Source organism: Equus asinus, chromosome 27, assembly GCF_041296235.1.
Source record: "Equus asinus isolate D_3611 breed Donkey chromosome 27, EquAss-T2T_v2, whole genome shotgun sequence".
Classification (NCBI taxonomy): domain Eukaryota; kingdom Metazoa; phylum Chordata; class Mammalia; order Perissodactyla; family Equidae; genus Equus; species Equus asinus.
This window is the reverse complement of record NC_091816.1, coordinates 13,315,939-13,460,117: the sequence shown is the minus strand read 5'-3', so window position 1 is coordinate 13,460,117 and position 144,179 is coordinate 13,315,939. Positions and strand designations below refer to the sequence as shown.

Genomic DNA, 144,179 nt, shown 5'->3' with positions numbered 1-144,179 from the left:
TCCCCACCATGCACCAGCCAGGGAAGGATATGATAGAAATCCCAGAGAAGTTGGGAGATCCACGAGCAGAGAAGACTCAGGTCTTACTTCAGGGAAAGGGGCCCCAGGGGGGTGGAAAGCATGCCAGAGATTCCCCCCATGGCAAGGAGGCAGAAGAGCAGAGACAGCCGAGTGGGGTGGCCCTGAGAAATGGCAAGTTTCCCCTTGTGTAACACCCACTAAAGAATGGGAAAAATCAGATGTTTCCAGAAGCACTGAGAGGGACCCGGAAGTAACTGCAAAGCCAGGCCTCAGAGGCCTTGAAGCCAGAATGAGAAAATCTGCCACAGCCATCTCCACAGACCAGTGACTGGACACTGAGCAGGAACTCCAAGATGCCAGGGTGACAGGTGACACTGAGGAACACGTTTCATCCACCCCACATCTTGGCTCCCCACCACCTTCTGTCCACCAAACCCTCAAAGCTTAGTCACAATTCCAGGAAAGGGAAGGGGTAAACCCTGAAATGTCTATGCTTAACTTCATACCTCCCCGTGGCAACTTAAAAATAGAATTAATTTCTGTTATAGAAAAGAAATATTAATTCTATTTCCTCCCACTTGGTATGGCCTGAAGTTTGCCACTGCTTATACTCATCTATATGCAGACATATATGTTAAAAATTTCGGAAATGGCTAACAGTAGTTACCGCTACAGAATGGAATTGGAAAAGAGGGTGGAGATTTGCATTTTTCATTTTTTCCCTCTGTAGGATTAATCTTTCCACCATGTGCAATAAAATAAATGCCCCTTTTCGTTGATGGACGTAGTGGGGGTGGGGAATACATTTCTGGAATTTGGAACATTGACTCCTTCAGAGCTCCCAAAGTTGTTGTGGCATCACCTGGGTTAAGATATGTCCCCAGAATTGTCCACTGGCAGTCACAGATTGTTCCCTTCAGATCCCCTAAAGTTAAAACAGGCCTTTCTCTGACCCAGACAGTTTCTCTTGTCCTCCATTCACTCAATTGCTGACCAGTCATTCCCAGGTTGCCGTCATTTTTATGACGTCATTCATAATGTCAAAGGATGTCCACAAATTCCTAACTGCTCACTGAACTTTACCCCTGCTTCTGCAGTGATGTGCTTGAATAAACTCCAGACACCATGAAACAAACTTTCACATCCTCCATGATGCTCTCATTTGGTTCATGGTGGACCAGCACCATCACTCTCGCACTTTTGACAACTATTATGGGTCAAGACAGTTCACCAGGATACAAAATAATTGACACATAGACCACAGTAAACAACGTGCATTGCAAAATGCACTCAGCTCAGGATAGAGTGATAGAGCAGACAATGGCTGAAAATATTTGCATCATGGAGCATTACTGACCATTGACCTAAAATATGAAAGCCAATGTATACAGAGAAGAAAGTAGTCAGAAGAGTTAGCTCTTAATGGCTGAGAGCATATTGTGGAAGAGTGAAACTCGGCACCATGTTTGGGTCAAAATTTGTAAGAAGCACCCATTATTTCAAACAGGCCTACAGGGAGAAAGCTAGGTTAGAACTGGTGGCTTTCTGCCGAACAAGAGAATACAGATACTATCTCTAGTGGAAAGTCAATTAACAGAAAGCTGTGAGTTCATTTATGAGAGTGCTGAGTTAATTAACATAGGACTGGGGAGTTCACGTATAGCTTAAGTAAGCAAATTCAATTTTCTATACAAACGAATTATGGCTTAAGTAAATGACTACAGTTTCCTACAACAAACACATTTTTTGACATTTTGGTTATCATCAGCTTCCCGGTTAAAACATTACTTTTCCAGGAAGTCAAGTAAAAAGGATATAGTTAAAAAAGAGAATGGCTTACAAAGCATTTTGCTTCTTCTCCTTATATGTCAGCAAACGTGAAGGAAGGAATGGCAATCGTGATGACAAGAAACAAAGCAGACAGAGCTCTCAATTGAAACAGGACCTCTGCCCCACCAGGTTTGTGTCTACCAGGGGTCTCTATCTGCTGTGTTCGGTGGTTAACAAGGTGTAAGACAGCCTAACTTTCTCTAGTTTATCTCACTGAGACGTGCAACAGAGCATCCTGCACTTAAATTTTCAAAGGATTTCCCTCATCAAGTTATATTCTATCAAATTTCCCCCAAAATTAGAATTGGTACTCCTAATTTCCCCTAATTTAGTGTAAATTGATTCAAAGATATATTTTTCTGATTTCTTTTGAAGCTTATAATGTTGCTTCCACAATTCAATAACACCCAGAGAATGGAATTTTTTTATACAAAAATATACATGCATATTAAATACTGTTTTCTGTAATTGATTATTTTACATACAAACTTACATCTATTTTAGAAAAACGTTCCAGAGATAAATAGCGCTATAACGCTGTGGGGAGCAGCATTAAACTGTTATCCATATATTACTTTTCTAATAAAAAAGAGCACCCAGTAAATGCAAAATAATTTTTTTTCTAAAACCCTAAGGCCATTTGCAACATCATTATAGACTCATTGACGTTTTCAATAACATTCATGGTTAGCATCTCTTCAACGGCTGTTCATGATTGGTTTCCCATCTCAACTTTAATTTTTTGCTCTCCTGTGCTTGGTTGATGCTGTACAGCAGGGGAAAAGCCACCTTCCAGATGTGACATGGCAGGTCTTCTCTCACCTGTTCCCTCCTGAGGACACCCGGGTAAGGGGCTGAGTTGAGGGGCAGAGGGAAAATGGCTCCCATGGGCCTACACATTCAGGGATTCCAATTACCCAAGACACTAGAGAAACGGTCCCAGGTACCTGAGGACGCTGGGCCCAGAACAAGACCAGTTTGAGCTGCTAAACCAAGGAATGGAAACAGGTGGTTCAGGGAAGGCCTCAGAGTGAGATTTCCCCACCTGTTACTCCCACACATGCCAATCTCCACCAACCACCCAGAAGCGTAAGCTCACAAGCCTCTGTTGTGTGTCCCACAGGCCACCAGCCCTGCTCTCCACAATGGCCAGTTTAAACTAATGCTATTGTCAATGAAAATGGGCAGCAGTGGGTCTCTTTAAGAAACCCTGTAATGTGATCTCTGAGATAACCTCACCACCAGCCTCTGGCAATGAGGCTAAGCTTCTACCTCAAGTCATGCTTCCCCTTCCAGGGTATGACGGGGAAGTGACTGCTCAGCCAAAACCACACTTCCGGCTTCCTCATATGGAGTGCGGTTGAATGTCCAGTCTCCACAAATGTGGAGCATGAGCAGAATTGGTGTGTGCCACTTAGGGCTGAGGTCATTAAAAAGCTAATGTGTCTTCTCCATCCTTTCATTCCCCTTCCACTGGCTTGAGGCAGCCCAGCACGGGGATCTTGGGAGCTATGTGTTAAAGCTGGCAGGGTTTTGATGGAGGAGCCCGTGTCCCTTAGTCACTGCCTGCAAGAAAACTGTCTGCTGGCCAGGAACACGTGTTTGGGACCACAGTGAAGAAGAAATAAACTTCTACTGTGTTGGAGTTACTATCCATTTTAGAGTTTGTAATGGTAGCTCACATATCCAAACATCTAAGCATACACGCAAAACCTGCTCCAACGTTTTGGAAAAGGTCTCTTTCAGGCCCCTAACAACTCCCTTACTTTTCAGACAATCCATTGTCTCTAACCATTTCTCTACTCAGTGCTACAGCATGAGAAGTCCCAATTGATCCCCAGATTCTTTTTTTTCCAGCTATATTGAGGTATAATTGACAAAAAATTGTAATATATTTAAAGTGGACAACATGATGATTTGATATATATATACATTGTGAAAGGATTCCCACCACAGAGTTAATTAACACATCTATTGCCTCACAAATTTACCTTTTTTTCTTTGATGAGAACACTTAAGTTCTACCCCTTAGCAAATTTCCATTACACAATACAGTGTCATCAACTATAGTCATCATGTTATAGATTAGATCCTCAGACCTTATGTATCTTATAACTCAAAGTCTATACCCTTTTACCAACCTCTCCTCATTTCCCCCACTGTCCAGCCCCTGCCAACCACCATTTTACTCTGTTTCTATGAGTTTGACTCCCTTATTTTTTTAGATTCCACATGAAATTGATAGCGTGCAACATTCATCTCTCTCTGTCTGGCTTGTTTCACTTAGTGTAATGCCCTCCAGGTTCATCTATGTTGTTGCAAACGACTGGATTTCCGTCTTTTTATGACCAAATAATATTCCATTGTGTATATATACCATATTTCCTTTATCCATTTATCTGTTGACAGATACTAAGGTTGTGTCCGTATCTTGGCTGTTACAAATAATGCTGCAATGAACATAGATACCTTTTCAAGATAACGATTTTGTTTCTTTCGGATATATACTCAGAAGTGAGATTTTTGGATCATTTGGTAGTTTTATTTTTAATTTTTTGAGAAGCCTGCATACAGTTTTCCATAGTGGCTGCACCAATTTACATTCCCACCAGCAGTGCACAAGAGTTCCCTTTTCTCCACATCTTCACCAACACTTGTTATCTCTTGTCGTTATGCTAGCCATTCTTACAGGTGTGTGGTGATATCTCGTTGTGGTTGTGATTTGCACTTCCCTGATGATTAGTGATGTTGAGCACTTTTTCGTGTACCATTTTTTGTTGGCCATCTGTATATCTTCTTTGGAAAAATGTCTATTCAGATCCTTTGCCCATTTTTAATTGAGTTTATTTAGTTTTTTGTTATTGAGTTCCCCGTATATTTTGGATATTAACCCTTTATCTGACATACGGTTTGCAAATATTTTCTCCCATTCTGTAGATTGCCTTTTCCTTTTGTTAGTTATTTCCTTTGCTGTGCAGGAGCTTTTCCGTTTGATGTAGTCCCACTTATTTATTTTTGCTTTTGTTGCTTGTGCTTTTGGTGTCACATTCAAAAAATCATTGCCAAGACCGATGTCAAGGAGCTTATCCTCTATGTTTTTTTCTAGGAGTTTCACAGTTTCCAGTCTGATGTTCAAGTCTTTAATTCATTTTGAGTTGATTTTTGTGTGTAGTGTAAGACAGAGGTCCAGACTTCAAGGAAGATCTCCAGGCCAGTGAGTCTCCAGAGTAGATCTTTGAGTGGCTACTATGCATAGCGTGTTCATAAAAGAATAAATTTAGTTTTGTAATATGATTACTTTTGCTGGTGGAATGAATTAGTCTTATGTATGACATCTCAAACATTGACACAATGTGTACTTTCTCATGAATTTTAGTCAAGGGGTTGGAATTTTTTAATACTATTATTATTATTAGTGAGGGGAGGGGAGTAACATGAGAGGGTTCCTTTGACTTTCGCACTGCACACTGGTGAGTTGAAGACCTACTTTCTCCATAGACCACAGAAGTTCACACACATTAGGTCTGGAAATGATTTAGTCCAGGTTTCTATGACACTGTTTCTTTTCTGAAAGGTCTGTCCAACAAGTTAATACTACAAATAAGTAAATAAATGCTACAAAAGAGGGAGAAGAGAAGAAAAGAGGAGGAGGAAAGGAGAGAAGTTAAAAGAGAGGGATTTACTGCACTGTCTTCAGACAAAGAAGTAGTTTAAGAGGCAATGTTACCTAGAGGTTAAGTCAAACAAACCTAGATCGAAACCTGGGCTGCACTTCTTACTAGCTTGCGCAGGTCCCTGTCACCTTAGGAAGGTGAAAATTTAAGGTCACTTGTCACCTTGTCTCCTTGGACAGTCAAGTCTAAGAATGGAGACCGGAGGCTCCATCTGGCAGGCCTGCTGGATATCCAGCATGCGTGAGTGGGGTTGACCCTCGTGTCTAGTCTAAGTGGACTCTGAACCTTGACCTGCCCTTTGCCCATGACCTTGGCTTCTCTCTCAAGAAGCACTCAAACTTCCTTCCACCTTGGATTCCTGGTCCTAGCTCTGTGCCAACAGTCGAGTGTTCAGATGGGCGGAGCATCGCTGTCCCGGTCTCTGCTGATGCTGACCTGCTCACTCACCCAATCCCGAGTGAACCTTCCACTTGCTCTGCTGCCATCTATCTCTCTAATGACAGCTGTCACCTGTCAAGGGCTCCCTCTTAACCTGTTCTCCACCTGATGTCCTCTACCCCATCCTACTACTTCCCAGAGCACACAAATGGCCTCTTGCTGCAGCAGTACCATGAATCATCACTAATGGGTCCGAATCAAGTTGATGAAGAAATGTTGGACTTGTGGAGTGAAAAGAGGTCAAATCTGGGTAGAAACTGCTTCCTTTGCCAGTAAACTGTTGAGCAGATGATTTTATTTCTGAAGCTCACCAACCTTGTTGCCTTTCCTCCCACATGGGGAATACACATTTGATCATGTTGGAATATAAAAGAGATCGGTTTTTAAATTGTGATTTGTGGCAGTAAGATGAGAATATTTAAACTAACACTAACCATGGCTCCCTGATCCGAGAACATCCTTTTTGCTCTTTCACAGAAAGGAGATCCTTGAGATGTTAGGCCCTGAAACCTCTTTCTGAGTTCCAGCAGAGCATGTAAGGACTGTGCTTTGCCATGTCGGTCCCCCAGTGCTCAAAGTTATAGATAACCTGAGCCCTACAGTGCTAACATGCCACTGCCCGTGCAGTCAGCTCACTAACACAGCCCGGAGAGGGCAGGAGCCAGGTCTGCTGGCTTTCAGCAGGTGAAGTGCTCACACAAAAAATGGCATCTTTGGGCTCCTTCAAATGCAATGAGTGAGTGAAGAATGCATATCTCACGCCTTTCTTTATCTGTAAAGTGAAGACTCCACTATCTGATAAGGTTCATGTGAGGATTAAATGAGCTAATGCATATAAAGCTCTTAGCGTAGTGCCAAATACATGGGAAATGTTGCCATTTTTTTAGTGCAGAGAATATCAAATGGTCTATTGAGAATGTTCAGGCCACAAACTCAAAGTCTATAGAATAACATCACCACCCAGTCCTCTCCCAATTGATGCCTCTCTAATTTGACAGTAGACTTATTTTCCTTTCTTGGCTGACTTTACCTTTATATATTGGCAGCCATCTCCAAGAAACACCCCTCTGGGGCCCAGACCCTCCAAGCCATAGCTACCATGTAATGAGGCTTCTCTCTTTGGCCACCAGCCTGTCCCCTAAACTAGCTAAAGCTCATAGGCGCTAAAATAAACAACACGGTATGAGTTTATTAGAAAGTGATCATGGAGTTGGAGTACAAGTACCGAGCTTGAATTGTAAGAGTCTGGTTGATTGGGTGACTCGTATTGGGAGTACTGGTAAGAGATTGTGCACCTGCACCCTGAAGATCCTGGACACTCCCAAGTTAACGCTGTAAAAGAAGGGTCTGCTGTGTCATGAGAGGGTCCCTCTCCATCTGTGTCATTGCTGTTGCCTCTGCTGGACCCCAAGGTCTGAATCCTTCCCTTTCCAGAGGAAGCTGGCCCAGCAGTCAGGACCCAACAAAGGCTGAGGGGCAGCACTCAGCCCCTCCCTGTCTGCCATCTGTCCCCAGTCCGGGTGATAAGAGCTGTGACCCTTACCTTCCTGCGGGCTGGGAAGGAGAGTGACGCAAAGGAGTGAAGAAGTCCTTTGAGTCTGCGCTCTCTGTGTCAGAGGAAAGAACCTGCTCTGAGAGCCACCCCTGGACTAGGAAGTCAGCTTCTACCTAGAGGCTGACGCAGAAAGACGTTCGCTGCTGTACATCCCCGAGAAAAGATGCCCAGAGACAAAGTAGAGTAAATCCGGGCCTGGATTGGCTCTCACGATGACCCTGGCACCTGGAAAGCAAAATGTGGCCTTCCCTCTCTGAGGGTAGATGACTCTTGACTGTGCAGGTGAACCAGAGGTAAGAGCAACCTATGGCTGGGGTTGGAAAACATCTTTCCCGCAGACATGCGGTGTTTGCAGCTCTTTCAATAAATAGTTTTAAAGTATGACAACTGACAAATTTAAATAATTTACTTTTCTACAGGCTCTATAAAGAATTGTACAAATGCATTTGGATAGGGCACTTTTTTCCCCTCTGGGCACTCTTTATTCTCCGGCAGTTGTCAAGAACAAAGTCTCTGGTTTCACAAATCAGAGCATTCACTTGCAGTACCTGGCCCTAACGCGGAGGCCTGGCTCTCTGGAGCCATCTAACCCAGGGCAACTGGAAAGAAAAGCAGGTCTTCCTGCTGGGGTCTCCATCTATTTTCAATCCCAGAGAACACGCAATAGTGTTCGGAGTCCTAAGGACTTCAGCACCTACGAGTTCAGACGCCAGCAACTGCCTCCGTCAGGAGTGCTCATTCCAAAGCCAGTCACTGAATTTCCTCCAGAATCAGTATCAAACCCACTATTTAATATTAGTTTGCAAGAAAGTGGTCAAACTTATATGTGAGTCATTTTCCCAAAATGTGCTGGATCACTGAGGGGACTAAGGCATAAAATAGTCATCAGAGCGAGAGTTAATTCTCTCAGCTGCTTTTTCTCCCTAGCCACAAATCACAGAAATCCAGTTCTCAAGTGCAAGAATTCTGTGGCCCTGACAGCAGCTTTGAGTCAACTGCGAGTTCCTCTTGGGCCTTTTGTTGATCTGTGAATTTCTGGGGAGCTCCGGGAAGAAACAGTAAGAATCCCTCAGTTGACCATTGTCCCTCCACATCCTCTCCCTTCGCAAATGCAAACCACACCCTCCTGCCCACAAATACTCTCTTCCCAGCCACTGGGAAGAGCCACAGTTTGCATCTTACACACTTGTCCATTTAAGCAGCTAATTCTGAGTAAAAGGTAAAGCTCAGGACAGGGAAAAATGGAGAGTTATCTCACGTTAAAGAAATTATCAGGGGCTGGCCCTGTGGCCAAGTGGTTAAGTTCGCATGCTCTGCTTCAGTGGCCCAGGGTTTCACCGTTTTGAGTCCTGGGTGCGGACACGGCACTGCTCATCAAGCCATGCTGAGGCAGCACCCCACATGCCACAACTAGAAGGACTCACAACTGAAAAAATAAATAAATAAACAACTATGTACCAGGGTGCTTTGGGGAGAAAAAGGAAAAATAAAATCTTTGGGGCCGGCCCCATGGCCAAGTGGTTGAGTTCACGCACTCTGCTTCAGCGGCCCAGGGTTTCGCCAGTTCAGATCCTAGGCAGGGACATAGCACCGCTCATCAAGCCATGCTGAGGAGGCATCCTACATGCTACAACTAGAGGGACCCACAACTATGTACCAGGGGCCTTTGGGGAGAAAAAGAAAAAATAAAATCTTTTTAAAAAAAAATAGAAAGAAATTATCAGCTCTCAACTCAACAAGTGTCTTTCTCTCTGCTTTCAGAAGGAAAGAATCTTCTTCCTCCCCTTCATTCACACACATTCCTTTGAGGCATAAAGTCACGCAACCACAGACTGTTTCCACAACCTGAGAGTCTTCCTTCATCCACACAAGACACCGTATTATTCAAATAACACACACACACTCACACACACACACACACACACAAACACGTAAGTGTAAAGGCTTATAAAAAGTTGGCCACTCCAAGAGCTGTGATTTCTGAGGTCCAAGTCATATCAAGAAAACCTCGCTTTGAAGGCCCTGCATCTAAGCTGTCAAAGGCTAAAAAAAAAATAATAAGTTTTGTCAGTGTTGAAACTCAGAATGACATAACTTGCAGAGAGAAAAAAAATGTATATGTTAAGCTCAATGGCATTAATATACCAAATATAATAAATATTTGGGACCCTAAATAACAAAATAACCATAACACGTTTCCATATCGTGTTTCTAAACACGACTTTCTAAACTCGACCTGCATCAGTGTCTTATGGCTGCTGTTTTAAACCACACACTTGGTTGCTCAAAACAACAGAAATTTATTCTCTCACAGTTCTGAAGGCCTGAAGTCCAAAGTAAAGGAGTTTGCATGGCTATGCTCCCTCTCAAGGCTCTAAGGAAGACTCCATTCCTTGTCACTTTCGGCTTCTCGTGGCTGTCGATGTTTCTTGGCTTACAGCTGAGTCACTAGTCTCTGCCTCTGTCTTCACATGACCTTTGCTTCTGTTTGTGTCTTAAATTTCCCTCTGCCTGTCTCTGATAAGGATACTTGTCTTTGGGTTTAGGGTCCACCTGGATAATCCAGGATGATCTCCTCATCTCAAGATCCTTAATTACATGCGTAAATTCCTTTTTTCCAAATAAGGTAATATTCACAGGTTCCACGGACTAGGATATGGACATATCTTTGAGGTAGATGCCCACCATCCAACCCACTGAATCATGTCTTATTAACATGATTTGCTGTTGTCTTACAGTAGGTAAAAGCAGAAACTTGGCTTACAGACATTGACATTGCCCACAGTGCCCAGAACAAGACACTGCCCATAAGGCCACTCAACTTGTGTTTAGTAAATTGATCTGAAAGTCTAAGATTGGACCAGCAGGAAAACAAAACCACCTCCCACAATACTGCCTAAGACTGCCTCCTCCTTCCTCCCCTTTCTCCAAAAGTTACCTTCGGAGGAGACTCGAGACCCCTGGGGAATGGAAGAGTGGAAGTCCTACTATTACATAATGCTAATGAACTCTGTGACAGAGAAATACTCCCAATTATGTTTGACAAGTAAGAAGAACTACCACAACTTACAGATAAGTGATTTTTGAAAATTTGGTATTTAGAGCAATTCCCCCAAATAGGAAAACATCCCTACACTTTGAGAGACCCCCATCAGGAATTTACAAGTTTACATGTTTATAGTCAGAGATGAACTAGATGCAAAGGAGACAGAGCACATGTCCATAGTGAGAGCAAGGCATTTAATAAGGGCCTGCAAGGCAGGGGGCCGGGGGAAGCTGTGAGAGGTATAAGACCAGGAGTCCCTTCAAAGTCAGTCCCCAAGCTGAAGAGATTTATGATCTTAACAGTATCAACTCCAGAAGTTGAAGCCACACCAGAAGACACTGTCTAAGAAGACAGCGACAAGGCAGCCTGGGGAGCAGGGAGTGGACTGTCCTCCCCTAGCAGTGGGAGGGGTGGAAGAGGCCAGTCAACCACAGGCCCAGTGAGGGGAGGTGGGAGAGCATCATTGAACAGCAAGGTCTGCAGGGACAAGGCAGCTACAGGGTGACACAGTGTTAGTAGGGACAGCATCCTCAGCCTGACATTAGGAAAAAATTTCCAGAAGCTGACTCCACCCCTCCTATTCACATCGATGTGCCCCTTGTAGCAATGTCAGAATCTTCTGCTTCAGACCAGCTTGCCTCTCCTCTGAATACAGCATGCTCAGTCAGAACTACAAGACTTCGCTCATGCTACTCCTTCATGCCAAGAATGACATCGCTTCACTAATCCCAGCCCCCTCTTGCTTCAGGACCCCGGAGGCTGCCTTCTCCATGGAGGTTTCCATGAGATACCCACCGACACCCATCTCCCCCTGCTCTGAATTCCTTGAGCATTGTTTGTCTGCACCCCACCTCTCTCTCATTTTCTACTGCAGAGCTGAGACTAAGTCTTACATTCCTCTTGTATTCCTGCCAACTTCTAACAAGGAGCTTTTCCTAGAGCAGGTGTTCAATAAATACTTGTTGAATTAAAGGCACCGTTCTGAAAGTTAAACTGAATCCAGGACTGCTGGTGACTCAAGAGCCAAAAAAAAAAAGTATAGAAAGTTGGTCTGGGGGATATTTCCGGCAAACTCATCTTTCAAGACTCAGCTCATAGCCACTTGCTTCTATCTTGACTCAGTATCCCCATTATGTAGAATCAAGTATGCCCTTCTTTGTACCCCAATGATCCCTGTGCATGCTTCTATCATGAATCCCACCTCCTTCCCATTTGACTATACGATCCTTGAGGGCAGGCACCATGTGATTCATGTCTGCATCTCTAACACTTACAGCAATCATTAGGGGCTCAGAATCCAGGCTCACATAGGGTGATATTCCAGCTCTTCCACTTAAGAGCTGTGCGACCTTGGAAAATTCTCATTACTTAATCTCTCTAAGCTGACTTGGTTGATGGGAGGATTATTGAGAATTATCATTCTCAACAATTATTGAAATAATCATAATTACTTTTGTGTGTGTGTGTGTGAGGAAGATTGGCCCTGAGCTAACATCTGTTGCCAACCCTCCTCTTTTTGCTTGAAGAAGATCATTACTGAGCTAACATCTGTCCTAACCTTCCTCTATTTTGTATGTAGGACACAGCCACAGCATGGCTCAATGAGCAGTGTATAGGTCTATGCCCAGGATCCAAACCCATGAACCCCAGGCCACGGAAGCAGAGCACGTGAACTTAACCACTATGCCACTGGGCCAGCCCCCATAATTACTATTTATTAACACAAGTAGAGCATTTAACTCAGAGTCTGGCACAATTGACTATAGTTAAATAAATGGCTTAAAGTTCATAAAGGCTCATTTTGCACTCTTTTCCTGCCTGTGCTACTGCCTTTTCCAGAAAACTGTTCCAAGAAATGATAGACAGCTGCTAATTCTAAAATTCTCTTTTCCTGCTTTCAGATTCCCAGATCAGATATTCCAAGTTCTAGTGCTCCAAATAAATGGATCCTTGATTACAGAATTTTTCTGGCTTCTCTTTTCCACTGCAACACCTCTGTGATGGACACTGTTTTGTCAGCATCCTCCATGGCATGGACTGGATCACTGCCACAGTCAATGGCACCAGCAGGATGACACTCATTACTTTGCCTCTTACATTAACGTCGTTTATGCTCACGTCTTACTTCCTTCTCTGATCAAAAAGAGGAGAAAAATTGCAGTCCATCCTAGAGAATATTAAAAGTATAGAAATAAAACTGGGAAATTTCAAATGAAATTTCAATTTTCCTAAGAAATAAATGACTACTACAGTGTGGACTCTTGAAGAATCACTCAAGTCTCTAGAGAAAAAAGAATAACCCAAACCAAGAATGGAAGATACACAAAGACACGTATGATTGTGTTCTACCAATGTGTACAGTCCAGAGTTCAACATACACACTCACACAGAATAAGTTCAATTTTCCAGAAAAAAAAAACAAACAGAATTTCCTATCAAGACATAAAATCAAGCTAATAAATGAAGAAAGTAGTGAATTAATGAGAAGATTCAAAAATAAGTTTTTTAAATAACCAGAATAACTTCTAAAAAAAGAAATTCAAACCACAAAATTGAAAACTAAAGATGAATAAATTAGCATTTAATGATTCATTCAAGGAAATTACATAACTAATATTCTATAAATCCCTGGGTTGTGTATGTGCTAAAGTGTCAATTTCATCACCGTAGACAGGACAGCCAATAATTCAAACTGGAAAGAATCTGCTTTCCATTTCAAATGACCCAACAGAGCTAACCTTGGGTTAGTGCTCCCTTTCCCAATCTGCTCCCAGTGACAATCCATCACTGGTATGTGCTTGCAGACTTCAGGTATCCAGACCACCAACCCCCGAATCTCAGATCTGGCCACCTCAACACAGCTCTCATCACACCCTCTGCTCCCTGCTCCCGACCCCAGTCAGCTCCTTGAGTGCCACACAGGCCGCCACTGTGGGTGAACGGAGCTGATGATTATGGTTAATGGGGATGTTTGCCCCTGCAAATGTTGAAAGTCAAGTTTGAATGGGTCTAGTTTTGACCGGTACAAATGTAGGGTCTGATTCCTGCCTTAAGAGGTCATCCTCTTGTGGTAATGACAAATGTCAACATGCTGCAGATGGCATAAGCACAGAGTCGGGTTCTGACTCATTTAACATTTTTATTAGCAGTCCAGGAGAGTGTAAATGGCATGTTAATAGTATCTGCAAATGGCACCGTATGGGACAACGAGCACATAAGAAGGTGATGCGGCAGACAGTCCCAGGAGCTCGAACAAAGGAAGAAAACTGAAAGTCAACTTGGCAAAAAGAGATGAGCTAATAGGCTCAGGAAGGATGAGACAAAGCACAGATAATGGATGGGCTGACTGGAGGGAGCAGATGATGGAAACTCTTGGAGTGAGTCACCGTCCATCATGCTTCTCACCACTCAGAGCCGAAGCTGTCACTGTCAGGCCACTGTGTCTCTCTGAAGCTCGAACCACCATCTGGAAGAGTATGTGTGCTCTCATAGTAAAAATATCTAGAACGATGAGTTTGGGTGGGCATGAAGACAAGAAACTCTGCGGAATTTGGGAAAGAAGAAGTCACGGCCTTCTGCAAGGTCATGGATAGAGAGCATACATTCTCTCTGCTTCCTTCTGTTGCTTAGACACCCTTACTCTGCCTTTTTCTCAGTCACAAGGTGAACAGATTCTTAACTCTCACACACAGGTTGGTACAAGCAAAGCATCATTTGGAGTCCACAAATATTCAACCAATGTATAGCGTTAGCCCAGGTTCTCGTCCACCTGGCTCTCAATTTCTCGATTATATGCTATAACCATGAAGGAAAGCCCTCTGGATGAAGAAATCCCCCTCCAGGATTCCCCAGAAGTCTCTTTGCCCTTTATAATCAACCAGAAAACACAGAACTTTCTTCTCTAGAGGTCTATGAGGAAAATACCAACAGCGGTTGCAAAAACTCAGAGAGAGAATGGGGTGGGATGACGTGGGGGACTTGGTGGGAGCCAGAGGCAAAGCAGCTCCCCCTGAACCTGTTTAATCTGAGGGTCTACAGATTTCATTCATAATTTGCTATGAGCAGTTTTTGAAACTCCCTGTTGTCATTGATTTCCTGCCTTTATTCTTCCTTCTGTGTCAGTAAGCCCATCCTTAGGCAATTAACTGTTCATTAACACCTTCAAAGAAAATAAGAGGAACGAAACTGAAGAGGAGTGAGGGTAAAATGCTGAGTCTCAACTTGACCTGAGACAGAGAAATGGTTTAGTTGATGTCTTAGGCATTGCCTAAAATAAGAATGCTATAATTCTAACCATAGAATCATCCTCAGAATCAAAGTAAGAAATAATGTTCCCTACTTTTTGCTTTTCTATTTTCTTTCTTTTGTTTCCTAAGTGTTTGTGTTATTATATGACCCTTGATACTCAGAATCTCAGGAGACTACCTGTCTTAGTGATAATCCATCCCCTGATTCATAGAAAGGAATGTGAATAGGATAAATCTTCTCTTACTGAGACTTTGTCTCTGTTTAGAATCATTTTCTATTGGAAACCTGCAGTGTCCTGATTCTCATGGGCAATGGAAGGGGGTGGAGAGATGAGGGGGACACTTTTCTGAGTCACCACAGGGAAGCTGGGGAAGTGGTTACTTCTGGAAAGATACCCAGGCCCACGGTATCTTAGTCATCTCCACTCTGAAATGAGGTAGCAACAGCAGTAACCCTCTAAGAGGAAAACAGAACTTAGCAGGCAGGCAAAGACTCCAGTTTTGAATTAGGAAAAGCCCAGAAATCTCTTAGGTGTCAGATTCGCCCAGTCTATGCCAGGAATGTCTGTGACAGGGACCAGTTCATGAAAATTACAGCTGAAGAAAATCAGTCTTGTCCGAAGGGAAAACCAGCCTTTGCAAGAAGTAAATAAGGATATTTATGCAAACAAATGGGACAGACTGAACATGCTGGGCCAAGGACAGGTGTCAGGACCTGGGGATATGGAGACACGTGCGCTTAGTTTTGAAGCACTCCTCTTCAAGATAACAATCCTCCCTGACATAGTCACAGGGTTTCTGTTTTCCAGACCAACCCCTGACTCATTCAGATGTTGAAAAGTCATTTCAAACTTAACATGTCCAAAATCAGAGTCATGTTCACCATCCCCAAGGCTCCCCATCTCAACAAATGGCAGCCCTGTCATTCCAGTTGCTCAGTTGAAAAACCTTGGAGTCTCTCTCCTGACTTCTCTCTCTTTCTCTTTCTCTCTCTCTCTATCTCTCTCTCACACACACACACTCTCTCTCTCTCTCTCTCTCCATCCTACCCACCGGCACATCCTGCTGGCTGACTGTCTAATTTCCCTGACATTTGAATACTCCAGTTTGAACACTTTCACCCCCTCATCACCCCCATGCTGATCCATCTGGTCTCCCTTCTTCACCACTTGCCCTAGTAGAGTCTATTCACTACATGGCAGCCAGGATGATCCTTAAAAACTGAAGTCAGATCATATTCTTTCTCTACTCAAACACTCGTCAATGTCCTCTCATTCCCCTCAGACTAAAACCCAAAGTCTACCATGGACTAGAAGGACCCAGAAATCTGGCCCCTCTGCTGCCTCTTCCGTCTCATGTCCCACTAAGTTAATCTTCTGCCTCCCACGGCTCCTTGCTGCTCCGAGACCTCACAGGCACGCGCGCTCCTCAAGGCCTTTGCTCTCCCCCCAGCACTCCTTCACGTCCTCCACTATCTCTGTTTACATGTCAGTCTATTAGAGAGGCCTTCCTTTAACACCCTACATAAAACAGCAAGCAGCCACCCACCGTCCCTATCCCCTTTACCAGACTTGATTTTTCTCTGAAGCATTTTCACCACCTAGCGTACCTGATTGTGTCTTTCTTATCTGTCTCCCTGACTATAGAATGTGAGCTTCATCAAGACAAACACTTTATTTCACTGGTGTATCCCCAAGACCCAGAACAATAATTGACATATCATAGAAACCCAACAAATCCTTGATGAGCGAATAATAGCCCCCAGAATTTCTATAGAATTCCCTTGCTATTTTCTTAGGGTTATTTCCTTTTATCCACTAGAAAAGTCCTTTTGAAAAATTTGTACCTTCTCCAGGCTAGTCTAATGAAATAGGTGATCTGTCTACACTGGACTTGAGAGCGGGGAAATTGCCCTGAGGGGCTAGGCATGGTGATAGCAGGGGCTGTGCCAGGCTGAGGTCCTGGAAGGAATGAATGGACTGGGGGCAGGTCCAGAGAGAAAAACGCAGAAAGAGAGGACTCAGGTCAGCTCAGAGCACTCACTAACCTCTCTTTCCTGTGGGTTTCCTCATAAAGAAAGTTAGACCCAGCAAGAGTAAGTGACTTGCCCAAGGTCACAGAGACATTTATTGGCACAGCTGGAAATACAAATCCCATCTCCTCACTGTGTCTCGGTGTTATTTCCTCCACAGCACTTTTACAAAGGAAAAACATTGCTGTTAAAAAAATTTTTTAAGCTTCTTTTATTTCTGGGTGTTAATTGATGACTCCATTTCAGCTCTAACGCTTTTATGTTCGACATGTTTTTCAAAGACTTGCATAAAGAAGAAGAAGTCAAGTTTATCTAATTTGCATGTGACACAAATCTGGGGGAAAATTGCTAATATAGTAAATGACAGAACCATGATCAAAAACATATTGATGAGCAAAAGCAATGAGCCAAAACTGACAAGATAAAATTCAGCAGGAGTCCAAAGACTTAAGGACAAAAACATAGGAAGGATGGAAATATGATGTAGCAGTCATGTTTATGCAAACTATGTAGATGCTTCAGGCCACAGCAGAGGTTTAATCAGAGGAACCCAACAGAATATATAAGCCTGGGCCTCAACCCCTGAGATTCCAACTCAGGAGGCCCAGACATCTGTATGCTTCTTAAATGTCATAAGTAATTCAAAAGTAGACCTCAATCTGAGGACCACTAGTCTACAGCAAAATCAGAGTCAGTCACAAAGGTAACATGGCGCTCTGAAACATCATCGTGGTCTTGAGCTGCATTAATAGAAATATAGATTCTAAAATAAAGGTGATCATACTTTCTTTTGTAAGTAGATCCAACTACTCATTCATTCATCAAATTTTGATGACGTGCCTATTAAGAGTCAGGCACAGAAAGGCTGGCCCAGTGGCATAGTGGTTAAGTTCGTGCACTCCACTTCTGCAGCCTGGGGTTTTCAGGTTCAGATCCCAGGTGCAGACCTACACACCACTCATCAGGCCATGCTATGGCAGTGTCCCACATACGAAATAGAGGAAGATTGGCACAGATGTTAGCTCAGGGCCAATCTTCCTCACCAAAAAAAAGAGTCAGGCACTAAGTTTACCACAATTAACAGACAGGCATAGCCCTGTGCTCACGGAGCTGACAACTGCATGGGGGAATGTCGTACTTGTGTAACTGGTATCCAGGCCTCACCAACCTATGAGTGCAAATGAGGACAACTTTACAAATATTACTCCAGTCTAGATGTTCCTCATCTCCATATGTTTGCCTCACAAGAAGTCCAGCCCTATTCCTGGGATTCCTCTCCCTAGATATTTCCAACTGTCTCCAGGCGGGTTTATAATTGTCCACAATTCAGTCCGGGTTTCTTCTCACGTCTTGGCAAGAGAATGGGAACTTATACTTAGCCCAAGAAGTCAGACTCTATAACCAATGGCTTCAGGACTAATTGCAAAGGAAATTTCCACCACAGCCAGACTCTTATCCTTGCGGTGCTGTGACTTGTTTTTGAAGGAAACCGAGAATGCTCCCTCCCCTTGCATGGGGTGTCCCACAGCAAAGCTGCCTAAGCCGCTAATTGTTGCCATTCTTGTAATTCACATCCACACACCCAAGACCACCAGCTCCCACACCACCACCTCTGCCCTGTTAGCCCGGCTAGGTCAGGATGGGCTCCCTACCCAGTATTATCTACCCCTCCAAGCCTCTGGACTCGATGCTGAGCATTGCTTGCAGCTCACTTCTTCTTGTCCTTACAGTGAGTTCCTCTCAAGGGTCCCATTTTCCTTGTCTGAGCCAACCCAGTCTATTAGACATGTTTTTATACCCTTGGACCTCAGTGGGAGTCAGAGTCACACGCCCTCTTCCAGGGGACCTCTTTGGCGCCATATGTAAAGAAGCGGCTGCAAATAGTCAGCCTCACATTCCAGCATCAACTCCTCATCTCCGATCCCCTTCTCAGCCAAAGGCCTGTTGAACTCGGAACACTGAAATCAGTTCTGGGCGCCGAATTTTAAAGGGTCATGAACAAGCTCCTTTTTTTCAAAGGAGATTGAACAAGAAGGAATGATAGAAGGAAGGAATCAGTCATGTTAAGCCTGGTCCCTTCTGAATCTGTGATTCTCTGGATAGTGCAAGAAAGCGAGCTTTTGGTGGAGTAGGTTCCGGTAAAGGTGTATAGTCTGGTTAGGCTGCAGCATAGAATTTGGATCTGCAATAGCCGAAACAAAGTTGAAAAAGATAGTTAGGCCTAAGAAAGCCTAAGACAATGTGTTTGGGGTTGAAAGACCATCAGGAGCTCACAGAGACTTCTGTGCAGAATAGAGATCTGCTCAGAGCTGGCTGGGGTCCCCTGTCAGTGGACTGATTGACAGGTGCATGGCAGAGACTAGAGCCAAAGCAAACTGTTAGGATGCTATCAAAACGGCCCGGGCATCAGACAGGGAGCACCGGAACTAGACACACAATGAGAAGAACAAAAACAAAGGATTTTATGAAAGAGATGTTACGGAAGCAGAATTCCAAGGACTCAGCAACTGAGTGGACCGGGTAAGGAGTCAGACTGGACCTGCTATTTCAAGTCCAGGTCTGTGGGAGCAAGGTGATGTCCTCATTAGAAATTTAAAAATGAGAAAGAGATTTAGGTTGGGGGAGGAAAGTGGGGAGGGACTGAGACAGGTAAATAAAGAATATTTATTCCACTTCAGACATGGGAGTTTGAGGTCCTAGTGGGCACCAGCTGGAAACGTCTAGAAGATGATCAGGAAGTTAGAAGTGATCTCCATTAGGCTGAAGCTGAGAAAAAAAATACTAAATTAAATAAGCGGGTGGTCTTTGTGACCCTGAAGAGACCAACTTTAGGAGAGAGAAGAGGTTGGAAGGTGGATGCAAGGAGGTAGTCAGTTACACAAAGGGGAAAAAAGGAGACAAATAAATAACAATATAGCCCTTTTTCAGATTATAAAAATTAACACCGGGGGCTGGCCCCGTGGCCGAGTGGTTAAGTTCGCGCGCTCTGCTGCAGGCAACCAAGTGTTTTGTTGGTTCAAATCCTGGGCACGGACATGGCACTGCTCATCAAACCATGCTGAGGCAGCGTCCCACATACCACAACTAGAAGGACCCACAACGAAGAATATACAACTATGTACTGGGGGGCTTTGGGAAGAAAAAGGAAAAAATAAAAAAAATCTTTAAAAAAAAAATTAACACCAATTAATTGTAAAAAAGAATTTTTAAGGACATATAAAAGAGAAAATTTAGAATTCCCATACTCCCCCCCAGAGATAAACACTGTTAACATCTCAGAACAGCTCCCTCTAAACATTTGTCCCTGAATATATTAGGGCAGTTTGTATTTTTAAATTGGAATCATGCCTTATATGCAGGTTTATTCCTGATTGTTTCACTTAAATTATATGTGGAGAATTTTCCTATGTATTAAATGATTTTTAAATGCTGTTTTTAATTTTTTGAGTAATAGTATAACTTTTGCTTAAACCAAAATATATATAAACAGCTAGGACGGTCAGGGTTATGCCACATCTCTTGCGCTTATAAATCAAGATCCGTCTTTCTTAATGTTGCGAAGATAAAAACGGGAAGTTTGTTCCAGGGTATGGCAGGTGGAGGGAAGAGTGATCTGAGGGGTTTTGTTTGTTTTTAACGTGGGAGAAACTTGAATTTGCTTGAAGAAAAATCCAAGAGAAATTGAGACAGAACACTGAAAGAGGAAGGCTCTGGAGAAGGCGTGAGTTCATAGGCAGGTGGTGCTCCTGAGCCACTACCCAGCCCACAGACCGCCACCCCAGGAAGACCCCCCCCCCCCTTGCCGCCCGCCACAGTCTCGGTCAAGAACGTGCTACATAAGACGGGAAGGTGGCCCCTGCCTCAGTCCAGCCCTGCTCCTCGCTCCTCTCGGGGCCTTGATTTCTTGCTCAGGAAGCCAAGTGGCACTTGGGGAGTGATCCTCACCTTGCTGCCCTCAGGGCTAATTAAATCACGTCTTCCGAGCTCCTCACAGAAAGAAGCTACCTAGCTTCAGAACAAAATATTGTTCTAATTATTTTTATAGGAGCAAAATAATGGAGGCCCGCGTTGCTTCCTCTCTTTCTGTAGGACGATCAATCTAGGCTCCAAGGGCTCAAGTATACTTTCTTTTCCCTCGTTTTCCATCCCTCCAGGAGCCTATGGGTCTATTCCTTCTTTGACTTCTTGCGTTCCTTTGGTCCCCTCCAGGTCCAATCCCATCCTAGTCCAAAGTATCAATTAGGATCTCCGAATGCCAAGGCCTGGGGTCAGCTCCCTTGCACTTGAGCCGTCCTTGCAGTTTGGGTTGCAGCTCAGATCCCTCCGCAGAGGCCTTGTTTAAGCAAACCCACACCTGGGGTTTTGTTCCATCTCAGCAGAACCTCCTTTGAAAACTCTTTCGATATCTTTGTTCTGGAAAGCACCCAAGTAGTGCATTACCAGAAGAAAAGGAATGGGCACACAAGACTCCAAGGAGTAAACATCCCTTTGCGTTTCTGATCGCCTGAGACTATCATACCAGGGAGTAAATGAAGCCGCGTGTATCAGACCAGTGCACTGGTAGGGCTGCCAGTTTCCCTGAGACAACGCTAGGGAAAAATGAATGGGAAGGAGGGCAGAGCTATTCGGTAGCCACGAGCGCCCTCTAGTGTTCAATCGGAGGCTTTAACTCCGCTCACAACTTGACAAGCTGAATAAAAACAATACGTTCTGTTGATAAATTATTCAGAGTGAATTAAAGATTTTTTTAAGGGAACCTTAGGACATTTAACTCACTATCCAACAGCACTAGTTTCCATGTTTAAACATTGAGCGGAGTTGTCATTCTACATCTAGTAAGCTAACTCCACAAAGTATTTTGACGATAACATTCAGTACTGTCAAAATTGTAGAAAAACTGATAAACTCATCTTTTCTTGGCATCATCAAAAATCGGAAAGCAACATGACAATATGTCTGAGCATCAGGAAGTATATTACCTTTTGATCTTGATTCCAGGAAATAATGGAACTGAATTTTTACAATTATATAGACAGGAATGCAGACCACACTTTATTTGCAACAGCTTTTCACTATTATATTATTCACTCACTTAAAATAATGACTTTAACACCTTATACGTGGTTTGATGTGAAATGAAAAGAGCAGATCATAAATTGCACGTACAGCACAATTACAAGTCGTAAAATGTGTATGTTGTATGGATGTGGACTGATACTAGACTGGAATATAAAATCTTGAAAACAGTTGTGTTAAAATAGGGAATGATTAATAGTCTGTTGTTTTTTTGTTCTGCTGTTTGTTTTTAATTTTTAAACTGCTTATTAACAGATATCCAGCTTCAAATAAAATTTTCAGGTCTACAAGTCTCTTGCCCAGTCAAGACTATGCTGTTAGCTAACTCTCAGCATGTAGCTTGGGGCCAAATGATTATTTCAAGGCTTTTGTTTCTAAGGGCCACGAACCCTATTAATTGGAAATAAAACATAATAAAAAAGAATTACTAAAAACTACATGACCTATCAGGGGAATCACGTGTTATATGAATTATATCAACATCAAGGATGCTGAGGATAATGTTGATAGAAAGAAATTGGAATAAGAATGTTAAGAAAGGGGCTGGCTCCGTGGCCAAGTGGTTAAGTTCACGCGCTCCGCTGCGGAGGCCCAGGGTTCAGATCCTGGGCGCTGACATGGCACCGCTCGTCAGGCCACACTGAGGCGGCGTCCCACATCCCACAACTAGAAGAACCTGCAACTAAGATATACACCTATGTACAGGGCGGGTTGGGGAGATAAAGCAGAAAAAAAAAAAAAGATTGGCAACAGTTGTTAGCCCAGGTGCCAATCATACATTCTCACCTCTTAACAGCAGTTTAATCACTGGTATATCTAAGTAGATCAGAGGTAAATATGAAGAGCTTAATGTTGATGAAATTGTTGATGTTAGTTCTTATTTTATTATAAAGGTCCTATGGTCCAGAATTTTTTATGACATCTAGCCTTAGCGATGAATAACACTGGGGTCAAGCTGACTTGTGCTTAGTCCTGGCTCACAGCTCAGGAGAAGTTATTGTGATCTCAGCAATTTCCCAGGTGACCCTGAAGTGTTTTCAAAAGCGGGGAATCAGTATCCAAAACAAGGCGATTGTCTAAAATGCCCTTCTGGAAAGCACTGGTAACGGCCAGTTCAGGATTTGTGACAATGATGAAAACTCTAGCCAGGTTTTGGCCTCTCCCTAAAGGTTTGGTTTAAGCCACTGGAATGGTCATAGGACAGATCTGAAATCGCAAGTCATGCTCATGCCCATACAGTCTAAAACTAATGACACAACTATCCAAATATTTCTAGAGCCACAATACAGGAATAGAGAGCCAGCCCAGGGGATGTTTCAGAAATGGCCAAACCATTCAAAGGCAGAGCAAAGAAATGTAAAGTACATCCCTGAAGCAGTCTAGGCTATGGTTCAGGGACAAATAAACCAATATTGGTAAATAATATTAATGTTCTCATAGATGTTTTCCTGGCGGAAAATCATATGCAAATCAATTTAAGAGTAGAAATATAAGGGGAAAATGGAGACTATTCACAGTCAAAGCAAACAAAACGCCTTCACAAAGATGAACATATTATAATAAGAAATAAACCCCTGGGGAAATACGAATAGTTCACCTTGTAAGAATATGCATTCTACTTGCCAACGAAAACATCACAGTCATTGCAAACACAACATGCAACTGTCGCTGCCGAGTGGGTTGAGTCTCTGAGCTGAAGTTCTCTGTAACTTCATGGTGTAAAATCCCATGTGGCTTATCCTTAGGGGAAAATAGAGCTCTCTTTTCTTTTGCTGGAATAAATTCCTCTATTCCACTTCAGAACCAGAGTTCAGAGTTCTAGGCTGCTTCTCATACCTTCCAATTCCAGCCTCCTCTCTTTGATCTCTTTCCCTCTTCTGACATCCGAGACTTTAAAAGCAGGGAATCACAGATGGGAGTGTTTCTGGGCAAACTGCAGTTTTATGTAAGGGCCTGGATCTTTTCAAAGTTGTATTTATGGCCCTTAAATACAGCACCGAATGCTCACTGGGGTCCTAAAGCTTATTTTAAAGGGCTTACCTAGAAGGTGGATGGCAACGGGGAGGAGAGGATGGAGAAGCAGGTGGCCCCAAGCTCGAATGTGAGTGTTAATCACAGAGGGAGCGTAGAAGGGAATTTTCTCTGTAGGAAGAGAAAAAGGCATCAAGGTAGCTGGCAGAAATAAATTGGGTTAAATTAGTAAATTTAGAAGAAACTGAACAGAACAGCTAGACCTTGTAGCAAGAGACAGGAGGTGAGGAAAAGGAAAAGATAGAAAGCAGAACTGTGGAATGCTTTGCATCTGTGAACTCAAAAGTCAGAAGAATATTCAACTAAGGCTGAGCCGCACATGCCCACTGCTAACTGACCTGGTGGCTCACCACACTTCTTTTGGCAGTGTCTTTATGGTAAGAAAAAACACATTCCAAAGAAGAACACAGTAATGTAAGTCTAAGCTACACGCTGACTAACTGACTCCCTCTTGGGGGGGGGGGGTCAAAAGAGGAGTTTGGCGGAATTTGTGCTTTGGACAAAAATGAACATGAAGACTGATCTGCGTACTAAGAGGAGAAGGCAGACTTCTGGGGGCTGTTGACTTGCTGCTCCTCCCACTGATCAATCAGGCAATGAATCATGGAGGTATGCATCCACATCCTCTCCCTGTGCTACACGTCAGCATCACAGCCTAGAAGGAACCATAGACTGGGAAATAGTGAAAGCTTATTCTTCCAGGGTCCTGTGTAACTGGCCTGGGTTAGAAGCCATCTACACAGCTGCTGTTAGATTGCATTCTATTTATTAGAAGTTACCATGGAATGATCAACAAAGAAACAAACAAATTTTTTTTCAAAATGCTAGCAGTGGCTTCAACAAACCCAGGCAAGCAACCCAGATTTCATAGGTTGCACCAGAGGGACAGGAACCCAGACTCCTTCTTTCTTGTTCCTCCATGAGGTGGAACCTTGATCTCGTGGTCAAATACGGTAGCATCTTCCTTCCAGGGAGCAAGACAAAGAAACTTTCTCAAATCTGTTGCACAACATTTCCACTTATATCCCTTTGGCTAGAATTTAGTCACAAGGCCGTATCTAGCTGTGAAGGAAGATGGGAAAACGCAGTGTTTATTCCAAACAGCTATATGCCGAGCTAAAAATTGGGAGTTCTATAGAAGAGAAGGAGTGAGGAACAAATATTGGGGGAAAATTAACAGTCAGTGCCTGCCTCTCCTTGACCTTACCATTATCCAGATGGAACAGGGAGGGGAGAACAGGCAATAAAAGGAGAGCAGCAGATGTGATAACTGCAGAAACATCAGTGCCCAGATGGATGGCTAGAGGTTTGGTCCAATGACTATTTTAATTTTAATGGCTAATGTAGCCCAAAAGTTCACCTTTTAGAAGAAAGATGTCTCTCAGATGGCCACTGCCACAGCAGCAGGAGAGGGGTCAGGGGTGGGGTAAACAAATAGAGGACAGCAGGCGGTGCTGGGAACCTGAGAAGACAGGTTTAGGCTTCCAGGAGATGGAGAAGGGAATGTAAGCAGATATCAAAAGCAAACATCATCTCCACATTTCTACCACCAGGAAACCTCTCCGGTTGTCTTGGGTTGCTGATACCCAGTTCATTTTAAGCTCCACCTCAGGCATCCTTACTTCCAGAAGCTGCACCCAGTGGCCTCACATGTCAGGCCTCATCTTTGAGGCATGCCGACAAATGACATCAATCTGAGAACTGAAGAGCAAGCCCAGCTTGACTCAGGCTGCCAGGGCAGGAGAATGAGGGAGAAGTCCTGTGGCCTCAAACAAATGTGCACCACGCAAGGTCTTAGTTCTGTTTCCACCATTAATGTGCTGTAATCTCCGAAAAAGTCTCCTGCATTCTCTAGCCTGCATTTTCCTATTTATTTAAGTAGGAATAATATTCCTGCCCTCTGGCCGTGGCTTAGAGTCACGGAAAGAGTAAAACAGATGGTGGTAAAGAACTTGAAGCTCCTTGGACATTAGATAGATTGACTGATTGATTTATAGATGGACTGATTTATAGATAGATGTATAGATATGACATATAGGTATATTATCTATATATTATATTATTATTATATAATAATATTACATATGATATTGTTATTATAGATATATTTATATATAATATAAAATACTCATATATGTTCATGGTTTCAACTAATCTATAACATAAACTAGAGGTTTAATAGAAGATTTGGAGGTGGAAGGGAAAACCACTGCTGCCCTCTCCTTGAGCCTTCACCAGCCAAGTGAGGCCTTTGTCACAAGGCTTCCTTAGCAGCTCAAGTTGCAATGCAGGCTTTCCTTAGCTTATGCCGAGCCACCCAGGAATTACCCTGAAATCTTTCTGAAAGAAGTCACAAGCCACTGAAATAAGTGGTCCTGAAAAGCGTATGGATCCAACAGTGCACTTCGTGGATGAGCACAGCCACGGAAGAACTGCAAGGCACTGATTGCGCTCTGGCTGAAAGGACTCTGACGTCTGCCAACTCTTTCCCGGGAAGGTCCGCTTCCCCAGCAGCAGCCACAGCCCAGCCAATTGGCGGTCCTAGAGCGCCCCACGTGGCTTGACGCACCCATTGTCGGGGTGTGAGATTGTGCGGAGCAATGCAACCCCCGAAGCCAGCCCGCGCCCCAGAGCCAGCTCTCTTCTCTATCACGGGACTTCTTGGGGACCCCATTCCGCTGGTTCCTTCCTTGCGGCTGCCACCAAAGTGCTCCTGCGCGCCCCCATCCCCACCCCCACCTCCACGCTCTGGCCGCCCTACCCCTACCATCATTGCCCCCGAGTTCTCTCTTAGCTTGCCCTGCTGGACTCGTCTCCTTCATCAAGAAGTTAACACAACCTCTAGTTCTCTGCCGTGTGCAGAGGGGAGAGGGGACCACATAACGCTACAATGTTTCAGCAACGCTCTGCATCCAGCAGCCGCTCAGCGAATTTCCCCAGGGCTGAGGGGCCTCGGTGTCACGGCATTTTCCTGCCTCCCTCGCCTCGGTGCCTCCGGGGAGTCTCCAGCTCACCTTTAACCAGCTCCCTCATGGTGAGACCAAGTCCAGCACACACTGGTCACCTCACCAGCCACTTGCTGGAGGAGGTCATGGAGAGGACCAGTTGACCCGAGAGTTGCATGGGATAATCAGAGGCTCCTCACCCCACTCCCTCCACCTCCATCTTTGGAATGTACGTTCTGCCCACCGTTCCCACAGCTGGAGCCGCGTTCAAGGACGCAGCCTTGAGAGAGCAACGTGTTGTTGAGACCACAGGAGGTATCTGTGACTGAACTCTGTTAAGGCCTCTGTAGAAACTCAAGATTCTGGCGGGAGGTGCAGAGATTCACTTGTCTGGGGGCCACCTTATGTAAGTGCCCTCACTTATTAAACCAACCTCTCTTCTGTCTCTCTTTGTTTTCTGTGCAGGGGGATAGTTTCAGATTTCACCAGGGACGTTCCCGAGGTTTCGAACCAACAGGACTGCAATGCCCCGTTGCCACCATTTCCACTCCTGCCCTCCTTCACACTCACATTCTCCTAGAACTGGGCCCTGATTCACCCTTTAGCTGGTGCCACAGCACCTAGGACCCACACTTCCATGCAGAGGAAGAATCCCATACACAAGATGCTTTCCAGGAAAGGAGGGGAAACGTGCAAATGAGTCCAGAAGAGTCAAGCCGGAGCTCTCCCTCCGCTCACCACATCCCTCCTGGGACCAGCAGCTACTCCTCAAAATCCCTGAGCTGTGTCAAACCTTTGGGTTTCAAATTCCAAAGTTTTATTTAAACCTCATAGGTGAATAGCACAAATACATGCTAAACACTAAATAAAAAGACGTGGGTGGTGTGTCACCTTCCAAAAGCATACATAGTTAGGGTGGCACATAAAATAGGGAAAGAATAAATAGCATAATGGTGTATAATGGGGCAGAATTGCATGGCGTCAGTTGTAAATCAGTGTTTCTTTGGCATGCATCAGAGAACCTGAAAAACATATTAAAACTTTTATTTTGTAGGTCTGGGATAGGCTTGTGATCTTTTAAGAAAAACCACAGGTGATTTTGATGCTAGGAGGGCCAAGAATATATCACAGAGTACTGAGGGTTTTCATTGCAACAGCCAAACGACAACGAACGCTATTTAAAACTTTTTTATAGTAGCCAGTTCCATTACGACACCGGTCACCACTCTTAGCAAAACCAATTACTCTATTTCAAAAAGAAGCATTAAAGACTGAGAAGTGCCGCTCTGTCTGGAAAGTCTCAAGCACACTCCTTGACTTTAAAACAAATCAAAAGAAACAAACAAACAAATAACCTATTGTCTCCCTCTGTGAGCATCAGACAAAAAATAGAGTCACCTTTTGAGGAATTGCTAAATTTTGTTGCTGTGGGTTGAACTGGGTATTCGGGGCAGCTGCTTCAGCTGGTACTGTAAAAACTTGAATATTTTCAACTTATTCAGGCCCCAGAACCTGAAAGCCTCAGTAACACCCTCCCCACACCCCACCCCAGCCCCCGCCTCCATGTCTTCCCTATGATTTCAATCCTTTACCAGCAGGATCTAGCTCAGCATCACTAAGGAGAAAAACATTCATATAAAAGAAAACCATCATTTATTTTCTGTCTGTAATTTCAGTTCAAAACAGGTTCTCAATAAATGTTTTTTCCTATAATAATGAAAAAAGAATTACTCTAAGTTGCCCAAATTATTCTACTGTAACTAAAAGACTTCTGAAAAGGGAAGGAAAAAAGAGGTGTCTTAGGGGGTTTTATATGTATTTTTCAGTCCACACAAGAGGTAGACGATTCTCGTGGTTTCTTGTGATCTTGATCAATCTGCTCAGCCTCCAGGGCTGCCAACCTTAGGGCCAGAAATGTTTATTCCCCAGGCCAAACCCGCTGCCCCACACCCACCGCAGCCTCATGTCCTCAGTCACAGACAGCTACGCAGAGCTCTTGCCAATCCCATCTGCTAGGAAGGAGCCGTGCAAATCAAAGATGAAAGAGATTGTGGCCATCATTTCACCCTTTACAAACCTCTTCAGTTTACAAGTAAGGAAACAGACGCCCTGGGGCCAGCCCAGTGGTGTAGTGGTTAAGTTCCCATGCTACACTTTGGCAGCTCCTGGTTCTCAGGGTCGAATCTCAGGTGCGGACCTATGCACTGCTCATTAAGCCACGCTGTGGCAGCATCCCACATGCAAAATGGAGAAAGATTGGCACAGCTGTTAGCTCAGCGACAATCTTCATCACCAAAAAAAAAGAGAAAGAAACAGATGCCCAGAGATTCAAGGTCACAGAGCTAATGCCACCTCTCCTGGAAGTCAGATAGTGTCCTTATGCCCAGTGTGGCCAAAATTCACTCACTCGAATTTTCACTCTTTAGGAAAGAAGGTTACAGAAATGAGAGTGGATTTCTCTTGCCCCCTAGCCTGTGTGTTTTGAAATCATCCATGAATCCACTCTGCAGCCTTGTTGTGACAATATTTTTAGCCCTGCTGGGGGCCCAATAAAACTTGTTCACTAGTGGGAATGGGGCTAAATGACTTCCAGTGAGTGTGAACGACTTCCCCGGGAGACAGAGGGCGCTCGTGGGGTCACTGTCTCCCTCCACGGAGCCCAGAGCCAAAGGGCAAAGGGAAGGCACCCGCCCAAGCGAGGGAGCACATTAGGCTTTGGTGTAAAGTTTCCTTCATACAGGTTGTAAGGAAGGAGGGGTTCACAAAAGCGGGGGCGGGGGGTAAATGCTCCAGCTACACCTCAGAGGTCTAGCAGGGCTGAGTTCGCCTGAGCAGAAGAGCAGCCCAGCATCCCCGGAGCAGCTCTGCGCAGTGCGCGCCGGCAGGGGCCGGACCGGGAGGCTGGGCCGCCTGGGTCTCCAGTGCCCGGGTGTGGGCAGGCGAGGAAGAGGAGGTGCTTTCCGGCTGACTCACCTCCTCCCCTGCAGCTGTTCTCCCCCTCCCACTCTGCCCTGCTCCACTCCCACCCTTTTCCTGGTCTGGGTTCAAACCTTAGCAACCAGCTCCAACAGCTAACAACACTTGCCCACTCAAAACGCTGGCACGCCGTCAAGGAACCGGCACAGCATCTACTGTTTTGACACAGCACCTTCCGTTGAAGCCAGGATGTTGGAGAGAAAGAAAGAGAACACGGCTCAGTGGACTGGCTCCCGGCAACATGACCGCCTCGGAAGCTGTATTTGCATTTGCTGCCTCAGGCCCCCAGCCCCTGCCCCAGGCGGCCGAGCGCACAGAAACAGGTGGCAAGCGCGCGCTGTGGCAGATGCACCGGGTGCTCACAGCAGATGCGACGTCACTTTCCTTGCAGGCTTCCTGGCACCTTCAGGCCCTTCCTGAGCCAGCGCCTCACAGGAGCTTGCTTCCTGGAGTGGGATCCAGCCCTTTCAGCATAATGGTCCAGGATCTGTCATTCACCCCACGAGAACTAGGGGCCTGCATTTTCTAGGTCACAGATGCCTACAGCTCCTGCCAGGTCACAGGGGCACAAAGTACAGGGAGAGGCCCAGATCATGGAGGCCTGGAGGAGGAAGATCATCACCCGGAGTAATGGCAACAGCCAGAAGGAAGTCTCTGGGCCCCTCTGAAAAACAGGTCTCCAGATGCAACCGCTTACTTGTCCCACCCTGGACAGGCCAAATGATGCCCCATTTTCACACAGCTCTCTCCATATCCACGGTGGTCTTTCTGGTTGGGAAAAAAAAGATTTTGTGTTGAAATGGCTACTGAACGTTAGATTTCAAATCACTGGAAATTTCTGTATGTGATGTCAAGTGCCTACATTCTAATAGGAAAAATAAGGTGAGCAACTATAGGTAATATATGTGAATACATGCAGCTCCGTGACACTGGGGATATAACAAATGCCTCACTTTGGGTTTTTTCTAGTCAGATTAAATCTAATGAGACCCAACTTTCCTGAGGGTCTGGAAGAGTCTCGTGTCTCATTTCAGAGGGTTCTTTCCCCTTCCCATTAGCATAAGAACTCATGGCGTTTATATGATCCAAAAAAAAAGGAGGAGATCCTAATCATCACCCCGAGATGACATACATGCTTTGCTCCCAGTTCAGGAGGTACGCCGCATGTCTTCAACAGCAGGCACTTTCATTCCTTCCCGTGTGCCAAGTTCACCTATGAGGAGAGTCCCTTAATAAGCAGGACTCAGGCAGCCCAGTAGCCAGGGCCTGTGGACGTCTTTCCACCTCTGAGATAGTGAATTCAAGTGAGCTCGGCTCATCACTGTTTATGAACCTCACAATCCTCTTCCTAGTCCTGGGGGACACAGCCATAGCCTCCTCAACCTTCCAATCCTCAGTTCAAATAGCATCTCTGGGCACTCTATGCCCCACAACCCTGTCAGATCTTCCTTATAGTACTGATCACTATCCAAAACCATTGGCTCTACTGACGATGTGTTGGTTTTCTGTGTTATTCAGAAGAACATATATTCTACAAGAGTAGAATCCTTGCCCATCTTATTTGCTGATATATATCCAATGCCTAGAAAAGTGCCCAGCACACATCTGTGGAATGAATAACAATATGCCAGGTCCCCGACCTCCTCCTTTTCTTATACTGTCCACCGTTCTTCTGCCACCAACCCCACCCAGAATGGACCTAACTCAGGGATGGAAAATGGCAAAGAGTCTTTCATTCTTTCAAGCTAAGCCCACAACAGAACAAAACTCAAGTTAATTTTTAAATCACTTATTACATATATTCGTACAGATATGTCTTATAGTGTGAGGATTATTTTAAAGGAAGAAAGTTGATTAGAGACTAAGCTGGACCACATCACAAAACTGATCTGAATTCAGTGATTTTCAGAATGATGACTCAGACTTGGCTTAAGGTTGCTTTTGCTTCTGTTTGTTACACAACTAGCCAACAAGCAGTGAAAAGAATATACACAAGAATAAAGATACAGATGAGTAGAATATTCCTGTTGCCTTCTTAATTCCTCACAGGGAAGCCCCCAGAATTTAGTGATTTCATCAGGTCAAGTAGAGTAAGGAGAGGCCAGCCCAGTGGTGCAGGAATTAAGTGTGCACATTCTGCTTCGGTGGCACGGGGTTCACCAGTTTGTCTCCCGGGTGCGGACATGGCACCGCTTGGCACATCATGCTGTGGTAGGCATCCCACATATAAAGTAGAGGAAGATGGGCATGGATGTCCGCTCAGGGCCAGTCTTCCTCAGCAAAAAAGAGGAGGATTGGCAGCAGATGTTAGCTCAGGGCTAATCTTCCTCAAAAAACAGAAACGAGGGGCTGGCCCCGTGGCCGAGCGGTTAAGTTCTTGCACTCTGCTGCAGGCGGCCCAGTGTTTCATCAGTTCAAATCCTGGGCGTGGACATGGCCCTGCTCATCAAGCCACACTGAGGCAGCATCCCACATGCCACAACTGGAAAGACCCACAGCTAAGAATGTACAACTATGTACTAGGGGGCTTTGGGGAGAAAAAGGAAAAAAATAAAATCTTAAAAAAACAAAAAACAAAAACAAGTAGAGTAAGGAGTCCACGGAGACAGAAGAGCCCAGAATCTCCGTTCATTGACTTGCATAGGAACCTCCTTAACCCCACAGGGAGATTATTGCACAAGCTACGTACATCTGCACTCTATTCTAACAGCACCAATGGGCCAGCTGCCGGTGTGGGGAACTAGGCCTGGCCATGACCCACCATCAGGATTACATTAGAGAGTAGCTTGGTATCATCAAAAAAAAATGTTATTAGGGGCTGGCCCCATGGCCGAGTGGTTAAGTTCGCGTGCTCCACTGCAGGCGGCCCAGTGTTTCATCAGTTCAAATCCTGGGCGCGGACATGGCACTGCTCATCAAACCACGCTGAGGTTGCATCCCACATGCCACAACTAGAAGGACCCACAACGGGGAATATACAACTATGTACCGGGGGGCTTTGGGGAGAAAAAGGAAAAAATAAAAATAAAAAATAAATAAAAAGATTGACAAAGCTTTAAAAAAAATGTTATTAGATTGTTTCAATCCTGATCTATTGTTTAAACAAGGAGAGTAATGCCCTGTGGAAGAGAGAAAGAAGATGCTTTCAAACGTATGAAGTGGTTTTGTTTAAAGACTTGGAGAAGAGTTGAAGTTGACTGTGCAGAGGGGAGTAACACAAAAGCAAGCCTGGCTCAAAAGGAGGCTGTGGGCAGGGGTTTACCTCGAGAGACTAGAGCCATCTGGTGGAGAATATTGAAAGCAACCAAGAGTAATAATAAAGTCAGTGAAAATCTGCTAGTGAAATGAAATCTCAGAAGTGGTGACTGGAAGAGACCCTTTATTTTCACATATGATGAAATTGAGACCCAGCAAATTTCAGTGACTTGCCTAAGCTGAAAGAATTAGATATGCATTATTAAATTGGCCACCTTCAGATATGATTTAAGTCCAATATGAACCAAAAAGTGGAGAAACTGGTTTTAACGAGCCTCAATTATCAGGGGCTTTGTACTCCACCCTAAAAGTTTTCAATCTTGCCTCTCTCTTAACCCAGGAATCTATAAAGGATCAATCGTGATCTCTTAGTCAATCTTGATTCTCCACCGGGTTGATCTCTAAGATCACATGGCCAAATTCCCAGCTATTTGTCACAACTTCCCTGCCCAGCCTGAAGGACTCCCAAGAGGGAGAGAAACAGAGGCGGCAGCACGGCTCCTAGAGTTAGGATTGCGTTCTCAACACTACACCTTATCATTAGCGGCAATAATAAAATTCCAGATAAACTTCTCTTCAGTCAAGGAGTAGATGAGACTGTCCTACCTCACCTGCAGAAGAATTATGAATATTTACCTTGTTCTGATTTAGTTTAAGAAGAGGTGTCTTTGGACCTGAAACTTGTAGAATGGATCTGCTGTAGACATGCTTTTGTACACATGTGGGCATAGGTTTGTTCCTAACACAAGTAGGGCATACAGGCTATTATGCAGAGAAATAAACACCACTACTTGTATCTGTATAGATACTCTCTGAAACCCAGTCTTAAAGGTAAACACAACCAAAAGAAAAAGACGAAAGGAAACCAAAACACTCAGGATTCCTACCTACAACCCATGAAATCCACTCAGGCTAGTCTAAGCAGAAAAGGAACTTGCTCAAGGTTATTAAACAGCGAACAGAGTTACTGGGAGGGATAGAAGGCCAGACACTGAAGCTACATAGGAGGAATAACACTCAACTACGCTCTGGAAGCTGGTGAACTTCCGTTGCCACACTGCTTAGTCCCTATGCCTCTTGAGACTGAACATTAAAAAGCTCCACATTGCTTTCCCCAAGGAACCAGCCATCTGTCACCATGCTAGCCAAAAGACCAATTCCACCATGGAGCAGAATTACTATGCACTCACCAAAATCCATGACAAGACTATATTTCCCAGCCTCCTTAAGTGCTGGGTGTGGCATGTGACGGAGTTCTGGCCAATAGAATGCAGGTAGGAGAGAAGTACATCACTTCCAGGGAGAATCTGTAGAAACCTCCTACAAGTGGTCCTCTCTTGCCTCTTCCTCTGCTTGAGTCCCTGAGAGACCACGTGAAAGGTTGCTGTACCAGGAATTCCCACCTCGGACTTGGATGTGAGTGAGAAATAAATGTATATTATGCTTCAGTGCTGAGAATGTGGGATTTATCTGCTACAGCAGCTACTGTTACCCTAAGGAAACCACTCATGTTGCTCACTTCTAAATTAAGTCTTATATGGACCCATCCAATTGGAAGGATCAAGGTTATATGCTGCACCCTAGCTTCAAGAGAGCTTGGGAATGCAAGTTTTCTGACGTCGTTCTTGTGAAAGCAGGATTCTGAATGTGAACAGTTACCAAGATGAGGAGAGAATACTTAGAGCATTGATAAATGAAATATGATCCCTACAGAAATGAACAAACAGTTCACAGAAAATGAAGCCCAAATGGCCAGTAAACCTATGAAAGGATTGTCAGTTTCACTAGTATTCATGGAAATGCAAATTTATACCCCCAAAAAATAGACCATTTTATAACCGTTGGATTGCACATCTTTAATTACTTATAAATTAATGATGTGGAGAAATGGGCCCTCTCATATCACCTTGGTCAAAGTGTAAAGTATTGCCAACCATCATGGAGAGCAATATTGGACACTATATAAGTTGAAGATGTGTTACATGACAACACATTCAGCAAGTCTGCTTCTAGACCTGTATCTTAGCAATGGAGTGTTTCACACCAACAGATAAATGCTTCAGCTCAGAAGTGACACATATCGTTTTTACTCACAGCCCATTGGCCAGAACTAGTCACATGGCCCTGCCTTACTGCAAGAGGAAAGGAAGAGTATTCCTCCCACATGTCCAGAAGGGGGAAGAAAACTGGAGATCACTTCGTACTAGAAGTCTCTACCGTTGACATTTCAAAGAACACCAATGTTGAAGCCTTTCTTGCAGGAATCAGCAAAGAAAGTCTGACTGTGAGACATTCTCACAATGCAGAGACTTGTTGTCATTGAAGGACTGCAAGAACTTTTTTTTTGAGGAAGACTAGCCCTGAGCTAACATCTTCCGCCAGTCCTCCTCTTTTTGCTGAGGAAGACTGGCCCTGAGCTAACATCTATGCCCACCTTCCTCTACTTTATATGTAGGACGCCTACCACAGCATGGTATGCCAAGCGGTCCGCACCTGGCATCTAAACCGGCGAACCCTGGACCACCAAAGGAGAATGTGAAAATTTAACCACTGCACCACCAGGCCAGCCCCGCAAGAACTTTTTATTGAAACAGAACCCATAGTTGATGAAAAGGAAATTTTTGTAGAACTAAATTTAAGAAAGGTGAAAAGTTAATTCCACTGATGAGATCAGAGTGATTCATCCTTTACCCAACTTATAGACTCAGTCTATGATGACATCTTTCCATCTGCCATATCTGAGGGTCCCAAGATTTACATGTAAAACCACTTCTCAAGAACTCTTGATCAACAATAACAGCATCTTGTTTGTTTACTATGGTCCATCCCGGGAAGGCTTCTTGATATCTACATTTTGGAAAGCAGCCAACAGGTAGCAGTGATGAGGGCTATGATGGGTATAGATACAATCATCCAGATAGTCCAAGTTCAGACAGGTCTGCATCATTGCATCCATGCAATCTCCTAGACAATTCCAGTAAACAAACAAACAAAAAATCTGCTTCCACCTCTATTACAGTTCAAAGGAAGGTGATGTTTTCATACCAGTACCTTGCTTAACACCTGGCACAAAGACACTTGATGAATGTGTGTTAAATGAATCAATCAATCCATTAATCAATCTGGATAATCATATGCATATCATTCATATATGGTTTGCAAACTAAATTCCATAAACACGCAGCCAGTAAAATCACTACCAGAGCTAAATAGTTGTATATGTACAAGAAATTTTTGTCCAAATGCCAAGGGGAGATGGAGGAGGAAGATGGGAAATATCCCAGCTGGCATGGCTGTATACATCCCACTGCCAAAGAAAGCACAGAGGCAGAAATGGATCTTTATGCCAACTCAGTGAATTCAGACGCTAGGAGAGTTCATCCCAACTCTCCTCCTGAATGACTGAGGTGAATCGTTTATTCTCTCTGTGTTTCTGTTTTGCCATCTTTAACAAGCAAGGTGAGACAGAGAGGACTGAAGTTCTGATCAGCTCCTCAGGCATACAGAAAGGAAGAGCTTATCTTGCTGAATAATGCTAGATCCCAGCTTTAAAGGCTCAGATTTTCCTCCCTGATTTGGGAGTTGAGGTAATGATCCATGCAGAAGAGAAATCACAAACTTACCCATGTAAAACACACATACACTCCAAGGTCTAAGAAGTTTAAGTCAAAATCCATCTTGATCTTTGGAGGAAGCAGTCTGAAAAAAATTTTCAAGATTGTAGAAGGATCATAGCCAAGCAGAATTTTGTTGTTAGTGCCATTGAGTCAATTCCAACTCTTAGAGACCCTGTATACAGCAGAGTGGAAGCCTGCCCGGACTTTTTGCGTCATCCTCTCACCTTCCAGCACCCTGTCAGACAATGCTTCACTGCTGTTCATAGGGTTTTCATGGCCAATTTTTTGGAATTAGGTGGCCATGTCCTTCTTCCTAGTCTGTCTTAATCTGGAAGACTCCACTGAAACCTGTCCACAATGGGTGACCCTGCTGGTATTTGAAATCCCAGGGGCATAGCTTTCAGCATCATGGCAACATGCAGTTGCCACAGTGTGACAATTGACAGATGGGTGATGTGGTTCCCTGATGGGGAAACAAACCCCGGGCCCCAGTGGTAAGAGCGCTGAATCTTAACCACTAAACCACCAGGGCTGGCTTCAAGCAGACTCCTATCTATTAATGGATATCTGCCCCAGGAGGATGCAGGCAGGACAATAGATGTGGTTACTATGATAAAACAGCAAAGGGAGGATCCCGGAAACATCCTCGCTCAACTCAGATGGCACCGACACAAAATTTGAAGCAATCCAAGTTTCTTTTCAGATGCCTTCTTCTCACTTGTTCTCTTTCTTAATCTAGTTTGCTACTTTGGGTTCCCCTTCTTCCCCTGGCTTCCTCCTAGATTTTATGTCTATTAGAGTTTTCCTTAGTCAAAGAAAAGTCAGCCAAAACCACCCATATTATTATAGTTACCACCTACTGAGTACTTAGTATGTGTCCAACACAGTGCTAGCACTTTGCGTACATCTTTCTTTACATCCCACTCTAAGAGAAGCATTGTTATTCCCTTTGAATAAATGAAGGACCGAGGTTCAAAGAGCTGAATTAAGTATTAGAGCTCACAGAGCTGGGATGATGCAAAGCCGGATTCCAGCCTTCTCTTTTCAGCATGTCAGTGGCTCTTTCTTCTCATTCATGAGTTGGGAAATTGACTGTTATCCTCAGGTAGCTTTGCACTTTAAAAGAGCATCGCCCCATGTTGGGGGTTTTGTTTTCTCAACTGAGCCCTCGTCTTTTAGTGACATCTACTGAAATATTTCCAGATGAAATAATATGATGCCCAAATAACCTCGAGGGTGGTAAGAGATGAAGCAACATTAGCCAGAGTAGAAAACTATTGACATTGGGGGATTATATTATTTTTAAATATATTGTTTTATAATATATTGGAATTTTTCAAAAATAAAATGCTAAAAGAACAACAGAAGAAAGAAACTGAGTCGAAACTATCAGCACATGAAATTTAAAACAAAATCAGAAAACATCATATTCTGAAAATTAAGCTAACAAACATTAACATAAAATGGGTGATATTAGTTCTCAATGAAATATCCCAATCTTTCGATTGCAAATATATTTCTCCCCTGGTCTATGGAAAGGCATCATATAGACATAACTGAAGTATTTATCACATGTTAATGATGTGCATCTATCATTGGTTGAGTTGTAGTCTGCAAAACATGTAGAAAAGGAGTGAAACATTAAAAATGTGTCCATCTTATTTTCAAGGAATAAGGGTTCCTTCCTAGACGGAGGATCTGTATGATAAAGGAATGGCCAAGCTCTCACAATCCAGTGACAGAAGCCCCCAAATCATCCAAATCCTCGCTCTGGCTTTGCAGATCAAGTAAACATCTGATACCAGTTTAGTGTCATGAAAGAGGCAATATACCATAGGATTCAATTACTGAGTGACGTCAGTGAAAATGGTGGCGTAGGGGAATTAAAAGTCCATCTCTCCAAAGAAGCAGTGAATAAAGTGGCAAAATTTGTTAGAAACAAGTTTTTTAGAATGCTGGAATCTAATCAGCTTATAGTAACCAGGGGTCATTTAATCAAGAAAGAACAGCTGAAACTCAGGAAGAGAGCTTTGTGGCATTTTTAACTCACCCTGGCCCCATCCTTCACTCTCCAGCGTGGCAGTGGCCTTGAAGGCAGCAGCCCACCTTCCCAGGACAGGCACCTAGTACTGGGGGGAGCAGAGCAGACCTTGTTCTTAAAGACTGTAGTTGTTTGTCTTGACCTGTCTAGTGGTTCCCTGAAGAACTAGCCCACAGGGCTTGCCCTTATTTCAGAACCTTCCCAGGACTAAAGCAGCGACCTGGAGGGGAGACAGTCCAGCAGGCTGGGGCGGGGGTCATTTGTTTGAAAACATTTAAAGGATAAATGTATTCGCTGATGCCGCCTGAGGCAAGAGACAAAAGTTGAAATAAATACACAAACAATAGCTTGAGAGGAAAGGCTGAGGTGTGAACTGCTTTGGAGAATAGGGGCTTTGAAAAGCTCCCACCTAGTCCCAGGAATCTAGCGGTCCATGCACATGCCCGAGCCTGGACACGTGCTCAGAAAAGACCCGAGAAAGCTCTAAGCTCTCACCAAAGACCCGAGAAAGCTCTAAGGTCTCACCTCTGGCTGACGTTCAGGCTCCACACGGGCAGGAAGTGAGGGCTAAAGCAGAGCTGTGAACTACCTGGCTGAGCACTGAAGGACGCCCCAACACACAGATCCCATCTCCGAAGAAGGGGGGGCTTTTGCTCTGGTTCCAGGCGTTTAAAGCCATCTCTGTAGAATCACTATTTGACCACTGAAATAATAGAACAACGCGTGAGGAAGAATACAGGCTTATAAAATTAGTTCATAAAAGTCACTCAGCAAACAACAACTACAACAAGCAGCAGCAAAATACCCTGGGTAGTGGGAGAATCTGATTTGCAGAGTTGCCACATTCTAATATTCCAAATGTTCAGTTTTCAATAAAAAATTACAAGACATGAAAAGAAATAAGAAATAAAACCAATAAACAGGAAATAAGGAAATTAACAGAAACTGTCCCTCAGGAAGCCCAGGCATCGGACTTACTAGACAAAAACTTTATATTAACTATGTTAAATATGCTCAAACAGGCACAGGAAACAATGTAAAGAGAACTAAAGGAAACTGAGAGACTATCTCACTAGACAGAGAATATCAATGAACATCTAGAAATTATAAAAAGAAACCAAATAGAAATTCTGGAGTTAAAAAATAAAATACAATAATGAAATGAAAAATCACCATCATTAGTCATTAGGGAAATGCAACTGAGAACCACAATGAGATACCACTTCACACCTACTGGGATGGCTATAATAAAAAAAAAAAAAAGGAGAGAGAAATGACAAGTTTTGGCAAGAATGTGAAGACACTGGAACCTTCATACATTGCTAGTGGAAATGTAAAATGGGGTAGCTGCTGTGTACAACATAGTTTTTCAAAAAGCTACACATAGAATTACCATACAACCCAGCAATTCCACTCCTAGGTATATAGCTTTGAGAACTGAAAATGTATGCTGAAGTAAAAAACTGTACAGAAGTGTTCATAATACCATTATTCATGACAGCCAAGAGGTAGAAACAACTCAAAAATCATTAACGAATGAAGAGCTAGACAAAATGTGGTGTATCCATACACTGGAATATTATTCAGCCATCAAAAGGTGTGAAGTACTGATACGTGCTACAATTTGGTGAACCCTGAAAACTAATGAAAGAAGTAAGACACGAAGGCCTCGTATTGTATGATTCCATTTACATGAAATGTCCAGAATAGGAAAATCCACAAACAGAAAGCCAATTAGTGGTTGCTGGAGGCTGAGGGAAAGAGAAAATGGGGAATGACTCTGTAATGGGTATGGAGTTTCTTTTTGGAGTGATGAAAATATTCAGAATTACATAGTGGTGATGGTTGCACAACCTTGTGAATGTACTAAAAGCCACTAAATGGTACACTTTGAAATGGTTAAAATGGTGAATTTATATTATGTGAATTTTACCTCAATTTTAAAAATGTGTGTGTGTGTGTGTGTGCAGTATTTCCCCCTTATCTGTAGGGGATACATTCCAAGCCCCCCAGTGGATGCCTCGAACCACGGATAGTACCAAACCCTATATCTACTATGTTTTTTTCCTATACATACATAGCTAAGGTAAAGTGTATTTTATAAATTAGGCAGTATAAGAGATTAACAGCAGTAACTAAAGGCAAGATAGAACAATTATAACAATACACTGTATTAAAAGTTACCGTAGATCTTAGCAACCTCAGCATATGATTTTTTTCTTTCCTTGTTAAGTCAAGAACTTTCCCCTTATCACTTAAAGATAGCACTTTACAGCTTCTCTTTGGCATATCCAAATTGCCACCATCACTCCTCTTGAGCTCTGTAGCCGTTATTAAGTAAAATAAGGGTGACTTCAACATATGCATTGCGATACCGCAACAGTCGATCTGATAACCCAGATGGCTGCAAAGTGACTCACGGGTGGGTAGCTTACACAGTGTGGATAAACCGGACAAAGATATGATTCACTTCCAGGAGTGGGATGGCCCGAGATTTCATCATGCTGCTCAGACCAGCATACAATTTAAAACTTGTGAATTCTTTATTTCTGGAATTTTCCATTTAATATTTTCAACCTTGGTTGACCACAGGTAACTGAAACTGCAGAAAGTGAAACCATGGATAAGGGGAGACTACCGTATACCATAGGATTAAGTTACACAAACTATGGTCAGTCCATAGACTGGATTTGACATCCAGCTCCACCAGCTAGGTGAATGAGAGAAAAAATTTAACCTCTGACTATGGGGATAATAAGGTCTGCCTCGTAGAGTTGTTGTAAGGATTAAATGAACCAATGAAAGTAAAAAACATATCGTGTGCCCACGAACATAGTAAGCTCTCAATAAATAGGGTAAACCATAAATAAATGCAGAGACAATAGATACCTATGTAGTTAGAGAGAGACAGTGAGAGAGAAGAAAGATAAATAGACTCCTACTGGGAAGAATGTGCTAATCAGCCCACAGGAACTTTCCCATCTTGAAACTAAACTAGTAGGAATTTTGTAATTTATCAATCATTCTTCTTTAGATTTGCCTAGCATGACTCAGTCCCCTAAAGGCAAAACACCTGATAAAATGACATAATAAAGTCATTGAATTAAAATGTTGAGAGCCTGTTCACACACACACACACACCCCTGAGAGCCTGGCTGATATCTACTAGTTCATCTCTAAAGCAGCATCAGCAGTGACTGGGGAAAGCTATTTGTTGCAAGGGAAGACAAATCTTGTGAATTTCCACTTCGTGCAATGCGTTCACCAAAATTACAGTTCCACATAACTTTCAGTCTCTTTGCCCATACAAATCTTTCCAAGGCCAACTCACATCTCACTTCAAGGAGCCTCTCCAATCACTCAATCTGAAGATTCCTCCTCTTGCAATGAGCTTCTAAGAAAAAAGAAAGAAAGGAAGGAAAGAAAGAAAGAGAGAAGAGGCAGTAACTCAAAAATCTCAATGGTCTACCACAACCTCTTTCCTTTCACATCACTTTCTCAAATTCCTCCCATCTCAGTACAAGGGTTCTTTGACCTCATCAACATCCCCAGAACATTGACGCGTCTACGTTCATTTTATCCAGCACGTCCTTCCTCCTGCAGCTTCGATTCTGGGGTCTAACACTGAATTTGCTCTCTTGCAAATACCTTCGATTCCTTGACCTCCTCCTTTCAAATCAAAACCCTAACTATGCACAGATCCAATATCACCTGCCCCCCTGGGCCTCAACCTGAAACATTAGTTGTTGCTGGAGAAAAACACCCTATTAGACAGAACTACCATCAAATTTATAGTGACAAACCTTAAATTTACACTCGACCATACCCTAAATCTTTCTAATTTTCTCTGCTAAGCCCCTCTCCCATTTTGCATTATTTCATACCTCTCTTCTCCACTAACACTCTGACTTCCTCCTTTCCTTTTCCCCTCAGCTGATGATCATTCCTCCCACTTCCTCACAAATACAGAGCCCAATGCGCAAGACCCTCATCCTTCAGCTACCAGTTCTCCATCTGCAACTGTGTTCTTCTTTTTCCTTCCGTTACTCAGAGGAAGTGTCTTTCCCTTAATGAAACTTATATTTCTCCATATCTGCTCTAGACTGAATCTTCTTTCCTCTCAAGGCCTTACTGTACCCCCAAGGTGTTAATATGGCTATTTCTGAGTGATTATGGGTGATCTGGTTGGTGTTTTTTTTTTCTTTCATTTATCTGTATTACAGAAGTTACCATGGCTTGCTTATACAATTTTTTGAAAGAAGAATCTAAGAAAAGGTATGCTCCATTGTCATCTAAAAGTTCAGACACACTTGGAGATGCATTTGCCATTGGAATCAACATTCAGCCACCATTTGGTAATTTTAGGGTAGGACTAGAAACTAAATTCTGCCCACGAAGAAGCTAGATGAGCCAGAGTCTTGGGGAGATCATATTAAGTGCTACAGAATGTAATAACTATGTCTTGATGGGTCGTGTATCTGAAGCCTCTCCCATAGCCGATTTAATTGTCACTAATTTTCTAATTTACCTTAATCATAAGAACGGAGTTGGAGAGGTTACCTAATCACTGATCTCTAAAAGAGAAGTGAATTCAAAAGGAGTCAGACAGCGCTGGAGAGGAGCAGTGTGGGAGGGTTTACCTCCGCTGAGCCACTTTTCTCGTCAGTGAATGGCACAGTCAAATTACAGGGGAAAGTGACAGGAATTCGGCTAAATTCCAACTCCCAGTGTCAGAAGGTTATTCATCAAGCCTACAGCAGCGGCTCTCCTTTGGCAAGGGATGTTCCTTCTAATTATGTATTGCTCCCTGTGGGCCACCCAGCAGGACCTTTATTTTCTCCACAGTTTTAGTCAGCCATCCACTGTTAACGAGAAGATCAGATCTAGAAGTCTGTAAATGCACTCTCCATTCTTTCTCCTAATCACGCAGCAGGCACCTTAGGAGCTCACTAATGAGGTGCCCGCCCAGCTAACTAGCAAGCTGGCCGGCTCCTGTTCTTAATTTAAGATCACTTCCAAAGTGGGATTTTTTACTTCAAAAACATAGGCCGGTTCAATACACTGAAATATATAACTTTTCGGCAACTTTCCAGTAAAACTTTATCTAAATTAGGCAAAGTTAAAATTGAGTAACTTAATTATAATAAAATTGAAGAAATGCCCAGCCAATGAGGAATTCAAATGGGCACAAATTCAGTACCTGGGGACTTTACTCTCTATCTCCGGAGACTGAGCCTTTATGTGTCTTTCTAGTATCAAAATGTTATCCTTCTGATGTTTCTTCCTTGAACAACTTCAAAATAGGATTCAGACTCTGAAGCAAGTGTTAGATTGAACCTCATGAAACTGCCGATCTTTGATGATTTTTGACCTACAATCGTGGCACTTCCATACAATTCAACATAATGTAAGAGCCTCAGAGGTTTTTTGAAGGGGGTTGAGTTTTTTCAAACATAAAAATAAATAATTATAATAATAATAATTGCAGTGGTTAACATATTATTGAGCTCTTTCTATATGCCAAGCCCTATGCTGATATATATACTTGTTCATTTAACCCTTATAACATTTAACACTCTCATTTCACAGATGTGAAAACTGAAGCATAAACTGGTCAGGTCTCTCAGTGTCACAGACTGGCAAAGGCTAGATGCAAACACAGGCTTGTCTGACTGCATGGTTGGTAACCACTGCACTGTACTTCCTGCAAAGTTTCTATTGATGATAAGTGGGGAAATAAAGTAAAAAACTCCCTCTGATTCCACATGCTTTTCTAGCTATTTGAATTTCTGCTTTTTCACTTAGGTCCTATAAAGGATAAAGTCACACATGGGTACTAATAGTGAGCCTACTGTATGCAACAGACTTCTTAAATTCAGGATTTGCAGCTCTTGATAAGCTCAGTTATGCTGTATTGCTTATAATTAAGAATCTACTAAGCTTTTCACCAGGTTAAGAGACTAGAAAATAGAAGACAGAGAGAGAGAGAGAGCACAGGCATGTACACAGGTGTGTTTATGCACTATGCGTCTGTGTAAGTGTGTGCTATGTATGTAAATTATGCTGTGATGCTGTGGTGTAGACAAAGACGCTTGATAGATTAACTAGAATACTGAAGATTTCTAGTTTTGTTATAGGGCAGACTCAATATTCTGAAAACGTCTCCTACCATTAACACAGAGGAATGCCACTTGAAACATCCTTTTGAATGCATAGCTAAGCTCATAAGAAAGTAATAGAAACTCCCAAACACCAGAAATGCAAAACAAAGCACCATATGAGTGAGCTATTGTGGCAGCTAACCTGGACTGATAGGGTATATTTGCACTTTGACTAATCTAGGGAATTGGGTTTGGTTTGGTTTTGTTGTTTCAAATTTGCAGGCATATAATTATTCACAGTATTCCTTTATTATTCTTTTAATGTCCATAGGCTATGTAGTGATATCCCCTCTATTCAACCATTTCTAAGCATCAGAATTCCCATTTATTAAATAGGGACGAATCTAGACAACTGAGTTTTAGTGTGCATGTGGTGATAAAGCAAAAAGCTTGGAGACGGTGGCAAATAGAGAGTTGAAACTGGACCACCCTCTCTCTGTTGCCCCAAATGAAGCACAGTAAAGGAATGGACTAGAAAAATCTCTCTCCTTGGCATAAGGAGACGGTGTGGAAGCTTATCTCTTTTGGCCTAGATTCTGAGTAGGAAAAAAAAAAATGGAGTTTCCTCATTGGAAATTCAATGATGGATCAATGTCACATGAGAGTCCACAAACTCCCAATCCAAAATATTGACACATAAATAGCTCGTAGGATGGTTATATAATGCAGCACCTGACAGAAGAAAACCACACAGGAGGGCCACACATTTACCACTATTCTCACAAATAAAATCCTACTAGAGATGAACTCATAATATAAAATCACAAAACTCATTGCTTAATAATCCATCATAAACAAGAGCCAGCAGAGGTACCAAGCACATAACGATAAGTTCAAGTGGAGGGAGATTAGACCCTCAGAACTTCAGATAATTGAACAATTAATCAAATGAGGGCTATAAAATGACTAAAGACATTTCAAAAAGGAATTAAAACAGAAAAGAAGATAAGACTACAGAAAAAACTTCTAGAAATGAAAATGTAGTCACTGAAACTAAAAACCCACTAGTCAAATTAGGCAGCAGATTAGATGTAGCTGAAGAGGGAAATAGATTATAGAACTAAGGAAATTACTCAGACTGTGATAGAGATAAAAGATAGAAAATAGTAAAGAGAGGTTAAGAGACACAGAGGATAGAATGAAAAGATAAACATATGCCTAATAGGAATTCCCAAAGAAACACAGAGATATAAGAAAGGTAATATTTAAAGAGACATGCTGAGAATTTTCTAGAATTAATGAAAGACACGAATTATCAGATTCATGAAGCACAAAAAGGACCAAGCAGAAAATATAGAAATAAATCTACACCTCATCACTTTACAGTAAACTGCAAAATACCAAGTCAAAGAAAATACTTTAAACCCCAGGAGAAAGAAGAGATTACCTACAAAGGAATGACAAAGAGCAGACTTCTCAACAACAATAGAAACAAAACAATAGAATATCATCAAAGTGAAAAAGAAAATTATTATCACCAAGAACTCTACACAGATGGAGAACTAAGCTATCACTAAAGAGTGAGGGCAAACCAAAGACATTTTAAGGCAAACAAAGAATGAGAGAGTTGACTTCTGCCAAAATTTGACTGAAAGGAATTGTAAAGAATGTAATTTAGGAAGAAAGAAAAGGAACCAGTGGCAAAAAATGGGCAGTGGGGGGCAGCCTGGTGGCATAGAAGTTAAGTTCACACACTCTCCTCTAGAGGCCTGGGCTTCCCAGGTTTGGATCCCAGGGACAGACCTACACACTGCTCACCAAGCCATGCTGTGGCCGTGTTCCATAAACCACCTGCGCCACTAGTTCTCAGGCCTTCACACTCGGACTACATTACACCCCTGGCTTTCCTGGTCTCCAGGGGATGGATTGTCTTTTCATTTGGTTCCTGGTTTCCTTTGCCTTGCAGAAGCTCTTTAGTCTGATGAAGTCCCACTTAATTTTTCTTTTGTTTCCCTTGCCCAAGTAGACATGGTATTCGAAGAGATGCTGCTAAGACCAATGTCAAAGAGTGCACTGCCTATATTTTCTTCTAGGAGTTTTATGGTTTCATGTCTTACCTTCAAGACTTTAATCCATTTTGAGTTAATTTTTATGTATGGTGAAAGATAATGGTCTAGTTTCATTCTTTTTCATGTGGCATTCCAGTTCTCAACACCATTTATTGAAGAGACTTTCCTTTCTCCATTGTATGTTCTTGGCTCCTTTGTCAAAGATTAGGTGTCCATAGATGTGTGGTTTTGTTTTTGGCATTTCAGTTCTGTTCTATCGATCTGTGTGTCTGTTCTTATACTGGTACCATGCTGTTTTGATTACTATAGCTTTGTAGTGTATTTTGAAGTCAGAGATTGTGATGCCTCCAGCTTTGTTCTTTTTTCTCAGTACTGCATTAGCTACTTGGGGTCTTTTGTTCCCCCATATGAATTTTAGGAGTCTTTGTTCTATTTCTGTGAAGAATGCCATTGGCATTCTGATCGGGATTGCATTGAATCTGTAGATTGCTTTAGGTAGTATGGACATTTTAACTCTGTTTAGTCTTCCAATCCATGTGCATGGAATATCTCTCCATTTATTTATGCCATCATCGATTTCTTTCAATAATGTCTTATGGTTTTCATTGTATAGGTCTTTTATCTCCTTGGTTAAATTTATTCCTAGATATTTTACTCTTTTTGTTGCAATTGTAAATGGGATTGTATTCTTGAGTTCCCTTTCTGTTAGTTCATTATTAGAGTATAGAAATGCAACTTATTTTTGTAAGTTGATTTTGAACCCTGCAACTTTGCTGTAGCTGTTGATTATTTCTAATAGTTTTCTGAAGGATTCTTTAAGACTTTCTATACATGCAGTCACATCATGTGAAAACAGCAAAAGTTTCACTTCTTCCTTGCCAATTTGGATATCTTTTATTTCTTTTTCTTGCCAAATTGCTCTGGCCAAAACCTCCAGTACTATTTTGAATAAGAGTGGTGAGAGTGGACACCCTTGTCTTGTTCCTGTTCTCTGAGGGATGGCTTTCAGTTTTTGCCCATTGAGTATGATGTTAGCTGTGGGTTTGTTGTATATGGCCTTTATTATGTTGAGGTACTTTCCTCCTACATCCATTTTATTGAGAGTTTTTATCATAAATGGATGTTGGATCTTGTCAAATACCTTCTCTGCATCTGTTGAGATGATCATGTTGTTTTTATTCCTCATTTTGTTAATGTAGTGTATCATATTGATTGATTTGCAGATGTTGAACCATCCCTGTGTCACTCCTATAAATCACAGTTGATCATGGTATATAATACCTTTAATGTATTGCTGTATTTGGTTTGCCAATATTTTGTTGAGAATTTTTGCATCTATGTTCATCAGCAATAATGTCCTGTAATTTTTCTTCTTTGTGTTGTCCTCGTCTGGCTTTGATATCAGGGTAATCTTAGCCTTGTAGAATGTGTTAGGTAGTGTTCTGCCTTCTTCAATTTTTCAGAATAGTTTGAGAAGGATAGGTATTAAATCTTCATGAATGTTTGGTAGAATTCTACAGAGAAACCATCTGGTCCTGAACTTTTATTTTGGCTGGGGTGGGGGGGGCGTTTGATTACTGTTCCAATATCTTTACTTGTGTTTGGTCTATTCAGATTCTCTATTTCTTCTTGATTCAGTTTTGGGAGGTTGTATGAGTCTAAGAATTTATCAATTTCTTCTAGATTGTCCAATTTGTTGACATATAGTTTTTTTGTAGTATGCTCTTATAATCCTTTGTATTTCTGTGGTATCCATTGTAATTTCTCTTGTTTCTCTTCTAATTTTATTTATTTGAGACTTCTCTCTTTTTTCCTTAGTGAGTCTGGCTAAGGGTTTGGCAGTTTTGTTTATCTTATCAAAGAACCAGCTCTTTTTTCATCAATCCTTTCAACTGTTTTTTTTGTTTGTTTGTTTCAATTTCATTTATTTCCACTCTAATTTTTATTATTTCTCTCCTTCTGCTGATTTGGGCTTTGTTTGTTCTTCTTTTTCTAGTTCTGTTAGGTGTCATTTAAGATTGCTTAATAGAGATTTTTCTTTTTGTTATGGTGGCTCTGTATTGCTATGAATTTCCCCCTTAGGACTGCTTTTGCTGTGTCCCATATGAGTTGGTATGGTGTATTTTCATTTTCATTTGTCTTCAGCATTTTTCAATTTCTCCTTTAATTTCTTCATTGACCAATTGCTTGTTCAGTAGCATATTGCTTAGTCTCCACATACTTGTCACTTTCCCAGCTTTTTTCTTGTAGTTGATTTCTAGTTTCATAGCATTATGGTCAGAATAGATGCTTGATATGATTTCAACCTTCTTAAATTTATTGAAAGTTGACTTGTTTCCCAACATATGGTCTCTCTTTGTGAACATTCCATGTGCATTTGAGAAGAATCCGTATTCTACTGTTTTTGGATGGATATATATTTATATGTATTTATATATGTATAAATATATATAAATTTATATATATTTATATATCCATATATATATGGATATATGGATATGGATATAAATCCATATTATGTATACATGCTATATATTTCTATTAAGTCCATCTGGTCTAGTTTTTTGTTTAGATCCACTGTTTCCTTGTTGACTTTCTGTCTGGAATCTATCCACTGATGTAAGTGGGGTGTTAAGGTCCTCCACTGTTATTGTGTTGCTGTTCATTTCTCCTTTTAGGTCTGTTCATAGTTGCTTTATGAACCTTGGTGTTCCTGTGTTATGTGCATATATATTTATAAGTGTTACGTCCTCTTGGTGGAGCGTCCCTTTTATCCTTATTTACTGCCCCTCCTTGTCACTCATTGCCTTTTTTACCATGAGGTCTACTTTGTCTGGTAGAAGTATGGTAACACCAGCTTTCGCTTGCCATTTGCTTGCAATACCATCCTCCATCCCTTCACTCTGAGCCTGTTTGTCTTTAGAGCTGAGATGTGTGTCCTGGAGGCAACCTATTGTTGGATCTTGTTTTTTAATCCATCCTGCCACTCTGTGTCTTTTGATTGGAGAATTCAATCCATTTACATTTAGAGTGATTATTGATATATAAGGGCTTAATGCTGCCATTTCACCACTTGTTTTCTGGTTGTTCCATATTTCCCCTGTTTCTAGTCTCATGTATTTCTGACTGCCAATTCAGTTTGGTGGTTCTCTATGATGGTTTTCTCAGTTTTCTATTTATCATTTGTCTCTCTGTTCTGATTTTTTGTTTAGTGGTTACTGTGAGGTTTGTATAGAAGATCTCACAGATGAGATAGTCCATTTTCTGATAGCCCCTTATTTCCTGAGTCGAAGCAGATTCCATCCCTTTCCTCTTTCCCATCTAAGTTATTGTTTTCACAACTTATTTCATTTTTTGTTGTTTGTGATTCAAATGAAGTAATTACAGTTATTTTTGATGTTTTACTTTCCTTTATCTTTAATGTTATAATTAAATGTTTGATAAGCTGTTCTGATAGAGAGCTGCAATTTTCTGATTTTGTCTGCCTGTTTATCTCCTTGCTCAAGGCTTTGCAAAGCCTTTTTTTTTTTTTAAGGTATGAGGGACTTCTTGAGCATTTTTTGTAGGGACATTTTGTGGCAATGAACTCCCTCAGCTTTTATTTATCTGGGAATGTTTTTATTTCTCCATCATATCTGGAGGATATTTTCACTGGATAGACTATCCCTGGCTGAAACTTTCTGTCTCTCAGAATTTTGAATATATCATTCTACTCTCTCCTGGCCTGTAAGGTTTCTGCTGAGAAGTTCACTAAAAGCCTGATAGGTGTTCCTTTGTAAGTTATTTTCTTCTGCCTTGCTGCCCCTAATATTTTTTCTGTGTCATTGACTTTTGCCAGTCTTACTAATATATGCCTTGGAGAAGGTCTTTTTGCATTGATGTAATTAGGAGATCTATTGGCTTCATTTACTTGTAATTCCAGTTTTTCCTCATGTTTTGGAAGTTCTCATCTATTATTTCTTTGAACAAGCTCTCTACTCCTTTCTCCCTTACTTCTCCCTCTCGAACACCTATAATCCTTATGTCACTTTTCCTAATTGAGTCAGATATTTCTTGGAAAATTTCTTCATTTCCTTTTAGTCTTAGTTCTCTCTTCTCCTCCTCCATCTGAACAGTTTCTATATTTCTGTCCTCCAAATTATTCTGTCCTCCATAATATCAGCTCTGTTATCTAAGGATTCCAGATTTTTCTTTATTTCATCCATTGTGTTTTTCTTCTCCAACATTTCTGATTGGGTTTTTTTATAGTTTCAATTTCTTTCATGAAGAATCCTCTGTGTTCATTAATTTTATTCCTGATTTATTGAACCGTCTTTCTGAGTTTTCTTGTAACTCATTGAATTTCTTTATGATAACTATTTTGAATTCTCTGCCATTTAGATTGTATATTTCTATAACTTCAGGACTGATTTCTGGGTACTTGTCATTTTCCTTCTAGTCTGGAGTGTTAACATACCTCTTCATGCTATTTGATGGGTTGGAGTTGTGTTGTCACATAGTGGTAGTATCTAGTCACAGATTCTACCTGCCTCCACTGGGTGTGGGGCAGGAACTGTGTATTCTGAGCTGGCCGTGATTCCTGGCATCTGTGCCTGTCCTTTGGAAGCTGTGCCAACTGGGGCCTGTCTGCTTTTGCCCACTGGCCACCACTGCATTACACATGTAGGCACACAGGTGCTCTGGCAGGGCTCCCCTACTCTGGCCTACTGGCTGAACTAGTGTGCAAGGTAGGAAGGGGAGAGGAGCTCATTATTTCATGTGCAGGATCTTAGGGGAGCTCTCACTCTGCACTTGTTGTCTGCTCTCCTGGGCTGCTCAGCTTGGTGAAGATGCCACTGCAATTGCTTAGTTTCCTCAGTGTGGAGCGTTCCCATGGACTGGGAAGCAGCTCTGAGAGCAATGGCCTTCCCACAGAAGGCTGCCCTTTCCCCCTTCTCCTCTCAGAGTGACATGTGCAGTCTTATGCCCTAGATCACTGCTGTTTAGTGAAGGAGAGAAGATTCCCTTACCTCCTTCCGCTGCCTCCCAGGGGGTCCAGCACCTCCACCTTCAGAAGTATGGCTGCTTGCATCTCTCAGACATCTATTGTGCTGTGTGAATATCCTCTGTTGCTTTATGAATGTTGCTTTCATTGTATCTTAGTGAGGAGAGACTAAAGGAAGAACTCACTCCACCATGATGCTGACATTACTCTCAGGTTTTGGTTTTGGTATTATTTATGGTGAGAAAGATTAGCCATGACCTAATATCTGTTGCCAATCTTCCTCTTTTTGCTTAAGGAAGATTGTCACTGAGCTAACGTCTGTGCCAATCTTCCTCTATTTTATGTGGGACACCACCACAGCATGGCGTGATGAGCAGTGCTAGGTTCATGCCCAGGATCCGAACTTGCAAACTCCAGGCCAATGAAACAGAGTGCACAAATTTAACCACTATGCCACAAGGCTGGCACCCCAGATATTTTTTTAATAGTTAAGATTGGCTACAGAGTATGCACAGCCATCATGATCTGCAGACTTGTCAGTATAAGTCCACCTCTTTCTTTTCCTCATGTCAAGGGAGAAAAAAAAAAAACCTTTACCTAAGGTTTGAAAATAACAAAGCATTGACTTTGGACATCTGACTTCCTGATCAGACTAGACCAGGGAATCAGCCCTATTCCTGGCCTGAGTCATGGTTTGTGAGTACTGGTGGTGCCTTCTGGATGGCCTCTGCTGTTTCATCTCTCATTTCCTCCCACATCTTCTGTTTTGAGAGCAAATCATTACCTCAAAGGGAGGCATGGGGGTAGAGTAAATTAGGGACTCTGAGAAAAGACTGAGGGATTGAAAGAGGATGCCACTCCCACTGCTGGCATCAGTAGTTAACAGTGGTGGCTGGAAGTGGAAAAGGGAGAGGTGTGGCCAGGAGAGTTTACTACTCCATCTTTCCTCCCCCTCTCACTACCTCCTGTGCTACACTCCCAACCCCAGTCATCTAAACTCCCCAAGGCCTACCCTATAATAGTATGAAATGAGAAGAAAGAGAAAGAGTGGTCCCAGGCAGGAAGAGAGGAGGAGTGAGGGAAACAGGAATGGAAAGTGGTAGAGACGGAAGGTCCCATGACTGTGGACCATTCCCAAGAGGCTGTGCATAGTGAGCTGGTCACTGTAGGTAGAGAACTATCAGACAGCCCAAAATTAGCATAGGATAGGGAATACACATGATAATTTTTTCAAAGTACTAATGAACGCTACTTTTAAAAATGGAGACTGTAATTCATACTTTATACTACGCTCATATACTTTTTAAGTGAAGGCAAAAGAGGTGTCCTATTTTTAAACAGCTTGTCCTATTAGAACTCAAAATTTTAGTCAATACGTGTTTCTGATGCTTTTGAAAAGGCAGTCATTAATTTGAGGAAATCTGGCCATTTAAGATCCTCACGCTTGTTCCAATGGATGCTGTTCTTAATTTTAACACATACATACCCCATATTTTTTATCCTTAAGAAAAAAGTTTTCAATGACTTGTTCGAAATCAAGGTAATCATCAAACATCTCCATTTCTTGACTATTCTTCCCTCTTATGCCCAAGCTTACAGGGTGAAGCTGGAGAGGAAAGCAAGGAGATAAAATGATTTCTTTTTCAAGTTTCACATTGTTATTTCTGGAAGGTAGTGTTGGCATGGAGGCTGACAAGTCCCAAGATCTGCAGGGTAAGTTGGCAAGCTGGAAACCCATGAGAACCAAGGGATAGTTCCAGTCTCAAGACTAGCAAGCTCGAGTCCCAAGAAGAGCTGATGTTTCAGTTCAAAGGCAGTCAGGGAGAAGAAATTCTCTCTTATTTGGGGGAAGGTCAGCCTTTTTGTTCTATTCAGGCCTTCAACTGATTGGATGAGATCCATCCACACTAGAGAGAGCAATCTGCTTTACTGACACTACTGATTTACATGTTAATCTCATCAAAAACACCCTCACAGAATAATGTTTGACCAAATACCTGGGTACGCCATAGCCCAGTTAAGCTCACACATAAAATTAACCGTCACAACACTTAAAGATGGAAGCCATCTAAGAGGTTGGTCTTTGTCTGTTTCCCACCAATGCTGGCATCTTCCCTGAAGAAAGTAACAGTAGATCCTTTCATTTCCAAGCTTCACCCCTCCTTCTTTCTCAGTGCCCCACACCTGGACCAGCTAATGAGAAAGTTTGAGTGCCCCTTCCTCCGGCACTGGCAGGAAATTCACATCATGCAAGCTCCCACCCCTACACGGGAGCTCTCACCTAATCACGATTAAAACCCATTTCAAACCTGCTTGAGAGGCCTGTCCTGCTCCCCAGGAGACCTTATGTAAGTAATAAATCTTTCTGATACCCTCTTGCATATATGAAGTGTCATCAGTGTCAACATCCAAACCAAACTTTGGGTGGGGGTCCATCTGCCTCTGGAAGGACCATAACAGCATATATTTAAAATAAGTGATATTTGTTTACCACTATATTTGTAAATCCAACTGTAAAGATAATCTGGTAAACAATATTATCAATCTGTTTATTGTAATGATGCTTTAGGAGCTCCCAGTTTCAAAAGAAGAATTCGTCTCCCAGTAAGACATCCTACTTGCAAAGACTTTCCTAACTAATATGGTTTTGAATAACCATAGAAAGTAATTTTTTTAACTCATGCCGCCGTCCCTCTCTTGGTAACCAAAGGATATATGGTGGGCTACTGTATGAGGAGAACAAAGCTGGTGTATGGTCAATTGCTTATTCATTCATTCAGTATGTACTTATTGAATGCCTACTATAAGACAAACATTGTCCTGAGCAATGTGGATATAGTATAGATCAATATAAACAAAAATAAGCCCTGTTCTTGTGGGGCTTATATTCTAGCAAGAGGAGGCAGAAAAAAATAGTAATAAAGTAAATTATATAATAAGTTAGAAGACAATAAGTGCTATGGGGAAAATGCAACAGAGTTAGGAAGATGCAACGACCTAGGGCAGAACTGGGGAGTTGGAAATTTTAGATAGAGTAGTTTGGTTTCATTATTGTTGATCACAAAATACATTTGGTTTTCCCATTTCCAGACCCGTGCTGGGATTGTACTTACCTACCATATTAATGTTAGGCATAGCCATGTGACTTGCTTTGGCCAATGAAAAGCAGAAATGACCTGTGTCATTTCTGGACAGAAGCTTTAAGAATAGTTCATGATTCCCCACATGCCCTTCCCTCTGCTGCAGCAAATGCAGAAGAACATGCCAAAAGGAAGCTTCAATCAGCCAGAAGCCCTGGGTAACTGTGATGAGCAGAAGCCCTTGCCAACTTGTGCAAGACATTTCGTGTGAGCTATGTGTTGATTAAGCAAGTGAGACTTGGGGACTGTTTGTTACTGCAAATAAGCTAGCCTATCCTAACTGATGCAAGTAGTCAGAGGAGACCTCCTTGAGGTGACAGATGATGGAGGCTGGAACCTGAGTGACAGTAGTGGAAAAGATGAGACATCATCAGAATCTGGACATATTTTTATGTATAGAAAAGAATTCAGTCCTATATGACTGAAAATGTGAGACAAGTGACAGCAGACCACCTTGGTTCTAATAGTTTGTCAGAGACATCTTGTGTGAAAAATATCTCTGAGTAACCCTTATATCTGGTAACAGTCTGAGAGAAAATAAATAATCTACCTAGTAGGTCTACAATGGTGTAAACAACCCACTATTAAAAGTGAAAAAAGAGGGGCCAGCCCCATGGCCGAGTGGTTAACTTCATGTGCTCCACTTCAGTGGCCTAGGGTTTCACTGGTTTAGATCCTGGGCATGGACCTAGCTCTGCTCATCAAGCCATGCTGAGACAGCATCCCACATGGCACAACCAGGGGCACTCACAACTAGAATATACAACTATGTACTTGGGGGCTTTGGGGAGAAGAAGAAAGGGAAAAAAAAGAAGACTGGCAACAGATGTTAGCACAGGTGCCAATCCTTAAAAATTAAATTAAATTAAATTAAATTAAATTAAAAAAAAGAGAGAATAGGCCAGCCCAAGGGCCTAGTGGTTAAGTCCGGCACACTCCGCTTCAGCAGCCTGGGTTCAGTTCCCAGGTGTGGAACTATACCACTTGTCTGTCAGCAGCCATGCTGTGGCAGAGGTTCACATACAAAAAAAAAAAGAAGATTAGCAGCAGATGTTAGCTGAAGGCACATCTTCCTCACCAAAAAAAAAAAAAGAGAGAGAGAGAGGGAGAGAGAGATTTCACTGCCTACTAACTTTGTATAGTGGAGCATTATCGCCCTCTAGTGATGAAAGAAAAAATGAATTTAGAAGAAGCTAGAAAGTGGCAATAAATGCTGCTGAGAAATATACATTTTGAAATATGAGGTTCTCTTTGTGCCTTGAGAGGTTACTTTATAACAATTTTTGATTAGGAGATACCATGAGCCACTTTCTATCAGGGAGAATAAAATCTGGCATTGCTCTTCAAAGTTATCCATAATTTTCAAGAAAGCAAGAATCCTGAAACCTGCCGGTTAAGGTACCATGACTATTGTAGGGATGAGAATTAGGAGCATTTGTAATAATATCAACAACATAGATCTTTTCTTGTCATCCATAAAAGAAAAACGATGAAGGTTAATGAGTATAACTGGGAATTCCTGAGTTTACGTTTTTGGTTTTGGGTTTTTTAGTCAACTGTACAAATGCAGGATGGTGGCAAACTCCCTGACTATAGTTCATATGAAACAGAGGGGCATTTTTTTATCATATTCACAAGCTCAATATGAAGTAGTAGAGAGGGATAGCTGCCAAAAATGCTGCAATAATAAAATGTTTGTCTATGTCAAGGAAGGAATAAATCCACTCAACTTTGTACTGGTATAACCAGTATGGTTATTTAATCACCTGAGGAACAAATACAGTTGCATCTCTTATTTTTCCTAATTAAACTTGGCCAGAACCCCAATATTTTAGATTAGCAAGTAAAATACCTCTCGAGGGACCTCTCTTCTTATACCCACTTATTCAAGAATCCCAGGGACATTGTCCAGAGTAGCTGAACATATTCTTAAATGCCTTCTGGAGAGCAATCTGGAGAATCCGATCCATCCCCAGAAGACCAAATTTTCAGCTACCATTGTTGTTGCCACACTCTGAAAATTGGCCTTGATGTATTCTTTTCCACCGTTCTTTTCAGTCCTTATTCGTGTGCAGGCCACAGTGGTGCCCTACTTACTCCTAGACTTCCTAGCTTATAGCTCTCTGGTTAGACCTGTATGTTCAGCCATTCTCTCAAAAGCACACTCATTATGCCCTGTTGTGAGATCTGGGGCAATTCCAGTTCCAGACACAGCCACGAGCTAACTCAGAACCAGATTTCCCCTAAGACCTTCTAGAATCTGGTAATAAGCCAGAATCCCCAGTCTAAACTCATCCTGCCCTCCCTCAATAAGAGCTGTCTCTAACCATCCAGGAGGTACTACTCATGAGGCACTCCCAAAAAAGAGGAGTGAATGACATTGATACACTCTCTTCCAACAGCCACTTTGGTTTCCAAGAAAATTACTTACTTCTTAAGCTACCTTTGATCTCTACGTATTAAAGGGTATTAAAAGAACTGGCCTTCATCAAGCCTCTTTTAAAAGTCTTGTTATACACTTCTGAAAGAGCAATAGATGCCTACTTACCCTATATTTATTTAATAAGAGCCACAAAGAGAGCCTTCTCAGAACAAAGAAGATCTGCTTAACACTTACTCACTTTACCTACCCATGTGGAAAGATGGAAGGCCATGATTAAATGGCAGCTCCTCTTACATCCACATTCTAATTTCAGTCTGTGTGCCACATTTAAGCATGTACCTTATCACGCTAGAAATATATCCTACAAATCTAAACACATATATTACAGATCTAAACTACAATAAAAAGTGGCTCTATTGTTTGGGGTCCATCCTGTCTCTTTGTAGAGTGACATAAACACATGTATTAAAGATATCTCTGGATGTTCATTATTGTGTTGTTAAAAAATAGAAAAATTTTGGTACACCTGGCAAATGTTTATCAATAAAGGAATGGGCAGATTAAATATTAAATTAATATGGTGGAATACTATGCAGCTGTCACGAGAATAAAGTAGATCTATTCTTTGTGAAGAAAATTCTGGATATCATGTATTACTTCTAGAACAATAACCAAAAAACTGTTAAAAGAGGTTAGTTCTAGGTAGAGGGGCCATGTCAAGGGGAGCAGAGGAATAGCTATAGAGTAGGGCAGATACAAACTTCTTTTGCTTTTCTCTTTATATCCTTCTAAACTATTTGAATGTTTTACAAAGAACTTGCATTGCTTCTATTTTTAATTGTGGAATAAGTATATTATGATTATAACAAAATTGTTAAAATATGTATAATTGCAAATTATACATATTTTAATAATTTTGTTATAATTTAATTAAATATAACAATTTAAATAATTTAACAATAAATATTCATAATCTTGACTGTTTTAATGTAAGGAGAAAAAATGCACCTTTTCTCCTCTACTATTATAAGGAAACTAAAAAAGATTGCACTATGGATAAAAAGATAGTTATTGTCAAACCTAGAATTATGACCAGGAGGTGGGGGACCTAAATACTAAATCAAGTGAGAAATGATTGCAGATGTTGTGGATGTTCACCTTGGGCAAAAGATAGAGCTATCTTGAAATATGTAAAGTAGGGGAATTGCACTTTCAAGTAATTGAGGAGGACTAGATGATTTGGACCAATCCCATCACACAGGGAACCAGCAATACCGAACAAAATATGAAAGACATCTTCCTGAAGGCATCACAGAGCTAACAAAACCATGAAGACTTACTGCTCCTGAGTCCAGGGGAGGACAGAGGCCCCTACAAAATATGTGGGCATAGCTCATTGTTGCACTTCATTCACTATGAAATGCGTTCCTTCATCAGAAATAATGCAACGCAGAATACTGTGATACTGAAAAAGGCATTCTACACGCCCACGTATTGTGGTTTTTACAAGAAGCATTTCAAGTGGGAAAGGCAAATCTAAACCTAGAGTAAATGTCTATTCTAATGACAACAACCTTATGAGAGAAGTGGTCTGATGTCATCAAGATGCCACCAGATGGCTGGCTGGTCCCCCTGAAGAATGGTACCATATCCAAAGCTCAGTGAACTCTGCTTTTGGAGATTGGGCACTCAGCACTGGCTGTAGCCAGATCAACTTCAGTGAGTAAGAGCCTCTGTTGCTGAGTCCATGCATAACCTTCACCTCCACTACCACAGCCATTTTATTCATGAACCATTTGAGCAAGAATGGGGCTTGCTGAAGAAAGAGGATGAATAATAGCCATAGAAAAGTCATCCTGTAACAGCTTCCACTGCTCAGGTTGCCCTTTTGTGAATATTTACATTGGACAAAAAATTGCATTTTGTTTTTCTGTTCAAAGAGGTCCATCTACCTACTTCTTCCCCAGACCTCTTTGTCACTAGTTTTTTAATTTTATTTGTCCAAGTCTCTGATCATCCAGCCAAACCATAAGCCACTGTCCATGAAAAAGTGTAGATACATATTCCTTGCCATTTATCATTTCAGATAAATTCTACTCACTCAGAGGATTTCTCACCCTTGTGCTTTAGGGTGGTGTCAGCAAACCATGCAGATCCATTTGTAATCCAGGCCTCCTGCCTTGCTGCCTAATGTGGAATGACATCCACTGTGCCTCTGACAATTAAGAGCTACAACTTGTCATTTTAGAAATCTACCATCCCTATTGATACTGGGAAGTCCATTTCCATGAGAGCATCTCCTACTGTTAACTTTAGCCTACAGAAGGCAACCATCACTGAGCTTTTTAAAATGCCAATATCCCTTTAACTAGTACATTCCTTATTACTTAGTGAAAGGAAATGCTCCTGAACAATTTCCACAACCAATTGTCTTAGCACAAGTCCTCTAGAAGGCAGAACCCAAGGCAAAGATTAAACTTCTGGGACTTAGAGACGAGCATGGCCAGAGACACAACGGTGAGAAAAAACGAGAAGTGAGATGAGTAAAGATGTGATATGATGCCATGTAATGCATGATGGCACTACTGCTTCACAATGAGCTAAAGAGACACAGCAGGTGACCTGTGTGCAGGCATGTTCACTGTGCACACAGGACTTCTCCAAGAGTTGTGAGATGAAGACACACCTCGTAGTAGTTCCTCATAGGAGGGAGAATTTGTTTCCCACTAGTCATTGCACATTCCACTGAGCTAATTCTCTAAACTTCTGAGTTCCATGATCTGGCAGCCATTTAGGAAGCCATATCCCATGCATAGCGATACGATGTTTCATTCAAATCAAAAAATGGAGGAGTGGCCTGGGGTGATGAGACACCGACCAAGTGAAAGAGGAGGACAGTAGAGAAAATCTGAGAAGGTGCACAAGATAGAAATTAATACCGTGGATTTGGAAGTTCTAGGGCTTACAGAAGGAATGCTCCCATCAGGAAACACTATCATGATGAGTTGGAAACCTGAAACTGTCCTCTGACCAGTTTGGGCTACTGAACAAACAGGCAAAGAAAAGGGTCATTGAACTGACTGGGGTAATCCATCCTAATTACCAAGGAAACATTGGGTTGCTGCTACTCAGTGACGACAAGGGGTCTACGCCTCTTAGTACTCCTTCCCAAACAGTCCCTCAGGCCTACGGGTACAACAGCCCTATTGTTTCTTGCCCTGTCCTATTATACTAACTCTTGTGGTTTCCCTACATCTCCCCACACCTTTGTAAATAGTCCCTTTATTAAACCCTCAAATTATTCTAACTTGCGGGTGTCATCTATTTTCTGCTAGGATCTTATCTACTATTCTAGGCACTAGAGATATAGCCATGAACAAAATAGAAAAGAAAAAAAGAAATCCCTGCCCTCATAAAGCCAGCAATCAAATGAAGGAAATCAAAACTAAACAGGAAAAAAATAAAATGGGGGACAGTAACTGCCTGGAAAGGGTGACCAACAGAATGGCAAGAAGCCTTAGTGAGGTGAGGTTTGAGCTTGCATGACAGCCTGGACCTGTTGCAGGGCCTTCTCTCGTTCTGGGCCCCAGTCAAAACCAGCAGCTTTCAGGTCAGTAAATGGGCCAGATTAACACATTCAAATCAGGAATTTGTTGCCTCCAAAATCCAAAGGCCCACTAGGCATTGGGCCTCCTTTTTGGTTGTAGGAGGGGCCAGATGCAACAACTTACCCTTCACCTTAGAAGGGATATCTGGACATGCTCCACACCACTGGCCCCCCTGGAAATTTCACAGAGACTCCTGAATTTTTATCAGATTTACTTCCCACCCTCTGACATATGTCTAGAGTAGTAATTACTTCCTCCTTACCACGTCCAATCAACATAATATCATCAATATCATGGACTAACAGGATGTCTTGTGGAAGGAAAAGGTGCTGAAGGTCCCTGCAGACAAGTTTGACATGGGGCTGGAGAGTCCGTATGTGTCAGAGTAGGACAGCAAAAGGGTTTTGCTGGCCTTGCCAGCGGAAAGGAAATTGCTTCTGGTGGTCATTACTAACAGGTGCCGAGGAAAAGCATTTGGCAGATCAAGTGCTGCGTATCAGGTACCAGGAGATGTGCTAATGTACTCAAGCAATGAAACCACATCTGGAACATCAGTTGCAACTGGAGTCACCGCTTGATTAAATTTATGATAATCCACTATTATCCTCCAAGATTCATGTGTTTTCTGCACAGGCCAAATAGGGAGGGAATGGGAATGGGGAGGTGGTGGGAATCACCGGCCTTGCATCCTTCATGTTCTTGACGGTGACACTAATCTCTGCAACCCCCTCGGAAACGTGGTGTTGCTTTGGTTTACTTTCTTTTTTTAACAACAGGAATTTGTCTCACAGTTCTAGAGGCTACAAGGCTGAGGCCAAGACATCAACAGAGCCACGCTCCCTCTGAAGGTGCTGGACAAGAATCAGTTCCAGGCCTCTCTCCTGGCTTCTGGTGGTTTGCTGGCAATCTTGGGTGTTCCTCGGCTTATGGCAGCGTAACTGCAATCTTCACATGGTGTTCTCCCTGTCTGTGAATCTCTGTGTCCAAATTTCCCCTTTTTATAATGACATGAGTCATAGTGGATTAGGAGCTCACCCTACTCCAGTATAACCTCACCTTAATCTAATTAATTACATCTGCAATGACCCTATTTCCAACTAAGGTCACATTCTGAGGTACTGGGTGTGAGGACTTCAATATATGAAATTTGGGGGGACATAATTCAACTCATAACATGTGTTAAACACATTTTTCTTGGACCTTTCTACGTCCCTCCATTTCACTTCATTTCCTCACTCCCACTGTATTCCTAGCTACCATCATTGATTACTTACATGTTTTTCCTTCCAATTAGGGTCCCCACACACCCTCTAGGCCTCTTTAATCCAGTGTCCATATTGCAGCCACTGTTGGTTTACCATTTTTGTAGGCAGAGGCAGTTCTAGTAGCTTCCACTTGGTCTTTCTTACCATAACAGCCCTCATTCCACAGGTCAGGGAACCAATGTGGGGATTCTGTCAGTTACTGAATAGGTCCAATTATGCATTCCAGAACTGGGGAAATAATCTCAGAAGGTATTCAGGGACCCAGCAGACTCACTATAAGATGAATCTGAGCTAAAACTCCATTAATCACCTGACCACCATAAGCACCTACTCTGCCTGGTGGACCACAGTAGCATTTCGGGCCTCCTAGAATGAATATCAGTTCAGAGACAGTGTCCAGTAATCCCCAAAATGTCTAATTATTTCCCTTTCCCCAATGCACAGTCTCCCAAGTAAACAGCCATATGTCCCTTGGTGGAAGGGCTGGAGAAAGAATAACAAAATAAAATTTTGGCAGTGTAGCAGGGTTAGACTTCTGTTCACTCGAACTAGAAGTCTTCTACTTAGATCAAGCAACAATTTAGTAGATTGTCCATTTCTTTTCTTTTCTGGGTACACCATAATCAACTAGCCAACAATGTAGGTCTCTGTGAGTCAGGGCTCTCTCATTGCTGCTTTGACACTATTACAGAAACCACATCACGTTGTCTCTGGCAATTCAGTATCACCATATGGGCCCTGCTACCCTGGGATCATATTAACCTCATTGGATTTAGGGATCCCAGTTTGATGGTAGCAGTTCGCATTGTACTTTCTGACCTACAAAGAGCAACCACAGAGCTCAAGGATGCTGGGGCACCCCCCACAAATTTATTTCTCACAGTCAAGGTGAAAGGTGTGTTCTCCGGACTCTCCTAGGGTGGGTGAGTAGGTCTTACATGATAAATCCACTCTAACATTCCAATCTCTTTAAGCCTTTGGATCCCTTCCTCTACAATTTACCGAGGCAGTTGTGGCATCTTGACTTTACTGTAGGCCATCTTTGAGTCCATGTTCAGCTGACAAACCAAACTGTTAGAGCCCTTTCTAATTCCTCAAACTAAAACACTGAACCCAGAATCTCTTGGTGGGTTCATATCAATAAATTTAGCCCGACTCAACTTTATATTCCTTCCACTACCATCCTACACTCCTAAGATCCATTCCCACACATACTCCCCAGATTTCTGTCTGTTTAGACTGGAAAAATCATGAGCTCTTTTGGTGTACAGTGCATTCCTCATGGATCACACTTTGTACCTCACCTTTTGGTGCCTGATGAGACTTGAGTCTAGTTAGAGGTCTAGAAGCAAAGCGGGGTAGTGAGGACAACTCCCAAGGAGAATCACAATGCCTTGCAAGGAACACTTCTGGAGACCACTACAAGTCTTTCAGGCAAAGGAGGGTTAACCTTCTCAGAGAGGGGTGGAAAAGCTGCTTCTACTGGCAAGGAAGATTCAGCAAAATTTAGGATTCAATGTTCCCAGATTTATTGGGAAGACATAAAAAGTTTTCAGGCCATCTATGCGAAGCTTCAGGTGGGAATTGATAGCTCTGAGCTCATCCTTTTCTCTGTCCGCTTTGTCCAGCCCAATTAGGAGCAACCAGCCAATCCCATTACACGACTTGTTTGACTAAAACGTTCTAAGGTATTAAATACAGTCATGTGTCACTTAATAGGGATACGTATGTTCTGAGAAATGCGTTGTTAGAAAATTTCATCACTGTGAGAACATCTTAGACTACGCTTACACAAACCTAGATGGTATAGCCTACTACACACCTAGGCTATGTGGCACTAATTTCATGGGACCACCGTTGTATATGCGGTCCTTGACTGAAATGTCATCATGCGGTGCTGACTGTACATGGTTACCCAGAATCTTGCCTTTTACAGGTATTCGACTAGGAGCGTCCAACTTTGATTATTTTGTGTATCTCCATGGCCACATCACACTATGGACTACCAGCGCCCTCTTTACCACTGGAAATAAAGTCATTAGTGCCTTTCAGTTTAATCAGATTAGAGAACATATTACAGATCCAAGAACCAATTCAAAACACTCATCCTTAAGATTCTGTTTCTCTGGAATCACTCTGGTACCAAAATCTGTATCAGTCAGGGGTCAAGCAGACACTGAATCAGCAGCAGATATATATGGAGGAACTGCTTACATGATTTATTGGATGGAATTGGCTTACACAATTGTGCAGGCTAGCTAAGCAAGCCCAAAATCCATCAGGAGGGACAGGTGCTGACTCTTGAGCTAAAGCTGCCATCCACAGGCAGAATTTCTCCTCCCAGAAATCTTAGCTCTGTTCCCAAGGCCAGTTCAACTGACTGGATCAGGCCCACCTAGATCAGCAAGGATCACCTCCTTTACTTAAAGACAACTGATTGTACATGTTAATCACATCTACAAAAGATCTTTACAGCAACACCTAGAATAGTGTTTGATTGACTAAGGGGACTATAACCTAGCAAAGTTGACGCATAAAACTGACCATTACACCTACTAAATCAGAAACTCTGCGGTAGCACCAAGCATCTGTATTCAAAGCCCTCCAGGATTCTGCTGCTCCTTCAAGTTTGAGAACCACTGGTTTAGAGACCAAATCAATAGGGAGGAACAGACGTCAGGAGTCAACCACAATGTTTTATTACAATTAGCCAGTATCTGTTGTTTACAATTAAAGAATCTTAGGAGTTTCATCACACATATGAGGTTCTTAGTAGCAAACAACAGAAAATGACTCTACCAAATTGGGCAGAAAAGGAATTTATTAACTTATGTATCAAACAGCTCACAGAATTGATGGGAAGTGTGGAAAACCAGGCTTAGAAAGAGGCAGGTTTTCAGCCATTGGCATCCAGGCAGCACACACCCTAGCCAAGACATGTCACAGCAACTGTACAACTGAAATGTTGCCCTAGAAACTACCACCAGACCCTGGCCAATACCTCTGCTAAATCTTTCCCTACTCTGTCACTGCTGGGAATAACCTCTTAACTGTGCCACTCTCTCCGAAGACCTGGAGGAAGCATTTGATTGACAGAATTTAGACACGTGACCATGCCCTAGCTGCAAAGGGCAGGAAGAAGTAATATTTGACTGTTTTCCTTAAGGAGCTCAGAGTAGAAAGAAATACCTACGTTTGAAAGATAATTACAATGCAATGTACCGTGTACAACAGTAAAAGTGTGTACAATGCGTTAGGGAAGAACAATAGATAAACTTAAGTCATTCTGGGAGAACAGGGGTCAGAATGGAAGAGATCAAGGAGCTTTGGAGAGAAGCATCCATGAAATTACAGAAACATGCCTAACTGGTTAAAATACCAGCAATCCCATCCTAAGATCCAAAAAGTTCTGCTGAACGCTCATGTGAGTAAAACTGAAGAGCTTGTCTTCAGCTCCCTTTCATCTCTCTTCTTTCTCCTTTTTAAGCCTTCTCAACCAGGCACACCAAGCTCCCAGCTGAAGTACCCCACCTTCCCTGGGCAGCAATTCCTATCACGGGCCATCAACTGCCTAATGGGACCCAGTTGTACTGTCTTTCATTCTCTGAGTCTTAGATTTTGGAAGTGACAGCCCATAATCTTTCCCATAAATAACAAGGAAGTATAAACATACAACAGATAAAAGAGGAACAGTCCAGTGGGGGTGGGGGGAGGACCTTGAGCTCCACACGCTCAGCTTCCTTCCCTCCAGGTAGCCTCTGAGAGGCATCCAACAACAGCCCTCGGGCTCCTGGGATTAGTAATCTGAGAGCCACCAACACTAGGTTCACTCATTATCTTATAATCCCAGTGACCTGCAATAACGTGTTCAAGTAGAAATCTGAACACAGTGTTTTAGAACAGCAAATTAAATATGCAGATCACTATCACTGGCCCAATCTATGGCAGTTTTTAATTAACAAATTTTTTTACTTTGCTCTCCAAGTAAAACATACTCAATACAAGATTATCAACTCTTGTAGCAAAAATAAACAAATCAAAACCCTAAACAATAAGCAAATGGGGAAAAAGGCAATAAACTGGATTCTCTCTTATTCCATCTCCTTCTACTCAGGAAAATGGGTAAGGATCTACTGCAACATTCCTGAAGAAAATGGTGTCTCCTCCGTAACATAAATTAAAACTTCTACCAAGTTTTACCGATGGAGAAAGAATAGTTCTATTCACAATACCCTTTCAACTACTCCCTAAATCACATTTTAAAGTCTAAACAAGGGTCTGTTTGTTTTTAAATGGTTCCCAAAAGGTAAAAATGAGACTCTCGGGTCACAGAGTTTAACTCATACAGACTGTGCAATCTTTGAGGGCTAGAGATTTATTTTTTTTTTAAAGCAACTTTTTTAGCAGAGGCTTCCTTCTACACCACTTTAAATTACTTTTTTGAAAATATTTACCAAGTGACTGGTAGTTAAGGCAAAACTACCATGGGAAATTATTGTTCAGGGAGACAGAACTTCTGCATGAACCCCTTTTCCACTGGGAAAAAGGGTAAAAAAGTAACACCAATTAGTGTCAAGGCTGTTAGAAAGAATGAGAATAAAACCACTTGTTTTTTTTTTATGTTTTCTGTCATTTTAATGTAAGATTGAAACAGATTGCTACAACGATACTTGAGATTCCACAGAGAAGTACATGCTTTTGCTATTAAAAGACCTTTGTCAAAGCATCTGAACTTCACCTCTTTCTTAAGAAATGAATAGGGAGGTTTCAAGCATTTTTGTCAGCACAAAATCATTCCCAACAATCTTCCAGATACTGACTTTCTACCTTTTCCTAAAAAAGGTAATTCTCACTTACCAGAACCCCACCACCCACTGAAGGACTCAAAGCTCCTGAGCTCTAAAGTGATCAAAACCCACACATTAGTATAATCAGTAGTTTAAAGCTTGGTTTAAATGTTTGAAGAACAGCAAACACCAAGTAATAAAGACCAAATAGATTATTATTGTTTCTACGAAGTAATGACTCACCAACTAAAACCATCTAAGATTGAAACTTTTTGTACTGAGAACCTATTGGTATAAAGCCTTCATTCTTAATGCTTCTTACAGCATCACAGGTTTTAGACATTAAACAATACACTTTCAGCATTCCACAGGAATCCTCACTTCCAAAAACTGTAATTCACCTCTGCATGTTACACTCACATACTTCTCATGTACCAATTCTAGCCTCAAATAACAGAATACAAAAAGCTATACAAGACAAAACACCACAGGACTTTTGAATATGCCCTTTCCCCAGTTGTTAGTAGGTAGCACTTTTTTTTAAGAGAAAGTGATGAAAAATCAGAAATTTTGCATCCAGCGTTGGACTTGAACTTTTCACTTTCTTATCGTCTTCTAGTACCACCATATCCTAGAATGAGAAAAGTTAAACTTCTATTAGTTTTTTTAAATGCGTTAGAATTGCTTATAAAATTACAACAGTAATACATGTTTATTATGAGCAAATGAGTAAGAGAGATAGGAGGAAAGGAGAAAGTGAGCCGCCGGGTGGACCAGGGCTATGCAGGACACAGCGCATCCTCTGCCCACCACAGCCCTCCCAATCACCTAATCATCATCAAGTCCACCACACGCACACATGCTTGCTGTAAATAACCTTTGCTCAGGAAACCAATGGTTTCTTTCTTTTTTTTTTTTTTAAAGATTTTATTTTTTCCTTTTTCTCCCCAAAGCCCCCGGGTACATAGTTGTAAACTCTTCGTCGTGGGTCCTTCTCGTTGTGGCATGTGGGATGCTGCCTCAGCGTGGTTTGATGAGCAGTGCCATGTCTGCGCCCAGGATTCGAACCAACGAAACACTGGGCCGCCTGCAGCGGAGCGCGCGAACTTAACCGCTCGGCCACGGCGCCAGCACCAAACTAATGGTTTCTATGGTGAGGACAATGTGGTACAGGCAATACTCAAAGTCCCAGCCAAAACTGCAGAGACCAATGGAGGCTAAGGTTAGTTTTGCTTGTTTTTAAACATGTATATTTATAAAATATGAATGTTGCAATCATGTGGTATATATTCTTGTGTGTCTGGCTTCTTTCTTTATATTTGGTAGATCTGTCCACATTACAGCATACAACTGTTGGTTCATTCTCACTGTTGCACAGTATTCCACTTTGTGACTATCACTCAAAGTACTCATCCATTTTACTGCTGACAGACATGTGGGTTTCTACAGGTGCAGGCTACTATGAATAAGGATGCTATCAGCACTCTTGTACTTATCTTTCAGGGTGCACTTGTATGCATTTCTGGTGCTATATACCTGAGAGTGAAACTGCTGGGTCTGGAGTGTGCTTATGTTCAATTTTAGTAGGTAATGCCAAACAGTTTTTCAAAGTGATTGTATCCATTTATACTCACACCAGCACTATGAGAATTCCACTCTCACATTTCAAAGCATATTTAAATAATTTTTTTATCAATTTCAAGAATTAATCATTATTCTATAACTTCCCGCTACTGAAGAAGACAAATGCAATCCACAGCAATCCAGTGCTGCTCACTACCCACTACATCCCAGTCCCTGCTAATAAGCTCAAGGTTTAACTCCAAATAGTTACTTGTTTTTTATAGCTTTACTTTTCACAAAATTTTCTTGTAACAGCAATAAACATTACAGTCAAATTTTTGAAAAGTATTTAAAGTATAGCTCAATACATTCTTTGAGTTTTACTGAATTTAAAAAGTTCAAACTTCTACCTAGAAAATTCCGTTTTAGAGCTTATAGGATCCCTAGATATCACAGAATTAAACACATGTGGAAACATGTCCAGGAAAGCTTAAGTTAAAACCTCAGTTAGTGGTAGAAGTGAGTCTAAAACAAATCCCTGTTTGATTTTTAAAGAACAGAAGTGAGAGGAAAGAATAAATCTGAATTACATTTTAATCTCAGTTACTTGTGCAATTAACATTCCTGGTGGGTATACCAAGTAAAACTGTGATGGTTAAATATATAGTTAGTCATCTTAAGTTCCCAAACCATTTCTGTACTTTTTATTGCTCTGTAACAGGAACATCCATATTTTTTTTTCTTTAAAGATTGGCACCTGAGCTAACATCTGTTGTCAATCTTCTTCTTTTGTTTTTCCCCCTTTCTTTTTCTTCTCCCCAAAGCTCCCCACTCCATAGTTGTGTATTCTAGTTGTAGGTCCTTCTGGCTGTGCTATGTGGGACGCCACCTCAGCATGGCCTGATGAGCAGTGCCATGTCCCCACCCAAGATCCAAACCAGGAAAGCCCAGGGCCGCCAAAGTGGAGGGCGCAAATTTAACCACTCGGCCACAGGGAGGCCCCATGAACGTCAACATTTTTGCTCTTACCTGATGCTGTCCTGGTTCTTGTCTCTGAGTTTGAACTTGCTGAATAACTACCTGGGCCTCTGCGAAGTGGTGAGTAAGCCCGGCTGTTCCACATGCTGGAGGACGAGGAAGGACAGGATGGGTGATACCAGGAGTCTGAAAAGGGGGTTGCTGCTCTATCGAGACATAACAGTGTGTCAGGCATCTTCTCATCACTATGATTTTTAAATACCTTCCTATTTTTAAACCATCAGAAAAAAAATCTTTTGTCAAGTGTGTTTTCCTCAGTGTGCTGGTAGATTAGAATTAACATGAAATACTGTTTCACGTTTCTGTCATTGTTAATGGCACCACTATGAGGGAAGAAAATGAGGGAATAAAGGCTCTTTCTTTCTGAATTCACACACAAATAAAAATCATTTAGATTTTAAGTTTATTAAACTACCATTGACACTGAAGACAATAGAAAATCTGGTCCCAAGCTCTTTCCACTCTTGCTTCTATCATTCTCCTACCAAACCAGACTGCTAACTGTTCCCCAAATGTCGTGTTCTTTCCTGCCTTCTTGCCTTTGACTTTGATGTCAACAGTATGTTCCCAATCCCATATCTATAAGGATGACATATGAAAGAAAATAACACATATAATACTGATCAAAGCACATATCGTGTACCTTGCCCATCCCCAGAGAACCTAGTTTAATACGGTAATGTCATCATAATTTACTTTCCTTAACAAAGCCAAATCCAGTCAAACTGTGAGCAAAACAAAGAAGCCTGGAATGAAAAGCTGAAGTGAACAGCAAGTGAGATAAATGCAAAACCTACCTGTTGCTGCCAAACAAATATCCTAATATTCCTCCAGTTCCCAAGCCAGTCCAGAACCCTGGCCCTGAATTGGCATATCCTTGTTGTCCCGTGAAAGCACTGCCAAAACCCGAAGCTGCACCATGCGGTCCTAGAAATAAAAATGATTTATTATGCATCCTCACTCAAACAAAACATAGTCTACAAAACCAAAGATAACATGACATTTCAGGTATTTCATCTGTACTATTTATTAATAATACTCACGCCTCAACTTATAAACAAGTTGTATTCAAAAACTGTATTCATGAAATATTGGTTTATAGCTAAGGACCACCTTTTCCACAGCCATGGAAAGGGAGGGATATATTGCAGGACAGAGGCCAGGGGTTGCTTCCTATAAGGACACATTTGCCCTGCTCAAGATCAGCTACTAGAAGATGACCCCACTTGTCAGAGTTACTTCCTTTCTGCCTTGTGAACATCTCTAAAAGCTCTAGCTGATAGCTGTCCTTGAGTGTCTAATGGAGGAATCCAAGTGGAGGCAGCCAGGTGTTTGTATCAGCTGAGAAGTCAGGTTTTAAAGGGACCAAAAACTATCTTCTGCTCAGAGGCAGTTTTTCTTAAATATATAATATACATAACAGAAAGCATGCTAACCTTACGTGTACAGCATAACAAATTTGTACATACGTATGCGTGCATGTAACCACTACCCGCATCATTAAGACGTTTCTAGCACCCCAGAAGGCTACCTCATGACAATTCCCAATAGACACTCACTCACCCACATCAGAGATAAGCGTTACTCTGAATTCTCTCCCCATACTATAGTTTTACCCATTCCTGAACTTGCTATAAATAGAATCATATAGTAGGTACTCTTTTATGTCTGGTTTACCATTATGTCTGTGAGAGCCAACTCCCACTACTGCACATATCAGCTTTTGCTTTTTTTAGACTGATGTACAGTATTCCATTGTGTGAAAACAATCACAATTTGTCTCAGTCTAACGTTTATGGACATTCTATTTCCAGTTTTTGGCCGTTGTAAATAAAACTGCTATGAACATTCTTGTGCCTGTCTTTTTGTGCATACATGCATGCATTTCTCTGAGGTACGTATTTAGGAATGGAATTGCTGGGTCATGGGCTAGGTGGATGTCTAGTTTTAGTAGATACCGACAGTCTTCCAAAGTATTTTACCATTTTGACTTCTACCAGCAAGTCCCAGGTGACCACATCCTTGCCATCACTTGGTACTCCATTTTTTTGTTGTTGTTGTTCTTCTTCTCCCCAAAGCCCCCCAGCACATAGTTGTATAATCTAATTGTAGGTCCTTCTGGCTCTGCTATGTGGGACGCTGCCCCAGCTGGCTTGATGAGCAGTGCCATGTCCGTGCCCAGGATCCAAACTGGCACAACTCTGGGGCGCCAAAGCAGAGCACACGAACTTAACCACTCAGCCACGGGGCCAGCTCCTACCCTGTCTTTTTAATGTTAGCCATTATGGTGGTTATACGGTGGTTAATAATGAACTCAGTGTGGTTTTAATATGCCTTTTCCTGAAGACTAATGATGCTGAGCACCTTTTCATATTTTTATTGGATACCTGGATATCTTCTTGTATTATAAAATACCTGTTCAAGGCCTCCACCCATTTTTAAAATTGGGTTGTCTGTCTTTTCTCAGATTTGTGGGAGTTCTTTATATATTCTAGATACATGTCCCTTGTTGGAAATATGCTTTACAAATATCTTCTCCCAGTTTCTGGTTTGCGTTTTCACTCTCTTAAAGTTTTCTTTTGATGACTAGACATTCTTAATGTAATAAAGTCTAATTTATCTATCTTTTCTTTTATGGCTGGTACTTTTTGTGTTCTAAGAAATTTTTGCCTATCTCATGATCATAACAAATATTTTCCTATGTTTCCTTCTGGAAGCTTAATTGTTTTACCTTTTATGTTAAGATCTTTAATACTTAATTAATACATTTTTGTTTATGGTGTGAGATAGAGTTCAAGGTAAATACTTATTACCAAATCTGATCAAGTTTTTCTGATTAAGATGACTTACAATTGAATGATGCATCCTTAAAACAGTAATCACAATTATCCTTATAGAGAAACAGAACAGAAGAGGTAAAAGAAGTTGAAAGTAAACAAAAAAAATCAGAAGACAAATTTGCTTTCGTTTCCCAACGTAACCATTTTCTATTTCAGAAACCAGCAGAGGATTCCCTACCTCACGTCTACCCTGCTTACTGCCATTGCCTGGGGAAACGTACCTGTGAACTCAGACTTAAAGCCCGCGGGAGGGGGTCCTGATGAGCTAGTGAATCTCTGATAAGGATGGGAATACGGCGGATACTCAGAATACGGTGGAGGAGAATCTTGACCATCACTAAGGAACAACTTATAAACTCCAAAGGCAATAGCAAGGAGCACCACGATGGTAATCAATCCACTCATGCCAGAGGAATCTGGGGAGTACAGCTTATTATAATAATTAGAGAAAGAGTTAAAGCCATGGTTTTTTCCAGACTCTCTCAGTTTCTTCAGGCCAAGTTCCGTGTAATCTAAGTTATACTCCAAGCCACAGGAACCTCTCAGTACATACTGGTCTTCAGAGGATTCATAGCCTTCACAGCTCACCACGGTTTTTCCAAATTTGTATGCAATGTCTAAATCGGTCTTACATTCCCACTGCGAAGAAAAGTACAAATAGGTTATTAGAACCAAAAAGATTTTTTTCAGTTAATATATATTATTTGAGCTATACAGCGGTCATAAAAGTGTAAAATGAAGTAAAGGAATGATAAAATTCAGGACAATGAGTAATTCTGTGTTGAGGGGAGGGCAAATTAGAAGCTTCAAAGACACTGGTGATGCTACTGTCCTACTTCTTAAGCTGGGTGATGGGTACACGACTGTTTATTTTATTACTGTTCCTTATTCCTCATTTATACATGTAAGGAATTCTTTTGTACATATTAAGTATTTCATAATTTCTAAATTTTAAGCAAATTTTTTAAATGTCACCTTTTGCCACTGCTCAAGATGCTTTCTTTAAAAATAGAGGGTTTTTTTTAATGTTAAGGCTCAAAAATCAGCATCACATATGAAGATCTGTTATCTTCATACAGTATCAGAGATAGTATACAACATTCTGATAAAAACTTTCTACACAAATTTTATAAAACCATGGCCTAACTTTCCAAGGTCCTAACTGGCCAGCTCCTTCTTCTTGTCTTAGTCTGGAAGCTCCACTAAAATCTGTCCACCATGGGTGACCCTGCTGGTATGTGAAATAATGGTGGCACAGCTTTCAACATCACAGCAACACACAGCCACCACAGTATGACAAGTGACAGATGGGTGGTGTGGTTCCCTGACCGGGAAACGAACCCAGGCCTCAGGGGTTAGAGTGACAAATCTTAACCACTAGAAAAATGCAAAAACAATCTGTACTAGCTTCAAAAATTTTTACCTTAAAAAACCCCCAAATTTAGTTTAAATTCTATAATCATATTTTGAGCTGAATGGTAATATGCTTCTTTAACAACATTTAAAGAGACTCAAGCTAAAATAGATTTGATTGGTTCTACTGCCTTTCTGTAAGTTTTTGGACAAATTATCCTCCTCTCTCAAACTCCAGATACACTATTTTTTTATAACAGCTTTATTGAGATATAATTCACATACCACATTCACCCACTTCAATGGTTTTCAGTATATTCACAGAGTTGTGCAGCCATCATCACAATTTTAGGATATTTTCATCACCCCAAAAAGAAATCTCATATCATGAGCATTCATTCTCTATTTCCCCCTAAATCTGCCATCAGTCTCTATGGATTTCCCTATTCTGGACACGTCCTATAAATTGGAATCATACAATCTGTGGTCCTATGTGACTGGCTTCTTTCATTTAGCACAATGTTTTCAAGGTTCACACACGTTGCAGCATGTATTAGTACTTCATTCCTTTTTATGGCTGAATAATATTCCATTTTATGGATATACCACATTTTGCTTATTCATTCATCAATAATGCACATTTGGATTGTTTCTACTTTTTGGCTGTTATGAATAACGCTGCTACAAACGTTTATGCTTTTTGTGTGGACATATGTTTTCATTTCTCTTGGGTATACACCCAGGAGTGGAATGACTGGGGCATATGGCAACTCTGTGTTTAACCCTCTGAGGAACTTCCAGACAGTTTTCCAAAGCAGCTGCACCATTTTACACACCTAACAGAAGGGCATGAGTTTCTCCACAACCTCACCAACATTTGTTATTCTCTTGTCTTTTTGAGTATAGCCATCCTATTGGGTGTGAATTGATAATCTTATTGTGGTTTGACTTGTATTTCCCTGATGGCTAATGATGCTGAACATTTTTTCAAGTGTTTATAGGCCATTTGCATATGTTCTTTGGAGGAACGTCTAGACAGATGTTTTGCCCATTTTTAAATTTGGTTATTTGACCTCTTACTAAGTTGTAACAGTTCTTTATATATTCTAGATTTGAACAAGTCCCCTATCAGATATATGATTTGCTAAACTTTTTTTTCATTGCATGGGCTGTCATTTCACTTTCTTGATGGCGTCCTTTGAAGCTCCAAAATTTTTCATTCGGATAATATACAATTTTTTTATTTTGTTGTTGTTGCTACTCTATTTTATTTTTAAATAATTTTATTTGAAGGAAGGTTGATAAGCTTGCTGATTTAGGTAAATAAAACAAGCTAAATCTCTACTGGTAGTTCAAGTTAATTGTCATTTCCTTAATAGTGTATACTAAAAGTGGCTTCCAATTATTATATTTAAACTCTGGAAATTGGAAGAGGCTCTCTCCTGGTACTGAACATAAGTCAGTGTTGACATCCTCTATACTTCTTTGCTCACGCTGTTCTCTTCGCTATCTCCTCAGCTCTAAAACTCTTATCCGTCCTTCCTAACACAGCACATACCTTCTCCTTTAAGCCTCCCCCAATCTCTCCAACTGCACATGACTTTACAACACTTTGCTGGCGTCTACATTTAACCCGAGTGCTTGTCTTCTCTCTCCAACTAGGAAGAGAGTCTGAGGGTTGGGACTCCATCTTCTTTTTGTATACTACAAATTTAATATGAACGAATGACTTCACCATTAGTGTCTTTTCCATCAAGACTGTAAAAGTAACTTAAAAGTAAAATGAGAGTGGGACTCTTGCTTTAACCAGATGAGTCTACGATTCAATGAGCAATACTGGGAAAAAATATTGTGAAATAAGTACCATCCAGTAAATATGAACTCCCTGAATTGCACAGCCCATGCATAAAGGTTCTATCAAACAAGAAGATCATTCTGATGGAAGGGGAAATAGTCAACACAACATTCTTGCCTAATAACCAGCCATCTCAAATCCTTTTTGAAAGCAGGCAGAATATAAAGGAGAAACATATTAGTAGTGATTTAAACTGAATTTATTGAATAAACTCTATTCCATTTCTAGAGCATATTAAATTTCAAGGAAATGTTCTGCCCTAAGTATAAAATGCCAGGGTCTCAAAGACAATAAATAAAGCCCACTGAAATGCTTTCACTCAGAAGTAACCACCCTCAGTTCTAGAACAATTTCAAAATCAAGTGTTTGAAACACAGTACGGATACGTGTACTCACACTACTTACAATCTCTCATTCCTGATCATCTTAACTTTATTTCTTAAGGGTAGGCTGGTATTCTTTGGGGAATGACAGGAAAACGACAACCAGAAGAGATCCTTTACCCCCACCCCCAAGTACATAAAAAATTTTGGAAATTTACTAATGTCTTAGAAGAAATTCATGGTACAAAAATTAAAAAGACTCTTTCTACGGGCTGGCCCCGTGGCCGAGTGGTTAAGTTCGCGTGCTCCGCTGCAGGCGGCCCAGTGTTTCGTTGGTTCGAATCCTGGGTGCGGACATGGCACTGCTCATCAAACCACGCTGAGGCAGCGTCCCACATGCCACAACTAGGACCCACAACGAAGAATATACAACTATGTACTGGGGGGCTTTGGGGAGAAAAAGGAAAAATAAAATCTTTAAAAAAAAGAAAAAAAAAAAAGACTCTTTCTAGGCTTTTAAATCAGTTCATTTCTTTTGGAGGATGTTCTTCCAGAGAATTTATACCGACATATCTTAGGTTAACCTAAGATACATGTGCTTCTCAAAAATACTGATTAATGTGCCAATAAACACTTTATTGAATAAAAATTCCATTTAAAATACCATCAACATAATGAATTTTACCTGTACATCATAACCATCCCAGCCTTTGTTCTGACACTGTATGACTTTTGGGGTGTAAGAATCACATCCAGCTGTGCCTCCAACACATCTCAACTGTGGGATCGGATCCAGTCTACGGGAGGTGGTATAGCGGTCATAGTGGAGGGTAAGAGCTTTTATATCCCGTAACAATATTCTGTCTGAAACAGAAAGAACATAAAGGAACAGATAGTAAATACATTGTCAAACACAGAAAGATTCATCCTAATAAAACTCCTGGCATAGGAAATACTTTCAAAAGTGTCTGAACGCTGAAATGCTGAAAGCACAGACCTCTTTCCCGGCATGGCTCACAAAATGCCAGCAACCACTCCTTTGCCCTCTGAATGAGAGACTGGAAGTCTATTCCCTTTATAATCTAACCAATAAGAAAAATACACTGACATCAAGACTTCCCTCCAAAAAAGGACCAGCCAAGTAACCCTACAGGCACAAGGTCACCCCACAGTAAAGCTCAAAATCCAAAAGCACCAACCACACATACTGATGGCTTCCAATTGGCTTTTTGGTTCACACCCTTAATCATGAGCAGACAGGCAAGGATTACTAAAAATACGAGGAAAGCCCCCAACACAGAATACAGCAACCAGGACAAAACAAAACAATTTGGAGGAAAGAGAGATTGTACAGGGAGAAGAAAACTTTAAAAAAAAAAAGTTAAAGTTATGATATTCTCAGAGAGATAAAGGAAAACATTATATTCACGAAACAATCATTTTTTTTAAAGGAACACTCAGAGAACAAAATAAGAGCTCTTGGAAATTAAAAACAGGGCAGCTGAGATGAAAAACTCAGTAGAAAGTTTCAAAGTTAAAGGTAAGAAAATCTAGCAAGTAGAGCAAAAAGATGGAAAGTAGGAGTGGAAAAAACAGAAAATTGCAGGACCAGTTCAGGAAGTCCAAAAATCCAACAGGGGTTCCAGAAAGAAAGAGCAGAGAAATCAGATAAGATAACTCATTGATACAATTCAAAAGTTCCCACAACTGAAGGACATGAGTTGTCATATCGAAAGACTCAATAAAGACCCAGGCCTCAAAAGAGACCCACAGAAAGGCATATCATAAAATCTTAGAACACTGTAGACAAAAACTGCCAGAGGAAAAGGGGAAAAACAGGTCACATACAAAAGATTAAGAATCAGAAAAGCTTCTGCTCTCTCAACAGGATAGAAGAAGAAAATGGAGAAATGTCTTCAAAAACTCTAACGGAAAAACTTTGGCTGGGTATAGAATCCCAGATTGTCACTCAAGCAGGAGGATAGAATTTTCAGGTATCTAAACGTTTCAAAAGATTTATCTCCCAGGTATCCATTCTCACTAAGATACTAGAAGCTTTTCACCACTAAGAGAAAAAACAAATAAACAAAGAGAAAGACATGAAAATCAGAGAAGCAAAGAAAAAATAATGGTATACAGAGGGACAAAGGGAATCCCAAGGAGAATGACGAACGAAGGTACCAGGATGACAGCCGTGGACCAGTCAGGGCAACAAGTCCACACGGGATGAGTACATACTGCTCCAAAGACATGAGGGCTGCCAGCAAAAGATCCCCACTGCTACTGTACCATCTCTTTTACACCTGAGGACAGAGTGCCCAGGTGACCCTAGCTTTGGTTTTTATCTGTATTTGGTTTGTTTTCACCTTTAGCTGAGAAAGTTCCTCTTTTTAACTTCACGTCCTGCTCCCTTGGGTCAGCTGGGGACACTCATGTCACCCCACAGAAGCATTCTAGCTTTAAGCTATTCCTGAGTGCTCAGATAGACCATGGTAAGCACAGAAGCAAAAGACACAGAGCAACCCACTACCTCTGACCATACTTCTGCTAGATGTTCAGCACCTGGACCACAAGAGCCCTCAACAGATGCCCTAATTATGGTGAGCCCCTGTTTCCCATGACTTTCCCCAGCAACTTCCTCAGATAGGCTCTTAAAATCTTAGGAAGCAAGAGACTCTCTTTATACTGCTAGAAAAACAGCTAGTGAGTTTCTCAAAAACTTTTAGAGTGTTACCACACACATGGGTAGAAAAACTAAAGTAAGAAAATTATTCATTCAGAAGTAAGGAAAGGGATCACCTCTGGGAAAAGGAATGTGCTTAGAAAGGAACATAGAGAATTCTTTCTCTTAACTGGGTGGGAGTACACTGGTGTTCACGTCATTATTCTTCTTTAAACTATACATATATGTTTTACTTATGCTTATACTTTATATATGATATGTTTCATGATTTTTTTAAATCTAAAAGTAATACCTTTTCCTCTTGAAAAGCAAACCCTACTCTTCCTCCAATTTCACCCTTCTGTGATAAAAATTAACAGCCTGGTAAGTACCTATTTCTTGCTCACTCTAACAGAGATATATACAGGGTTGATTTTTATTAGTTTATTTTTGTAAAAATTGAATCATACAGTGCACATTACTCTTCATATGGCTTTTTCACTTAACCATATATCATGGACATTCCTTCATATCAGTAGATACAGATCCTATTTATACTTATTTACCAAAAAAGAACTTAATAAATTTGACTAGGCTGAGAGTACCAGCCACATTGTCTCATCAAAATGCAATAAAATAAGAAACATAATTACATAAAATAATGTAACAAAATATAAAATAATAAAAAGGTGACTGAAAATAACTTAATTGGAAAATAAGAAACATAACGTTTGCAGCAAAAGAATATCAAAACAAATTTACGGGCTGCCCCTTGGCTGAGCGATTAAGTTCGCAGGCTCCGCTTCAGCAGTCCAGGGTTTCACTGGTTCAGATCCTGGGTGCAAACATGGCACCACTCGTCAGGCCATGCTGAGGTGGCATCCCACATGCCACAACTAGAAGGACCCACAACTAAGATATACAACTATGTACTGGGGGGACTTGGGGAGAAAAAGCAGGGAAAAAAAAAAAAGAATATTGGCAACAGTTGTTAGCTCAGGTGCCAATCATAGGGGAAAAAAAAAATTTAGAATTGGGCTTGCAAACTCAAATGCCTTCAAGTGCCACTCAGATATCTAAAATATATGTACAGTCACTGGATGAAGGTGGCTAAGTGCAGGAAGTGGTAGGGCTTGTGCTAAATGGAGAATTCAAATGCCAACTAAAGCCATTCAGGTTTTAAAATTGCAAAGTGATTCGGTCCAATGAAAACATTTCTGTAAACTTCAGGCTCTGATATAAGTTTTTTTAAAAAACCAAAATCTATAGGCGATAGAGGAATATTTACAGACTAGACGTTTTTATTGTTTTTAAGTTGGACATAAATGAACTAGGTTTTCATGCTAAGAAATCAGAAAAAAATAAATCAAAATAAAATAAGAGGGGATAACTAAAGATAAAAATCTTAGAATTTAAAAAAGTGAAAAAACTAAAAAAAAAAGATGGTTCTTTGTAAAATAGAAAAGCAGTACCTAAAACTGCTCTGTAGAAAACTACAAACTTTACTTCAATACATAAAAGGTGAAAATCATAAATGGAAACTTGCATGATATACATAGATGGGAATACCACATAGTAAATTGCCAATTCTCTCCAAATTAATCTATAAAGTCAATGAAATCCTGATCAAAATACCAACAGAATACTTCTTTGAATCCTGAAAATTGAGTCCAAAACTTAAGTGTGAAAATGTAGAAAAACTGCTGAGACTATTTGAAGAAACCAACAAAGAAAGAAAATTTGGGCTATAGATATCAAAACAGATCATGAAATCTATAGTAACATAAACAGTATAGTATTGGCACAGGATTAGAAAAATTGATCAATGAAACAAGTACCCAGAAACAGAGACTCATGGGTATATGAAAATTTAGTATATGACTAAAGTGGCATTTCAATATAGAGAAAGAAGAACCAATCAGTCAAAAAGTAATACTGGGACAAGAGACTATCCATGGGCAGGCAGGGGTAGTTAGATCTCTATCTTATACCATGTACAAAAATTAATCCCTGATGGTTAAAAACATACAACAAATTAAAAATACTGGAATAAAGCACAACAGAATACGTTATGAGCCTCGGATGGGGAAGGTCTGAAAAGCAAAGACTGACCAGTAAGATAATGACCGTGGTTGATCAAATCATGCTCAATCTATGAAAATCCAAGAATCCATAATAACACTCAGCGAACACCAAAACCTCATTTGTCGCTACTTAAAGTGGCTACCCAATTACCTCCTTACTTTGAAAATTGATAATTAAGGATTAAAAATTAAATATTTATCCTGACTTTCCAGCAGGAGCTACAATCTGAAATAGCCTCAGTTGATAAGGGAAATTTCAACTTTACTAAAGAATGCCAGCTAATAAATTTAGAATAAATGACAATTAGAAAAATGATCGTTTTAATTTTATAGCCCCTAAAGAAACTGATTCAGACAAGGATTAATTAGTTTTAAATTCATTAAGTGAACAAATATTGGTGTGCTGCCAAGTAACATTACACAGATTGCTTTCTAGTCACAAACCAGAAAAATGAAACTTCACAAGGGAGAGAGAAGACCATTTTAATCCACCAGCCAATCTTGGCATGGCTAATGGTAGAACAAGTTGATATTATAGGATCTCCTGTGATGTAGTCCCCAAAAGTATTTAATATGAATCTAATCAATCAGATCTAACATCCAGTTTACTAGAAATACAGGGAAGAAAAAAACAAGCTAGACACCACGAGAAAACAGAATATCCAGAAGGTAGGATGTTAAAAGACAGCTGGCCCAATCCCTTCAGCAAAGCAGCAGCATGAAAAAAAGGGATTGTTCTACATTTAAAAAGACTTACAAGATAACACAATCAGATGTGATGCATGGTCCAGGATTGGGTCCTGGTTTCAACAAACTAGCTTAGACACATTAGGGACAACTGTGATATCCGAATATGGAATGGGTAATTAGTTGATATTATGAAATTAGAATTAATTTTGTTAGGTGTAATGTTATTTCTACCATGTGGGGAAAACTTCCTTTTTTAAAAAATAAAGGTGACTATTGAAGGATTTAGCAGTGGCCTGTCATGATGCCCAAAATTTACATTAAAATGTTTCAACTTTTTTAAGTGTTGAAAGAAAACAAAGAATATCAAAAGATTGATAATTTTCATCAAAATTTAAAATATCTCTCCCAGAATTCCTCCAGTAGTCTGACTAGAATGACTTAGCATCAAGGGGTTCCAGTAAAATTGTCACTAGCCATGGACCCTAACTCACTTCTCTTGTATTGCCTAAACTCTAACCTTTTTCATGTGTTTGACCTAATTCTCTTGTCTTGTTAAAAGGTGCAAATGTTCCTTTCTTTGGGGTTTTAAGCTTAAGTGATTTCAACTATGTTCCAGGAAGAAGCTCTAAGCGACAACCGCTCTAGACCCATCCACTCTGAACCAGGCCAGACCAGTCCAGACGGCAACCACAAGAATGACACCTGTGCAGACAGGCAGAGAGTTGTACTAAAGTAACCTGCCCTCATTAAGGTCCTAAACTATCCTCCTCTGGGAGGGGTGAAGCAGCCATTTTTAGATCATACAATGTATGTAAAAGCATGATTTCAAACCACACATGTGCAAGCTTATGCCCACCTCTACATGTGATGATGAAACTTCCCCTTTGAATATTCATTTCCTACCCCAAATAAAGGTCCCTACATCCCCAAGCTCAGAGAGCCACAGATTTGTGAAACTGTTCTCTATCATCTCCATTTTCTTTGCCACATGCCACAAATAAAAATTCTGCTCTGTGAGACAACTACTTCTGGTGCAGTTTGATTTAACTCACCAAGAAGAGGCCTGCATTTGGTCCAGTAACAAAAGGAGTATTTGGCTTTTCCAGTATTTACATGGAAACCAAGAAGGTAGAGAATGGCTTCTGAGTAATCATCCAATAGTGTCTGTCTCTCTTAGTGCAAAGAGTAGAAGCAATAACATTGTCTTGAGAGTCTCTGGACCTACGAAATTCAAGAGAATTTCTCAAAAGACAACACTGTTAGAATTTGATAAAATAGCTTGATATTTTATCAATTTCCAAAAGTCAACAGCTTTTTCTATACCTATAACATCCAATTAGAAATGAAAATAGAAAGCCTATATCAAATTAGTGACTACATACATAAAATATCTAGAAATAAACTTAAGATCAATATATGATATACGTAAAATATATATAATTATATAAATATATATATTATATATAAATATAATAAGACCTAAATAAATTTAATGTACTTCCAACCAGGAACTCAATGGGGTTTTTTTTTTTTGGAACTGGAAAGAAATTATGTTAAAGGTCCTATGAAAAAATTAATGTCTAGAAATAGCCAAAAACTTTTTTAAAAAGAATGCATTGCTTTACCAGATAATAAAGCTTACTATAAAATTACTGTAATCAAAATGTTTGGAATTGGAACAGAAAGAGACAAGAGAAATGTGAAACAAAAGAGAGTCTAGAAATAAATCCTGATATATGTGGGAATTCAATATAAGATAAAGTGGGCTTTTTGACTTAGTGTAAAAAGGATAGCTTCTTTAATAAATGACCCTGGCATCACTGACTATACTGCTGGAAGAAATCCACCAAAAGCTATACAAAAACTTAATTCCACATGGGCTGACGACCTAAAATTTCAAAGAATTATATTAAAATAAAATATGCTATATTAAACCCAAACTACCTCCTCATACATAAAAAACTATGAACAATGAAAATGTTCAATTGTTTACAAAATCAGACTAAATAACAGGAATCACAATAACTTGGATGTATTGTGGCAGGGTTGAGATAGCGCAAAGAACAGTGAAATAAATTCCTGTCACCAACTTGCTACATGACTTTGGCCAAGTCACTTAACTTATCTGTGTAGAAGTTTCTTCACCTATAAAATTATGCCAATAATATCAACCTTAAAACTGGTTGTGAAGTTTAGACATGATTTACTAAAATTATCTAGCAGAGTACTTGACACACAATAAGAGATCAAGCACGATAAACATTACTGAGAATGTTTACAGTGCTATATACACATGGGGTATTTTTACCATAACCCTACAGCATCTTTCCTCCCTAGCAGTCCTAAAGGTTGCTGTGTTTTGTGTCCCTCAAAATTCATACGTTGAAGCCCTAATCCCCAATATGATGGTGTTCAGAGGCAAGGCCTTTGAGAGGTGATTACTTTTAGACAAGGTGGTGAGGATGGAGGCCCCATGATGGAATTAGTGGTCTTGAAAGAAGAGGAAGAGACCAGAAGCCTCTCTCTCTGCCACTGAAGACATAATGAGAAGACAGCCATCTGCAAACCAGAAGGAGGGGCCTCAACAGACACCGAATATGCTGGCAGCTTGATCTTGGACTTCCCAGCTTCCAGAATGTGAGAAATAAATGCTTGTTTAAGCTAGCTAGTCTATGGTGTTTTGTTACAGCAGCCTGAACTAAATCAAGGTCTAAGAACAAAATGCTCACACCCACTAGTTACATCAATCAAGGGACACACAGAGTTCCCTGGAGTCGAGACTCACAAATCGAAATCCACTTGCAGGTCTCAAACTTAAGATGAACAAAATCAAACTCCCCAAACCTGATTCTCCCCAAATCTTTCACGTCTCAGGAAACAGTGACTCTACCCTTCTCATCACTCAGGTCAAAAACCTTGGAGTCATCTTGGACTTCTCTCCTTCTCTCATCCCTACATCTAATCCACCAGAATATCCCGTGAGTTCCATCAAAATAGGTGAGAAGAGAATCCAACCACTCTCACCAACTCCACTGCTTCTCCTCTGTCCCAAACCAGCACCACTCTTGGAACCCAGTGTACAGGCAGTGGCCTCCCAGCTTCCCCACTACCTCCTACAGTCTCAAAATACAAGTCATAGCAGGTCATTTACTCCTCCTCCTGCTTCAGGTTTCTGAGCAAATGTCACCTTAACAGCAAGTTCTTTCCTAACCAATGTTTTGAAAGGCCCTAGTTCTGCCTGCACACTCTGTCCTGCTCACCCTGTTTTATCATCGTCCATACCACTCTTCACAATATGAAATGCTATCTACATGTTTATTTGTTTACTGTCTATTTCTCCTAAATAGATGTAAACTCCTTGGAGGCAGACACTTGCTATACACCCAATACCCAGAAGAGTCACTTAAATATAAGACTAACTCAATAAATTCTGAAAATTCTTAGGTAATCTCTTTAGAACCGGTACTATTTTTTTCCAAACAAACTATTGCTCCTATGTTAGCTAAAGACAAAGTGCATCCAAAGTCAAAACAAAAGACAAATTAGGGAGTGACTATTACTTTACCAAAGGACTTGCTAAAAGTTAACCCAATAAAATACCTTTATAAAACAGTTCCTCTAGGTAAACTTAAAGTATAATTTATGAAAATTGATTGTGGTCATTCTGCAAAATATTTTGGTGCTTTCTGTTCCAGAACAACAGTCTTATAGTAGGCAGACTAAGAGCTACCAAGAAGCAGTTCACTATTTATTTAAATTTGGTTCCTCTTTTTTTTTTTTAATTCCCCTGACTCTGTAAACTTCCTTTTTTATTTAAGACTTGTGAGAGTTCAATTAATTAATGTTTCATTCCAGTTTTTAAATTATAATTCTGACCAAAGTCTCCTATTTACATACAACTTTCTAGGAATACATAAGGAAAATGTACATTTAAATCCAACATGGCTTTTTATTTATTAGTAATAAAACATCCACATCAAATGAGTTACTCAAAGTCAAGTACCAGCAAACAGCATCTTCTCTCTCATTTCAGTACTTAGGAATAAAACAGAAAATTATAGAAATAAACCTGTTGCTTAGGTTCAAAAACATGGGCATTTCCTATCACCAAATCACAATGCAATATTGGTACACTTTCCACATCTTAACATCTTTACTCCCCAACCAAAAATGTTTTGTTTCAGTCACTTTTTACATAATTCCAATTTAACAGCATGCCATCGTTTACTAAAAAGAAATCTGTTTGTAGGTGTGTGTGTGTATATACATATACACATATATATTAGTTACACAGAAATATTACCGATTCTATAAAAGTTCCTTCGACAATTCCAGTAACACAGTGATATAAAAGAAACTTTTTCCTAGAAGTCACTTATCATGTACCATCACACACACAAAAAATAAGATGCAAATATGTTCTAAATTCTAGCGTACGGTGAATAAACAATGGGAAAGCCGGCGTACTGCAATGTACTTCACCGTAATGGTCAGAATAAGAAGCATGAGTTCTGCTCACATAAATAGCACAGTCTGTGATTCTGCTAACCTACCTACAAGGTTTGCAGCCCTGTCCACTGAGTGTGACTCAGAGCCTGCCGGAGCCACGGCCACTGCCAGCCACACCAACAGGCAGCCATGACAACAGTCCGCGACGATGACATCACACAGTCATAACAACAAAGCAAGACGCGCAGGTGAGTGTCGAGCTTTCCAGTGAAACTCAGGGATGAAGGCTGTAGCCCAAGAAAGGAGAAAGTGGACAACTTCTGGGAGTCCAGAGAAGGGAGAAAGGGGATGTTACGAATACGGAGTCGTCCAGCCCCGCCCACTCCCCAACAGTTCCCCTCGTCCGGGGGACGTCTGGGAGAGCAAAGGGGCCAGGCAGCGCGCAGATGAAGGGAGAAGATGGAAATAAGGAATTCCGGTAGAAGGGCTCAAGGGGCGGCGAACGGAACGGGTCGCCCGCGGGGCCTCTCAGCGCCGGCTGAAGGCAGCAGGAAGGGGCGAGTGAGGACACCACTCACCAGGGTCGCTCCAGCCCAGGGCAGGGCCTGCGATCAGCAGAAGCAAAAGGAGGCTGAGGCGAGGGCAGGGCCCGGCTGCTTCCGGCCCGCCGGCCGCGGCCATGGCGCTCGGTGTGGACGGCGCGCGGGGCCAGGACCCGAGCTGCGGAAGTCGGCGCGCCACCGCGCAGCGACGGCGAGGGCCACGGCAGCGCAGCAGGGAACAGGCGCCGTCAGCTACGGAGCCGCAACCGCAGCGAAGCTCCGTGCGCCAGTGTCACGTCACCGCCGCTGCGGCGCTTGGCGGCGCGGGAGTGGACGCTGCGGGCCCCGCCCCTGGGGCTCACCGCGACAGTGGGCGGGGCCTGAGGCGGGGCGCCGCCGTTGAAGGCGGGGCCAAGGGCCGGACGCAGAGGCTGTGGGCGGGGCCGAGGGCAGGGTGTTGGTTTGCGGTGTGTGGTCTCAGACCTGCAGCCCTCGGAGAAATTGACACCATCGGTCGCAACGCGAAATTTAAGTGTAGTCAACTTATGTGTTTCCAAAACCTCAGTAACCTTCCCGCGGGAAGTTACTGTGCCTTATTCAACTTCATGTCTTCAGCACCTAGCATAGCGCCTGGCACGTGATTCGTGTTCTATTACCGTTTGCTAAATGCAGAGGTTTGGGCGAAAAATAGCATGGAAATATATTGTCAGATTTCAGGAGCTCAGAACCTTTACATACATACTGTATTTCCTTGTAAGTGGAGGCAGTAAGACTTTACAAAATATCAGGAGAAACTACTACCTAAAGAACCAGGTCAGAGAAAACAGTTCTAAGAGTGCACAGGCATTATCCTTGAGGTCTGACAGGCGTGAGTTTCTCTCATTCATTCATTCATTCAACAAATAGAGGTTGAATGCCTAATGTGTGCCAGGCACTGTTTCAGGCACGGAGGATACAGACAAGGTCCCTGTGCTCATGGAGCTTACACTGAAGCAGGATAGGATAAACCACATTAAATAATAAAGTAATAAACAAAGATAATAGGCAGCGATAAAGGCATTGATTAAAATAAAACAGGGTTATACAATAGAGACCGAGAGGCAACTTCAGGCAGGGCTTTGCTGAGAAAGTGATTTTGAAGCGTGAGACCTGAATAATGAGAAAGAACCAGCCATAAGAGCCTTCATGGCCTGGGGAACAGTAAATGCAAAAGCCCTAGCTCTGTGTTTTGAGGAACAGTCATTCACCAATTCAACCAATACCTTTATACATCGAGCACCTACCAGTACCTAACAGCACCTGCCAGGCACCGTTCTGGAGATACGGCAGTGAATAAAACAAAATTCCAGGGTTGGGAGAAGAAAACAGGCCAGTATAATTGAAGCAATGTAAATTAGGGGAAAATTGGAACAAGAGGAGGCAGAACAGTGGCAGCTTGGAGTAGAACTGAGCAGGATTGGAATAAAGGTAATAGAGAATTTTGTTCTCAACATGCTATGTTTGAGGTGACCATTACGCATCCAGGTAAACAGGTCAAATAGACACTTGGATATACAAGTCTGAATTTCAAAGCTAAGGTAAACTTGGTAATTATGTTATCAAAATGAAGAAAGTATTTAATGCCACAGGAAGTGATACAATGCATAGGGAGAGGATTTGATGTGGCAAAGGAGTCCCAGGACCAAACGAAGAGAACACTGTCATTTGAACCTTGAGCAGAAGAAGATCCTAGAAAGAGTCTGAAAAGTAACCTCTTGTGAGGTACAAAAAAAACCAGGAGAGTAGTGGTGTGGTAGTTGAGAGAAAAAGAGAATGGTCAACAGTGTGCACTGTTGTTGAAAGTTTGAATCAAAAAGTGACCTTTGGACTTTGCAATATAAAGGTCACTAATTACCTTAACAAGAGAATTTCTGGCATTTGACATCCCGTCATTTGCCATGTACAGTTCTAGACTGTGGTGAACAAAACATAAAAGGTTGTACTAACTTACATTCTAGTGGGAGAGAAAGCCAACAAATAATATAGTTAAGATCAATAAGTGCTCTCAAGAAGACAACAAGGTAATATGATTTCAAGTGCTATAATAAACAGGATGTCCAGGAAAGGTTCTGAGAAGCTACCATCTGAGCTGAGATCTAAATGATAAGAGGCAGTTTCTTAAAATGTCTCTGAGACCTACCAATATTAATGTGTCAATCTGATTTGGATCCTTATTCAAACAAACCATAAAATAAGTGACATTTATGGGACAATTGGAAATTTGAACAATGATTCATATATGATGGTATTAAAGCATTATTTTGGGGGTGTGATAAATGTACTATGGCTATGTTATTTCTAAGAATACTTTTAGAAACATACTGAAATATTAAAGATGAAAAATTGTCTTGAATTTTCTTCAAAATAATATGGGAGGTGGAGGGAAGTAGGTGAGAGTATAGACAAAACAACATGTGTGTTAATTGTTGAGGGTAGCTGATGGTACATGGAAGTTCATTATACTAATATGACTACTTTTTTATATGTTTAACTTCTTCCATAATAAAAAGTTTTTTAAAAACTAAAATCTTCTCTGAGGTTTCTCTGATCTGATCTATAAGAGTTAGTGATTCCAAGCTAACAAAATTGTGGAGAGGATTAAATTAGAGAAATATTTAAAGCACCAGGCATATAGCAGCTGCTCAATAAACCACAGCTCTCTTCCTCTCACCCCATCCCCATCTTTGCGAATTAACTTTGGAGGATGGGAAGCCATCTGGATAAAAAATTTTGAAACTATGAAAAGTAACACTGATTAACTATTATGTAAGAATACTTAGAGAACATTTAAAAGATATAACATTAATCTCTAGGGTTCACTTGGTAAACTGAAGAAAACTGACATTCTACCTTTTTCAGACAATTATTTTCAAGCTTTGGTTTGCATAGGAAAGCTTTAGGGTGCTTATTAAAGTTTCAGATTCCTGGGCTCTGCCCATGAAAGTTCTGATTCAGAAGGTCTGGAGTTGGGACCCAGGAATTTGCATTTTTAAAAAGCATCCCAAAGAATTCTGTATAGGTGGTCTTTGAATTACAACATTTGGAAACACTTTTTAAGGTCTCAAATGACTCCAGACAGCCTCTGTAGACCAAAAATAGTCCTTAGGGTAATGAGTGTTTTCTTCTTTCTAGAAATACTGTGGATCTCATGGACAAGTCAAAGGAGCACAATCTCTTAGGATTCCATGACACTGGAAGCAAAAGACCATAGATCTCTCTAACCTGAAGAACAATCCCAGTTGCCCATTAATGTCACGAAGGATGCATGTCTGTAATGCCTAATCCATTTGTATTCACAAGAGGAAATTAGAGGACTAGCACTTAACTCAGCCACTGGGGCTTGTGGAAGCCCCAAAAGGCTCCCTAAAATGTAGTCCTTCCCCCAGAAGTCAAGCTACGAGCCTGAGTTGAGAACCTATCACTTTCCACCACCAATACCAACACCACGGATCAGCTATCTCTACTATGTTCCCTCAGCCATCCCTGCTTTTGAGGATGGAATACTGTGGAACAAATCAAGAAAAAATGTTAGTGGTGACTACTTGGGATGGAATCATTTACTTCTCCAGGAATTCTACCTACTCTTTTCAAGATGGCTGGGAGGAGGAGGCAGATGCCAGCTTCAGTTTAGAGAATGAAGCTCGTGGTTCGCAGACTGTCTCAACAGCATTTCCATAACATGTTCAAGTGCGCCTAGTGTTTTTGCTACCACAATCCTTAAATGGAAACTCTTTCTTCATGTACAGAAGATGGCAGAACTTTCTGCACTAACTTGAATAGAAAAAAATTCTACTCCACAAGATATCTATAGATTTATTTGAGACATGAAGCCTCAAGTGACCTGTTTTTAAAAAAAATTGTAATTCAACTCCAGAAGTAGTGGAGGGAAGCAGGGTGGACAATAACTTTCCCTTCCCAGTGGTTCTCATCTTAACGTTTTCTGGGAACATCTCTTCCAACCATTCACAAAACAGAGTTTTATATGCCAGTTTATCTTATTGTGGTGACTCAAAAGATTGAAAAATTCGAATCTTATGTGACCCATCTCTTCTTGAATCTTTTTAAAACCCTTCAAAAGAGTCTCCTTGCTGAGACAGAAAAAAAAGAAAAAATTCCTTATAGTATAGGACCCTCCTGTCCCCACTCCAACCGGGAGCAATTCCATTGGCCTTCTCTCTCCAACAGACCAAGCTCCTGGCTTCCAGAGTTTGCCCCCTGGCTCACCCCCCCCAGTACACCATCCCCTCTGGGCTTTCCTTTTCTCTTGTAGTTACACACCTCTTCATCCCTCCGTTGCCCCTCCCTCGGGAAAATCTTTTCTGATGATCTATATCAAAGGCTATCATAAGACTGTCGACCCATTTTCCTAGCAATGATCATAGTTGCAATTTTACACCTTTTTGTCTCTCTCTGTCTCTCACTAAACTGCAAGCTCCAAGCTCCGTGAGGACAGAAACCATGCCTAGTTCTGCTCACCTCAGTGCCTAGCCCTGCTTCCCACACATAGTAAATGTTCAATAAATTTGCAGGCTGACTTAAACGCATTTGTACCTCTGCTTTCTCCAGTTTTTTTTTCTAGCCCTGTTACTACTAAAGAAACCCAGCGATTCTCACAGACTCCCAAGAGCTCGGATTTGTACTGAATCCGCCCTTTCCTGGGTCCCGCTGATCCTGTCTCTGGAGGTGGGTTCTCAGAGGAACCCTGATTCTGTGCAAGACACCGAGGAGCCAAGTGCAGACGACCCACCTAGCCTCACTTCTTTAGTCCAAGGCTGGGGAGGAGACAGAAACGGATGCGCTTTAACGAACGCACAGTTATCCGCCAAAGACATCACACCCCGCCTCCCAAAGGACGGCGGCCGCTCGCTCTCCCTTCTCCAAGGATGTGCGAGGTTGCGGGATGCGCGATGGGGCTTCGACATGAGGCTCCGTCGCCCTGAGCGGACCCTGGAGGCGGCCGCCAGCCTGCACGGCCCGGAGCCGGGCCGGGGGCAGAAGGCCTCGGAGGGCGGCGGTCGGCCGGAGATCTGAGCACAGAAGGCAGGGATCGGCCCCGCGCCCCCAAGCCCGGCGCGCCCCCCGCGCCCCCGCGCGATCGCGAGCCGCCGGCGGAAGTGCTGCGTCGCGCACTTCCGGGTGTTGTCTGCCCGCCGCCGCTGCCGCCGCCGCCGCGCGTCTCCGGTCTCCCGGCCGCAGCCGCCTCGGCTCCTGGAGCCAGGAGCGACGTCAGCGCCATGGCCGGCATCAAAGGTGGGCCGGGGGCGCGGGGCGCCGGAGGCCGGGGGGCCGGAACGAGGGGAGGGGCCCGCGGCTCCCCCACGCCGCCTGCCCCGGCCGGGCGCGCGCCGCGGGGTCCCTGCGCCGGCGGGCGACCCCGGACCCGACCCCCGCCGCCGCCCGCGCAGCCCCGGAGCGGAGGTGGGCGCGGCGCGCTCGGGAAGGACGGCGCCTGCGGGGACCCCGCTTTCTGCTGATCTCAGCAGCCTGTACCCCGCCGTCGACCCCCGTGCCGGGAATGAAGTGGTCCGCGGGCTCTGAGGAGTCCCGCAGCGACTCGGGCCATCGAACTCGTTTTGCAGGAGTTTGCATCCGACAGAGAGTCGGGCGCAGTGTGGTTTGGAGGGGGTGGAGGCCGCTAGGGATGCCAGTTACGGAAAATCAGTGTCATCTCCCACTTGAAGGCACGAGTGCGATCTTCGGGTGCCGAGCCGAGCCGAGTCCCCCAGGAACGCCCTAGAAGGGCTTAGGGACCGTTCTTTCCGAAACCTTGGCCATCACATCCGCTCTCAGGACCGGTGCTCGAAGCTTGACCCGCTCCTAAAACGGATGCATTTTGATTTGTCGTGTTTGTCGCATGGGGGAGATCCTATAAGCGACCCCAAAGTTCTCCTTTTCTGTTCCCTCTCCTCAGTTGCACGTTGAGGCTTTTTCACATTTCAAAGTTTTTATTTAGTTGGGGGTTTTTTAAAAGATAAAATAGCGTTAAAACTTCATGAGAAATTACTCGTTTATTCGTGCATTTTCTTGAGAAAAAAGAATGTTGCATTCTTTCCAATGTTTTGTTAGTTCGATTAGGAGCAAATAAAGCGTTTTCGCCTTAAACATCTTGACAACGAATTACATTGATTTCCTGACCTGCGGCTTTGTAGAAGGGGCGAACAGGAAGAGAGAACTTTGATAGCAGTGTTTTTCTGCGTATTTTATTTCCCTGAAGGACAGCTTTTGTTGAGCTGCTTTCCCAGAGTCACATTTTGACTTTAATGTCTGAAAGCGTTTCATTTCCCATGTAAAACGTTGTCATTTGAGCAACTGGCATACTTTCCGATCTTTTTTTGGACTATAGTAGATCTTTTCAAATCCTCGTATGAAAAAAGGCAGTTATGGTAGACTGCTGTGGTTTTTAGGATGTTGCCAGTTTCCCTGTTCTTCCCCGTTTCTTCGGTGTCATTAATGCAGGAGTCACTGTCTTAAACAACTTTGTGATTCTCTTCTCCAAATAGAGGTAAATATTAATCAGGTGAAAGTGTCTCAGATGGACTTGTGCTTCCACTTTTGGTTTCAGGAATGATGATTGTTTACCAGGATATTTTCTTCCTGTTGGCCTACCTTTATATTAAGGAGAAGTGTTGCTGTAATTGGAGCCCATTACTTATTTCTTGAGCTGTTTGCCTATTACTTTGTTATAGATTGGATTTTTCTGGTAACTCCCAGGTTGGGGAACTGGTCCCTTCTCCTACTCTAATTTCTTTGTAATCACAGAACCAGCACCCTGTCTCTAGAGAGTTTAGATAATTGGGCTGGTCCATCCCTAGCCGAGAGGCTTTGGGAGTAGAAACCAGACTCATCTAAGTTTTGTCTTCCAAGTGTTGCATCACTCAATTACGGTATAAATTCTGGCCTTTTTGATGTGTCATCCAGGACAACCATTTGTATACAAATGATGAAATTTGTATGTAAATCAGCCTAGTTACTGACTTCATAAGATTGAAGAAACTTTCGAAGAGTACTTTTTGAGCACTGTTAACCCCATTGGCTTTTATCTTAGTATGATTGGGAAGTGAAATGTCACATAAAATTATTTTTTGATACCTGAATTTTAGTTCCTTGATTTTTTTTAACAAATCATCTTTCCTTAACTTTGAAAAGTATACTCAAAGAATTTAGACTTGTTTTTTGATGATAGAAACATAAGTAATTGTTCTCTGTCATGGAACATAGTTACCCTCAGAGAGCATCCAGTCCTAAGTCTGCTTGCCTCTTAGCCAAGATTACTGCAAACTGGCATGCTTTTTGAGATTTTTCGGCCTGATATGAATTTTTCCAGTCTCCTCCCTCCTGTCAGAGGGCAGATCTTGCTTATATGCAGTTCTACCTCCTATTTCTCATTTGTTTCAAAATGGGAAACAAGATCCTCAAACTTAGAAAACTTTTTGTTACAAGATACAGGCAACAGTGATCATTTCTAGGAAGGGGAAGTTACTTTTCACTTAATTTTGTTCTGGATATATGCATTGCTGTTGAAAATATATATATATAAATGAGCATAGATGCTTCTTTAAAATAAAAGAGTTTTTTTCCTGCTTTTTCCCCCCCAAATCCTCCCAGTACATAGTTGTATATTTTAATTGTGGGCCCTTCTAGTTGTGGCATGTGGGACACCGCCTCAACATGGCCTAATGAGCGGTGCCATGTCCGCGCCCAGGATCCGAACCAGCAAAACCCTGGGCCGCTGAAGCAGAGCATGAGAACTTAACCACTTGGCCACGGGGCTGGCCCCACAAAATAAAAATTTTTTATTCTGCTGAAATTCACACACAATTTTGTCACCAAAAAAAATGGATAAATAACCTCTGAATAAGAGCCTAAGGGTCTGCTTATAAAGAATGTTAGCTTTAATGTATAGGCTTCGTGACATCTATTGTGTCTCTTTAGTGACCTTTGTTTCCTCCAGGATTCTAAGCTATATTCTGGCTTCTGAATAAATAAGGTGTTAACATAGACTATTTATAGTGGTGAACTTGGCTGTTTGACAGCTACATTCAAAAAGTGGAGATGGCTTTTACTTCTTCACCACGTCTTAAGACAAGTGTCTTTGGTGTTCAGAGAATGATTTGCATTTTAGATCTAGTCCATCTCTCATTTTATAGAAGAAAGAACTGCCACTCCGATAACTCATGCAGACAGCTAGGAAGTGGCTGGTAGGCGGTAGGACCCAGTGTCGCCTGACTTTCAGTTCTATGCTGTTTCTTCTCTGCTGCATTAGACACATCTTTATCTTGCTTCCGCTTATCTCCCCTTCTCTTTTGTTTTCCTTTTTGGTTCCTTTCATTCATTCCACAAATATTTATCACTGAGTGTTAAGAGCTGGGGCATGAGCATCAGCAACAACAAAAAAACTTTTTCCCCTGCTCTGGCGGAGAGAACAATTTAGAAGGAAAGACAAATAGAAATCAATACAAAATTACACCTGTGATAACTGAGCAAAGAGGAGTAGAGTGCAAAGAGGGCTTTTGCCCATGCATGTCCCTCTGCCTGGCGTGCCCCACCCCCCCACCCCGTTGGTGGGCCTGTGATTTACTCTCTCATTTCATATGGATCTCTGCTCCTGCGTCACCTCATCAGAGACGCCTTTCCAGGCCACTGGGTCTAGAACAGCACTCCTATCTCCTTACACTGCCTGATTTTTTTCATAGCACTTGACATTTATTTGCTTGCTTTTTTTTTTTAATCATTTTATTCACCTGCTAAAATGTAAGCTTCATGAAAGCAAGAGCTTTTTCATTGTTCTGTCTCCAGCATCAAGAAGAGTGTGTGAGGAGCCAGCCTGGTGGCGTAGTGGTTAAGTTCAGGTGCTTCCAGGGTTTTGCCGATTTGGATCCTGGGCACAGACCTAGCACTGCTCATCAAGCTGTGCTGAGGCGGCCTCCTACATAGCAGAGCTAGAAGGACCTATAACTAGAATATACAACTATGGAGGGGGAAGCTTTGGGGAGAAGAAGAAGAAGAAAAAAGGTTGGCAGCAGATGTTAGCTCAGAGCCATTCTTTAAAAAAAAAAGTGTGTGGCACACTTTAGGTGCTCAGTAGATATTTGTTGAGTGAAGAATGAATGAATATAATAGGGAGATTTGGTCTAGTCAGGAGGTTTGGAAAAACTTCACTGAGGAAGAGATAATTGAGCTGGATCTGAGGAAGAGTCGGAGTTAACTTGGAGGGAAGAGGAGAGGAGTGGGACTAGAATGCAAGCTCTCTGAGTTTGCAAGGGCCTTGTCTCGTGTACTAACAGACCTCTAGCACCTGTTATGTATTTGGCTCTCAGTAAATATTTCTTGAATGGAATGAATAAATGAAAAGGTGTCTGAGGTAGACGGGACAGCATGTGCAAAGGCCCTGTGGGTGAGGGAGCCTGCTGATTTCCAGGAAAGGATAGGCCAGTGTAACAGGAGTGCAGAAAGCTGGAGGGAGCAGCCTGGTGGGATATGTGTCGGGAGAAGTAAGCAGGGCAGATGATGACACCTGTTATGAACTGAAAAAGCGAATGATAAACTCAGCATTTTTCCTCACAATTTCCATTGCATTCCATTGTAAACGTAAAATTTCTCGTTTGCTGTAAAAAAAAAAAAATTTTTTTCTTTTTGCAAATTTTTCTTTTTCTCATTTTTTTTGTAACTGAAAATATAGTGGCATTAAGGACGAAGTAAATGTGTTCAGGCTTGTCGTGACCTACGTCAGTGATCTAATGAAAACAAAATCTGCCAGGCTACCATGTCAGTGGTGTCCTTGATTATGACCATTTTAATTCAGAGAAGTGTATCAGTAGTGCTTGGCAGCATTTAACCCCTTTACTGTTAGCTTTGGTTTGTGTATCGTAGCTTTTGTCTTGGTAACTTTTAGACCTTCTGCAGCTCTTTTGAATTTTAACATTTCTGTTAAGGTTAGTAGACTGCATCGTTTAGAGAAAAAGGGCAGTTATTCTCTTAGCCACTGCAATTGCAGAAATACAGGTTATATAGAACTCAAAATAAATTGATCATTTAGTTCTTTGCTTAATTCTAGGCCACTGATGAACAATGTGTCTATTCAAGAAAGTTGTTTCTACTCTCTGATATATGTGGAAACACTTTATAAAATATAATGCTTTGTGTAAGTATGTGTGTGTGTAACTTTAGATACTGTATTTCACCTGTAGAAACTATTCCACGTATAGAATGTATCTGTTGCTTGTGATAATGCCTTAAAATAGCGCGACGGCAGAAGGGTTTGTACCCATTACCCTGCGCGCTACCTAATGTGTGGGAGGTTAGGGAAGGAAGCCCAGCAGTAGTTTTGCACGCTATTTAAACATCTGTAACAAAATAAGTCAATTAAAATGATTATCTGCAGATATCCGGGGACCTTTTTTTCTTAGCAGTTGTGTGCCCCTTGCGAGTGTACGAGTGTACGTACAAGAAGCGGGAGCTGATCAGGAGAGGTTTTCACTAGGATGCAGCTTCTAAAGTCCAGTAAAGCTGACAGTGTGGAGCCCCTCCTCATCCTGCTTTTTCCAAACTGTAATGATCTGTGGAGTAAACAATACGAACACCTGGAGGAGCATTGATCTTGCAGGCTGGAATGCTCGCTAGAAATGGGACCAGTAACTGGGGACCATGTGGGTGCTAGCAATAGCTCAGGGCTTTGAAAACCAGTACTGCTTTCTTTTACCTTGAGGATGCCACAAAAGACTTATTCTGAGACTAGATAACTTACACTTTTGAAAATAACTCGCTTTGACTACATTGATTTTTTGCATGTTTTCTTTTGTTTTTTGCTTCTAGGATGACAGGTAATGTTCAGACTGCTAATATTAATATTAATTTTAAAAACATTAATTTCATCTAATTGGTATTTCTATTTGACTTTTTATTTACTTTGCAGCTCTGATTAGTTTGTCCTTTGGAGGAGCCATTGGGCTGATGTTTTTGATGCTTGGCTGTGCCCTTCCAATATACAAGTATGTAAATTTTTTGTCTTTTTGAGTATTTATGGGTAAAATGTTTCTACTTTTAGATTAAAGCTTTAAAAACGTTAAAAAAATTTTTAATTTTTAAAACTTAATTGTTAAAAAAATTAAAAATTAAAGCTTTTCTGCAGAAGTAATCCTGCAAAAAGTTCTTTTACCAAGGACAAATCTTTTTAAAAGTCTTCACTTAAAATTTGTTTGTAAAGTTTTTAGGACACCAGGTGCGAAAAAGACTTTGGGCTGTTGCTCCTTGCCTACTCCTCAGTCTGTAACGGCAAGATAACACAGCAGGAGCCCCGCGCTACTACCCAATTTTGAGCACCTACTGATACAGTTAAATACAAGAAAATTAAAAATATCTTTTCAGCAAAAAATGCCATAAGCAGAGTCAAGAGACAATTGCCTAAGAAAAAAAGTCACGTAAGCAATTCATTTCCTTAGGATAGAAAGAGCTTTTAAAAATTACTAAGATAGGTTAGTAAGAAAAATGTAGACAACTAAATAGAAAAATGAACAACAAATATGAAAAAAGAACTGAAAATTGTTAATAAGCACATGAAAATATACTCATCCTCTCTCAAAATTAAGTGAAATCCATTGATAGAAATGATACGTACAGACAGGCGCTGTGGTGTCTGGGAGGAAGAGTAAGTAGATGTGGTCTTCTTGGAGCCAGTGGGTTTGTAGCTCTCAAAATGTTTATTTCCTTTGAATTAGCCCTTCCACTTCTTAGAATTTCTCATACAAATTTCCTTGTAGTTGTTTGCACAGATATGTGTAGTGAAGGGAGAATATGGATGTTCATGGCAGCCTTGATAAGAATAACCAAAAAAAACTGGAAGCATCCTAAAGTTCTATCATAAGAAAAATGGTTAAGTTATGATACCTCCATCAATGGAAATACTAGGCAGTCTTGAAAAGGATGAGGGAGCTGTAAGTGCTAATATATAAAGATGTTTAAGATACATTGTTAAATGAAAAAGTGCAGGATTCATTCACATTTTTAAAGTTTATCTGTATGAAAATATGGAAGGATCCAGAAGAAGCTCAATAGGAGAGTGGGAAAGAGAAGGTGGAGGAGACTTGGGCAACTCTGTTTTCACTTTCTCTGCTTTTGTATTTTTTGAATTTTTTTCTTAAGCGTGTATCCATTTACAATTTTTTTTATTCTCAAAATATTTAGGAAAAGATTTTTAGGAAAAACATAAAGATAAATCTTTGCTTATTATAAGCCTCTAAGTACAAACAAACCTCCAGTATGATGTGTATTTTATTTTATAGCAGTTTTAAAGACCATCTACTTCTTTTTAACTTTTTATCTTGAAATGATTACAGACTCTCAAGAAGTTGCACATGTGGTACAGAGGTCCCCTGGACCCTTCACACAGCTTCCCCCAGTGGTAATATCTTACATAACTGTAGTTCTCAAAACCAGGAAATGACATTGGCACAATACAATAGCTAGACTATAGGCTAAACGCCATCTATTTTTATTGTGACAAATTCTGTATTCTGACTGAAAATCTTCACTGTTACTTTCAGTTCATTTTCTGCATTTTGGTTTCAGTATTTTGGGAGTTCCTAGTGACTTAAAGAAAGTTTTGGGGGGCTGGCCCCGTGGCCGAGTGGTTAAGTTCGCGCGCTCCGCTGCAGGCGGCCCAGTGTTTCGTTGGTTCGAATCCTGGGCGCGGACATGGCACTGCTCGTCAGGCCACGCTGAGGCAGCGTCCCACATGCCACAACTAGAAGGACCCACAACGAAGAATGCACAACTATGTACCAGAGGGCTTTGGGGAGAAAAAGGGAAAAAAAAAAAAAAAAAAGAAAGTTTTGGGGTGTTCCAGCTTTATGCTAAAACAGGATATCATACATTAGAAGTAGGAAAGGCATGAATCTTAAATTTTAAAAATTGCCATGTTAATATTCCCATTTTCCATGTGTCTATTTATAACATAAATTGCAAAATATTTTTAATTTTGGGTCTTAATTCCAACTGTTGTAATTTATAGAACATTTTCTTTTAATATGAGAAATATTTAACCATTGTGTCCTAGTTGATTTTAGGAATACTGTGACTCTAAATGTTTCTCTTTTCAGTGTTCAGGTTGTAGCTTACTTTAAAACTGTGCCATGTTTTGTAACTTGCAATGTTCCTTTGGTCCGTATTTTATAAAAGCCTACTTTATGTGTAAGAAAATGACAGAGAGAGCAAAAACTACATTATCTTATTTTTCTTTTTCTAGCCAATACTGGCCCCTCTTTGTTCTGTTTTTTTACATCCTTTCACCTATTCCATACTGCATAGCAAGAAGGCTGGTGGATGACACCGACGCTATGAGCAATGCTTGTAAGGAACTTGCCATATTTCTTACCACAGGCATTGTTGTCTCCGCTTTTGGACTCCCTATTGTATTTGCCAGAGCACATCTGGTAAGTGAATACATTCTTCTGACTGTGTGAAACTTTTCTCAGGAAAAATTTTTTGTTAAATGACATGAAGAGATGAGAGACATAGGAACCTAGAGGATAGAGGAGGATAGAGATAAAAATCTTACTTTTGTTGGTGTTAACTGATAAAATTGATATTGGAGAGCATGGCTGGGGTCTGTGGCAGCTGTTGGCTTGCCAACACTTGACTCTCAGAGTGGGGCACATCAGCTCGCCCAGTGCTGAGCAACCACAGGACACAGAAGACCCAAGGAGATCTCGTGTTCTTTTCAGGTGGGGAAGTACGAAGAGGGGAAGGGGCTGGGCTATATATATGCACTCCCCACCCCCCCCACCCCCCACCAAAACTCACTAGTCAGATTCTCTCCTCCATCCCCACGGTGGCAGAGAAGGCAGAGAGGACAGAGGCTGGCCACCCTTCCACATGGAGCGGGCGATTACTCCTGCTGCCCCTTTAAAAGAATGTACGCAAGTGTGTTTTCATCTCTGATTCTTTAAATTTGATCTGCTCTCTAAATAAAATTTTAGTTTCGCTAAGGAAGAGTCAGAGCAAATTTCTTTATAAACAGAAAATTGCAGAATTTTGTGCTACCGCCTCATAGCCCAGAACTCAGGCTTGCTTTTGAATGATCATCATCATCTATGACTCTGTCTTTCTAAAGGAACCAGAGATAAATAGAAACAGCAAAACAGACATGCCATTGAGTGTTCGGTAGTGCAAAAGTCATTACTACAAGTCTCTTATTTGTTTTAAATCATGGTTGCCATACAGCTAGAACCTTGATTTGCTTTTTGTTTTCTTGTTTTCACATGTGTATTAACTGAGTGTTTATATCTTATTTCCATAGATTGAGTGGGGAGCTTGTGCACTTGTTCTCACAGGAAACACAGTCATCTTTGCAACTATACTGGGCTTTTTCTTGGTCTTTGGAAGCAATGACGACTTCAGCTGGCAGCAGTGGTGAAAGGAGTTACTGAACTGTCGCCAAGTGGACTTGTTGTCATTTGTTGGCCATCCATGCACACCGGAGATGGGCGGTCATGCTAAGTGGTATAGCAAGCCTCCTGGGGGTATTCGAGGTGCTCCCTTCTCACTTTTATTGTAAGCATACTATTTTCACAGAGACTTGCTGAAGGATTAAAAGGATTTTCTCTTTTGAAAAAGCTTGACTGATTTCACACTTATCTATAGTATGCTTTTTGTGGTGTCCTGCTGAATTTAAATATTTATGTGTTTTCCCTGTTCATTTTCTTTTTTTAATCAATATGCAATGTCAAACATTTTTTCAATGTAATAACCATCTGCATTGGTTAGGAATTGGATTTCTGCTGGCTATTACTGGGCTAAAAGACATCTTTTCTCTTAAAATTATTTAACCTCCATTATTACAAAAAGTTATGAAAATAAGTTTTCAGTCAGTCAGGATGACATCACTCTCGATTATATGCAGACTTGCAGGCCGTTGGCACACCTTATAGACTATGTACTCTTTGCAAATCTAGCTGTATCTATACCTCAGAAGGGCCAAGTTCATGCCCACGCCCTCCATAAGGATTGCTGGTTTTGCCTGTAAGCAGGTGTTTTGTGAATTGAAAATTATTTTATGGAATTGCTACAAAGAAGTGCTTTTCTTCTCAGTTGTTAGAAGAATTTATTGTTAAAGGTAAGGATGTAAAAAGATTTTTGAGATACGGTTTTTATTTATGTTTATTATAGTTAAAGTGAGTGAGTTGCGTTGTGGGGAGAAATGACGTTGAAATTCCATTTTTTTGACGCCTGTTCTATTTATAAGTGAAATTTTGATTCTTCTATCAGCCTTTCATGTTTTACCGTGGGTAAAATGGACATACATGGAACTACTGATAAGGGAAGTTATATGTTTGCATCATATATACCATAAAACCTTTCCCCGCTTCCTTCTTTTAACTTATTTTATATGTTGTATATATTAAGTAAAAAAACTTTTCAAATATAGTTTAATAATATTTTAAATTAGAGGTGTTTAACTCACCCGGAAAGTCATTGCTATGGCATACATGCGGAGCGCCCCTGCCCCACAAGGCCTTGCCATGATTAACAAGCAACTTGTTAGTCTTGCAGATAATTCATGCATTAACAATTTAGGATTTAGACCATGCTAATTGCAGTTTTTATTCTCTAGGGTTATATCATATGTAATTTAAAAATATTTAAGACAAGTTTCCTGTATACCTCTCAACTATTTTGATTTTTTATTTCCTCATGATAGATCTGCTGTCTCTTTTCAAATGGCATTTATTGTGTGTTTAATGCAAAGTAGCCAAATCCAGCTGTATAGCAGCTTCAGACACAAACCTGACCAAAAAATTCCCAGTGACCAGGCATGACCAAAGTGTAGTGGTCATTTGCATCTCACAATTATCAGTACCTTTTTCAGGAGCTAGTTATGAAAATGTTCAAGTTGGTCTGACAGTATTTTGTTAAGGATATTTGGATGTTTGTTCAGTATACTTAGATAAAAATTGTTTTGCCTTCAGACAAAACTGAGTAATCATGACAACTGTCTTGTTGTTTTATAAAGTTTATTTCTCAAGAAAATGGGAACAAAATTTGGGTTTGTTCAGCTTTTTACTAATGATGCCTAAAGGCCACAGGTTTTATTGCTAAACCGAAGTTGTTACTTTTAGCTGTGAGATGGGAGGCAGAGTGGAATATCTGTCTGTGGCTGTCCCATTTACACGTTAGGCTGAAGTTGGCTTGCAGTGTTACAGTGCTGTAGACCTAGAGAGGAAGGGACAGGCACACGTGTATTAGCTGGCGATACAGTTGGGAACTCAGTGCCTGTGATCTACTCGATTTTTTTTGCAGGAAGTGCATTCTCTGGTCCTTCCCCATTTTCTGTTCTAGAACATCAGTGCAGTGCACTGCTACTGTTTTATTCACTTGGCCATAGACTCTTTTTCTAACAGCTGCATATTCTTTCTGTATACTAACTGCATTGGCAGCATTGTGTCTTTGACCTTGCACACTAGCTTGACATAGTGCTGTCTCTGATTTCTAGGCTAGTTACTTGAAGTATGAATTTTCCATAGAATATGCACTGATATTGCATTGCCATTCTTCTATGGAAAGAAGACTTTTGATGATGAAACAATAAAGATTTTAAATATCTATTTTAGTTTCTGGGTGTTTTTGAAATGAAAGTGTACTACACACTTAAGTTCCTGAAGTGTACTATCCATTTTAATAATGTGATATAAAGCAAGTATGACACTAGTTATAATGTTAGACTCGCAGAACTTTCACTTCTAAAATAAAATTGAAACCATAGTAATAAATATTACAGTGAAGCCCTATGATTTTGAGCTATAGTTAAAGGATTATTAATCTGGAGAAGTAGGTTTTACCTAAACTTTTACAAAAACAGCCATAGAAGGTTTTGTTGACATAAAAAGACTACTAATGGTCTAAAGTCAAGGTTGTATTTGTTCTTAAATTTTCAGAACTTTTTTATGACTGCATCTTTTATTATGTACGTATTACCATTCATTATTAGAACATTTTGCTTTTTGCAAACATTTCAAACATAAAGGTAAACACATTCATCCGTGTGGTGCAATGTGAACAGAGAAACGTACTGTTCTCTTTTATCAAACATGAATCTTGTCACAAATTGTCTTAATTATTATCTCATTATACACTTTAAAGATTTCAGGGGCCGGCCCAGTGGCATGTCGGTTAAGTTCGCACGTTCCGCTTCGGTGGCCCAGGGTTCACCGGTTCGGATCCTGGGTGCGGACATGGCACCGCTCATCAAGTCATGCTGTGGCAGGCGCCCCACATAGAAAAAGTAGAGAAAGATGGGCAGGGATGTTAGCTCAGGGCTAATCTTCCTCCAAAAATGAAAAATAAAAAATTCAGATCATGAGTTCTTCGTGTCTGTGTTAATATGATTTTTTGGACATTGTGAAAATAATCCAGATTTCTACAGTAAACGCTAGAATACTTACATTGAATGTGACTAGATTCTTAAGTTTCAGATAACTTTAAACCAGTTCATCAAATTTAACAAGCAGTCACACAACATTACTATTAAGTGATATGTATGTTTTAGATCTCAGGTTTGCTTTATGGTACATAAAATTGGTGAGAAATTCAAATTCATATTTCTTCCATATAAGCCTGTATTGTCGTTTCTCTCAGTGGAGATTGGGGAGTTCTCATTTTATTGCAGGCCTCCTAATTTTCTGGAATTCCCAGGGATGAGAACATATCTTATAAAATAAGTATACCAGATAACAAGCTTAACTCAAAAAGAGCTAACATTTGTTTTATTTTAACAAAAGTATTAAATGGATCATATATGTTTGTACTTTCTTAGAATATATTAAAACATTATTTTGATTTTTCCATGGTAATTTAGGCTTATCGTAAATTATTCTTCCCCTATTTTAAATGGCCCCAGACCTGTATTTTTCTGGAATTGTGTTTTTGCTGGCTTTTCTTACAACTGTTTGTTCCTACCACTTCTTAACTTCTTTTGTTTCTAATTGTCTAATCTATAGTATATTAGTAAGAATGGAAAGTTGTGAGGGAAAAAATGAGGTAACCAAGCTGGCTGAATCGACTATTAGATAGTTCTGTACACAGTACGTCAGCGGCCTTCATTAGGATGTCTCCCACCTGTTAGACAATGAAACGCTTTGTGATGAGTAATCTTCCTGCTGAAAGGCTTTTTTAAAAAACTCTCGTTCTTAACTGTGTACCAGATAGTGGGAGGTTGTGAGGGGGAGCACCAGGCAGCAAGTTGTTACCGTGCAGGGCAGCCGCAGAAGCTGTAGAGTTTCGTTTTCTCCACTTTCATGTAGGAGTTATTCTGAGCTTAAGATACTCATCTTAATCTTAATCACTCTTTTTCTGATTGCTAAGATCTTCTCTCTTCACCATTTGTTTTTAACTAAAACAGTCTGAAGATGAAGACAATTTTACAGTTTATTTTTACAAGAAACTTTGCACCATGTATTTTGCTTCCAGTCTCTTAAAGATTATTTGAATTCATCCCTGGATTTAGGACTATTTACTGTAGTCACAACAATTTAAATATTAATTGTTAAAACTTGTAAATTCCCGTTGGGAAGAATAAAACAGAGAAAATCAAACAGTGTTTCCACAAATGAGAAATTATGACCATAAAACGTTCCTTTTTCAGTGATTGTTCTGTTTCTCGTTTGTATTTAGGGGCCGTACTAATAGGGGGAAATCAAGAATGTTTTATTTCAGGAGCCAGTAGAAGGGCTAATACTACGAAAGAGAAACTTTGTTGCAGTTTACAACCACAGAAAACATCAAATAGAATAAAATATTAAAGAATAAACATGAGTATTTCCATATGTGTTTGTAAGAGCATTACTACTTTAATTATCTTGATTTATAGTTTGGCATTTAGTATCAGAAATAATCTTTTTCTCTTGGCAGATCAATTTATTGTTTAATATTATGTAAATAGAACTATGACATAAAAGCCAATAAACTGGCATAGATCTGTGAACCTCCCCAAATTAAGACAGATGTTTTCCTGAAAGCTAGGTACACTTACACAGAACATTTGAGACTTGTTTCTAAAGTGTTCACAATTGAACAACTTCCTAGGATTAAACTAAGATGGATGGATTTTAGTTTATTTTTGTCATAATCTAAATCACCAACTCCCAAAACATAGGTTAGAATCAGCTCTAAAACCTAGTTATGAGTATAGCAGTGAAGAAGAGGATATTAGGCTTGTAGAGGAGGAAGAAATATTCCTCTACTTGCTAGGTTCTCCTGGCTGGTCTAAGAATTAAATTGACATGAGACAGAATAACAGGAGAACATCAAATTTAATAACATGTTTACGTAGGGGAAACCCAGGAAAACTGAGTAACTCACCAAAATGGCTGAAGCCACCACCTTAAATACCATCTTCAGCTAAAGACAAAGGAGGATGTTGGGGGTAGTAGTTTTGGTCTTCAGAGGGGGGGAAGGCAATTCACATGGAGATGGAAAAGCAAATTTTTGGTAAATAAATGTTTGCCATACTTTTCAAAGACAATGGGACGTGGGGAGGATTTTGATCAAATGGGCCTTGCTAGGTTCCTCCTTGCCTACCATGCTTAGTTTATATTATACTATAGTTATCTATGATATTAGCTCCTTCCTAGAATAGGCCTTCTATCTTAAATTCTTAGTGGGGGAGGTCAATGTTTCTTTCTGAGTCTTCAAAATAAGCCAAAGAGACACATTTTCAGGTGACAAATTCCAATTCCCCCACATCTCCTAAGGATTAAAGAAAGATGGTTTTAAGCCATACTCCATACTAGAAATGACTTTAAAAATGGCCTAGTGATATTTTCACAGTCCAATTCTTAAAACAGTGTCTTCAAAAAATAAATTATTTAGAAGGAAAAAAAACTTTCTAGATACTGAGGAGTGTCCAACTAATTAGGTAGAAATGGTCTGGTGTTCACACCTCTGTCCTTCACCTTGGCTATGTCACTGAGATGCTTTTGCTGAAACTCTTATGTTTGGTTCCAGCTTTTCATCTAGAAAAGTTCTTTGTTCCCAGTTGCAGTTATATGCTACACGACAGCATTCTAGGTACTTTGGGGAATAGAAAAAACAATGGGAACATGTAGTCCCTCTCTGAATTAGCAATCTAGTAAGGTAAGACAGAGACACAAAAATTAATGGAAGCTGATTCCTATACATGCCAAAAGAGAAGTATGGGGGTTCATAGGAGGAGAAGATTTGGGGAGCAGAAGTGAGGTGGAGGGACATACCTTGTTCTGCTCCAGCTGGCGGTCCGCTAGCAGGCAGGGGTGAGTGTTTGTCGGGAGCAGGGCTCTGGTGTTGGTCCTTCAGCTTCCTGACCTTCAGGGAGCAGTTGGGGCAGCAAAAGTGGTAACAGGAGCTTCTTCTGACACCTTGATCTCTGGATCCCAGAGACAATGGAGATGTGAGAGATGCTGAGATGTAGGGTATATTTTAAAGGAATGACCAAGCAGATTTGCTGATGAACTGTGTGGGAGAAAGAAGAGTTGAGGATGACGACCAAGTTTTTGATTATCCATGTCAGGGGATGGGGGGAGGTGAAGAAGTAGTAAGGGAGAGTTGGGAAAAAAATAACCAAGGTCTGGACCACATATCCCAACTACTGGTTCTTCATATGTTTGTTACCATCATTTGCCTTGTTTAAAACCGTTACTAGGCAAAACAATACTATTGAGACTTGTGACACTTTATAACCTTGTTACTACTTTATAGATTCCTTGAGGGTTGACATTGTAGCACGCATCTTGGCATAGTGGTTACTCTGTGGCCTCTGGGCTCAGACTGCTGGACTTCTAGCTCTTAGACTAGATGTGTAACCTCAACTGAGTTATTTAACCTCTCTGTTTCATTTCCACATCTGTCAAATGAGGATAATAGTACCTACTTCACAAGGTAGTTGTAAGGTTTAAATGTGACACGCAGAGGGCTCACAGTGATAGTGTTAAGTGTTAGCTGTTATTACCATGTTTCCTACCAGTTCTCTGTACTGCTAAGCAGTTCTCTTTTCATACAAGTAGATAAATTCTTCAAAACAAGACAAAAAAACATTTTAACAATCAAGTCTCATAAAATATATTGCAGACATGAGTCACTCTGTCAGCCTCAGTGTCTCTTGGAAATGCCATAGCCACCTTGCTCCTGGTCATTCATTGCAGCACTTCAAGTTAACCAAAAAGGCCTGCTGATTATCTCATAAACGCTGCCCGGGTGCCGTGACTCGCACTTCCAGGGGACTAAGTATACATGATCCTCCTCACCCGCAGTCCTGCAGCAAACAAGCTTTTCAGTTATCATGGCTTATCCCATTTTTCAGGATTTCTTAATCACCGGAATCACACATAATACTTTCAAACAACTGGATGAGACCTCCTGGTCTGTAAGGGCTCCCACCAAACCCTTCAGAGTAATTTGGCTGATAAAAGGTTGGGAGGCCAGGGGTCAGGAGGTGTATGCCCACTGGGGCTGATGCCATGGGTAACTTAGCTCTAGTACTTGGCCCACAGAATCGAGTTCACTTGTCCAGGGCTGCTGCCTACGGGACAGACGTTGCTGGCCCCTTCCTTGCATTTGTAGGGGATAAGCATGGTTTAACAAAATGCTATCCTGCTTGGGCCAACAAACAGGCCAGAACAAGGCAGAAAGCAGGGGCGGCCTGGGGGCCACTTCTCAAACAAGAGAAGGAAAACATCAAATCCAGTTCTGGAAACAAAGTCAGAGCCATGAGATTAATCATGAGAGAGGTTAACAAGCAGGTGCCACCAGTCACGTGTCAAAGTGAATTTGGGAGGCAAGGGGCAGGGTCTTGGGAGTGACAGAATCAGTAACTGAAGGAAAAGGAAACTAAAGTTGCCAGTTGCTCACCTTGCAGCTGGGACAAGAGTCAGAAACTGAAAGTTAAGTCCTAACGAAGGAAATGAGGACTAGAAGAAGACACGGTCTCCCTGTGCTCTGCCCTCTGTGGACCCCAGGATCTCCTCTGGGCAGACAGATGGCTCCCTGGTCTACATCTCGGGCTCTGACTTTTTTTCTTAGATTAACTCCCTCAAATCACGTTGTTCTTTATAATGTCCAGCTGAAAGAAACCCTTCCTATAGGATGCAAATAGAAAGGGAAGGAAGTAGACATCTGGTTTAACCAATGAGAGGAGCAGGAATGGCCCCTGGCCATCAATAGGGAGATCGATCTAAAGACTGAATTGCACTTTAAAAGACTTTATTAACCAACTTCTTTTTTAAATTGAATATCCTATCCTAAGAGTTTCCCTAATCATTAAAAGCACTCACTTAAAAATTATTGAAGTTCAACATATATACAGAAACTTGTGCATGTCTTAAGTGTACAGTTTGAGGGACTTTCATAAACTGAACACATGCATCCACATAGCCAGCTCCCCAGAAACACCTCTCTAAAAAGCATTCATCTTTAATAGCTCTGTAATAGTCCCTCATCATTTGTTTAATCGCTTAATTTGCTTAATAATTCGCCTAATTGAACACTTTTTTCTATAATAATGCAGTGATTATTTAAATTTTCTCCCAACTTAGAACACCTCCACCACCCCACTTGCCTCTCTGGGCTGGATTCTAAGGAGCATTATTTCAGAGACATGTTTGTAATGATTTTAGAGTCATTTAATACCCCCTTGGCTGTGTAGTGTTTCCCCCTTGACTGTCCCCAATCCTGGGAAACCGCATTTGTCCACGCTGTCTCTTCTGGGCTATTGAGAGCGCTGAGTGGAAGTACAGAACCGTGCTGGTTAAGGCCATTGCAAATTCATGTCGTCTGCTCATCGAGGCCCTTGCTGCTGGCTATGTTACATTCTGTGTGCTACGATTGGGCTGTTTGTCTTAATGAGCGATATTGACCTATAACTTTCAAAGTGATCTGTAACTTCTAACTTAGTAGTATCTTTGTCAGGGTTCAAAGATTAAAAGCTTATTTGCAATTTTATATTTTGAGAAGGATGCAAATGATGGGTTTTGGAAGCTTAGTTACTTGTACAACGCTTCCTACGGTGGGATGGTTGTAACCCCAGGGTAAGCAGATAATTTTAAGCAGGACACAAATAAACATTTTTCATATAAACAAGTATATGTTTCTTTTAGTGACTACCAGAATAAAACATAATTAGTACGCCAAAGCAAATTTTCACCAATGCCATTGCTTAGAAAGAGGGTAAGTTTTTAAAAGTAAGTTGAGTTAAAGTTGATTTAAAGAAAAATAGTAATTACATAATAGTCCAGATGGCCCGCAGATGTGGTAGCACTGTGACAGTGCTACTTAATTGACACTGCTTCCCTATAACTTGGAGGTCCCGACATCATTCTCTTGGTGTATTTTAAATCCTAACAGACAAAGAAACAAAGGGAGTTATTTAGGATATGCCAAGAAAAAGGAAGCAGACCCTTAAAGTTGTACTAAAGCAGTGTTTACTTCTTGTTATTGGTGTTTTCATGTGACATAGTTCATGAGTCAGTTTTTTATTCAACAGTTATATAAGTGGTTATCAAGTCTTAGCCGGATTTTCAGTTTTTAACATATCTCGGAGATAATATGAGACTGTCCATTTTTAGAGCAAATTTTTCAAATTGTGGATAGGGATGGGTCTCTAGTTCATGTAACAAACCAACATGATAATATGATTTAGGTTTTGTTTTGTTGTCGTTTTTGTCTTGCTAAACTCCCATCCAGGATCAAGGGGACCAAAGGGACACTCAATTTTTGGATGTCCATGTATAAACCATTTGCCATTTGGTTCACAGTATGCTATGTTTTTATGTATCGCTGTACTTAAAGTTTGCTTCCACACCTAAATGTAAACCCCAAGGGCAGAAACCAGGTCTTTGTCTTTTTTGGATTCTCAGTACCAGAATAAAGGCTTGTTAAAGTAGATATACAAACTTCTATGGCAAGTCATCAGGTATATACATCCTGGACTTTGAAAACGCTTTTATTATGGAAAAGTTGAAACATACGCATCATCATTGCACTGTCTGGCACTTTCTAAACTCTGTTTCATGGATATATAAGTTGAAGGCCAGGGAAAGATGTCAGTTAAATGTGTGCTTTCTCTTTGCTAATAGCAAAAGCAAAATACAGTACACCATGGGAAAGACACTGTTGTAAGAATTACACAGCAGCCAGAGAGAGGAGAGGCTCCTGACCTCCACGGCCAGCATTATATAGGCAATGATGAGCTGGGTGTGGGCCCAGGTCAGAGTTCTATAGAGCAGCTTCATCGGCCAGGATCTGATAAACAATTTGGCAAAGGTGTGAATCAGGTAGTCAGCTTCCACCATCACAGCCCAGCAGAGGAAACCAAACACCTGTCCTGGATGGAGTCCATGCCACCAGGCAGAGAATGCAAATGTCTGCAACAACGGCCAGACCCTGCTGTGCTGAAATACGAGGCGTCTGAGCCACCGAGCTGTGCTTTGGTTCCACTTTCTCGCAAACAGGGATATCCTGTGGGTTGTTTCCAGTGTCCAAATGTCTGCATCAGGGATGTATCCGTCCTCACCAGGGCTCTGCCCAAACTCAGATCCAAAGCCCGCTGCACGCAGGAGGGAGTCATCCAGGATCCAGTGGGAGTAGTAGGTGAGTTTGAAGAGCCCGGCTGTGGACCACATGACATAGATGCACTGGAGTTGCCGGCAGTCGGTCAGTCCTGCTCCTGCTCTCACCACTGCCCTCATGACGACCTTTAGGCACTCTAGTCCCAGAATCTGCAGACCCCTCCAGGTCAGAGCCCTGAAAGGGTGCCTGGGACACAAGTTGCTGGGCCCTTGAACACGGGCCTGAAATCTCTGGAAGGAACACAGAGGGCCTCCTAGGAGAGCAGGAAAAAACAGCAAGTAGCTGAAATAGGGCAGTGCCTTACACAGATGCTCAGACAAAGAGCTTCTGCTCCTGGTGCCTCCTGATGCTGCTGCCAGTTTCCCTTCACAAATGTCCAGAGAGAGGGATGTGACCCTCTGGGTCAAGAGCATGAGGGAAGAAAGAGCGAGGCAGAACCTGAAAGAGATTTTTTTTATGGTAAAAACATTCCATATTTATTTTATCCCATTCCAGTCCCTCACACATGACCCCACAACAAATGGGTGGCTCTGAACAACTAAGACCAATCTCATGGCCTGTAGCACCGTACAAAGACTCTTGGATTAATTCAGAACCAGAAGCCACTCTGGGCAGGATCAAAAGGCAAATGGGGAAATTAATCATTAGTCAGAGAGGCAAATGAAAGAATGAGGAGGAGTATTGTGGGGAAATACTGATGACAACATTTCTAAGAATGGCTTATAAAGATTAGGATCAAGGACCTTGGAGAAATTGGCCATAGAAGAAACAAAAACTTAGTCATGAAGAGATTATGGGAAGTTGGAGAATGTAAGTATGAACCAGTCCCGGACGAAGATTCTGCAGGCTTTGGGATTTGGCTGAGGAATGTTCAGTCAAACTACAGGTTCAAGGTGTGAGCTGAGTCATTAGGATTTTGGGGTGTGTTCTTAACCAATTGCCCGAGCTATTCCTGCTTCACCATCACAGAGGAGAGAAGATACTGCTGGCAAGATTATTGCGGAGAAAATCAATGAAAATTACAGGGACGCACGCTACAATCAGGAATGCTGTCCTGCGGAGAGAAAACAGCACTGTCCCCAACCGCTGCCGTTATATCAGTGTGTCTGAGGATTTAAGGACGACTGACCTCCTCACTTGACTTAAATCCTAACAGTAAGCAAAGCAGCCTCCGAATGCCACCAACCCCTGTTCACTTACCTTCTGTTATGGGCCGAATGTGTCGTCCCCCGACCCCATTCATATGTCGAAGTCCTAACCTACAGTACCTCAGAAGGTGACTGTATTTGGAGATAGAGTCCAAGGTAATTAAGTTAAAATGAGGTCTTTAGGCTGGGCCCTCATCAAATATGGCTGGTGTCCTTAGAAGGAGAGGAGATTAAGACTCAGACACATACACAGAGGGAAGACCATTTGAAAGCACGGGGAGAAGATGGTCATCTACAAGCCCAGGGGAGAGGCCTCAGAAGAAACAGAACCCACCAACACCTCCATCTTGGACTTCCAGCCTCCAGAGGAAGTGAATTTCTGTTGTTTAAGCCACCAGGTCCACGGTACTTTGTTATGGGACAGCCAGAGCAAACTAATACATCTTCCTGTTTCAGCTCTGGCTCAGCCTTCCTCCCATCGGGCCAGATCCTGTTCAACCTACTCCTCCAGCCCCTATCAGGTCCCGGCTTCCCACTGAAACCCTAATTCACCCAGTCAGTTCTCCCTACCCACCTGCCATCTTGCCTTCTCTTCAGACAAGCAAGCCCTGAAGCCTTTAGGGAAACAGTTAGAATAAAGAACAGGATTTCGGGTGTGGTAGGGATGGCAGAGTGAGTGAACCAATGGCAGGCTAGAATCAGGTGACCCACCTCGACAGGCCACAGCCCCAGTTCTCTGAGGGGCCATGGACCCATACCAACTGATGACAGAGGGAGCCAGGAACAAGAGGCCTCAAGGCCACAGAGATACCTGTTTCCCCCTAATCTTGGTGATCTCACTGACTATGAAAACACTTCTCTAGACTCTAACTAGCACCTGATTTTTTTTTTCTCCTAGTTTGGGTGACTACCCTTCTTCCGAGGGAACAGCTGAGTCTCAGTGAAAGTAAAACTCTTGCACAGCAGGTGCCATGGGAAGGCGGCAAAGGTTTACAGTAGATGTATACTTTCCCTGTCCCGCTGAAGGCAAGGGAAGGCTGCTGGCTCTGTGTCTGAACCACCCACACTGAGGTGAGCAAACTGCACTGAGTCACCTCCAGGCAGGCCTCAGCTGCGGTCCTGGGACTCCTGGTTCACCCCCCTTCTCAGGGACAACACTAATTACAGCTAAGAGCCAGACACTATGCTACCGTACAGGCAACAAATAGTGGTTATTAGTAGTCATATAATTACATTTATAGTCATTATTTCTAACCTAAGAGTCTTGCCAGATAAGTATTGTTATATATACACACACACACACTTTTTTTCAGAAAAAGAAACTGAGGCTGAGAGAGGTTAAGTGACTTGCTCAAGGGCACACTGCTCACAGGTGGGAGAATTCTGATTCGAACTCAACAGCCAGGTTCCCTCCATGATCACCAAGCAAACCCTGGGTCAACTCAGTCCAGCCAAATGAGCTGGCTGCTTTACCTCGTGGAAGGAAGTTCTTGCAGATAATACTCAGTATAGTGCAGACCCAGGTGACACAGTGTCTGCCAGCTCATCTGAAAGCAGAAAGTCTGCCTGTGGACTTCCTGTGGGCTGAGCAAGCAGATCAGAAACACAGCGCATATCACAGGGATGAAGACAAGCACAGCAAAGGGACCCATAGCAGCCAAGGCCAGGGCGCCTCCTCCAGCCAGCAGAAAGAGGTACCTGGAAGAAAAAGACAGCCCGTGAGACTGACTTAGAACAGTGTGACAAATGAGTCACTTCAGATGTCATTATTCTGGATAACCCAACAGAGGTAGTCCCCACGTAACTTAGACTAAAGAAGTCATCCCGTTATCACTGCAAAGTCTTCCTTTTGTTGTTCTGAAGGATAGAACCATGGGACAAAGAGCCAGAGTCCATTGTAAATGACGTCCGCAGAAGACAAATCTCGATTCCTGCCTTAGTGACCCTGGAAACCGCTCTTTAATGTTGGCCATTCAAATGGGAACAATACGTGCCCCTGACAATCCTGTGGGTGACAGGTCCAGAAGGCTTCCTAGTAGGGACATCTTAAAAAGCTAGTGGTATGCTGCCTGACTGAAAAGTCACGTGGATCCAGTTTCGAGGATCTAGGAGAGCTCTCTAGACATCATCCCATTGAGATGGGTCTCTTTTCCTTTTCACGGGGTTGTACTGCCCTGAACCACTGAAGAGAGTAAGAGAGGGAGAAAGGGGACCCAATGCCTCCTTTTGGTAAGTGTTGGAAAACTCAATTAGAAAATCTTTACATCTGCCCTTAATCTTCTCTATTGCACTCTAGGATTTTATGAGTTAGTGGGGTTTTTTAAGGTTGTAAAATACCCACGTCAGTGAACTGGTTTGTGGAGCCCTCCTCCCTCGGAAGCCAGAAGATGCCCTGGGGATCTGCAGAGACCTGGGCAAGTTCACATTATGAGGACTGGGGTCTTCTTTCCACAGCATGTGGAGGTCCGTTTGTTTTTTTAATTGGTGCCAAATTAATAAATCTGAACGAAGAGGTCAGGAAAGATATGAAACAAGGACTCAAGGACAGGAAAATTGAGTCAAAGAAGCCTACGTCCTCTCGACCGTCACAAGGCAGGCATATATCATGGCTCTGTGGCACAGTGACATGCATGTGTTGGCAAGAATTACTTTCTTGGGGAGACTGGTAGGCGCCTCAGTGTGACAATCTATTCCACAGGCTCTGGGACATCCCTGTGCTTCTCTTTGAGCCAGCCACCCCAATTAACTCTGTGGTCCGAGCCTTCACTTCCCTGCCATGGGAAAATAAGGGGGAACACTTACCCTTAAACAGCAGAAGTGGAAGCCTGAAGTAACCCTCCAGCCAGAGGCAAATGCCCTGGGGATTTGCAAACATTAAAATGTGTATACATGCACAATGTAGGATGCATGATTTATGGATGCTTACTTTATTCTAGGCATTGTGCTAATAAGCCCTTTCTAAGAAACATCTTTATTTAATTCTTAAAATAGCCCCATGAGATAGGCATTATTATTTCCATTTTACAGATAAACTTGGAGAGTGTTTATTCACATACAGAAGGATGCTCAAGACATGAGAGACTCAGGACTCGCCAGGCTGTCTCCAAAGCCAGCAATCCTTTCTTTTTTTTAAAGCTCCAGTGCATGGTTGTGTATCCTAGTTGTTAGTTTAGTTCTCTATGTGAACTGCTGCCACAGTATGACAGCTGACAGATGGGTGGTGTGGCGCCAAGACTGGGAAACAAACTCGGGCCGCAGCAGTGAGAGCACCGAATCTTCACCACTAGACCACCGGGGCTGGCTCCAAAGTCAGCAACCTTAATCCATGGGAATTAACCCTGATTTTTGCACATTTTGCTTTACTGTTTGTGATTCTTTCTCATTAGGAAACTTTTTTTACAACTGCTTAAATGAAGCTAAAGGCCATCAACCAGTTGTGAACATACAGCAACACACCACAGTTTAACCAAACTCAGCAATCCTAATGGAACATTAGACACAGCTAGATTTTACATAAGAATCCCCAATATATAAAAATCCTAATTTCCAAGATAAGGGAATTATTAGGAAGTAGCTCTTTGGCAATGCATTTTCACATTATGAAAGGATATTCCACAAAACTTTTTTAAAACTAGGGACTGTCCCTAATGTATTGAGTTTATTAGCTATAAAAAAAAATCAGTTCAATCAAGTTATCAAATCTGTAGCAACAATAATTTTTGAACCCCAGGCTGAGATATAGCTAATCTAACAAAATTTGTTTTGACCTATTTCATTTCTCTGAGAAGTCATACAAAGGCATTTTTAAAAATCCCATTTAGTTATAGATTTAATAAAATTTAATTTTATTGGAAATGATAAAATTCCATGAAATCAGGACTGTTCAAGAACATCCAGGACATATGGTGGTGTATAGATGGATCCATTTGGGGTATTCCTGTACCACCTCAACATTAATTTCTCCCGAGTTTATCTTTATCCTTTTTTCACTTAATGGAAACCTACCAAACTCTGAGTAAGTACAGACGTGATGTCAATTTCCAGTTCCGTTTCACTCTATTAGAGATATTCATGATCCAGCAATCAATAGTCAGCGGCAGTGACAATAACTTAAAAACAACCAGTGTGATTAATATTTAATATTCACATCTGCACTCCAGTCTGTGTTTTTTGACTTACAATGGTAGTCATAGATGCAAGAGCAAAATTAGCCATCAAACCTACCTGGCATGAGTGGAAAATGAATCCATAGTGCAAAGGTAATTAAATAGAAGTGCAAAAGGAAAAGCAGCCCCTTGATAAAGTGATACAGGATGGAGAAGGAACAGCTGAAGCCAACCCATCATGAACTGGAACAGAAGATACTGTCCTCTCCAGGGTCCTTAACCAGTGTCTTCCTGCAAGAGAAACCTCAACCAGGCTCCCCTTGATTGTTTTATACGGTTTAGGAAGGTCTGGGTGAGCAAAAGGCAAACACGGCACGGGAGATAAGCAGCATACAAGTTGGCTTTCTGATAAAGGGAACTGCACTATGGAAACCAAAACGCATTTTGGGATTATATCACTTAACAATGTAGGAAAAACATCGCTTTCAGAAGTTCTGGTTTTGTTTACTTTACCCACCACGTTATTTGCCTCTCCAGTCATCAGACTGTCATATTTTCTTCACTAAGTTAATGAAAAATCTCATTTTCCAATTGTGGACAGACAAGTCACTGGACTGGGGAGGTGGGACAAGAATGTGGGCATGAGGAAAGGAGGCAGGTTCTCAAAGAGGAAGAAGATTCCCCTCCCAACCACCACTGCCCTCCTTGTGCTATTTCTTTTTCTTTTTTCCATAGTATCTGTCACCACTCCTTGTATGTCTATTCCTCAATTTGTCTATTGCCCATCCCCTGCTATAGTGGGAGCTCTCCTAGAGAGGGAATTTCTGTTTATTGGTGTATCCTCAGCACTTAGAACGGCACTGGGCACATACTATGTACTCAGTAAACACTTGTTAAAGTTAAAAAGGTTTTGAGGAAGCAAAAGTGTAGAGAGGAAATTGCTTAAAGAGAAGTTTTCTTTGGGATGTGGGCAAGAAATACAGGAGACACTGCCCAGAGGCAAGACAAGATCAACAGGCCGTCTCTTGGCTAGTAGAGTCCAGCTACTGAGCCCCGCGCATCACGGCGCTGTCCCCGACCAGCTGTTTGTCATCTCCAAAGACACACGTAAGAGCAAGCAGCCTTAACCAAAGAACGGGGAGAGTATAGCTTGATACAAAAGCATCTTAAGGGCAAGGACTACCTCTTAGTGAGAGACAGCTCTGCACAGAAGAGAAAACCTGAAAGAAAGCTTCCTGTTAACTGGGGAACTCAGAGCAAATATTGCTTCACCTCTCCGAGACTGAGCTCCTTCATCTTAAACTTAGATACAATAATGCCTGTCTCAACAGAATTGTTACAAAGATTCGATAAAGGATGTAAAAGCATGCAGTATAAAGCTGGTTGGCTGAACGTAGTTGAAGGCAAAACAATTGAATAATAAAAATTATGAGTGTTATTGGGCTACAAGTTTATGATAGATCTGTGCCAAGGACTAGGAATATAAGGATATATAAAGATATATAAGGATATATAAGACATGGCCCGTGCCCTCAAGTAACTCTCAACCTACTAGGGAGATGGAAATGGCAACAAATACTTTCATTAAAGAACTATAAGTGCAGTATACCACGTGTGTACTGTAGCAGATAAGTAAAGAAGTAATCATCCACAGAGATAGGGGATTTTCAAAAAGCAAGAGAAGTGGAGAAGTAGAAATGCTTAAATTGGCTTCAGAAGGATGTTTCCAAACAGATGGATAGCTTATTCTGGGCCACAAATGGCCCAAAGACGTAGACAAACAGTACAACAGTTAATGGGGAGGAGAGGGCTCCCTAAGAATGAATAAGCTCACGTCATAGTACACATATTAAAATACAGCCACATCCCCCATTAACTATAATTGCTAGGTGCAGAAGAATTAAGTTGCAGTTAATTTGTTATGAAAAGAATTTATGCTTTGTGTCACTGAATTAAATATTTATTAATTCCTACTTGTACTTTTCTTTTTGCCTTTTGGAATCAGTTCATTTTATTTTCGGGTCTCAAACATTCTGTAGGTCCCTGAAAAGCTTTTGGGCCTTGGCACTATACTCAATATTGATAAAATAGTCCTTCTTATAAGCATGCAGTGATGGTTCATTTTGTGTCAACTCAGGCTAGGCTGCCCAGTTGTTTGGTCAAACGTGAGTCTAGATGTTGCTGTGAAGGTTTTCTTTCTTTTTTTTTTTTTTTTTAGATGAGATTAACATTTAAATACGTAGACTTTGAGTAAAACAGATTACTATCCAAAATGTAAGTGAGCCTCACCCAATCAGTTGAAGGCCTAAAGAGCAAAGACTGAGGTTTCTCAAAGAGGAAGAAATTCCACCTCAAGACTGTAAGACAGAAACCCTGGCTGAGTTTCCAGCCTGCATACTGTGGACTAGAGACCGCAACATCAACTCTTCCCTGAATTTTAAGCCTGTGGGTCTATTTCTACAAATTTCAGACTTGCCGCCCCCATAATCACATGAACCAACCCCTTAAAATAAATGTGTGTGTATATGCCTATATCAATATCTCCCATAGGTCCTGTTTCTTCGGAGAACCCTAATCCACATGCCATGGAAGTCTTTCAAATTAATTTAGACAGAAAATTGCTTGAGAATAGATAGCTGTTTACATGCTTGGGGACAGCAGAATGTTCTCAATTCATCCATACATTAATTCAACAACTTTTTTTTTTTTTTTTTAGTATCGACTACGTGTCAGGTACTGATGTCAGTGCTGAGTAAAGAGTAGGGACAAACTCACCTGGCCTTGCTTTCATGGTACAGTCTTTGGGGAAGATAGTAAAATAATTAAGCACAGCTGGTGCTGGTCGCCACCCTTATCCCAGGAAGGAAACCAGGCAGGAGTATAGCAGGAGGGACCTATTTCTGATGGGTGGTCAGAGAGAGTTTCTCTGAGTGATGGTCAGTTCTTTGTATCAACTTAGCTAGGCCACAGTCCCCAGTTATTCAATCAAACACCAATCTAGGTGACGTTGTGAAGGTATTTTGTAGATGTGATTAAAGTCCATAACCAGTTGATTTTAAGGAAAGGAGCTTATCCCAGATAATCTGGGTGGGCCTGATTCAATCAGTTAAAAGGCCTTAAGAGTAGAACTGGAGCTTCCCTGGAGAAAAAATTCTATAAAACAGCAGCTTCATTCCTGCATGAGAGTTCCAGCCTGCCCTACAGGTGTCTTGCCTAGCCAGCCCCCACAATCACGTAAGCCAATTCCTTGCAATAAACCTCACAATATACATCTCTTGGTGGTTCTGTTTCTCTGGTTGAACCCTGACTGAATGATACACTGAGTATGTGAATTTGAGATTTAGAGAGTCAGAAGGGGGGGGGGGGGTGGACGGCAGGTGGAAGCAGTTTGGGGCGGAGAGTCAGCTTGGCTTCTTGGAGAATGGAAGTGTGATTAGAGAAAGAGGAACAGGAAATTAAAGAAGAGAGAAGTAGGAAGGGGCTGGATCTAGCCCAGAGATAAGTTATGAAAAGGAGTTTGGGTTTTAAAAGGAATAGGAAGTAAAATAACTGGATTTGGTTTTTAAAGGACGATTTTTGCTAGAGGAGAACGGCTTGGATGGGGGGTGAGGGGCAGGGATGGGAGCCTGAATTTAGAGGTCAAGGGTGGAAGGAGCAGACAACAGAGGAGAGATGGCGGCTGGGATTAGATTAGAGAGATGATAGAGTAAATGATGCAAAGTGGAAGAATGAGACTCCAGATGTAGGACCAGCAGAACTTGCCGGTGAACTATGCCTAGGATGACTCGAGTTTCTGGCTTGAGCAACTGGGTGAATGGTGGATTCCTTTACTGAAATGCAGAGAGGGCGAGGGTGTAAATCGAAAGCTCTGTTCTGGACTTTGAAGGTTTGGTAAGACTTTGAGGCGCCTAAGGGGAGATGTCAAGCAGGCAATCGAATAACCAGGTGTGAAGCTCTCGGCAAAGAGGACAGAACTACAGATATTAACCTGAGAAAGCCAGCAGATAGAGGGTACTTAATTTATGGGAATGACGCGCTCACCCAAGACGAGATGAGCTCACACTGAATGGGAAAAAGGGCCCAAGGCCAGCAGGAGGAATCTTAGCGACCGAAAAGAGGCTGAAAACGAACGGTAGGGTATAGTGAGGTCATAATGATGTGCATTGGATTGACTAAACAGCTGCTTTAAATACGAGTTTCTCGGTCCCTGGACTGCACTAACATGAGCGGGCCGCCATGCACCGCTACCTTGCACAATGCTGCCCACCCGAGTAGAGGACCCCCCGCCCTCCAGCCCCGCCCACCCCGGCTCCGCCTGCTCCCAATCCGGCCAGGCTCTCCAATCGCTTGCAGAGATCATCGCTTTACCCAGGCGGTTGTGTCGATCTCCGCTCCAATTGGAGACAGGGGCCAAACCATGGCGGAGAAGACTCAAAAGAGGTGAGTCTGTTGATTGAGAAAAGCCTAGTCTCCACTCTTCGCAGGAGTTGAACGTGTGCCTGGTCGCCAGTGGTGGGGACTGAGATGGTGTCTTATCCTGGGCGTTCGGCCTAGATGGTTCCTAAGGCCCTGACCTGGCGGCCGCTGAGGGAGGAGGCGACGGAGTCGGGGTAGGAAGGCCTGGGAAGGGATGCGGAATCGGTGCCGGGAAGGTTTTTGTTCTTCCATCCCTACGCCGCCTTGCCATCCCTCCCCCGCAACGCGCCTGCGCGGAAGGGGTCTCCGGGAGGGGCTGCGAGGGGAGACTGGGGTGGCCTCCTTCGCGGTACCCAGAAGGTCCCCTCATCCTTCCGTTCTGCTGCACTTGGTGCGGCGTCCACGGGTGGCCTGTAGCTGCATTCTCTGCCCTGTGCTCCGGGACACCCACTTTAGTACTGGCCACACCCCAGTCCCTTCCTGCCTGTCACGGGTGCCGTGTGTGTAAAGTGATGCACGGTCGCTTGTCAAAAAGGAGTTCGCACCCGGACTAGGACTGTTGGAGCCGTTCTCCCCGGCGTGGACAATCTCTTTAGCAAACGTGTGAGGACAGGGATTGTGGCTTCTTCTCCAGCAGTCTTCATTGCTAGGCACTGTTGGTGGAGAGGAACGGCTTGGATGCGAAAAATGAAGTTAAACTGTTTCCCAAAGCACCCGTGTCGAGCGCCCTCTACTGACTCCTTTTGAAAAAGAAAACCGACAAACATTGTTTCTCGTGCCGTAAATGAAAATTTAGGGGTTTTCTTCTGTTTAGGCAGGTAACTGTAATCTTTTTTCATAAGCTAAAGAGGAACAGATCTATCATAAATATTACGCACAGTATACAGTAGCGTACAGTAGAGGTGAAGGTATGAGTTGTTATTTTAAAAGGTCTTTGCCTTCTCCCGGCTGCCTGCGCCCCCTCCACCCCCCCAGTCTGAAGTGACGGAGATGTTTGGACCACGTTATAGTTGGTCTAGTGGTGAATTTAATTATTTCTTGCCTCCCGGAGAAGTATGCTGGTTGTGACACAGACTGCGTGGGGCCTCTCCCTTAGGCATAAAACTGAAGACAGAGGGGCACTTGTGAATCGCTCCTATCCTCACTTGTCCTTGACAAATTAAATGTTGGATAATGCTCTTTTCATTAAAAAATCATAGAGGGAGGCTGAGGGAGTGGAAAGTTGGAATGGGAAATAAGGTCTAAAACAAAAGGCATTTTATAAAGCCTAATTTATTTGACCGGGGTTTAATAAAATTGCATATTTTAGCGCCATAAATAATATAATTACTACTAAGAAAAATTTTTTACTTAATGAGAACAAGTTCCCTAATGATTATCAGTTTAATGGGGAAGTCATTTGGTGCAGTTCTTCATGTGAGCTCATGGCTAGGGCAGCATTTAGCTAGATTCAGCTGTGTCAAAAGATCAGAGCAGAATATCAAAAAGCATCAATAAATTATTTGGAAATTATTAATTTTTTGAACAATTTGCAGTACAATTCATATCACTTGGGATAAGCAGTTTTATAATATATATAGTTAGAGAATAAGTAGGAATATTTGTGAATTTTAAGTGTCTGCATTGATTTCTATGTTAATATTACCTTGCTGGTTATTAAATATTTTGAATGTACATTCTTTTTCCTCTTTACAAAAATAGTGGCATATTATATACTGTCCATATCTGGCTTTGATTTTTTGACTTAACAATATAGCTTGGAAATCCAAATCTTTTACATAAAAGATTATTCATTCTCTTTTATGACTGTGTATTAGTCCATAGTGTACCATAATTTATTAACCACATCCTACTAATGGATATCTAGCTTGTTTTCAGCTTTTTTGCTATTTAAAAACAGTGCTGGCGTTAAAAGAATCCAGAGCCTCTTTTCTTCTCAAGCATTTTAATAAAGCATCACATAAGATTTTAGCCTAGTAGAAAGTATGCTACCACAGAAGTTTATAACATATTAAACCTTTCCCTCTTAAAATTTACTTTTCATTTTTCATCAGATTTATTTTAACCTTGTTCTCACTGCAATGTCAGTATAGCTTCTATAATAATATTTTTAAACCTTACCCATGATGTGTTACCTTTTTCTTCCTGTACAGTGTGAAGATTGCTCCTGGAGCAGTTGTTTGTGTAGAAAGTGAAATCAGGGGGGATGTAACTATAGGTAAGAAAATCGTTTGTTAGTGTTGTTTCTCAAGAATTGATGTGATTTAATTTATTTCAGTGCTTTACAATTAACTAGGTATTATCTTTTATGTTTGTATCACTGATGTCCTAATGTTGTTGACAAAACAATATTTCTTTCATGAGTGTTTAATGTTTTTAAAAGAATTTAGTGTGATGGAGTCTATTTTAAAACACTTATATAATGAACTAATGAGGCCATATAATGAAGTCATTCATTTATTTGAGAGACATCTATTGTAGACCTACCATATGCTAGGCACTGTGCATAGCACTCAGCAGTGAACACAGCAGACGTGGAGCTTACATTCTACCAGATAGTTATTAAGAGTGTGGACCATTGAGTCAGACAGACCTGGGTTAGCCTCCTTGCCCTCTACCTGCTGGGTTACCTTGGACATATTGCTTAACCTTACTAACCTCCATTGTCTGCATCTGTGTAATTGTGTGTATCAGGATTAGGTTCAGCTGCATGTGTGCGTGGCTTCAACATGCCACCTGTTTATTCTCTTGTATACAAAAATCTAGGCAGTGCAGGGCTGGTGAGTGGATCATCCAGGAGCTCCAGCCTTGCAGGCCAGCATGTGATGGCTAGAGCACTAAGAGTGGTCTTAGATAAGAAAGGGGAGCAGTGGAGACAAAAGGGTGCACCTTCCAGTTGAGTCAGCTCCCTTTAAATAGTCTTCCTGAATGTTCCACACAATCCTTTGTGTGTCTGATGCCTTGGGCTTAGTCTCAGGGGCACATCCAGCTGTAAGGAAGGCTGGGAGATATAGTCTGAACTGGGTACCTTGCTGCCCCCAGTAAAATGCAATTCTGTTACAAGGGAAAAAGGAAGAATGGATGTCCGGTGGCAATGAGCAGTTTCTGTCACATGCAAAATAGGAGTGCTTACCTCATAGGTTTTTGAAGGATCAAATAAGAATAGTTGTGAAAGTTATTGCCCAACACCTAAAACATAGTGGGCACTCAATAAACGTTAGCTGATTGCACTGTTAGATCTTATCAGTGTAGCATTGCTAGAGGTGAGGTCCAACATTTAAATCAAATGAACAGCTGAACATGTAGCAACTTGCTTATATGAACGTGATGAAATTCCCCCAAACTCACATTTTCGCCACTAGTTCTTTTACATATGTTTTCCCTGGATATGCTTCCCTTGCAGCTTTATTAACATGAGCCCATCCTTACTAATAGCTGCGTGTTACCAGAGTAGAGCTCTCAGTGAATAAAGCACACTTTCAGAGAGAAAATATGCCTTGTTCCTTTATACTAACAGAATCTTTAATAGAAAAGAAAATTGTACATTTTAGTCAGCCTAAGCTTCCAACCAATTTAGGCAGCATGTCTTGTAAAACCAATGAAGACTGTGCCAGTATTATGGAACATCATTAGGAATTTGCCAGGTTAGATTTATCTAATTATTTTAAATTGGCAGAATTTCAAAGTTTAGAAGGTGACTGTTTCTTTTCAATGCTATCTTAACTCTCTGTTAACTCTTAAACCACTTGCAAACTTTTTATGAGGAGAAATTATCATGGTCACATGTTTACCAAAATGCTCTTCTGCATTATTTTTATTCTGGTGTTTTTACGGTTTTCATCATGATTCAAGGAGGAGCATCTAATATTAGCTCACAAGGCATTCTATAATTAGGAGAAAAGTAAGACTAAAATAATGTAGCTAATTATATAAACTTTCCCTTTCATTTCTACTTCCTCCCCATTTTAAACAAAAGTGTACAAGATCTACTATAATAACAGATATATAGATAGTATAGATATCTCTACAGGCATAAGTGTACATACAGGTATATGTTGTGTGTGTATTTCATATTTGAAATAACACCTGTTACTTGCTGAAGCTTTCCTAGAATAGCAGTAAAGGCTTTATCCTATGAAAAGGAAAGGTCAGCCACTGTGTAGGACTGGGGCATGGGGGTATCAGGAGTCAGCACTCACTTTCCTGTTTCTCCCTCTGCCTTTACTCTGTGCTCCTCCCCTTTCTTTACCCTTTTATCCTCCAACCCTCCCTAAATGTTGAAATTATGTAAAGATATACAGTACTTAATTCACTTGCCATATGGTTTTTGACCACTAGCTGATAGTGCACAGCTCTGATAATTTTTAAAACTAGCCATTTGGGGCTGGCCCAGTGGCACAGTGGTTAAGTGCACACGTTCCACTTCACTGGCCCCAGGGTTCGCCGGTTCAGATCCCAGGTGCAGACCTATGCACCGCTTGTCCAAGCTATGCTGTGGCAGGCGTCCCACATATAAAGTAGAGGAAGACGGGCACGGATGTTAGCTCAGGGCCAGTCTTCCTCAGCAAAAAGAGGAAGATTGGCAGCAAATGTTAGCTCAGGGCTAATCTTCCTCAAAAAAATATAAAATAAAATAAAAACTAGCAATTTGAGGGCACCAGCCCTGTGGCCTAGTGGTTAAGTTTGGCACGCTCTGCTTTTGGCAGCCTGAGTTCAGAGCCCTGGCGTGGACCTATACCACTCATCAGTGGCCGTGCTGTGGTGGCAACCCCCATTCCAAATAGAGGAATACTGGCACAGATGTTAGGTCAGGACTAATCTTCCTCAAGCAAAAAGAGGGAGATTGGCAACAGATGTTAGCTCGGGGCGAATCTTCCTCAGCAAAACAACAAAACTAGCATTTGAAGTTTATCATGGAATGCATCTAAGTTAATGTTTGTTATGTTTATTTTTGACCCAGTTTTTTAAAACAAGAACATTTGCTTGGATACTTTACAGAAACATCTCAATTTTTAAAATTAAGGAAAAGATTCAGAAGTGATATAGTTACCGCTGTTCTGTCTTCCACAATTATTATCTCATTTTCATTTGTGTGTTTCTTATCTTTAATTGTATGTAGAGAAAAGGAAATTTACCAGAATTGGTATTTAGATAGTCCTTTCTATCAAGGTTATATTTGGTATAAAATCTCTCTAATCTTTTTGCTACTATTAATTCACTTTTCTGATGTAATACATCAGATTAGAAAGCTCCGGGGAGATATAATTATAAAGTTAAGTCAAAGCAGAAAGTAGAAATAAGTTATCTGATTAAAATTCACTCTCCTCACCATGGTTTATTTTTCAAATTATGGTTTTTATTGTTTTTGTTTTTGCTCAATTTACCAGAATAGTTAAAGTCTTTTCCTGTTACACTGTGGCTATAGAGACTTGAGCACTTAGTAAGCCCTGTTTTATGGGTTAACTAACTGAAGTGTGGTTTAATTAATGGATTTTTAGGCTGTTATGCCTAACTTTCCATCCCCTACTTGGTTATAATCTTACCAGATTCTTCCATTCTGAAATATTTCAGGAAGAAAGTAATTTTTCCTTTGCTTTGTTTCAGTATAGTAGAAGTTTAAACCCAATCTTGTATTTTCCCTGAAAATTAAGTATTTGGTTTATCAAAGAAACTAGTCCGAAGCTTTGAAGTATTGTCCTTAACCAGAAAACCTATGACTTGAGGCTCTGCTGAAGCCTGACCCCTTTGATTAGAGGCTGCTAGGGAACAGACCTTGGCAAAAATAACAGCTGTCTTCTTAACTATAATTTGGGTAAATAAGGTTTCATAGTATCAAGCCTGTTTTTAATTAGGCTGCCTTGATTCATGGGGGCCGTGTGTTATTTCCTGTAAATTTGTTTTGAAAGCTGAAAAACGTTTCAGAAAGGTCACTCTAAGCACAGTTCTGTAGTCCTATTCTAGGGTGACAGGTAGGACAGGGCTTGGTGGGGACATCAGAATGTGAAGGCAGAACTCGGCACAATGGATGAGCTTTGTGATGGAAGCACTTTGTCCCAGGTACTCTGTCTTTCTCTCCATTAGAGTGTTTAATGTAAATCACAAGCTTCCCTTTTATTGTGGAAATCTTCAATAAGGCAGAACAGTGACTTTGACTTGAGAAATTCATCGAATATAAAGCAGTTCTTACAGGTCAAAGGAATTGTTTTAATTTTCAAAAGAGAGCCTGTGGCTTTTTGAACTATTTATTGACATGAAGATGTACACAAAGATTGCTTTCTGTGGCAAAGACAGACAGGAAAAACATCCTTTACCAAATGAGGGGAATGGAAATTTGATGCAAGGAATGTCTTTCTGGCTATGTTGCGTCAAGGCCAGCCAACCATTTAGAAAAATTAGTCATCAGCCAGCAAGGCAGCTCCAACTCTAGACACATTTATCCAAACAAGGAGATAAGCCAAATAGGGTTTCAGCACATTTGGTAAGAAAATATACAAACTATCCTGCCAGAATGAGCTCCAAGAAGTTCACAGCAGCCTTTTTAAAAAACTTTCCATGGTGACAGATTTTTATTTTTAAAGCATTTTAACCTCAAGACCCTTAAACTTGGCTTGAACTCAGGCCCATTCTAGGTAAAAGTGCTTCTTGCATGCAGAAAAGCGTGGAACATACTGTGCCCACGTTTCAGTGTGCTGTCGCCACCCGGGCCCTGGAACAGTGCTCGTTGCTGGGCGCTGTGCACTGTGCAGTTCACTCACCTGAGGCAGGACGTTCCTTCAAGTGCACAAACCAGTGTCTTAGCAGTCACATATCCTGAAGCAGGTGTATGCTGACCTCTCTAGTCTTTGCCCAAAAAAGACCTTCCAGAGCTTTGCGGGCACTATTCAGTTTTGTTGCTCACGACATTTGCTGTTACTTCACCACTCAAAGTTGGTAGTTTCACTTTTGATGTTATTTCAGCCCTGGGACTTGTAGTTTTGCAATGCTGCCACCAGGTGGAGGTGGCGTCTCAAACCCAGGTCTCATATGCCAGTGATAATGCTTTGTATCTCAGGGCAAGGCCCTCAGATTTATCACCAGCTTTCCAGTTATTTGCTAACTAACTTATTAGTAATGATAAATATAGTAATAACAGTAATAAAACACCTGGTTGAAATAGCTCAGGCATTATTTTTAAATATTGTGTAAGAAGACATGGGACTTGGGATTAGTTTAATTTTTTAAAATTTGTGTTTGTGTTTTTTGTATAATTGACATGTCATTTTTGAAAGGGAAAAATGAAAATATGAATTCTTTTCAAAGCTACACTTTAGAGAAACTTGTAAAGAAACACAGGTCCCAGTGGTAGCTTTGTCTCATTAGTCTGTTCCCAGGCAGCTCCTTGCAGGTCTGCATGTCATCAAACACTACAGCTCGAGGAACAGCAGCCGACCCTGTGCCTCTGGCTGCTTATCTAGGGGCGGCAGAGGCTCCATTTCTACCCCAGCTGTGAGCTCTTCCTCCTGTCTAGGATTTTTGATGCTAATATGGAAAATACATTTATTAATCTTTTTTACTATCTTATAATAAGGTGCAGAGTTTTCCCCCTGATTAGAAGGGGATACTACCCTGATACCTGAGTATTACCCTTTTCTTCTGTTTCTCAGACCAGGAGTTACTTTGCTTACCATGGTAAAGTTGGTTGTTAGCTCTTCATGTCAGATTGTGATGAACCTCCCATTTTTAAGAAGTATGGGCCAGACCCTATGATCTCCCTTTCAAACATCATTTCATATAATCCACACTTTTTATAGATGAGAAACCTGAGGCATTTGAGAGAATGAACACAGAGCCTTTAATTGATAGAGGCCAGAGTCTACACTTTCTAGGCAAGGGGTGGGGTGCTAGGTGGGGTTTCAATTACAAAGAACCTAAAATAGATTGTGTCTCTTTATCAGAATATTTTGAAGTAAAATTTAAATATGGTATTGTGCAAACTACAGATGTAAATTGTTCACACAGCTTGATGACCTGTAAGAAATTTCTCATTTCAAGGGAATCCAGTGTTTGTTTCAGCATTGTTTAGCTGTTTTCTCCCTCAAAAGTGGTAACATCTAAATGCCCATTATTAAGGGATTGGTTAAATAAATTATCGTATATTAAGATGATGTGAAATACTGTTCAGCCATTAAAAAGAATAGCTAGCTAGGTCTACTTATGTGGAAAAATCACTGTGACTTACTAGCTAATGTGAAAAAGAAAAGTATAGAATAATAAGTACTATTCTTTGGTTTAAAAAAAAAAGTACGTGCTTGTAATCTGTATTTTTTTCTCCTTCAAGTTGAATTTATTTTTTAACTGTCTAATGAAATATATTTTATATACAGTGATATTTACAGATCTTAAGTGTACAGTATACTTAAGTCTGAAATAATATACCCCGAACTTCTAGGAATAGTAACCTCTGGGGAGTGGGATTAGCATGAGGAGAGAATCTTTCATGTTTTGCTTTGTTTGAATTTTTTATAATGAGCATGTGTTCCTTTTGTAAATGTGTGGGTATGTATTTTTTAACAAAGAAAAAAGGCACAGGTATTCACAATCGTGGTCAACTTGTGAAGCTTCCCGTGGATCCAAGAGTTCCTATCTTCTATCCCGGAGTCTCTTGTCCTAAACAGGAGAATTTGCCTGGGAAATTTTACTTTAGCAGCTGAGGATTTGGGGAGCCAGGAGTGACAGAAATAACAAAGCCATTCTAGTGTTATTTTTTTGCCGGTTTTCTGTACTGTGTGTCCTTTGACGGTGCATCCTGTCTTGGGCCCCGCCCTCCTTATCAGTCCCCAGCTCTTCATTGTTAGGGAAAAAAATCAGCTGAAGTAAGGTTCCTTTCAATTCTCTGGGCACCGGGAGCATCTCCTTATTGAATACATTTGTGAGCGAGTGTGTTAAGTATTCCCAGCTTTCAAGATAAACAAGTGCAAAAGGCAAAAATAGCATATATTTCTTTTTGTTTCCCTGTAACATACAGCACTGCATCTTGCCTGTCACAAGCAGATAATGATTATTGAATAAATTAACAATCTGTGCAATTGAATACTGAATTTCATACACAATGCCATCTTCTTGACTTCCTCCCCACCTTCTGTCAACACTTCTGCCCGCCCTCTCTTACTTCAGAGTCAGTTACTTTCCCGTCCCCTTGTTTACCAATAAAAAATAGCCTCGGATTGGGGCTGGGCGGGTGGTGTTGGAGGGAGAGGGCAAAATGAGGTTGTTTTCTCATCAGTAGTTTCATTATCACCAAAGTACTAGGCCTTTGGGTAGATAAAAGCCAGGGAGGGGCTGTGTTGGCATTCCAGAATCCCCCGTTTGGGCAGTGCAGCGCCTCCAGCACCTGATCATGAAGTGGGCAGGGGAGACCCCTTCCTGCTCCCTTCCGTTTGAGATTGGAGCCATTGCCTCCGGTCTCCCTATATCAGAGTCTTAGGACTCCAGTGATCACGCTTAACTCCTTCCACTGCCTCCCTTTAACCTTTTTCTGGTTGAAATCATATCCTAGAGCAGTCAACAGAAGCTCTGCCTCCTCCCGATGGTTAGGCTTGGTGACCAAGTAACAAAGCTAAGGTTAGTTTCCATGTTTTCTGACTCCCATCCCGCCTGTATTTCCTCTTCCTCACTTAATAAAGACTGATCCTGCAGTGCACCTGCATAAGGAGGTGTTATGGGTTCACCAACATAAGAAAGTGCCCGCATTTTAAGCAAAGAGAGCCTTACCTTTCTGAGGGAAAGGAAGGAAGGGAATTAATGTTTATTGCCAACTATGTGCCAGAGTACTGTGTCTGCAAACGTTATTTCGTAATCCTTACAACAACCCTGGGAGACTGATATTATCACCACCTCCATTTCACAGCTGAGATAGCAGAGGCTTCAAAATAGAGGCTGAGCCAGGGCTGTCTGGCTCTAGAGCTGTACCGTCTGCTCTCACCTTGGCTTCAAATCTGGCACTAACTGCTGATGATAACAGCCGAGGAGATAAGTTTGTAAAGCACCTAGTGTGGTGCCTGGCACGTACTTAAGAGAGTGTTCCTCCCAATAGCCCGGCCCCCTCAGTCACCTCCTACCTTCCTCTGGGAAGCATAGCTTCCACCAATAATTTCTTTTCACCATACTTTTAACAGGACCTAGGACAGTGATCCACCCTAAGGCACGAATTATTGCGGAAGCTGGGCCAATAGTGATTGGCGAAGGCAACCTGATAGAAGAACAGGCGCTCATCATAAATGCGTGAGTAAGACTCGTACGGATGCTCTGAACTAAGTACCACAGGCAGTGTTTTTGTTAATTTCAGCTATTTATAGGAACCTTTTACAACTGACATCTGGAAAGCCCACTATTTTAGAACTAGAGATCTTTTTCATTAAGTCACATTAAGGATTAATTACATTAAGGATCTTTTTCAACACAAGTGATTAGGAAATGAGGAAACCAAAGACCAGAGGGGTGACGAGCCTGGTCCAAGGTGGGAGAGCTTGTTGGTGGCGGACTCGAATCTCTGACTCTCGGTCCGATAATCGTCCCTTTACGCATCAGTACCTCTTCTCTTCCTTGAGCAGACGTTTCCTGAGTCCCTCCGACGTTCAAGGGCCGTGCTGACCACCCTGAAGAGAAGCTTTGGTTGGATTTTTGGTTCTGGCTGAAATTTTATTATTACTCATGCCCCAACACATGTACTTAACTCTGATATATATTTTCATGTGCTTTGTAGGGGTAACACCCAGAATTATATTTGAAAAATTTGGAGCCCTAGGGGCAATTTTTAAACTTTAAAGTTTAAAAAGATAATAAAATATTAGAACATGTACATGATCTTAGTGAACTGGACTGTAATACCTGTGAAATTTTCATAAGCATTTGTAAAGCTTTCTAGATAAGATTTTGGCAGGAAATTCACGTTTATACCTAATTTACAGCAACAATGTATGGAATTTGTAAGAAAGACCTTGGGAAAATATTTACTGTGATAAAGAGATTTGTCTTAATGCTTACTTAGAATTTGGGAGTTTCTTACTATATTAAGCAGTTTCTTTTTAAAATATATTTTGGCACGTTTAGTGTAAGTCAGTTAACAATAGCTGTATTCTGCAGTAACTCAACTGTCAGAGATAAAATACCATTTTAAAATGGTTTCCTCCTCTTAGACCACAAACATTTTATGTTCCAAATGTTTCAACTAACTACCTGACAGCGTAAAATAATTATTTTATGTGAATGTCTGTTTATGTTTCACAGTCTCAATGACTGATTATTAAGAATGGAAAATTTTCAAGTCAAGCATGATTTTGATTCCAATTTAACAAGGTAAAAGTCATAACCGGCATCTTTTTTACTTTGTCCTGCAAAAGGCCCTCTGGGCTTTGGGTTTAAAAAATAAACAAAGGAAGGCTGACTTCTGTACACACCTATGACTTCTTTACATCTCAGTAGTCCTTTTTCAATTCAGAATCAAGGCTTCTCCAGCATAGAGGATAAATAAGTCACTTGGATTAAGAAATTACTTCCATAGTTATATATATATATTTTTTTTATTGAGTTATTGATAGGTTACAATCTTGTGAAATTTCAGTTGTACATTAATGTTTGTCAGTCATGTTGTAGGTGCACCACTTCACCCTTTGTGCCCACCCCCCACCCCACCTTTCCCCTGGTATCCACTAAACTGTTCTTAGTCCATAATTTTAAATTCCTCATATGAGTGGAGTCATACACAGATTATCCTTCTCTCGTTGGCTTATTTCACTTAACATAATTCTCTCAAGGTCCATCCATGTTATTGCAAATGGAATGATTTTGTTCTGTTTTGCAGCTGAGTAGTATCCCATTGTATATATGTACCACATCTTCTTTATCCATTCGTCTGTTGATGGGCACTTAGGTTGCTTCCACGTCTTGGCTATTGTAAACAGTGCTGCAATAAACATTGGGGTGCATAGGACTTTTGGGATTGCTGACTTCAAGCTCTTTGGATAAATACCCAGTAGTGGGATGGCTGGATCGTATGGTACTTCTATTTTTAATTTTTTGAGGAATCTCCATACTGTTTTCCATAGTGGCTGCACCAGTTTGCATTCCCACCAGCAGTGTATGAGGGTTCCTTTTTCTCCACAACCTCTCCAACATTTGTTGCTATTAGTTTTAGATATTTTTGTCATTCTAACGGGTGTAAGGTGATATCTTAGTGTAGTTTTGATTTGCATTTCCCTGATGATCAGCGATGATGAGCATCTTTTCATGTGCCTATTGGCCATCAGTATATCTTCTTTGGAGAAATGTCTGTTCATGTCTCCAGCCCATTTTTGATCGGGTTGTTTGATGTTTTGTTGTTGAGTTGCGAGAGTTCTTTATATATTAAGGATATTAAGCCTTTGTCAGATATATGACTTGCAAATATTTTTTCCCAGTTAGTGGTTTGTTTTTTTGTTTCAATCCTGTTTTCATTTGCCTTGAAGAAGCTCTTTAATCTGATAAAGTCCCATTTGTTTATTCTTTCTATTGTTTCCCTTCTCTGAGAAGGCATGGTATCCAAAAAGATCCTTTTAATACTGATGTCAAAGAGTGTACTGCCTACGTTTTCTTCCAGAAGCCTTATAGTTTCAGGTCTCACCTTTAGGTCTTTGATCCATTTTGAGTTTATTTTGGTGAATGGTGAAAAAGAATGGTCTATTTTCGTTCTTTTACATGTGGCTTTCCAGTTTTCCCAGCACCATTTGTTGAAAAGACTTTCTTTTCTCCATTGTATGCCCTCAGCTCCTTTGTCAAATATAAGCTGTCCATAGATGTGTGGTTTTATTTCTGGGCTTTCAATTCTGTTCCATTGATCTGTGCACCTGTTTTTGTACCAGTATCATGCTGTTTTGATTACTGTAGCTTTGTAGTATGTTTTGAAGTCAGGGATTGTGATGCCTCCCGTTTTGTTCTTTTTTCTCGGGATTGCTTTAGAAATTTGGGGTCTTTTGTTGCCCCATATGAATTTTAGGATTCTTTGTTCTAATTCTGTAAAGAATGTCATTGGGATTCTGATTGGGATGGCGTTGAATTTGTAGATTGCTTTAGGTAGAACGGACATTTTAACCATGTTTATTCTTCCAATCCATGTACATGGAATGTCTTTCCATCTCCTTATGTCATCATCCAATTCTCTCAGAATGGCCTTGTAATTTTCATTATATAGGTCCTTCACTTCCTTAGTTAAATTTACCCCAAGGTATTTTATTCTTTTTGTTGCGATTGTGAATGGTATTGTATTCTTGAGTTCTTTTTCTGTTGGTTCATTACTGGAGTATAGAAATGCTACTGATTTATGCAAATTGATTTTATACCCTGCAACTTTGCTGTAGTTGTTGATTACTTCTAACAGTTTTCCAGTGGATTCTTTGGGGTTTTCTATATTTAAGATCATGTCGTCTGCAAACAGTGAGAGTTTCACTTCTTCCCTCCCTATTTGGATTCCTTTTATTCCTTTTTCTTGCCTGATTGCTCTGGCCAGGACCTCCAGTACTATGTTAAATAAGAGTGGTGCTAGAGGGCATCCTTGTCTCGTTCCTGTTTTCAGGGGGATGGCGTTCAGTTTTTGCCCATTGAGTATGATGTTGGCTATGGGTTTGTCATATATGGCCTTTATTATGTTGAGGTAGTTTCCTTCTATGCCCATTTTTTTCAGAGTTTTTATCATAAATGGCTGTTGGATCTTGTCAAATGCCTTCTCTGCATCTATTGAGATGATCATGTGGTTTTTATTCCTCAGTTTGTTGATGTGGTGTATCACGTTGATTGATTTGCAGATGTTGAACCATCCCTGTGTCCCTGGTATGAATCCCACCTGATCATGATGTATGATTCTTTTGATGAATTGCTGAATTCTGGTTGCCAAAATTTTGTTTAGAATTTTTGCATCTATGTTCATCAGTGATATTGGCCTGTAGTTCTCTTTTTTCATGGTGTCCTTGTCGGGTTTTGGTATCAGCGTGATGTTGGCCTCACAGAATGTGTTAGGAAGTGTTCCATCTTCCCTAATTTTTTGGAATAGCTTGAAAAGGATAGGTATTAAATCCTCTCTGAAAGTTTGGTAGAATTCCCCAGGAAAGCCATCTGGTCCTGGGGTTTTATTCTTTGGGATGTTTTTGATTGCTGTTTCAATCTCTTTCCTTGTGATTGGTCTGTTCAAATTGTCTGCCTCTTCTTGAGTGAGCTTTGGGAGATTGTAGGAGTCCAAGAATTTATCCATTTCCTCTAGGTTATCCATTCTGTTGGCATATAGTTTTTTGTAGTATTCTCTTATAATCTGTTGTATTTCTGCAGAGTCTGTTGTTATTTCTCCTCGCTCATTTCTGATTATGTTTATTTGAGCTTTCTCCCTTTTTTTCTTTGTAAGTCTGGCTAGTGGTTTGTCAATTTTATTTATCTTCTCAAACCAGCTCTTTGTCTCATTGATCCTTTCTACTGCCTTTTTCGTTTCAATAGTATTTATTTCTGCTCTGATTTTTATTATTTCTCTCCTTCTGCTGACTTTGGGCTTCATTTCTTCTTTTTCTCTAGTTCAGTTAGGTGTGCTTTAAGGTTGCTTATTTGGGATTTTTCTTGTTTGTTAAGATGTGCCTGTATTGCGATGAATTTTCCTCTTACTACAGCTTTTGCTGTATCCCATATGAGTTGGTATGGCATGCTGTCATTTTCATTTGTTTCCAGGTATTTTTTTATTTCTTCTTTAATTTCTTCAATGATCCATTGCTTGTTCAGTAGTGTGTTGTTTAGTCTCCACATCTTTGTGCCTTTCTCAGCTTTTTTCTTGTAATTAATTTCTAGCCTTATAGCACTATGATCTGAGAAGATGCTTGTTATTATTTCAATTTTTTTAAATTTGTAGAGGCTTGCCTTGTTTCCCAACATATGGTCTATCCTAGAGAATGTTCCATGTGCACTTGAGAAGAATGTGTATTCAGCTCCTTCAGGGTGGAGTGATCTATATATGTCTATCAAGTCCAATTGTTTTAGTTTTTCATTCAGCTCCACTATTTCCTTGTTGATTTTCTGCCTGGATGATCTGTCCATTGATGTGAGTGGGGTGTTGAGGTCCCCTACTATTATTGTGTTGTTTTTAACATCTTCCTTTAGGTCTGTTAATAGTTGCTTTATGAATCTTGGTGCTCCTGTGTTGGGTGCATAGATATTTATAAGCGTTATTTCTTCTTGATGAAGTGTCCCTTTGATCATTATATATTGTCCCTCTGTGTCTCTCTTTACCTGTCTTATTTTGAAATCCACTTGGTCTGATATGAGAATTGCAACACCTGCCTTTTTTTCCTTGCTATTTGCTTGAAGTATTGTCCTCCACCCCTTCACCCTGAGTCTGTGTTTGTCCTTGGGGCTGAGGTGTGTTTCCTGGAGGCAACAAATTGTTGGATCGTGTTCTTTAATCCATTTTGCCACTCTGTGTCTTTTTATTGGAGAGTTCAATCCGTTCACATTGAGAGTGATTACTGATGCATGTGGACTTAGTGCTGTTAATCTGTCGCTCATTATCTTGTTTTCCTGCGTTTCTTTTCCTGTTTGCTTTAGACTACCCATTTAATACTGCAATTTCTTATGCTGGGTTTCTTAGATTTTTCCTTATTTATGATTTGTGACTCTGTTCTGTACTTTATTTTAGTGTCTACCTTGAAGTTTGTATTTAGAATCTCGTGTGTAATATAGTCTATTCTCTGGTGGTCTCTTACTTACTTGACTAATACTGATTTAGACCCTTTGCTCTTCCCCTCCTAAATAATTATTTTCATTTTTTATTCCAACTCGTCTTATTAATTGGTAGTTAGAGTGCTAAGATTGTCCTTGTTTTGGTAGTTTCCTTACCTTTACCCTAATGCTATAATTGAATATTTGCTATCCTGTTCTGGTTCTATCCATCGGTCTCCCTAGTCTGTGGATTGTGACCCCTTTCTCCCTTTTTTCTTTTTTCAGGTATGAGAGCCTTCTTGAGGATTTCTTGTAATGGAGGGCTTTTAGTTACAAATTCCCTTAACTTTTGTTTGTCTGGAAAAGATTTAATTTCTCCCTCATATCTGAAGGAAATTCTTGCTGGGTAGAGTATTCTAGGCTGAAGATTTTTATCCTTTAAAGCTTTGAATATGTCACTCCATTCTCTCCTAGCTTGTAGGGTTTCTGTAGAGAAATCCGGACAGTCTGATAGGGGCTCCTTTATAGGTTATTCTCTTTTTTTTTCTTACTTCCCTGAGTATTCTTTCCTTATCATTCCTATTTGCCAACTTTACTATTATGTGCCTTGCGGTGGGTCTTTTTACATTGACAAATCTAGGAGATCTAAAGTCCTCCTCTACACACATTTCTCCGTCGATCCCTAGATTTGGGAAGTTCTCTTCAATAATTTCGTTAAGCACACTTTCTGCTCCATTTTCCTTTTCCATATTCTCGGGAATTCCTGTGATCCTTATGTTCTTACTCCTCATTGAATCCATTATCTCTTGGAGATTTTCCTCATTTTTTTTAATTCTTAGTTCTCTTCCTCTGTCTGGCACCATTCAGCCTGTCTATCTTCGATTATGCTAATTTGCTCCTCTATGTTGTCTACACGGGCATTCAGGGAATCCATATTCTGTTTTATCTGGTCCATTGTGTTTTTCATCTCAAGTAATTCTGTTTGATTCTTCTTTATGATTTCAATCTCTTTTGTGAAGTAACTCCAGAACTCGGCTTGTTTGTCTTTCTCTCTACCTCATTGAGTTTTTTGATTATAGCTGCTCTGAATTCATTATCACTTAGTTTACCTAATTCCAAGTCCTCAGGACTTAATTCTGTGTTTTTATTGTTTTCCTTCTGGTCTGGGGCTTTTATAAATTGCTGGATGGTAGAGGAGCGGGTTTTTCTCATGGTGGTAGAATTCAGTTGCAGTTACAGCCTGTCACCACTAGATGGGGGTCGAGAGCGGCGTGTTAGCTCTCCGCCTTGGGGCAAGATGGCTGCGCCCACTGGCTTTCCTGGGGGGGAGGGGCTGTTACTCACAGGCGCCGGTCTGGGTTCAGATCAGTTCTGTTCTCTGGTCTCCCAAGGCCCTTGATTTATGGGGTCCCCACCGACAGAAGCTTTCCCCCCTGTCAGCCGGTCTCCACTGAATCAGCGGCAGGAGTCCTGGATGATCCCCGGTCACGCGGCCCCTCCCCCGCTCCTTCCCGTCCTGCACCACAGCAATCGCAGACTCTAAGGGAGGGAGCCATGTTCTCTCCTACTGTTCCAGCGCCTCCGAGGGTGTAAAGCTAGGTTTATGATCTCCGCCTTCTTGGTATTGTAGGTTTCTAAGGAGCTGGCATTATGTTTATTCTCTGAAATTCAGTTCTTCCAATCTTTTGTTGTATTTTAGAGGGGAGAGAATCCCGGATCAGCTCACCCCGCCATTTTGCTCCGCTGCGTTCTCCTCCTCCAGTTTTCTCATAGTTATATATTTTAAGCTTGATGGAAGTAAAATTGAAAGAATGAGCTCAGATTTTAAAACAGGAGGATTGTTTATTGCATTATTGACTTTTTGATGATTTATCTCTTCCTTTTATAGTCATCCTGATAACATCACCCCTGACACTGAAGATCCAGACCCCAAACCTATGATCATTGGCACCAATAATGTGTTTGAAGTTGGCTGTTGTATCCTTTTCAATAATTTACGATAATCATTCCCAGCTATCTTTTACTATCCAGGTCTCCTCCATAGAAGTTGTCGTGATTTACCTATCAATTATATTATATAAAATATAAGTATATAAATTACATTTTAGGAGTAGGCCATCCCCAGTTCTTTGAAAAGACTTATTTGCAGTCCATCAAAAAAATTATACTTCTCTTCCATTGGATAACCGAGTAAAGGAAGTGTGCGTTTCTCAGGTGCCCCTGTGCATGCGTGTGCACACATGTGCACACACACACATATCTTTAGGTACCTTCTTGCTCCTGTTGCTACAACTCATTGACAGGTAGCAATGACTGAGTGGCAGTAGACCCAGAAACAGTAATCCTGGCTTCTATCCTGACTTAAGAACCACAGTTCTGTCCATTTGATTCCTGTATAGTTCTAAGTTGACAGTATATTGTCTGATGCAATGAATGGTGGATGGGAGTGAAAATATCTCATTCTTTGTTTTTTTTCCCATAGAGTGCCACCAGTTCTTTTGCTTGGTTTTATACTCTAAAACAGTAAAAGCTTTTCATGGTGTCAGCAAATACTTATAACAGAAAATACTTGAAAGAAAAAATGTAAATGTCTAATGATAGCAAAATATTTAAATAAATTAAACTACAAGCATAAAAAAGACCATTAGGACCATTAAGCAGTCAATTAAAATTATGTTTTTAAAGGGGACCAACCCAGTGGTGTAGGGGTTAAGTTTGCACACTCCACTTCGGCAGCCTGGGGTTTGCGTGTTTGGATCCTGGGCATGGACCTACACACCACTCATCAAGCCATGCTATGGCAGCATCCCACATACAAAAAATGGAGGAAGATTGGCACAGGTGTTAGCTCAGGGCAAATCTTCCTCACCAAAAAAAAAAAAATATATATATATATATATATGTTTTTAAAGATTTTAATGGTATGGAATAATGTTTGCCAACTTAAGTGAACCGAATAAAGTGAGCTGCAAAAGTTCATACAGTCTGATTCCCAGTTATGTAAAGGGAATTATATGTATTTATATAAAGAGATCGCAAACCATTAAATAAATAGTGTTATCTTTAAATGATTGGGTGATAGGTAGTTTTAATTTTCTTAAAACAGTTGTGAAAATATATTACTGTAGAATTGGGGTATCAGATATTCATTTCTTTAAAAAAACGTAGAAGCCATTTATTTATACTTGGAGATATTTATATGTAAAGATTCAAACTTTACTTTCCGACTGCCATGAGCAAGGGGTTCTGGCCACGCCAAGCCTGCGTGGCCTTTCCCATGCCCCATCCACCGCCCCAGTGCAGGATAGGACAGAGTAAGTTAGTAGACAAAAAAAAAAAAGGTGAACATATTTACAATGTTTACTTAACTCCGGCTTACAGATTCCCAAGCCATGAAAATGGGAGATAATAATGTTATTGAATCAAAAGGTAAGCTATGTTGGGAATTTTATTGTGAAAAGTGATTACCTCCTTTCTCTTTGTGGTGTCCTGGAAAACAACCTAAGGACAAGCTACGGCAGAGTGGGCTGCTGGGAAGAAAGGTGTGGTTGGAAGGGGACTAAAATAGCTGTGGGACTAATTCTTTGCTTTTAAGGAACCTAACTTAGTAAGGTGTTTTAATACATTAAATTAAAATTTCAGCTGTGTGCATTTAAATCAGAATCGAATTAAACCTAAAGTTCAGGTGAAAGATTTGAAAAATATTTCTACGTACTAGTGTCAATGATAATTTAGTTGATTAATGTTCTTGTAGAATTAAAGAAAATGGATCAGTCTCCCTAGCAGTTTGCTTTCGTTAATTTCAGGACTACTTACGCTAGCTAATCAGAAACAAATGGCGGCTAGTGATGATAAGTGGGGCTAGGCAGAGGGCCACGTAAAGTCACCTCCATGGCCGGGAGGCAGCTCCAAGAGCTCATCCCACTAAGGTCCAGAAAGAACCTGAGCCATGAGGCTTCTTTAGAATAATGGTTTATCTTTTTGTAAAAAATTATTTTATTGAGGTCATATTAGCTTATAACATTATGTAAATTTAAGGTGTGTGGTTTATCTTTCTTGATTGACATGAAAGAAAATGCTTCTTTTTTTAAATAATAAAGTCAAACTTTTTGTTAATCTACTTAATGGCTTTTATTTTCATTGGGATTACCAATTATTATTATTATCATCACTGTCCTCATCATTTTCTATTCATTATATATTTACTATGCATCAAACCTGTGCCCAGCACTTCACATTTACTGTCTCATTTCTTCCTGACAGCAAACTGTGAAGTAGGACAGTCTCTCCATGTTAGAGAGAAACTTTCTTGGGGAATTTACAGTGACTTGCCCAAGGTCACACCACCGGCCAGCAGCAGAGCTCTGTTTTGAATCCATCTGATACTAGTCTGGTGCCTGCCTCTGTGTTGTATTCATGTGTCACTTAATGACTAATGATAGGGATGCGTTCAGAGAAATTCATTGTTAGGAGATTTCATTGTTGTGCAAACATCAGAGTGTACTTACACAAACCTAGATGGTGTAGCCTACTACACACCTAGGCTACATGCTATTAATCTTATGGGACCACCCTTACATATGTGGTCTGTCATTGACCAGAACATGGTTATGTGGCGCATGACTGCAGAAACTCTGAAGTACTTTCTTTAATTTTTTTCTTAAGGCTAGTTTGCATTTTTATACTTATATCATCTTAGGAAAAAAGTGTTCTAATCATTTGATGTCTTAAATTGCAGTTCTTTCTATGTTTTTACTGCAGCATATGTAGGCAGAAATGTGATATTGACAAGCGGCTGCATCATCGGGGCTTGTTGCAACCTGAATACGTTTGAAGTCATCCCTGAGAACACAGTGATCTATGGTGCAGACTGCCTTCGTCGGGTGCAGACTGAGCGACCACAGGTACGTGCTTAGAATCTCTCTTTAAAAAAATTCTTTCTAGGGCTGCTTATCTTCCCAAAATACCACATAATTGTTTTAATGGGGCAGCAAGTTTGCTATTTAAAAAGCAAATGATTAAAATAAAACATCAGAGAAACATCCCTAAAACTAGAATTTATTTGCAGTGGAATTATTTAGTCTTTAAGTTAATATCAAAGATATGTACAAACAGGACAATGACAGATTGATTCTGGGAAAAGAAAATCCGGAGCTGTTATTCCCGGTCTTAGGCATTTTCGCTGAAGATGCATCACCAATCTTACAAACTGTATTATCACTCCTAAAGTATCATTTGGCTTGAAAATAAACACAACTTGTGAATATGCAAGTGTGTTTGGATATTTTCCTGACTTAGGAGAAATTATCCCCTCCTAATAACCAAGAATAAGGAAGAGTACATGTTTGGAGTTTCATGTTGGAGTAGGAGATGAGTAAGGTAGGGCATTTGGGGCTTCCTTTGGACAGAAGACGTTCTGATGGAAGGTTCCAGCTTCATTGCTTGGCACACTAGCTATATTTCTCTAATTCCCCAGCCTCCTTCCCCTCCCCCAAAGAAAATATTTTTCAAGACATTTATCACTTTGCCTCTGATTCTTAGCCATATTTTATCAGAAATTAAAACTCCAGTTCTTTCTGGGTTATTCTATTTCTGTAATGTTTGGCTTTTGCTATTATTATTATTATAGGCAAGTATTACTTCTATAGACTAAAAAGGAAATAAGAACAAATCCAGTATTTTTTCACTAACTTTCTGCAAACAGCAAAAGTGATTGAAGAGGGAGAAATGAAGCTGGAGTTGGGGCAGGGAGATTAGAATTGAGTGAGCAAGAATATCCGAAGTTTCATACACAATGGTATGCAACACTGTTTTCCAAATTTCACTGGTCATAAGGATCACATAGAGGTCCTTATTAAAAAAAGGATTCCCAAGACTTACTGAATCAGAGTGTCTAGGACAAGGGCCTCAAAATCCATATTCTTCATGAGCACCCCAAGGGAATTTCACAACGAGGGAAGTATGGGCCCAGCCGAACGAAGATGGGATGAGAATCGCAGCTGTGCTGTGAGGCCGTGGAAAGCCGTTCGCTCCGGGTGTCTTACTTCTGTTGTCTGCTGTAATTGGAACTGTGTAACTTTTCAGAAGCCAGGGTGAAATCTACAAAAGGTTGAAAACTGAATCATATATAATTTTCTATATAAAATATATATATATATAATTTAGCTTTTTCTTATTACCAAACTTCATATATGTTCATTGTAAAATTTTTTTTTAAAAAAGGTTAGCTAAAATAAGTCAGTGAAAATCACCTGTAATTCCACAACCTCCTGCTAATCATTTCTACCTGGTACTCTTAACTTTGCTTTCTGCTAGTCATTTCTTAATTGTCTTACTCTTTAGCCCCAGACACTCCAGCTGGACTTCCTGATGAAAATCTTGCCAAACTACCACCACTTAAAGAAGACTATGAAGGGAGGCTCCACTCCAGCTAAGAACTAAGACCAACATGTGATGCCGAGATGACACTGGTCTTTGACCACTGTCTTTTGAAAGGGCCACAGTGTTTCGGCACTCCTAGCAGTTGACAGAATAATGCATGTTGACTTGATTTTGTAAAATTGAGTTCCAGAGGAAAGTAATGGATTTTCATTGTAACTGTCCTCCATAATTTATATAAAATGTATTATTTTCCTATATCCTCTCCCCTTTCCTGATAATTTTCTTTCTTTTATTTTCCTTTTGTTATTTAAAATGTCAGCCACAAATTTTAGTTAGAAAAAAGACTCCCTATGATAAGAAAGGGCAAATTGTTGTGTATTTATATTCTAGCATATACTAAACTAAATAAAAATGTTGATGACACTACTTTTAGTGAACATACTTTATCAGTTTTTCTACTTGTATTAACTTCCCCAAAATAGCTCTTTTAATTTTTATTGTGTACTAGCTATATTAAAGCTAATGTGTTTATCTTTTCCTTTTGTGGATTTGTAGCTGTTTAAAATTTCAGGAGAAATTTCAACAGCTATTGAATTAATTTAGGCTTCATTTTGTTTCCAAGAAAAAAAAATTTTTTTCTTTTTCGTAAAACAAAAATAATCAGAGAAAGACGTGTTCAGGAAACTACAAAGTCAAAAAGAGTGATGTCTGATGAAAATGTCAAGTAAATGACCATTGAGTGGTATTTCTCGGTTTCTGAGGACAAACTAAAAGAGATTTTGATGTATTTATAAATTTATGAAGTTATTTTGGTATATTACTAATCACTAATTATTGTTATAATTCTATTTAATTATATAATGGGCAAAATATTGAGGATTTTATTGTAATTCCAAGTTTTTTAAGTAATTCAAGTGCATACATTTAATGGAGCATACTTTTCAACTTGTGAATTAATCAATGTTGATTAATACTAAGACATTAAATACTAAAATACTTTCTCTTGAAATTTAATTTTTTTTTTAAAGATTTTATTTTTTTCCTTTTTCTCCCCAAAGCCCCCCAGTACATAGTTGTATATTCTTCATTGTGGGTCCTTCTAGTTGTGGCATGTGGGACACTGCCTCAGTGTGGTTTGATGAGCAGTGCACTGTCCTGGCCCAGGATTCAAACCAACGAAACACTGGGCTGCCTGCAGTGGAGCGTGCCAACTTAACCACTCGGCCACGGGGCCAGCCCCTTGAAATTTAATTTTTAACTGTGGATAGTAAAAACTACT

The 144,179-nt window shown here is 41.1% G+C and overlaps 4 protein-coding genes across 8 annotated transcripts; 2 read left to right on the top strand and 2 right to left on the bottom strand.

The window, feature by feature from the left end:
• Positions 1-65,352: 65,352 nt before the first annotated feature.
• SARAF (store-operated calcium entry associated regulatory factor) lies at positions 65,353-86,907 on the bottom strand. Of its 3 annotated transcripts, none has more exons than XM_044760446.2 (6): positions 86,557-86,907; positions 76,779-76,957; positions 72,784-73,201; positions 70,520-70,649; positions 69,714-69,868; positions 65,353-67,752 (listed from the first exon to the last, which is right to left on the bottom strand). In XM_044760446.2, exons 1-6 carry the CDS (start codon positions 86,657-86,659, stop codon positions 67,727-67,729), a joined length of 1,011 nt encoding a protein of 336 aa, XP_044616381.2. In that variant the 5' UTR covers positions 86,660-86,907; the 3' UTR covers positions 65,353-67,726. The 3 variants fall into 3 exon arrangements, with proteins under 3 accessions (XP_044616381.2, XP_070356033.1, XP_070356034.1); XM_070499932.1 differs by having other exon boundaries at positions 69,714-69,808; positions 86,557-86,895; XM_070499933.1 differs by having other exon boundaries at positions 69,714-69,863; positions 86,557-86,888.
• Positions 86,908-91,251: 4,344 nt separating this feature from the next.
• LEPROTL1 (leptin receptor overlapping transcript like 1) lies at positions 91,252-103,157 on the top strand. The gene is made up of 4 exons (XM_044760448.2): positions 91,252-91,809; positions 97,472-97,547; positions 99,800-99,986; positions 100,853-103,157. Exons 1-4 carry the CDS (start codon positions 91,794-91,796, stop codon positions 100,967-100,969), a joined length of 396 nt encoding a protein of 131 aa, XP_044616383.1. The 5' UTR covers positions 91,252-91,793; the 3' UTR covers positions 100,970-103,157.
• A 6,822-nt stretch (positions 103,158-109,979) lies between these two features.
• On the bottom strand, positions 109,980-127,740 carry MBOAT4 (membrane bound O-acyltransferase domain containing 4). 3 transcript variants are annotated; one of them, XM_070499931.1, is made up of 3 exons: positions 120,770-121,499; positions 113,769-113,993; positions 109,980-111,585 (listed from the first exon to the last, which is right to left on the bottom strand). In XM_070499931.1, exons 2-3 carry the CDS (start codon positions 113,945-113,947, stop codon positions 110,622-110,624), a joined length of 1,143 nt encoding a protein of 380 aa, XP_070356032.1. In that variant the 5' UTR covers positions 113,948-113,993; positions 120,770-121,499; the 3' UTR covers positions 109,980-110,621. The 3 variants fall into 3 exon arrangements, with proteins under 3 accessions (XP_070356032.1, XP_044616481.1, XP_014686400.1); XM_044760546.2 differs by lacking the exon at positions 120,770-121,499 and adding an exon at positions 127,573-127,740 and having other exon boundaries at positions 110,475-111,585; XM_014830914.3 differs by lacking the exon at positions 120,770-121,499 and adding an exon at positions 116,520-116,759 and having other exon boundaries at positions 110,475-111,585.
• Positions 119,874-143,326, top strand: DCTN6 (dynactin subunit 6). The gene is made up of 7 exons (XM_014830900.3): positions 119,874-120,841; positions 122,971-123,035; positions 130,972-131,077; positions 138,408-138,496; positions 139,901-139,948; positions 141,281-141,423; positions 142,862-143,326. The coding sequence occupies exons 1-7, from the start codon at positions 120,624-120,626 to the stop codon at positions 142,958-142,960; spliced, it is 768 nt and encodes a 255-aa protein (XP_014686386.3). The 5' UTR covers positions 119,874-120,623; the 3' UTR covers positions 142,961-143,326.
• Positions 143,327-144,179: the final 853 nt, after the last annotated feature.

Excerpts from the sequence above, each read along its gene's own strand:
- SARAF (XM_044760446.2), bottom strand. The coding sequence starts at position 86,659 with ATGGCCGCGGCCGGCGGGCCGGAAGCAGCCGGGCCCTGCCCTCGCCTC. Across the intron at positions 69,869-70,519 it reads TATTTGTTTGGCAGCAACAG|AGCAGCAACCCCCTTTTCAG; the intron begins GTAGGTTTTGCA and ends ATGTCTCGATAG. Across the intron at positions 67,753-69,713 it reads AAGAACCAGGACAGCATCAG|GATATGGTGGTACTAGAAGA; the intron begins GTAAGAGCAAAA and ends TTCTCATTCTAG.
- LEPROTL1 (XM_044760448.2), top strand. Across the intron at positions 97,548-99,799 it reads TGTGCCCTTCCAATATACAA|CCAATACTGGCCCCTCTTTG; the intron begins GTATGTAAATTT and ends TTCTTTTTCTAG. Across the intron at positions 99,987-100,852 it reads TATTTGCCAGAGCACATCTG|ATTGAGTGGGGAGCTTGTGC; the intron begins GTAAGTGAATAC and ends TTATTTCCATAG.
- MBOAT4 (XM_014830914.3), bottom strand. The coding sequence starts at position 116,641 with ATGATGGGTTGGCTTCAGCTGTTCCTTCTCCATCCTGTATCACTTTAT. Across the intron at positions 113,994-116,519 it reads TCATTTTCCACTCATGCCAG|GTACCTCTTTCTGCTGGCTG; the intron begins GTAGGTTTGATG and ends TTTTTCTTCCAG. Across the intron at positions 111,586-113,768 it reads CAAGAACTTCCTTCCACGAG|GTTCTGCCTCGCTCTTTCTT; the intron begins GTAAAGCAGCCA and ends AATCTCTTTCAG.
- DCTN6 (XM_014830900.3), top strand. The coding sequence starts at position 120,624 with ATGAGCGGGCCGCCATGCACCGCTACCTTGCACAATGCTGCCCACCCG. Across the intron at positions 120,842-122,970 it reads GCGGAGAAGACTCAAAAGAG|TGTGAAGATTGCTCCTGGAG; the intron begins GTGAGTCTGTTG and ends CTTCCTGTACAG. Across the intron at positions 139,949-141,280 it reads TAATGTTATTGAATCAAAAG|CATATGTAGGCAGAAATGTG; the intron begins GTAAGCTATGTT and ends TTTTTACTGCAG.